The sequence below is a fragment of the Oncorhynchus masou genome, chromosome 15 (genome assembly GCF_036934945.1).
Source record: "Oncorhynchus masou masou isolate Uvic2021 chromosome 15, UVic_Omas_1.1, whole genome shotgun sequence".
Classification (NCBI taxonomy): domain Eukaryota; kingdom Metazoa; phylum Chordata; class Actinopteri; order Salmoniformes; family Salmonidae; genus Oncorhynchus; species Oncorhynchus masou.
The window spans coordinates 42,120,503-42,242,398 of NC_088226.1; the positions used below are offsets into that span (position 1 = coordinate 42,120,503).

Here is a 121,896-nt window from a genome sequence, read left to right on the forward strand (position 1 = left end):
GATACATTAAGCTTATTAAAGAGCAGTGATACTATCAAGGGCAGTGTGCGGGTTTCTTATTTTTTCTCATGGCAGAGGTGAGGAAGGTGTTCGATTATCTGGTGTCTGGGAGAGAGGCGACCCCAAAAGCTACCTCTGCTACGTCAAGACTCCTGTAATGTGGAAGACTATGCTGTAAACTTTTGCACGTTGGCCGCCGAGAGTGCCTGGAACCCGGAGTCCCTGTTCGACACCTTCCTTCATGGATTATTGGAAGAGATTAAAGATGAGCTCGCAGCTCGGGAGTTACCCTTGGACCTCGAATTCCTCATAGCCTTAACCATAAGGATCGATGGGCGATGGAGAGAAGGACTGTTCTTGGCCACACTCGCACGTCCACGGCTGCTTTCTCGCCCCCTAAGAACCCCCTGAAATCCCCGATGCCTGCATTCCCGAGAGGAACCCAAGTCACCCGAGCCCCCTCGGGGAATCATTGGGGACGGGCAACTCGTTTACTCCAGAGCCATGTGCTCGTCTCCACCCCCCACCAGGTGTCTCCCATTTGTTCCCGTTTACCCCCCGTGTATTTACACCGGTGGTTTCTGTTTGTCTGTTGCCAGTTCGTCTCGTCAAGACGACCAGCGTGTTTTTCCGTACTCCTGTTTTACTAGTCCTCCAGGTTCCGACCTTTTCTGCCTGTCCTGATCCTGAGCCTGCCTCCCGTCCTGTACCCATCTAACTCTGACCTGGTTTACGAACTTCTGCATGTCCCTTGACCTGCCTCTTGCATGCCCCTTGTCTATTAATAATGTCAACGATCCACACAAAATACTCTAATGTCAAAGTGGAAGATATTATTTTTATATTTGTAAAAACATTATGAAAAAGAAAACACTTACATATCTTGATTTAGATAAGTATTCAGCCCCCTCAGTCAATACATGTCAGAATCCCCTTTGTCAGCAATTACAGCTGTGAGTCTTTCTGGGTAAGTCTCTATGAACTTCACACAACTGGATTGTGAAACATTTGCCCGTTATTATTTTCAAAATTCTTCAAGCTTAAGTCAAATTGGTTGTTGATTATTGATAGACAACCGCTTTCAGGTATTTCATAGATTTTCAAGAAGATTTAAGTCAAAACTGTAACTCGACTACTCAGGAACTTTCACTGTCTCCTTTGTAAGTTTAACGGATGTGAAACGGCTAGCTTAGTTAGCGGTGCGTGCTAAATAGCGTTTCAATCGGTGACGTCACTTGCTCTGAGACCTTGAAGTAGTAGTTCCCCTTGCTCTGCAAGGAGGCCGTGGCTTTTGTGGAGCGATGGGTAATGATGCTTCGTGGGTGACTGTTGTTGATGTGTGCAGAGGGTCCCTGGTTCGCGCCCGGGTATGGGCGAGGGGACGGTCTAAAGTTATACTGTTACATTGATGCTGTTGACCTGGATCACTGGTTGCTGCGGAAAAGGAGGAAGGTCAAAAGGGGAGGTGAGTGTAACGGATTTGAAACGGTTAGCGGCGCGTGCTAAATAGCGTTTCAATCGGTGACGTCACTTGCTCTGAGACCTTGAAGTAGTAGTTCCTCTTGCTCTGCAAGGGCCGCGGCTTTTGTGGAGCGATGGGTAACGATGCTTCGAGGGTGACTGTTGTTGATGTGTGTAGAGGGTCCCTGGTTCACGCCTGGGTATGGGCGAGGGGACGGTCTAAATTTATACTGTTACATAAGCATCTCCAGTGTAGATTTGTCCTTGTGTTTTAGGTTATTGTCCTGCTGAAAGTGAATTAATCTCCCAGTGTCTGGTGGAAAGCAGACTGAACCAGGTTTTCCTGTAGGATTTTGCCTGTGCTTAGCTCCATTCCATTTCTTTTCTATCCTGAAAATCTCCCCAGTCAACTACAATGTTGTTGATCCATCCTTAGTTTTCTCCTATCACAGCCATTCAACTCTGTAACTGTTTTAAAGTCACCATTGGCCTGATGGTGAAATCCCTGAGCAGTTTCCTTCCTCTACGACAACACAGTTAGGAAGGACGCCTGTATCTTTGTAGTGACTGGGTGTATTGATACAACATGCAAAGTGTATTTAATAACTTCACTATGCCCAAAGGGACATTTCATGTCAGCTTTTTTTATTGTTACCCATCTACCAATAGGGGCCCTTTGCGATGCTTTGGAAAACCTGCCTGGTCTTTGTGATTGAATCTGTGTTTGACATTCACTGAGTCGAGCAGTGAATATCAAACACAGATTCCATCACAAAGACTGAGGGATCTTACATTTGTCTGTATGTGTGAGTTAGTCCACCTCCTAAGGATCCACCTCTTTTTTCAAATATTTCGCCTAAAAGGACATACCTAAATCTAACTGTCTGTAGCTCAGGACCTGAATCAAGGATATGCATATTTCTGATACCATTTGAAAGGAAACACTTTGAAGTTTGTGGAAGTGTGAACGGAATGTAGGAGAATATAACACAGTAGATCTGGTAAAAGATAATTGTATTTTTGTGTACCATCATCTTTGAAATGCAAAAGAAAGGCCATAATGTATTATTCCAGCCCAGGCTCAATTTAGATTTTGGCCACTGGATGGCAGCGGTGTATATCCAAGTTTTAGACTGATCCAACGAACCATTGCCTTTATGTTCAAAATGTTGTATCAAGAGTGCCCAAATGTGCATAATTGGTTTATTAATAACCTTTTCAAGTTCATAACTGTGCACTCTCCTCAAACAATAGCATGGTCTTTTTTCACTGTAAAAGCTACTGTAAATTGGACAGTGCAGTTAGATTAACAAGAATTTAATCTTTCTGCCAATATCTATGTGAATCACATCAGCCTATGTTAGCTCAACTGTACCACGTGGGACCCACCGATCCTGTAGAGGTTTTAATACATTGCTACTCCTGAACTTATTTTGGATTGCAATAACAAAGGGGTTGAATACCTATTGACTCAAGACATTTCGCCTTTTCATTTTTTTTATTAATTTGAAAAATATAATTCCACTTTGACATTATGGGTTATTGTGTGGAGGTCAGCAACAACAAACATCTAAATTTAATCCATTTTAAATTCAAGCTGTAATACGTCAAAATGTGAAAAAAATTAAAGTTGTGTGAATCCTTTCTGAAGGCACTGTACATACAGTACCAGTTGAAAGTTTGGAGACACGCACTCATTAAATTGTTTTTCTTTATTTTTTTTACCATTTTCTACATTGGAGAATAATAGTGAAGACATCAAAACTATGAAATAACACACATGGAGTCATGTAGTAAACAACAAAGCGTTAAACAAATCAAAATAGATTATATTTTTGAGATTCTTCAAAGTAGCCTCCTTTGCCTTGACAGCTTTGCACACTCTTGGCATTCTCTCAACCAGCTTCACCCGGAATGCTTTTCCAACAGTCTTGAAGGAGATCCCACATATGCTGAGCACTTGTTGGCTGCTTTTCCTTCACTCTGCGGTCCAACTCATCCCAAACCATCTCAATTGGCTTGAGGTCGGGTGATTGTGGAGGCCAAGTCATCTGATGCAGCACTCCATTACTCTCCTTCTTGGTCAAATAGCCCTTACACAGCCTGGAGGTGTGTTTTGGGTCATTGTCCTGTTGAAAAACAACTGATAGCCCTACTAAACGGAAGCCAGATGGGATGGTGTATTGCTGCAGAATGCTGTGGTGGAAATGCTGGTTAAGTGTGCCTTGAATTCTAAATAAATCACCGACAGTGTCACCAGCAACCCCCCCCCCCCCCAACCCACCCACCCACACACACCATCACACTTCCTCCTGCTTCACAGTGGGAACCACACATGCAGAGCTCATCCGTTCACTTACTCAGTGTCTCTTAAAGCTACGGCAGTTAGAACCAAAAATCTCACATTTGGACTCATCAGACCACTTTTCTAATGTCCATTGCTCGTGTTTCTTGGCTCAAGCAAGTCTCTTCTTATTATTGGTGTCCTTTAGTAGTTGTTTCTTTGCTGCAATTTCGACCATGAAGGCCTGATTCACACAGTCTCCTCTGAACAGTTGATGTTGAAATGTGTCTGTTACTTGAACTCTGTGAAGCATTTATTTTGGCTTGAATCTGAGGGGCAGTTAACTCTAATGAACTTATCCTGTGCAGCAGAGGTAACTCTGGGTCTTCCTATCCTGTGGTGGTTCTGAGAGCCAGTTTCATCATAGCGCTTAATGGTTTTTGCAACTGCACTTCAAGAAACCTTCAAAGTTTTTGAAATGTTCTGTATTGACTGACTTTCAAGTCTAAATTGTAATGATGGACTGTCTGTCAGCGTCGTGTGTATAGGTGGCAGGGAAGTCAGGCGCAGGAGAGTCGAAATAGAGTGTAAATGGAGTCTTTTAATAACTGTCCACAGAACATGCTCCATAACACTAAAAAGTATAGACATGAAAAACATGGGTACGAAGACCCGTCGCGCACCAATACAACAAATAAACAACACTGACAATAAAACAATCTCTGACAAAGACATGAGGGGAAACAGAGGGTTAAATACACAACAGGTAATGAATGGGATTGAAAACAGGTGTGTGGGAAGACAAGACAAAACCAATGGAAAATGAAAAATGGATCAATGATGGCTAGAAGACCGGTGACGTCGAACGCCGAGCACCGCCTGAACAAGGAGAGGCAACGACTTCGGCAGAAGTCGTGACATTGTCGTTTCTCTTTACTTATTTGAGCTGTTCTTGTCATAATATGGACTTGGTATTTTACAAAAAAGGGCTATCTTTTATATACCTCCCTTACCTTGTCACAACACAACTGACTGTCTCAAATGCATTGAGAAAGAAAGAAATTCCACAAATGAACTTTTAACAAGGTACACCTGTTAATTGATATGCATGCCAAGTGACTATCAGGAAGCTGGTTGAGAGAATGCTAAGAGTGTGCAAAGCTATCATCAAGGCAAAGGGTAGCTACTTTAAAGAATCTCAAATAAAAATACTTTTTGGGTTACTACATGATGTGTTATTTTACAGTTTTGATGTCTTCACTATTATTCTACAATGTAGAAAATAGACTGGTACTGTACATATACTTCCATGAAACAACCCAAAACCCCTCTCTCCCCCTTTTCCTTATTTTCTCCTTAGTGACCTCTTAGAGAACAAACACACAGAGTGAGTGGACCATTTACCAGTCAGCCATCTATCTCAGCCCTCAACCCAACCCAGTGTGAAGAAACAGGCCCCCAGGGGCCCCTAACAGACTGTCTCTCCCTTCTGCTGCTTGTCAAGAAAAACTGCCATGTTTAGGTCCTCTCCCTCAGGTCCCCAAACCCACTTCAGCTGCTGTTTACTGTGGTTGGTCTGGACTGAATGCTGCGTCTGATTTCAAACACAGATATTCTTCTGATATGCTAGCCTTGATTTGCTTCTTTCAATGGATGGTGGTTTCCATTTTATCTCAGAGTACTGTAACTTAAAGAAGAGAAGTAGTAATTGAGCACAGAGAAAATTAGCAGGAATCTCACAGTTTTCTCTCTGATTTGTAGTTCCTTTTTTTAACCAAAGGTTAGCTAGTATGTGTAGAAATTGCCCACATAAAAAACATGACATTTGCTGAAATATCAGTCTCTACCTTTGCAAAATGTTACTGCAAAGTTGCACCACAAAAAATGTGTCAAGTTCCCTTGAGTCAAGTATGAACCCATAGACCACATTTTCTTAAGAATCACCAGCTTCATATGAAGTGCTTTCTTGTACTTCCCAAATTGTGCAAAGAAGTCTACACACTCCTCTACAAATCCTAGTCCACATTTTCAAAGTGAAAGAAAATGATCAAACATTTTCCAAATTAATAAAAAAGAAAATTAACAAATACAGTTGAAGTCGGAAGTTGACATACATTTGGAGTTGGAATCATTAAAACTCATTTTTCAACCACTTCACAAATTTCTTGTTAACAAACTATAGTTTTGGCAAGTCGATTAGGACATCTACTTTGTGCAGGACACAAGTAATTTTTCAACAATTGTTTAAAGACAGATTAGCACTTATCATCATCACAATTCCAGTGGGTCAGAAGTTGACATACACTAAGTTGACTGTGCAATTTAAACAGCTTGGAAAATTCCAGAAAATTATGTCATGGATTTAGAAGCTTATGATAGGCTAATTGACATACCTGTGGATTTATATCAAGGCCTACCTTCAAACTCAATGCCTGTTTGCTTGACATCATTGGAAAATCAAAAGAAATCAGCCAAGACCTCAGAAAGAAATTGTAGACCTCCACAAGTCTGGTTCATTGTTGGGAGCAATTTCCAAATGCCTGAAGGTACCACATTCATCTGTACAAACAATAGTATGCAAGTATAAACCCCATATTTTTTTACCTTTATTTAACCAGGCAAGTCAGTTAAGAACAAATTCTTATTTTCAATGATGACCTGGGAACAGTGGGTTAACTGCCTGTTCAGGGGCAGAATGACAGATTTGTACCTTGTCAGCTCGGGGGTTTGAGCTCGCAACCTTCCGGGTGCTAGCCCAACACTCTAACCACTAGGCTACCCTGCCGCCCCCATAGGACCATGCAGCAATCATACCGCTCAGGAAGAAGACGTGTTCAGTCTCCTTGAGATGAACATACGTTGGTGCGAAAAGTGCAAATCAATCCCAGAACAACAGCAAAGGACCTTGTGAAGATGGTGGAGGAAACAGGTACAAAAGTATTGAGTCCTCTATTGACATAACCTGAAAGGCCGCTCAGCAAGGAAGAAGCCACTGCTCCAAAACCACCATAAAAAAAGCCAGACTACGGTTTGCAACTGCACATGAGGACAAAAATTTTACTTTTTGGACAAATGTCCTCTTGTCTGATGAAACAAAAATAGAACTGTTTGGCCATAATGACCATGGTTATGTTTGGAGGAAAAAAGGGGACGCTTGCAAGCCGAAGAACACCATCCCAACCGTGAAGCACGGGGGTGGCAGCATAATTTTGTGGGGGTCCTTTGCTGCAAGAGGGACTGGTGCACTTCACAAAATAGATGGCATCATGAGGTGGGGAAATTATGTGGATATATTGATGGATATATTATGTGGATACATCTCAAGACATCAGTCAGGAAGTTAAAGCTTGGTCGCAAATGGGTCTTCCAAATGGACAATGACCCCAAGCATACTTTCAAAGTTGTGGCAAAATGGCTTAAGGATAACAAAGTCAAGGTATTGGAATGGCCATCACAAAGCCCTGACCTCAATCCTATAGAAAAGTTGTGGAGACCTACAAACCTGACTCAGTTACACCAGCTCTATCAGGAGGAATGGGCCAAAATTCACCCAACTTATTGTGGGAAGATTGTGGAAGGCTACTCAAAACGTATGACCCAAGTTAAACAATTTAAAGGCAATACTACCACATACTAATTGAGTGCATGTAACCTTCTGACCCACTGGGAATGTGATGAAAGAAATAAAGCTGAAATAAATCATTCTCTCTACTATTATTCTGACATTTCACATTCATAAAATGAAGTGGTGATCCTAACTTACCTAAAACAGGGCATTTTTACTAATTAAATGTCAGGAATTGTGAAAAACTGAGTTTAAATGTATTTGGCTAAGGTGTATGTAAACCCCCGATTGCGTATGTCTTCACACCCCAGAGTTCATAATTGGTGGAAGCACCTTTGGCAGCCATTACAGCTGTGAATATTTTTTTATAAGATTCTACCAACTTTGCACAACTCTTAGGGAAAAATACAGTGAGCCCCAAAAGTATTGCGACAGTGACAGATTTTTGTTGTTTTGGTTATGTGCTCCAGCCCTTTGCTTTTGAAATTATACACTGATTATAGGGTTAAAGTGCAGACTGTCAGCTTAAATTTGAGGTTATTTTCATCCGTTTTGGGTGATCCATTTAGAAATAACAGCACTTATTGTACATAGTCCCCCATTTCAGGGGACAAAAATGATTGGGACAAATTCCCTTATATGTGTAAACCATGATTGCAGATACTCCTGAATGAATCGTGAATAATGATGAGTGAGAAAGTTACAGATGCACAAATATCACCCCCCCCCCCAAAAAAAAAATGCTAACTTCCTCTGTTATTGTAATGGTGAGAGGTTAGCATGTCTTCGGTGGATGATATTTGTGCTTCTGTAACTTTCTCACTCATCATTATTCATGATTCATTCAGGACTATCCGTAATCATGGTAGCATCCACATTAATGTAGAAGTGTTTAGAAACATATTCTATTCTTATTTACAATAAAAGTGACTCCAAAATTATATTATTTATCATTCATTTCAATTGGGAACATAATCATCTGAAACACAACCAAATCAACCAGCAAATGCACCTAACAAGTTTGTAGAGTCACAAGCTTGATATTATCATTGCATGCTAGGAATATGGGACCAAATATTAAACTTTGGACTACTTTAAACCACATAAGACAATCTGTCCCAATACTTTTGGTCTCCTGAAATGGGGGGACTATATACAAAAGTGCTGTAATTTCAAAAGTGCTGACACTCTGCACTTTAACCTTATAGTCATTGTATCATTTCAAATCAGAGCCAAAACAACCAAACATTTGTCACTGTCCCAATACATTTGGAGCTCACTGTATATCAATTGTTTTTGTCCAAATAGCTCTAGCTTGGTGGCAAATTATTGATGCGCGGCTTTGCTCCTTTAATATTTTTGGGATCCTGACAAACTCCCCAGTTCCTGCCAGTGACAAGAATACCCATAACATGATGTTTCCACCGCAATACTTGAAAATATAGAGGGTTTCACTCTGTGTTGTGTTGGATTTGACCTGAACCTGTAGTTTCTAATTTAAGCCAAAAAGTTCATTTATTTGCAGTTTTTTCTTGTTGCAAACAGAATTGATGATTTGGAGTAGATTTCTTAACACAGGCTTCCTTTTCACTTTGTCAAACAGGCCAGTAATGGGGAGTGAATGCCTTGTTGTTGAGTCTCTGTATTTTCAAGTATTGTGGTGGCAGCACATGTTATGGATATGCTTGCCACTGGCAGGAACTGGGGAGTTTGTCAGGATCAAAATAAATATGAAACGAGCAAAGGCCTGGAAAAAAGCTAGAGGAAGCCCCGCGGTGGTCTTCTGAAAACCTCACCCTTGGATATGGTTTTATTTTCCAGTGGGGTAATTACACACATTTTAATGCCAAAGACACACTAGAATTGCTTTTTCAAGAGGTGATGGGTGTTCGTGAATGGTCCAGTCTCAGTCGTGACTTAAATCTGTAATTTTGTAATGTGGGTGAACTTTACCTTTAACTTTGGGGCGTAAAGACCTACACAATCAATACATATTTTTCTTTTAAATTAATTTGGAAAGTGTTCCATCATTTTTCTTTCACTTTGAAAATGTGAAGTAGGTTGTGTAGATCGGTAGGAAGAAATCCAACGTAGTTGCTATTTAGAATTCATTTTAACATTTTAAGGCAGGTAATTGTGAAAATTGTGCATGGGGTGTGAGACTTTTACTAGCAACTGTATAGGAAGAATTGTGTGTCACTGTCAGGGAAGATATTAGGAATAGGTTTTGAAGAGCAAGACTATTTTTTTTAGAACAATAATAACACTTGTATAGCACTTTTCAATGCATGTAACAAAGTGCTTCACATCATAACATAATCAAATAAAATGACTAACAAAGACAGTAGGAAGGAGAATGAAAGAAGATAGCCAATTAAATCTTACATTGAAATCATCTTTATTAAAGTGTGTCTTCAGCAGAGATTTAAAAAGAGATAAAGTGAGATGCCCTAGTGGACTGAGATAATGGAGCTCCGGACCTCACAAGGGAACATCCAGTCCATACCAAAACAATTCAAGGGAGGGGCTGTGCCCCTGTGTGGGAGCAGAGGACAGCTCTAAGTGTGTCAATGCGTTTGTGGGCATTTCTGTGTACTTTGGTGAAGGCTACCGTGCCATGGTACGCATGTTGTCTGGCCCTTTTCTTTATGGACATCTTTCAACAGGCCTTAATGCTGCTTTATCCAGCAGAGTAGAGGGAGGTGACAGCATCCAAGGCACAGGGACAAAGGCCCAGACGATGAAGCAGGTTTCACTGTTTCCTGGACACTAGTATTTGCCTGTTGGCCTGTTGTCTGGGGCCGCTGGGGGCTAACACACACCAACAGATCCATACTGACTGCCTCTGTCACTGTACCATGCTTCCTCAATCAGCCTCTGCTCTGCTTGACTGTTTGTAAATCGGCATTTTGATGACAATTACCAGTGTTGAGTTGTTCTCCAATCAATACAGACAGAGAGGGGACCTTTAATAGACAGGGAGGGAGACACTGCTGGCTGTCTGCTGTGTCTCTGAGAATGACACCCTGTCTGGCTGTGATCAATAATCGACTGTGTGTCTCGACTCACAGACATGGGCCATGGTCGAGGCCTCTCTATTTGCTATGGTGTTCATGGCAACTCAGGCATGGTTACCCCCGGCGACGGTGCCCCGTCTCCCGAGCAACTCTCCAAGGTGGAAGCGTCGGCGATGTTACATATGAACCGGCTGTCAAAGCAATTTTGTCACCCCCCCTCCTCCTCTCTCCCTCCTCCAGTGTATAGAGATGCTGACACACTGAGTTTTGGGGTTATACTGTCTTGTTGGAAGTGATAGAGGCTTTTAGCCTTTTAGAAAAAAATCTCTCTTCATCCGTTTAAGTGCTCGCTCAAGTGTTAGATTTTCTATTTCACCTGTCACAGACATCTCCTGTCTACTCTGTTTTCCGTTTCTGGTCCACTAGTCCTCCCTTATTCCATTCTCTATCGGGGGCAGAGTTACATTCTCTGAAATATCTTTCATTTAGCTATTGTTGAGCAATATTCAAATCTGCATTTTGAGCATGTGTGCCAATATATTGCAAAAAAATAAGAATATACAATATAACATAATAATACAGTAGAAAATGTTATTTTTCAAAACATTTCAATGACTATGCTGATTGGCTCTCCTGCTATTCTTATGTAAATACGTCAGTTGTCATTCCTAGTTTGCTAAATAAAAGTCTATCATCAACACAAAGTGCTGTATTTCAGTACTGCTCATCCTGGCCCACGGGCTTCCTATCCACTGGCCTCCTTTTTCAAGCAGTGATGTGAGAAGAGAAGGCTGTAGCTTGGTGGGGCGGTGGTTGAGGTGGAGAGCTGTAAGTGGCATTGGCCAGGCAGATCACATTCTCCTGGTGATCATTAATGTTTCAGGTTGTGCCAGAGGGTGAATGGTAGAGTCACTGCACAGCCAGAGACAGAGAGACACCCTGCCTGCCTGGATCGCTTTCCTCTAACTGGCGCAATGTCATCTGGGAAGAATCCAAACGATACACAGTATACAGCTATAGCAACCAAACCTAATTCCACCTTTTGACTGTTTCAGGGTAAAATCCGTTTGTCTCTTTTCAATTGACAGCCACAGCACTAAAGTTTCCAATAACACAATATGAATGATATTTACAGTTTATTACACAGAACTACAAATACAATTAAACTTTTCTGCAGCTCATCTCACTTATATCTTACTCAGTGTATTCCACGTGTCACATCCATAACATCACTTGAGATTTGTATTTGTATTTATTATGGATCCCCATTAGCTGCTGCCAAGGCAGTTATACATTTTAGGAACATTACAGTACATTCATAACAGATTTCACAACATATTCAGTGTGTGCTCTCAGGCCTCTACTCTACTACCACATATCTATTACAAAACATCCTATACAACGTGTGTATAGGTCGTATGTTATTGTGCGTTTGTATGCTTGTGTCTATGTTTGTGTTGCTTCACAGTCCCTGTTGTTCCATAAGGTGTACTTTTATCTGTTTTTTAAATCTAATTTTACTGTTAGCATGAGTTACTTGATGTGGAGTAGAGTTCCATGTAGTCATGGCCCTATGTTGTACTGTCTGTTCTGGACTTGGGGACTGTGAAGAGACCTCTGGTGACATGTCTTGTGGGGTTTGCATGGGTGTCCGAGCTGTGTGCCAGTAGTTCGAACAGACAGCTTAGTGCATTCAATATGTCAATACCTCTCACAAATAAAAGAAGTGATGAAGTCAATATCTCCTCCATTTTGAGCCAGTAGAGATTGACATGCATATTATTCATGTTAGCGCTCTGTGTACATCCAAGGGACAGCCATGCTGCCCTGTTCTGAGCCAATTGCAATTTTGCAAGTCCCTCTTTGTGGCACCTGTAGAACGTGCCTTGTTGATAGTGCTGTTAAATCAAATCAAAATTCATTTGTCACATGCACATGATTAGCAGACGTTAATGCGAGTGTAGCGAAATGCTTGTGCTTCTAGTTCCGACAATGCAGACTTCTCCCCATCCTAGCTACCGTTGTATCAATAGATTTTGAGCATGACAGTTTACAATCCAGGGTTACTCCAAGCAGTTTAGTCACCTCAACTTGCTCAATTTCCACATGATTCATTACAAGATTTAGTTAAGGTTTCGGGTTTAGTGAATGATTTGTTGCGAATAAAATGCATTTAGTTTTTAAAATATTTAGGACTAGTTTATTCCTTGCCACCCATTCTGAAACTAACTGCAGCTCTTTGTTAAGTGTTACAGTCATTTCAGTCGCTGTGGTAGTTGACGTGTATAGTGTTGAGTCATCCACATAAATAGAAACACTGGCTTTACTCAAGTCATGCCGTTAGTAAAGATTGATCAAAGTAAAGGGCCGAGACATCTGCCCCGGGGGAATTTCTGATTCTGCTTGGATTTTGCTGGAGAGGCTTCCATTCAGGAACACCCTCTGTGTTCTGTTAGACAGGTAACTCTTTATTGACAATATAACAGGGGGTGTAAAGCCATAACACATATGCTTTTCCAGCAACAGACTATGATTGATCATGTGAAAAGCCGTACTGAAGTCGAACAAAACAGCCCCCACAATCGTATCAATTTCTCTCAGCCTATCATCAGTCATTTCTGTAAGTGCTGTGCTTGTTGAATGTCCTTCCCATAAGCGTTCTGAAAGTCTGTTGTCAATTTGTTTACTGTAAAATAGCATTGTATCTGGTCAAACAGATACTAAGGGTTGGTAATAGGCTGATTGGTCGGCTATTTGAGCGAGTTAAGGGGGCTTTACTATTCTTAGGTAGGGGAATAACTTTTAAACAATGAACAATCATCGGTCACAAATACAATAGCCAGAAGACTCATTTCCATGTGTTTTAACATATTTCATCAAGCCACTGAGCAAACTGATTTCTATTATCAAGTCACAAACAAAATGTATCTCATACATTGTTCACCTTATTGCTGAAGTGCTTGGCTCCACTTGAAACCCCACAGCTCACTTTGAGAAAACAGTGCTCTCTAGAGGTAGAGTTTGGTCATAGGTTACTACTGAGCTAAAAGGGTTTGGCTTTTTACCAAGGCACAATTTAGTAGACCCTCTTATCCAGAGTGATTTACAGAAGCAATTAGGGTTAAGTGCCTTGCTCAAGGGTACATTGACTGATTTTTCACCTACTCTCTCTCCAGCTGCAGGACAGACTCCTCTGTGGAGCTCAGGTATTCAAACCACCAACCTTACAGTTACTGGCCCAACGCTCTTAACCACTAAGCTACCTGCCTGCCTATGAAATATTTAAATATTGATGTGAAGTTTTGCTGATTTTCCCCTTTGGAAAAGAGAACAACTCTTCTATGTCAATCTGTATTGTGTCCAGGAGTGTGAAGACACCAAGTGATAGGCATTGTGGCAGGGTAGCAGTAGTGCTGGCAAGGTAGCCTAGTGGTTAGAGTGTTGGGTTAGCAACCAGAAGGTTGCAAGTTCAACTCCCCGAGCTGACAAGATACAAATCGGTAATTTTGCCCCTGAACAGGCAGTTAACCCACTGTTCCTAGGCCATCATTGAAAATAAGAATTTGTTCTTAACTGACTTGACTTGTTAAATAAAGGTAAAATAAAAATTGCATTTCAATGCTTATCATTTGGCTTCACGTTATAGCATTTGGCTGTCTCAGACTGCATCATCTAAATGCCTAGTGAAAACAAATGCCCCAACGTATCATTGTGGTTGTTTTTGATATTGAGTGAGTACAGTGCTTGAAAAATAAGTACCACTTTTTTACAAGGCTATCATCCTCTACACCTGATTACTTTCCCATTTCCCTCTTTCCCCTCTACTTTCCAGATAATTCTTAGACCTACAGAGATCCTCTGTAGCTCAGTTAGTAGAGCATGCCATGCTTGCTACGCCAGGATAGTGGGTTTAATTACTGGGATCACTCATACTTCAAATGTATGCATGCATGACTTTCAGTCACTTTGGTTAAAAGCGTCTGCTAAACAGCATGTATTGTAGTAAGAAGCTTTGAGGTCACAACAATCATCAGCCTCCAATTAAAGATGACTAAATCAGAGTCAACACATGTTCCCATTTCCTGTCTCTGTGTGTATTTGCTTTGTGGCTTTTGTTCAGAGCTTTGCTTTCATCAAGACGCAATACAGAGAGCAAACCTATCATAACTAGCAGCTGCCGGCTAAATCCTATCGTTCAAACACGCTCCTGGCTAACCCTATCTATTTATTACAAATAAGGACCAAGGAGAGCAGCCCCTCAACTGGCTACAGCCATGTGTGTGCGTGTGTGTGTTCCTGTCTTTCTATCTGGCTGTCTGGGGCAGCAAGCTGATATTATATTACTTGGCTAGAGCCTTCCAGGCAGTTCTGTTGTCTGCTGTGACCATGTAGCAGTGCTTTAATCCGATGACATCTCAGGCACATAGGGCTTGATAAAGGTTTACAGAGGTCTCTGGACAGTCCACCTCTACCAGAAGTCATTTTTAAACTGCAACAGAAACTATCTGGTGTCCTTTTTAGGCAGTCATTTAAATATTATTAGTATTTCTTCTGTATTCTGAATATTCAAACTCTTATTTTTTGGACCCCACACTAATTGTCAGTCAGGATAAACGCTGAGGATGGCTGACCAGCTGCAAGATGTCATCGAGAGATAGGTAAGCTAACATGCCAGCAGCATACCACACTGCTGGCTTGCTTCTGAAGCTAAGCAGGGTTGGTCCTGGTCAGTCCCTGGATGGGAGACCAGATGCTGTTTGAAGTGGTGTTGGAGGGCCAGTTTCCTCTGGTCTAAATGAAAAATATCCCAATGCCCCAGGGCAGTGATTGGGGACACTGCTTTGTGTAGGGTGCTGTCTTTCGGATGGGATGTTAAAAGGGTGTTCTGACTCTCGGCGGTCATTAAAGATCCCATGGCGGTCATTAAAGATCCCACGGCACTTATCGTAAGTGTAGAGGTGTTAACCCTGGCGTCCTGGCTGAATTCACAATCTGGCCCTCAAACCATCACGGTCACCTAATAATCCCCAGTTTACAATTGGCTCATTCATCTCCCCTGTAACTATTCCCCAGGTTGTTGCTGCAAATGAGAATGGGTTATCAGTCAACTTACCTGGTAAAATAACCAATAAACAAATGCTAACAGTGGCTCATATCAGAATGATAACAACTAGCTATGCTTATAAAAATACGATTAATATGAACTGTTCTCCAATAATATGTGTCAGATGCATAACACTGTCAAAACTATTACTTTGAACGAGCTGTCTCTGTGAGTGGTGGTGTCAGACGACATCTTGTACAGTGAGAAAAAAAAGTGTTTAGTCAGCCACCAATTGTGCAAGTTCTCCTACTTAAAAAGATGAGAGAGGCCTGTAATTTTCATCATAGGTACACGACAGACAAAATGAGAAAAAAACATCCAGAAAATCACATTGTAGGATTTTTAATGAATTGATTTGCAAATTATGGTGGAAAATAAGTATTTGGTCACCTACAAACATGCAAGGTTTCTGGCTCTCACAGACCTGTAACTTCTTCTTTAAGAGGCTCCTCTGTCCTCCTCTCGTTACCTGTATTAATGGCACCTGTTTTAACTTGTTATCAGTATAAAAGACACCTGTCCACAACCTCAAACAGTCACACTCCAAACTCCACTATGGCCAAGACCAAAGAGCTGTCAAAGGACACCAGAAACACAATTGTAGACCTGCACCAGGCTGGGAAGACTGAATCTGCAATAGGTAAGCAGCTTGGTTTGAAGAAATCAACTGTGGGAGCAATTATTAGGAAATGGAAGACATACAAGACCACTGATAATCTTCCTCGATCTGGGGCTCCACGCAAGATCTCACCCCGTGGGGTCAAAATGATCACAAGAATGGTGAGCAAAAATCCCAGAACCACTCGGGGCGATTTAGTGGATGACCTGCAGAGAGCTGGGACCAAAGTAACAAAGCCTACAATCAGTAACACACTACGCCGCCAGGGACTCAAATCCTGCCAGTACATGTCCAGGCCCGTCTGAAGTTTTCTAGAGAGCATTTGGATGATCCAGAAGAAGATTGGGGAATGTCATATGGTCAGATGAAACCAAAATATAACTTTTTGGTAAAAACTCAACTCGTCGTGTTTGGAGGACAAAGAATGCTGAGTTGTATCCAAAGAACACCATACCTACTGTGAAGCATGGGGGTGGAAACATCATGCTTTGGGGCTGTTTTTCTGCAAAGGGACCAGGACGACTGATCCGTGTAAAGGAAAGAATGAATGGGGCCATATATCGTGAGATTTTGAGTGAAAACCTCCTTCCATCAGCGAGAGCATTGAAGATGAAACATGGCTGGGTCTTTAAACATGACAATGATCCCAAACACACCGCCCGGGCAACGAAGGAGTGGCTTCGTAAGAAGCATTTCAAGGTCCGGGAGTGGCCTAGCTAGTCTCCAGATATCAACCGCATAGATAATCGTTGGAGGGAGTTGAAAGTCCGTGTTGCCCAGCAACAGCCCCAAAACATCACTGCTCTAGAGGAGATCTGCATGGAGGAATGGGCCAAAATACCAGCAACAGTGTGTGAAAACCTTGTGAAGACTTACAGAAAACGTTTGACCTCTGTCATTGCCAACAAAGGGTATATAACAAAGTATTGAGATAAATTTTTGTTATTGACCAAATACTTATTTTCCACCATAATTTGCAAATAAATTAATTTAAAATCCTACAATGTGATTTTCTGGATGTTTTTTTTTCATTTTGCCTGTCATAGTTGAAGTGTATCTATGATGAAAATTACAGGCCTCTCTCACCTTTTAAGTGGGAGAACTTGCACAAATGGTGGCTGACTAAATACTTTTTAACCCCACTGTATCTGTACAGCGAGAAGATATAGTGGAAGACGGTTTGAGGCCAGAAGACCATGAACTGTTCCAGAACACTGGGTTGACATGTATTAATCAGGGTGACACGGCAAAGCTGGTGGACTTCATTCAAGATGAGAAGAACCAGGTAAATGCATCGATCACCATCACATGTCCTCCTATGAAAGGCCCTCTCAGTTTCTGCCAAAAAAGTAATTCAATTCAAAGATATCCTCACACCTTACTTCTATGGAGTTAACAGAATTTTTTTTAAACATAGCTTGTGTGTTTTTACACATTGACAGTACAGTTACGATTTATCGTTAAATCCCAGAGGTCGATAATAGTGAAGGCAGACGCAGTCACACTCCAGTCTCCTCTGTGACAACAACAGCAAGTCTACTAGTACAGGCCACTTCGCTACCTTGCCACCATGGACATATAGGGTGCATTCCAAATGGCACCCTATTCCCTACATAGTGCACTACCTTTGACCAGGGCACTATGCACAGTATAGGGTGCCCTTTGGGGATGCATACATATAATAATGATTGGGACTCTGCCACTACCCAGACAGAGCTTGTTGTTGCCTGTTGACCTGAAGGTGTGAGGACTGAACCAGCCGATATCCAGTCGGATTTCTCGCTCCACTGATGGTAACCCTGTTTGGAAAGGCTCTTCTTTAAGTGCCCTTGGCTGTCCCACCTCCCCACGCCTCCCTCTCCTCTACAGCCTACACTTACATGAGCATTTGTCAGGATGGTTTTTCTATGTCTTTCAGGAGCTAAAAGAGCCTCAGAGGGTTTCGGGCTTGAAGAAATTGAATTGACTCACAAATGAGAAATTTGTGGCCTTAAACTTCGATGTCAAGGATTCTCTAACTGTAGTGAAGGGATATTTGCTTTGAAAAGAGAACATGTACTAAAAAAACGTAGTTAATTTTGATGAGAGTCATGAAAGGGTCTATATTCTGCAAGGACGTCAACTAAGCTTTATTGATCAATGTGAAGGGCTACGGTGCTCATTTGCAAGCCCACATGCAACCAACATTTAGTATACCCCCCATGCACTTGTGCAAATGTTCTTTATCACCAGCTGGAGCTTTCTTTCCAAATTTACATAGTAGATAAAGAAGGTAGCCTAACGGTTAAGAGCATTGGGCCAGTAACAAAAATGTTGCTGGTTTAAATCCCCGGGATGACTAAGTGAAAAATCTGTCGACGTGCCCGATGTGCATTTAACCTAAATTGCGCGGGATAATAGTGTCTGCTAAAATGTAAATGACTCAGGAGTCTTCGGTTCTTTCATCTGACTCATGGCATTGTAGAGTCTATGGGTTGTAGCCTCCTGGCTTCCATGGTGGCCGAGATCCTGAAGAAGAAGAGGAGCTCCTCTACCTGTCAGGACGCTATGGCACACCTGGCCAAGGTAAGCTAAGTACTATGAATTACCTTTGACAGAAGTGGCTAGCAGGAGGCTAAACAGTAGGTAGATAAACATGTGCTCTCATCTGCTCTCTCAGGCATGCAGCCCAATGGAACTCATGCTGGTTTTGCTAGGCCAAGTAGATGACCTTCATCCGGACCTTATCGCAGATACCATCATACTTATGCCCTGCATCGTCAGACAGGTAATACCGAGCAGTGGTTTAGCTGCTGCATGTAACACTGTGCATTGTGAAGTCAATCTGCTGACGATGGTGTCTGCTGCCCTCTACTGGACATTACAGTAACTTTCTAGAGATGACCTTTTTCTTTCCAAATATGTATTGGTAAATTCCCCCAAAACAAGTCAGAATGCGGTCAAACAACCTATGCATAATGCATTGCTTAAATTGCTTTTCAAAAAACGTATCATTACCTCTCCTAGTGCTACTCATCTTTGTGACTTTTCAACTTATTTTCTCTCGTAGTGCTGCTGTGGCTAATTGTATCAGTCACATGCGCCGAATACAACAGGTGCAGACCTTACAGTGAAATGCTTACTTACGAGCCCCGAACCAACAATGCAGTTTAAAAAAAAATCTGGATGAGAATAAGAAATAAAAGCGACAAGTAATTAAAGAGTAATTAAAGAGCAGCAGTAAAATAACAATAGCGAGAATATATACAGGGGGGCACTGAGTCAATGTGCAGGGGCACCGGTTAGTTGAGGTAATATGTACATGTAGGTAGAGTTATTCAAGTGACGGTGCATAGAAGATAACAACAGAGAGTAGCAGTGGTGTAAAGGGGGGGGGGGGGCAATGCAAATAGTCTGGGTAGCCATTTGATTAGGTGTTCAGGAGTCTTATGGCTTGGGGGTAGAAGCTGTTTAGAAGCCTCTTGGACCTAGACTTGGCACTCTGGTACCGCTTGCCGTGTGGTATCAGAGAGAACAGTCTATGACTAGGGTGTCTGGAGTCTTTGACAATTGTTTGGGCCTTCCTCTGACACCGCCTGGTATAGAGGTCCTGGATGGCAGGAAGCTTGGCCCCAGTGATGTACTGGGCCGTTCGCTCTACCCTCTGTAGTGCCTTGCGGTCGGAGGCCTTGCAGCTGCCACACCAGGCAGTGATGCAACCAATCAGGATGCTCTCGATGGTGCAGCTGCAGAACCTTTTGAGGATCTGAGGACCCATGCCAAATCTCTTCAGTCTCCCGAGGAGGAATAGGTTTTGTCGTGCCCTCTTCGTGACTGTCTTGGTGTGCTTGGACAATGTTAGTTTGTTGGTGATGTGGACACCAAGGAACTTGAAGCTCTCAACCTGCTCCACTGCAGCCCCGTCAATGAGAATGGGGGCGTGCTCGGTCCTCTTTTTCCTGTAGTCCACAATCATCTCCTTTGTCTTGATCACGTTGAGGGAAAGGTTGTTGTCTTGGCACCACACGGCCAGGTCTCTGACCTCCTCCCTATAGGCTGTCTCGTTGTTGTCGGTGATCAGGCCTACCACTGTTGTGTCATCTGCAAACTTAATGATGGTGTTGGAGTCATGCCTGGCCGTGCAGTCATGAGTAAACAGGGAGTGCAGGAGGGGGCTGAGCTGAGGGGCCCCTGTGTTGAGGATCAGCGTGGCGGATGTGTTGTTACCTACCCTTACCACCCATCAGGAAGTCACAGGATCCAGTTGCAGAGGGAGGTGTTTAGTCCCAGGGTCCTTAGCTTATTAATGAGTTTTGAGGGCACTATGGTTTTAAACGCTGAGCTGTAGTCAATGAATAGCATTCTCACATAGGTGTTCCTTTTGTCCAGGTGGGAAAGGGCAGTGTGGAGTGCAATAGAGATGGCATAATCTGTGGATCTGTAGGGGCAGTATGCAAATTGGAGTGGGTCTAGGGTCTTCCAGAACAGTTGGTGCTCTCAGGCATGTTTCAGTGTTATTTGTCTCGAAGCGAGCAAAGAAGTAGTTTTGCTCGTATGGTAGGCTCGTGTCACTGGGCAGCTCTCGTCTGTGCTTCCCTTTGTAATGGTTTGCAAGCCCTGCCACATCCGACGAGCGTCAGAGCCGGTGTAGTACGATTCGATCTTCGTCCTGTATTGACTCTTTGCCTGTTTGATGGTTCGTTGGAGGGAATAGCGGGATTTCTTATAATCTACCTGGTTAGAGTCCCGCTCCATGAAAGCGGCAGCTCTAGCCTTTAGATCAGTGTGGATGTTGCCTGTAATCCATGGCTTCTGGTTGGGGTATCACTGTGGGTACGATGTCATCAATGCACTTATTGATGAAGCCAATGACTGATGTGGTGTACTCCTCAATGCCACCGGTGGAATCCCGGAACATATTCCAGTCTGTGCTAGCAAAACAATCCTGTAGCTTAGCATCTGCTTCATCTGACCACTTTTTAATTGATCTAGTCACTGGGGTGCTTCCTGCTTTATTTTTTGCTCGTAAGCAGGGATCAGGAGGTTATCATTTTGGTCAGACTTACCGAATGGAGGGCGAGGGAGAGCTTTGTATGCATCTCTGTGTGTGGAGTAAAGGTGGTCCAGAGTTGTTTTCCCTCTAGTTACACATTTAACATGCTGATAGAAATGTGGTCAAAAGGATTTAAGTTTCCCTGCATTAAAGTCCCCCACTACTCGGAGTGCCGCCTCTGGGTGAGCATTTTCTTGTTTGCTTATGGTGGAATGCAGCTCATTCAATGCTTTCTTAGTTCCAGCCTCTGAATGTGATGGTATGTAAACAGCTAAGAAAAATACAGATGAAAACTCTCAAAGGTAGGAAGTGTGGTCTACAGTTTATCATGAGGTACTCAACCTCAGGTAAGCAATAGCTCGAGACTTCTTTATATATCTTGCACCAGCTGTTATTTACAAAAATACATAGTCCGCCGTCCCTTGTCTTACCAGACGCCGCTGTTCTATCCTGCTGGTGCAGCGTATAACCAGCCAGCTGTATGTTGATAGTGTCGTCGTTCAGTAATCGCAGTCCCGATGTCCAGGAGTTATTTTTGGTCATAAGAGATGGTAGCGGCAACATTATATACAAAATAAGTACAAAAAATAAGTTACAAACAACGCAAATAAACAAACAAAAAAACGTAATCGGTTGGGGGCATGTAAAACGTCTGCCTTCTATTCCGGCTCCATCTTCACTTCCCTGGGTAGGCTCTGGCTGCTCTACAGAAGGTGGAGGATGCGTACAGTCTGAGCCGTTGCTGCTCAGCCCCTGCCAGGTTCATGGAGCCATTCCTGGAGCAGGTGAAGAGAAGGGACAACCGCAAGGATGGTGGCAATACTTCAGACAATCAGCTAAAGACTGAGCTTCTATCTGTCTAACAGGCCTGTAAATCTGTGTGTGCTTGGTTGGATATGAAGGTTGCTTAAAGGAACTTTGGTTTGTTGATCTGTAAGACATTATTATTCATCTCTCTTAGGACCATGCACACGTTTGGGGGGCATACCAAAAAAAAGGCACCCCCCCCCCAAAAAAATACTCAACCACGGCCACAGATTCATTGAGCAATTATTACAAGAAGAGGTGAAAGCAGCACAACCTGATGAGTTAGTATTTTGCAATACTATTTTGAATTTGAATAAATGCTGCATTTACTAATAATGATCAACACAATTCCCCTAGCAAAAAAAGATTGCAGATTTTGAAACTGCAGTAAAATTGCAGTAACTGCAGTCAACTGTGGTATTTGGATGCAATAATTTCAGAATAACTGCAGTGTTCTAAGGCATCTCATCTTAGTGCTAGAGGCGTCACTACAGACCCTGGTTTTATTCCAGGCTGTATCACAACCGGAAGTTATTTAGGAGTCCAATTGTAAGGATCAACGCTGTTAGAGATGAGAAGCAGGTACAGGGAGTGAACATTTAATTACTAACGGACATGGAACAGGACAGGACAGCGTCTGGACAAGAACACCTAACAAAATTAACACAGACACAGGGAACAAACGGGGAAGCAGACAGAGGGAACAAAAGGAAGGAGTCCAAGTGAGTCCAGTGTGCGCTGCTGCGCGTAATGATGGTGACAGGTGTGCGTAATGAAGGACAGCCTCGAGCTCCAGAAGGGGAGAGCAGGAGCAGGCGTGACAGTACCCCCCCCCCCTCTAGAGGCGTCACCTGGCGTCCCACCTGGGCGTGCCTGACGAGGCATGGGCACAGGACAAGCCGGCTGGGGCGTAGAAGCCCGACGAACTGGCACAGGCGTGGGAGCCTGGCGAACCGGCACAGGTGTGGGAGCCTGACAATCCTGCTGAGGCATGAAAGCCAGACGGTCACGCTGAAGCGTGGGAGCCCGACGAACTGGCAGAGGCGTGGGAGCCTGATGGGCCGGCTGAAGCATGACATGGAGTGGGTGCCTGCCGAGCCCACTGAGGCAAGACAACCTCTCGAGTCAGCTAAGGCGTGGAAGCCCGACGAGCTAGCTGGTTCCCTCGGCGATAGCACCCGTGCATTCTATGTGTCGACGCTGGTAGAAACGAGAAGCAGGTACAGGGAGTGAACATGTAATTATCAACACACATGGAATGGAACAGGATAGGACAGCGTCTGGACAAGAACACATAACAATATTAATGCAGACACAGGGAACAAACGGGGAAGCAGACCGGAAGCAAACGGGGAAGCAGACCGGAAGCAGACCGGGAAATCAACAAAGGGAAGGAGTCCAATGAGCGCCGCTGCGCATAACAATGGTGACAGTTGTGAGTAATGAAGCGAGCGCCAGAGAGGGAGAGCGGAAGCAGGGGTGACAGCCATAGGGCGGGGCACAATTGGCCCAGCGTCGTCCGGGTTATGGTTTAGCCGGTGTAGGCCGTCATTGTAAATATGAATTTGTTCTTAACTGACTTGCCAAGTAAAATAAAGAATAAATTAAAAAATGCAGTTATACTGCACTCTAACTGCAGTTACACGGCAACATTACTGCAGTAAAAAACTGTGTTATTTTGGACTGCATTTATACTGCAGTCTGACTGCAATCTTTTTTCGTTTGGGTCCAATCAGGATAGAAGATTGTGAGAAATACTGTAGCCTACCATTATTATATCCAACCCAAATCCATTTGTTACCACTATTATGTATCCCAGTGGTTTGCAAACTTTTTGACTCTCGACTCCCAAAAAGGAGTGGTAGACCTACGAAACTTGCTTCAGAACCAAAGAGTTGTGTGTTAATTCTCATAACCTGCAGCATAAGTTCTTCTAAACCTGCAACGAAAAGTCAATTTTGACAAAGGCTGTATCATTTCTAGACAAAACCAGTTCTGCCTGGCAAGAACATAGTAGCCATAGGCCCTGGTTTATCATCCATATAAACTCAGCAAAAAAAGAAACGTCCCTTTTTCAGGAGCCTGTCTTTCAATGATAATTAGTAAAAATCCAAATAACAGATCTTCATTAAAAAGGGTTTAAACATTCTTTCCCATGCTTGTTCAATGAACCATAAACAATTAAGGAACATGCATCCGTGAAACAATCGTTAAGATACTAACAGCTTACAGACAGTAGACAATTAAGATCACAGTTATGAAAACTTAGGACACTAAAGAGGCCTTTTTACTGACTCTGAAAAACACCAAAAGCTGCTCATTTGCATGAACGTGCCTTAGGCATGCTGCAAAGAGGCATGAGGACTGCAGATGTGGCCAGGGCAATAAATAGCAATGTCCGTACTGTGAGACGCCTAAGACAGCTCTACAGGGAGACAGGACGGACAGCTGATCGTCCTCGCAGTGGCAGACCACATGTAAAAACACCTGCACAGGATCAGTACATCTGAACATCACACCTGTGGGACAGGTATAGGATGGCAATAACAACTGCCCGAGTTACACAAGGAACGCACAATCCCTCCATCAGTGCTCAGACTGTCCGCAATAGGCTGAGAGAGGCTGGACTGTGGGCTTGTAGGTCTGTTGTAAGGCAGGTCCTCACCAGACATCACCGGCAACAACGTCGCATAAGGGGACAAATCCACCATCGCTGGACTAGACAGGACTGGCAAAAAGTGATCTTCACTGACAAGTTGCGGTTTTGTCTCACCAGGGGTGATGGTCAGATTTGTGTTTATCGTCGATAGAATGAGCGTTACACCGAGGCCTGTACTCTGGAGAAGCATCGATTTGCAGTGGGAAGGTCCGTCATGGTCTGGGGCGGTGTGTCACAGTATCATCAGACTGAGCTTGTTGTCATTGTAGGCAATCTTAATGCTGTGCATTACAGGGAAGACACCCTCCTCCCTCATGTGGTACCCTTCCTGCAGGCTCATCGTGACATGACCCTCCAGCATGACAATGCCATCAGCCATACTGCTCGTTCTTTGTGGGATTTCCTGCAAGACAGGAATGTCAGTGTTCTGCCATGGCCAGCGAAGAGCCCGTATCTCAATCCCATTGAGCTAGGGTCATTCCCCCCAGAAATGACTTGCAGGTGCCTTGGTGGAAGAGTGGGGTAACATCTCACAGCAAGAACTGGCAAATCTGGTGCAGTCCATGAGGAGGAGATGCACTGCAGTACTTAATGCAGCTGGTGGCCACACCAGATACTGACTGTTACTTTTGACCCCCCCCCCCCCTTTGTTCAGGGACACATGATTCAATTTCTTTTAGTTACATGTCTGTCTGACCTGTTCGGTTTATGTCTCAGTTTTTGTCTCAGTTTATGTTGAATCTTGTTATGTCCATACAAATATGCTAAGTTTGCTGAAAATAAATGCAGTTGACAGTGAGAGTTTATTTTTTTGCTGAGTTTATAATACAGTCTAGCAATCTACTACTGACCAATCTTTGCCTGAACAATAAGCTACCTGGCAATTTGATTAATAATTGTAATATTTCAGATAGGCCTAGTTTGGGTTGCTGCTACTGACTATATGTGTAAAGATAAGCAGTTGTAACATCGCACTGCCTTCAATATTATGGGATGAAGATGTAACATATTATGGCGAATTTACTACGATATTTGTAAGGAAGAACAGGGCTACCTCTAGTGCTTGACTTGGACAGGAGCTGACCTGAGCCGAGTACAGGCACCTCAAAACTTCTACTTCTTGAGCTCCTGTTCCTCTTATAGAATATTAGCTACAAATTGTTGTGGAGCTCCTGCCCCTAAAAATAAACACTCCTAGCCCCCACAATGAGTACTGGCATCTATTTCAGTCCAAGTCAAGCACTGGCTACACCGCTGGCAACGAGCACTCTGCAGGCAGGCTGCCCTTCAAAGTGATGTAGCAGTGTAGATAGAATAGGATTTTCCATCCGATCCTGCAACTTTTGCTACAAGTAGGCCGTGTGATTTTGCTTTTTCTGGACTCCAGAGACGTTTCCCACGGGGCCCAGAAACAGATCTGTTCAACAGTATGAGTACAGAACCAAAGTCCTGGACTAAAAAGCACTGTCAGAGAGCATTGTGCATACTTCTTCTAGGACTAGGCTTAATCAGTGTCGGGGAAACTGGCCCAAAGGGTGCGTCTAGGCAATCCAGCTACCTCTCTCTAGTCTAAAATACACACCATGGACTGGTGAGCCTGCCTGCCCCTCTACAAGCTATGAATGTAAGCTTACCCCGATCTGGTCATCATAAATACTGCAGTAGACAGCTGCATATTCTAGCCACATACAGTATATCTGCTGCCCAGCATATGGCAGATGGAACATGGGTTACGGCACAGATCTAGATTCTCTAATCAAGATCAGGTTTCATTCCTTGAATCCCTTTCTTTCGAGCAATGGGGACGGTATTCATAGCCAACAAGATATCATTGATTAATCAATTCTACGTCCAGTTTAAAACATAGACAGTAGCAGTGTACCAAACTTTAAGAACCTACTCTTTCCAAGACTGACCAGGTGAACTGGGGAATCCTTATTGAGATCACTTATTAAATCCACTTCAATCAGTGTATATGAAGGGAGGAGATAGGGTTAAAGAAGGATTTTTAAGCCTTGAAACAATTGAAACATGGATTGTGCATGTGTGCCTTTCAGAGGGTGAATGGGAAAGACAAAATATTTAAGTGCCTTTGAACAGGGAATGGTAGTAGGTGCCAGGTGCACCGGTTTGTGTCAGGAACTCTAACGCTGCTGGGTTTTTCACGCTCAACAGTTTCCTGTGTGTATCAAGAATGGTTCACCACCCAAAGGACATCCAGCCAACTTGACACAGCTATGGAAAGCATTGGAGTCAACATGAGCCAGCATCCCAGCATCCCTGTGGAATGCTTTTGACACCTTGTAGAGTCTATGAACCAAAGAATGTAGGCTGTTCTGAGGGCAAAAGGAAGGTGTCCTTAATGTTTTGTATACTCAGTGTAGGTCAACATAAGCTGACTATCAGTTTGTAGTGCTTGATTGAAAATATATACTTTACAAAAATATAAACGAAACATGCAACATTTTCAAAGATTTTACTGAGTTACAGTTCATATGAGGAAACAGTCCATTAAAAATTAATTAATTTGACCCTAATCTATAGATTTCACATAACTGGGATGTGCATTTGTTGGTCACAGATACCTTAAAAAATGGTCCTCACCACAAGCCTCAGGATCTCGCCAGGGTTTTTTCGTGCATTCAAATTGCCAGGGATAAAATGCATTTGTGTTAGTTGTCCGCTCACCCAAACGAAGCCATACACGTGATCTGCGGTTGTGAGACTGGTTGGACGTAACACCAAATTCTCTAAAATGATGTTGGAGATGGCTTATGGTAGAGAAATTAACATTAAAGGCCCTTTTATTGTCCCCAGCACAAGGTACAGTGGCTTCCGAAAATATTCACCCCCTTGGCATTTTTCCTATTTTATTGCCTTTACAACCTGGAATTTTGGGGGTTTGTATCATTTGATTTACACAACATGCCTACCACTTTGAAGATGCAAAATATTTTTTATTGTGAAACAAACAAGAAATTAGACAAAAAAACAGAAACTATTCACCCCCCAAAGTCATACTTTGTAGAGCCACCTTTTGCAGCAATTCCAGCTGCACTGGTTCCATTTTTCTGTGCTCTGTTTTTTTACTTAACAAATAAGGAATACTCCAAATGTGCACTGAGGAAAGGGTCCAAGTTATTTTATTAAGCCCGAAGTCCAGCCCTAGTGATGTCACTGCATACGTCATTACCTTCTACTCATGAGACCAAGCCCATGCATACACAGCTATACAAACAATAGTTTCGTGCATAACTATTCACCCCCCTTCAAAGTCAATACTTTGTAGAGCCACCTTTTGCAGCAATTCCAGCTGCAAGTCTCTTGGGGTATGTCTCTTGCTGGTTCCATTTTTCTGTGCTCTGTTTTTTACTTAACAAATAAGGAATACTCCAAATGTGCACTTATAAATCATAACAATTTTAATCGAAATACAGCTGTAGACAGAAGTCAAAGATCAAACATCACACATACAACTGATGTCTCTACTGAGTTCTGCAAAATAGGAAAGGGTCCAAGTTATTTTATTAAGCCCGAAGTCCAGCCCTAGTGATGTCACTGCATACGTCATTACCTTCTACTCATGAGACCAAGCCCATGCATACACAGCTATACAAACAATAGTTTCAGTGTTATCGAAAGGCTCAGCAGTAAATGTCCACTCCTCAAGTTGATTTATAGTGGTATGTCTGACCCTATCATGACCCCAAGTTGACCTCATCACTCTATCAGCTTGGCACATCTAGCCATTGGGATTTTTGCCCCCATTCTTCAAGGCAAAACTTCCCCAGCTTCTTCAAGTTGGATGGGTTCCGTTGATGTACAGCAATCTTTAAGTCATACCACAGATTCTCAATTAGATTGAGGTCTGGGCTTTGACTAGGCCATTACAAGACATTTAAATGTTCCCCTTACACCACTCGAGTGTTGCTTCAGCAGTATGCTTAGGGTCATTGTCCTGCTGGAAGGTGAACCTCCTTCCCAGTCTCAAATCTCTGGAAGACTGAAACAGGTTTCCCTCAAGAATTTACCTGTATTTAGCGCCATCCATCATTCATTCAATTCTGACCAGTTTCCCAGTCCATGCCAATAAAAAACATCCCCACAGCATGATGCTGCCACCACCATGCTTCACTGTGGGGATGGTGTTCTCGGGGTGTTAGTGGGGATGGTGTTCTCAGACATAGTGTTTTCCTTGATGGCCAAAAGCTCAATTTTAGTCTCATCTGACTAGATGGAGAGTACCTTCTTCCATATGTTTGGTGAGTCTCCCACATGCCTTTTGGCGAACACCAAACGTGTTTTCTTATTTTTCTCTTTAGGCAATGGCTTTTTTTCTAGCCACTCTTCTATAAAGCCTAGCTCTGTGGAGTGTACGGCTTAAAGTGGTCCTATGGACAGATACTCCAATCTCTGCTGTGGAGCTTTGCAGCTCCTCCAGGGTTGTCTTTGGTTTCTTTGTTGCCTCTCTGATTAATGCCCTCCTTGCCTGGTCTGTGAGTTAAGGTGGGCGGCCCTCTCTTGGGAGGTTTGTTGTAGTGCCGTATTCTTTACATATTTTAATAATGGATTTAATGGTGCTCCGTGGGATGTTCAAAGTTTCTGATATTTTTTATAACTCTCACTGATCTGTACTTCTCCACAACTTTGTCCCTAACCTGTTTGCAGAGCTCCTTGGTCTTCATGGTGCCGCTTGCTTGGTGGTGCTCCTTTCTTAGTGGTGTTGCAGACTTTGGAGCCTTTCAGGCTTTTGTCCACCGTTTAACAGGTGTATATATACTGAGATCGTGTGAACAGGTGTTTGTCGTTCTTCGCGCCCCCCGCTCGTCCCTCCCCCCATCCTTGTCGACTCTTTCGTAAGAAGGCCGTGGTCATATGACCTAGTGGATTGGGAGGGGTACGGTCCTGAGGAGAGGAGTTGGGTATTTAGGGGCTTCACAGCTGGACCGTTCGCTGATCGATGATTTGCTCCGTTGCACCAGGTTTTCCCTTTTACTGTCTTGTTATGTCTGTTCCTGTCCTTTCTCTTCATCTCTCTCTCTGCTGTCTTTTTAGACAGATTCATGTTCTACATCTCCTCTACTAGATTCATTTTCACACCTGATTAGGTCTGTTCACTTTCAGTGTCTGATTCTTGTTTGTGGATGCCAGAAGCAAGCTTTACCTTGTCCTGTCCTGTCGGAACATCCTGCACTATACTATTTTGTTCCGCTGACAACGTTGGAGGAGGATTTATGATTCCTGTTTTTCATTAAAGAACTCTGGTAAAACCGCTTTCTGTTCACCAGATCTTATTTAGGGGCTTCACAGCAAAGGGGGATGAATACATATGCACACACCACTTTTTTCCCTTTTAATATACGGTATATATATATTTTTTTGAAACAAGTTATTTTTTCATTTCATTTCACCAATTTGGTCTACTTTGTGTATGCCCATTACATGAAATCCAAATAAAAATCTATATAAATTTAGGTTGTAATGCAAATAAAATAGGAAAAGCGCCAAGGGGGATGAATATTTTGCAAGGCACTGTACATCTGTGTAATGATCATGCTGTTTAATCAGCTTCTTGATATGACACACCTGTCAGGTGGATGAATTATCTTGGCATAAATGTTTGCACAAAATTTGAGAAATAAGCTTTTTGTGCATATGGAGCATTTCTAGGATATTTTATTTCAGCCCATGAAACATTGGACCAACACTTTACATATTGCATTGATATTTTTGTTCAGTGTAATATAGTAGATATTCTTTGTCCATCTCTACCTTAGGGTAATGGAGTGTCTCGATCTGTTTTACGATACCTGCTTATGCGAGACAAGGACTGGTCTTTTTTACAGATTCATATCATTCAAAAGATTAAACTTTCCTACAACAGTCAGTTTAAAAAATATATATATAATATGTTTATTAATTTCCAATGAAAAATAAATTTAAAAAGACAGCGATACAAACATTGACATTCATTGTACTGTTGAATGGGATGGCAAATTTAGAGGACAAAACGAAACTTAACTCACACACACAAAATAAAACTAAATCCTATTAGGTGGTACATGTATAAGAAGACAGAATATAGTCATTACAAGCAGTGTAGTTAAGCCAAAAAGAAACATTGAGAGGAGTACAGCACAGAGTAGCAGCAGATCATCAACCCAGTTATGAAGTGGGACTCAAACATTTATCCAGTATCGGCTGCCATATTTGATAAAACATTGGATATCTATTGGAGGTATTGTATCAATTATTTTCCTTAACTATTACATTCCCTAAATCCCGTAACCACATTTCAAAGGTAGGTACAGTCTCCAACTTCCAAAATTGCAATTTCCCATCAACCGTATCAAACAGAGCGATCAATGGGTCTGGGGCTATTACTCTGGGGCTATAACTCTATCAAAGGTTTTAGATAAGTAATCAAAAAAGGGAGCCCGGTAAGCATATAACTTAGGACATGTCCAAAATAAGTGTGTCAACGTCCCCTCGTCCTGCTTGCAACTCTCACACAGTGGTGAGGTGTCCGGGAATATTTTATGCAGTTTCACTTTTGAGTAATGTAACCTGTGTATTTTATATTTTTTTATTTTACCTTTATTTAACCAGGTAGGCTAGTTGAGAACAAGTTCTCATTTGCAACTGCGACCTGGCCAAGATAAAGCATAGCAGTGTGAACAGACAACACAGAGTTACACATGGAGTAAACAATAAACAAGTCAATAACACAGTAGAAAAAAAGAGAGTCTATATACATTGTGTGCAAAAGGCATGAGGAGGTAGGCAAATAATTACAATTTTGCAGATTAACACTGGAGTGATAAATGATCAGAATGTCATGTACAGGTAGAGATATTGGTGTGAAAAAGAGCAGAAAAGTAAATAAATAAAAACAGTATGGGGATGAGGTAGGTAAAATTGGGTGGGCTATTTACCGATAGACTATGTACAGCTGCAGCGATCGGTTAGCTGCTCAGATAGCAGATGTTTGAAGTTGGTGAGGGAGATAAAAGTCTCCAACTTCAGCGATTTGTGCAATTCGCTCCAGTCACAGGCAGCAGAGAACTGGAACGAAAGGCGGCCAAATGAGGTGTTGGCTTTAGGGATGATCAGTGAGATACACCTGCTGGAGCGCGTAGTACGGGTGGGTGTTGCCATTGTGACCAGTGAACTGAGATAAGGCAGAGCTTTACCTAGCATGGACTTGTAGATGACCTGGAACCAGTGGGTCTGGCGAGGAATATGTAGCGAGGGCCAGCCGACTAGAGCATACAGGTCGCAGTGGTGGGTGGTATAAGGTGCTTTAGTGACAAAACGGATGGCACTGTGATAAACTGCATCCAGTTTGCTGAGTAGAGTGTTGGAAGCTATTTTGTAGATGACGTCGCCGAAGTCGAGGATCGGTAGGATAGTCAGTTTTACTAGGGTAAGCTTGGCGGCATGAGTCAAGGAGGCTTTGTTGCGGAATAGAAAGCCGACACTAGATTTGATTTTCGATTGGAGATGTTTGACATGAGTCTGGAAGGAGAGTTTACAGTCTTGCCAGACACTTAGGTACTTATAGATGTCCACATATTCAAGGTCGGAACCATCCAGGGTGGTGAAACTAGTCAGGCGTGCGGGTGCAGGCAGCGAACGGTTGAAAAGCATGCATTTGGTTTTACTAGCGTTTAAGAGCAGTTGGAGGCCACTGAAGGAGTGTTGTATGGCATTGAAGCTTGTTTGGAGGTTAGATAGCACAGTGTCCAAGGACGGGCCGGAAGTATATAGAATGGTGTCGTCTGTGTAGAGGTGGATCAGGGAATCGCCCGCAGCAAGAGCAACATCATTGATATATACAGAGAAAAGTGTCGGCCCGAGAATTTAACCCTGTGGCACCCCCATAGAGACTGCCAGAGGACCGGACAGCATGCACTCCGATTTGACACACTGAATTCTGTCTGCAAAGTAGTTGGTGAACCAGGCAAGGCAGTCATCAAAAAAACCGAGGCTACTGAGTCTGCCGATAAGAATATGTTGATTGACAGAGTCGAAAGCCTTGGCAAGGTCGATGAACACAGCTGCACAGTACTGTCTTTTATCGATGGCCGTTATGATATCGTTTAGTACCTTGAGCGTGGCTGAGGTGCCCCCGTGACCGGCTTGGAAACCAGATTGCACAGCGGAGAAGGTACGGTGTGATTCGAGATGGTCAGAGACCTGTTTTTTGACTTGGCTTTCGAAGACCTTAGATAGGCAGGGCAGGATGGATATAGGTCTGTAACAGTTTGGGTCCAGGGTGTCTCCCCCTTTGAAGAGGGGGATGACTGCGGCAGCTTTCCAATCCTTAGGGATCTCAGACGATATGAAAGAGAGGTTGAACAGGCTGGTAATAGGGGTTGCGACAATGGCGGCGGATAGTTTCAGAAATAGAGGGTCCAGATTGTCAAGCCCAGCTGATTTTTACGGGTCCAGGTTTTGCAGCTCTTTCAGAACATCTGCTATCTGGATTTGGGTAAAGGAGAACCTGGAGAGGCTTGGGCGAGTAGCTGCGGGGGGGGGGGGAGCTGTTGGCCGAGGTTGGAGTAGCCAGGCGGAAGGCATGGCCAGCCATTGAGAAATGCTTGTTGAAGTTTTCGATAATCATGGATTTATCGGTGGTGACCGTGTTACCTAGCTTCAGTGCAGTGGGCAGCTGGGAGGAGGTGCTCTTGTTCTCCATGGACTTCACAGTGTCCCAGAACTTTTTGGAGTTGGAGCTACAGGATGCAAATTTCTGCCTGAAGAAGCTGGCCTTAGCTTTCCTGACTGACTGCGTGTATTGGTTCCTGACTTCCCTGAACAGTTGCATATCGCGGGGACTATTCGATGCTATTGCAGTCCGCCACAGGATGTTTTTGTGCTGGTCGAGGGCAGTCAGGACTGGAGTGAACCAAGGGCTATATCTGTTCTTAGTTCTGCATTTTTTTGAACGGAGCATGCTTATCTAAAATGGTGAGGAAGTTACTTTTGAAGAATGACCAGGCATCCTCAACTGACGGGATGAGGTCAATGTCCTTCCAGGATACCCGGGCCAGGTCGATTTGAAAGGCCTGCTCACAGAAGTGTTTTTGGGAGCGTTTGACAGTGATGAGGGGTGGTCGTTTGACTGCGGCTCTGTAGCGATTACAGGCAATGAGGCAGTGGTCGCTGAGATCCTGGTTGAAGACGGCGGAGGTGTATTTGGAGGGCCAGTTGGTCAGGATGACGTCTATGAGGGTGTCCTTGTTTACAGATTTAGGGTTGTATCTGGTGGGTTCCTTGATGATTTGTGTGAGATTGAGGGCATCTAGCTTAGATTGTAGGACTGCCGGGGTGTTAAGCATATCCCAGTTTAGTTCACCTAACAGAACAAACTCTGAAGCTAGATGGGGGGCGATCAATTCACAAATGGTGTCCAGGGCACAGCTGGGAGCTGTGGGGGGTCGGTAGCAGGCGGCAACAGTGAGAGACTTATTTCTGGAGAGAGTAATTTTTAAGATTAGTAGTTTGAACTGTTCGGGTATGGATTTGGAAAGTATGACATTACTTTGCAGGCTATCTCTGCAGTAGACTGCAACTCCTCCCCCTTTGGCAGTTCTATCTTGACGGAAAATGTTATAGTTGGGTATGGAAATCTCAGAATTTTTGGTGGCCTTCCTGAGCCAGGATTCAGACACGGCAAGGACATTAGGGTTAGCAGAGTGTGCTAAAGCAGTGAGTAAAACAAACTTATGGAGGAGGCTTCTGATGTTGACATGCATGAAATCAAGGCTTTTTCGATCACAAAAGTCAACAAATGAGGGTGCCTGGGGACATGCAGGGCCTGGGTTTACCTCCACATCACCCGCGGAACAGAGGAGTAGTAGTATGAGGGTGCGGCTAAAGGCTATCAAAACTGGTCGTTTGGAGCGTTGGGGGCAAAGAATAAAAGTAGCAGATTTCTGGGCATGGTAGAATATATTCAGGGCATAATGCGCAGACAGGGGTATGGTGGGGTGCGGGTACAGCGGAGGTAAGCCCAGGCACTGGGTGATGATGAGAGAGGTTGTATCTCTGGACATGCTGGTTGTAATGGGTGAGGTCACCGCATGTGTGGGAGGTGGGACAAAGGGGTTATCAGGGGTATGAAGAGTGGAACTAGGGGCTCCATTGTAAACTAAAACAATGATAACTAACCTGAACAACAGTATACAAGGCATATTGACATTTGAGAGAGACACACAGCGAGGCATACAGTAATCACAGGTGTTGAATTGGGAGAGCTAGCTAAAACAGTAGGTGAGACAACAACAGCTAATCAGCTAGCATAACAACAGCAGGTAAAATGGCGTTGACTAGGCAGGGAGAGTCGGATTAGCTACACACAGAGCCTGAGTGCGCTGGGGCCGACAGATAAAACATAAACAAACAGAATGGAGTACCGTGATTAATGGACAGTCCAGCAGGCATCAGCTATGTAACCAAGTGATCACGGTGTCCAGGGGGCAGCGGTGGATGGGACAGGGAAGCTAGACTGGCGAGTATTATCCAGGTTTAAAAAACTGGCTGGCTGTGCAGAAGGTAAAAGCCGCTAGCAGTGGCTAACAATGACTAAATAGCTTGTAGCTAGTTAGCTGGTTAGCTTCTGGAGGTTCTTGAATGTGTTCTAAAAATTAAAAATAATAGCGATTCCGTATCACATTTGGTGAGGCAGTGTGATCACCTTAAACTGTACAAGGTTGTGTCTGGCATTCACTGAACTGTGGTTTATATTCCTGAGATCTTCTTCCCAGTCCTCATCTGAGATTTCTGAACCAAGTTCTTGTTCCCACAAATAGTGTCTGTGGATACCTCTATGTGAGCCTGTAGCACACCAGTCTAGAGACCGACCCTTTTGAATGGGGTTTGACACTGGGGGCACACTGTCAGCTCTCCAGGACACCTACAGCACGCGTTGTCACAGGAAGGCCAAAAATATAATCAAGGACATCAACCACCCGAGCCATGGCCTATTCACCCTGCTATCATCCAGAAGGCGAGGTCAGTACAGTTGCAAGCTGGAACTGAGAAACTGAAAAACAGCTTCTATCTCAAGGCCATCATACTGTTAAATAGCCATCACTAGCATCCGGCTACTCATCCCTGCACCTAGAGGCTGCTGTCCTATATACTGTACATAGACATGGAATCACTGGCTACGTTAAAAAAGGAACACTAGTCACTTTAATAATGTTTACATAATGCTTTACTCATCTCATATGTATATACTGTGTTCTATTCTACTGTATTATAGTCAATGCCGCTCCGACATTGCTTGTCCTAATATTTATATATTTCTTAATTCCATTCTTTTACTTTTAGATGTGTGTATTGTTGGGAATTGTTAGATACTACTGCACTGTTGGAGCTAGGAAAACAAGCATTTCACTACACCCGCGATAGCATTTGCTAAAATATGGGTATGTGACCAATACAATTTGATTTGATGCTCGAGGCACCTTAGTCCAGACTATGACCGTGAAAAATGAGAAGTTATCAGACATGACCCCAGAGATGCAGTATCATTATTTGAATTGGCTTTGATAGTAATAATGATTCATTTCGACAGGTACTGCAGTGTGCTCTGGTGACCTGATAGAGAGTCTTGCGGTCAGTATTGAAGAGACAGGAAAAAGTGAAAACTGGGACTGCTGTTTAACAGAAATGGCCCAGTCATTCATTTATTGTTGCTTTAGTTTAATTGTAATGTTTTTTATTGTTATTCTGGCTATTTAATAAATACACAATCAACACAAAATGCTCCCTTGTCAAAAAAATCCTATAGGATTAGCGATTATTCCAATAGAATCCAATAGGATTCTCACAGTTATGTAGGATTTTGTGTCACCTGTGTCAGAATCATATTGGACCACTTTTTTCCTAATGGGAATCAAAAGTAATTCTATTGGACCCTATATGACTCTCGCAATCCTACAGGATTGTGTATCACCTTTATCAGAACCATATTGAACTACTTTTTTCCCTTTTTGAAATCAACAGTAATCAGATTGGATCCTATACGTTTTTGATAAATATTGTAGGATTGTTTGACCCCAATCAGAATCCTATTATTCCTTTTTTTCTTAACGGAACCGATTAAATTATAGTTGGTTGAAATGAGTTCCAGTACAATATAACACATTAAATTATAGTTGGTTGAAATGAGTTCCAGTACAATATAACCCATTAAATTATAGTTGGTTGAAATGAGTTCCAGTACAATATAACCCATTAAATTATAGTTGGTTGAAATGAGTTCCAGTACAATATAACACATTAAATTATAGTTGGTTGAAATGAGTTCCAGTACAATATAACCCATTAAATTATAGTTGGTTGAAATGAGTTCCAGTACAATATAACCCATTAAATTATAGTTGGTTGAAATGAGTTCCAGTACAATATAACACATTAAATTATAGTTGGTTGAAATGAGTTCCAGTACAATATAACACATTAAATTATAGTTGGTTGAAATGAGTTCCAGTACAATATAACACATTAAATTATAGTTGGTTGAAATGAGTTCCAGTACAATATAACCCATTAAATTATAGTTGGTTGAAATGAGTTCCAGTACAATATAACACATTAAATTATAGTTGGTTGAAATGAGTTCCAGTACAATATAACACATTAAATTATAGTTGGTTGAAATGAGTTCCAGTACAATATAACACATTAAATTATAGTTGGTTGAAATGAGTTCCAGTACAATATAACAACATTGCTTGGAAACAACACTTTTATATTAATTTCTGTTTCATTCACCTGTAATAAAAACGACAGCCCTTTAAGAGTGACTGAAGGCGTCACAGCAAGCTCAGAGGGGCGCTGTTTCGCGTGGTCTGAGGGCTTTATCTGACATTGATGCCTCTTTCTGCCCGTGCGCGTTTTGGTCAAATAAATGATCATTATTTCAATATTTAAAGTAAAGCAGGGTAGCCTGAACTTGAAGCAACAAGAATGGTGACAGCGGACACATTCTCGTGAGCTACGTTTTGCATATAGGATATAGTGTACCTTTTAGGAAGACGATTTGGAGTCAGAGACAAATAGATGGGTGGGCTAAACAATATTTGTTGAAAATGAAAGGCTTTCTCACGATGGGAGCCGAAGCGCGCGTTGCGCCTTTTCCTTTAATATGAACTTTTTTGATTGCACCTCGACTCACGTTCGTTGAGCGCCCTCCACTTCTTCCCATTATCAATATTTATTTACAGACACGAGTGTGTGAATTGGACAATATTTCTATTTTTACTAAGCATTCCAAACGTAACAAGTACTTTTGGGTATAAGGGAAAAGTTGTCAAAAACATATAGTAAAGTACAGATACCCCAAAATACAACTTAAGTAAAAAATATTTAAAGTATTACTGAAGTACTTTACACCAATGCCAAAAGGTGATTCTATTTAGTGCATTAGATACAGTAACAAATGCTCAAATATTCTTTTTGAAGTGTATCCCTCATTTTAATCTGACATGTGCAATAAAAAAATCGATAGAATTTCACAAATGATGAAATTCTCTTAATTTTCTAAAATAATCGAGTATTGTATTTGAATCAACTGTCACTAAACTAAAAAACAATCAATGAAACCATTGTATTTAGAAGCACACATTTTTATTTTCATATACAACAATTAATGTAAAGCCAACATGTTCTCTAGTTTCTGTGAAACTCCACTGTCTGACCATCATAAAGACTAAAGAGCATGAGAAAGAAAGCTTATTTATGTTCTTCTAAATGTTGCAAACACCAAGTAAACATACAAAAAAATGTCTGCATGCACAATAGCTCATGTGTCTAAACTCTCAGTCCATTAAGTATTAAGGATATAAAGGAAGGTGATGGACTGAATGCAAACAAACAAGCACAGCTTGAGAGTCCAAAACAACCTCAAGAGTTCCATGAAAAGCAGCATAAAAAGCAGTAAATAAATAGAGGAATCAAACATAATGAAATCAAGGTATAAAACGGAAGAATTGTTGTACCGTAGTTGTCAAGAGAGACAGAAGACATGTTGTAAAAGTCCAGACAAAGTGTAACAGCTCCCTGATAGACAGTACTGTAGCAGTGTCAGTCTCCTAAATGCAGTCAGAAGTGTTGTATAGTTCAGCGGTATTCAACTGGGGTACTGCAGCGGTCAGCCCAAAAAAAATCTAACTTATGATTGGGGGGGGGGGGGGTCGCCGGTTTGCCTGGGAGGGGGTCCCTGGGCAAGAAAAGGTTGGTACAGTATAGTTGATAAATGTACCAGACACCTGGTACAGTATAGTTGATAAATCCAGAGAGAGGTTAAGAGGCTAGTGTCTCTTTAATCCTTAAAGCCATCAATGAGTCAGTGATGTGTTTCTAACGCCATGATGATCCATTCACTTCTAATTCTTTATAGTCTTTGTCAGTGATGTGTTTCTAGCTCCACAATGGTCCACTCCCCCTGTGGCGAGGCAGCATCTTCAGGAGAGAAGCTGGTCACAGTTATGCTAGTTGTGGAGTCCTCCAGGGGTGATATGAGCTCCGCCCAGCGTTTAAACGTCTCCTTCTCGTGGGGCAGGAAGATCTGCTGGGCGTCAAGGCAGTCCCGGGAGAGGGACAGGGTCTGCTTGATCAGATACTGGGCTAGATTCAGGTCCTCAGGGACTGGATTTATGATGCCCAGACTGGACTCCTGGTCTGAGAGGAGTTGCTTCAGCATGCTCCAGTCACGCTCTGCAAACTTACTGCTCTCCTCATTGTAACCTTCATCATTCTCCTCCTCCTCCTGCCCCACTGTGCTCCTCCTGCTCCTGTCCTTGAGGTTGTCTGAGGAGCTGAGGTGCTCAAAGGCTTCTCCCACGTCCAGTTCGTAGATGGGAGAGAGGGCTTTGGACGGGCGGCGGTCTTGTGTACAGGTCGGGGTTGTTGTTTGATCCAATCTGTCACAATGTCCCTCATTGTCCCCTAAAAACAATTGACAATACTGCACAATGACTTAACGATTCAGCTTTCCATAAGTCCATAGTCATTACACAGGCATTCTTCTGGTCACTTCTTTCCAATATCATCCCAACATCAACATGACTAAAGTTTCCCCCTTAATGCAACTGTGTCCTCTTAACCATTTAATAATCAATGATTGGATCAGGCAATGGCCTGTATTCTACTAGGAGATGAGAGGGGGCCCTCGTTTCACCATTGCATTGGTACTTGCGTTACAGACCAATGGATTATGATATGATATTGTTGATATTACTGTACATTTATATCAGGTGTATAAATCACGAGTAATCTCTGACCTGGACTGTGGGTAACAGGGAGGATGCACAGCTGCCTTAAAAGGTGAAGCACAGAGGGATGTAGTTGTCTGGATGTGTCTCTTTTATCCAGCAGTAATTAACACAGTAAGCCATGCATTGCATTGCCAGCGCTGGTTAGTTAGCCTAACTCTGCATAACTCCGTTTGCTCAGGCACCAGTGATATGTTTGAAGAAGTAAACCGTGCAGGTCTCTAACTATTGAGCAAACCTTTTGTATTGTACAGATATGATTATTATACTGTAACAACAATCTAAATGCAGGCAGAAATGATTTCATTTGTAGAACAAAAGGAAGTACGCACATCACTCGTTTTCTCTGACATTTCCCATTTGTTTTTATATACAGTTTCTTTCTATCATAAACACTGCTTCAATATCACTAAATAAGAGGTCTATACAGTCGCGGGCAAAAGTATTGAGAATGACACAAATATTCATTTTCACAAAGTCTGCTGCCTCAGTTTGTATGATGGCAATTTGCAAATACTCCAGAATGTTATGAAGAGTGATCAGATGAATTGCAATTAATCGCAAAGTCCTTCTTTGCCATGCAAATGAACTGAATCCCCAAAAAACATTTGCACAAAAAGGGCTTCACAGGCAAGGATATTGCTGCCAGTAAGATTGCACCTAAATCAACCATTTATCAGATCATAAAGAACTTCAAGAAGAGCGGTTCAATTGTTGTGAAGAAGGCTTCAGGGCTAAAAAAAAAGTCCAACAAGCACCAGGACCGTCTCCTAAAGTTGATTCAGTTGCGGGATCGGGGCACCACCAGTACAGAGTTTGCTCAGGAATGGCAGCAGGCAGGTGTGAGTGCATCTGCAAGCACAGTGAGGTGAAGACTTTTGGAGGATGGCCTGGTATCAAGAAGGGCAGCAAAGAAGCCACTTCTCTCCAGGAAAAACATCAGGGACAGTGATATTCTGCAAAAGGTACAGGGATTGGACTGCTGAGGACTGGGGTAAAGTCATGTTCTCTGATGAATCCCCTTTCCGATTGTTTGGGGCATCCGGAAAAAAGCTTGTCCGGAGAAGGTGAGTGCTACCATTAGTCCTGTGTCATGCCAACAGTTAAGCATCCTGAGACCATTCATGCGTGGCGTTGCTTCTCAGCCAAGGGAGTGGGCTCACTCACAAGTTTGTCTAAGAACACAGCCATGAATAAAGAATGGTACCAACACATCCTCCGAGAGCAACTTCTCCCAACCATCCAGGAACAGTTTGGTGACGAACAATGCCTTTCCAGCATGATGGAGCACCTTGCAATAAGGCAAAAGTGATAACTAAGTGTCTCGGGGAACAAAACATCGATATTTTGGGTCCATGGCCAGGACACTCCCCAGAACTTAATCCCATTGAGAACTTGTGGTCAGTCCTCAAGAGGCGGGTGGACAAACAAAACCCCACAAATTCTGAACAAACTCCAAGCATTGATTATGCAAGAATGGGCTGCCATCAGTCAGGATGTGGCCCAGAAGTGAATTGACAGCATGCCAGGGCAGATTGCAGAGGTCTTGAAAAAGTAGGGTCAACATTGCAAATATTGACTCTTTGCATCAACTTCATGTACATGTCAATAAAAGCCTTATAAAATAAACGCATGAAATGCTTGTAATAATACTTCAGTATTCCATAGTAACATCTGACAAAAATATCTAGACACTGAAGCAGCAGACTTTGTGAAAATTAATATTTGTGTCATTCTCAAAACTTTTGGTCACGACGGTACTGACAAAATATCATAAAAATGTCCACTTATCGCTGTTGACAGCAGAAACAAGATTGACATGTTTTGTTCTAGGATACCCCCTACCTAGTATCCATCCAAAATGTCACCATATCCCCTACCTATATAGTGCACAAAGTAGTGCACTATATAGGGAATAGGGTTCCATTTCAGATGTAAACCCCTAACTAAGTAATAGCATAGGATTTGCTGTATAACATGAGTGAAAAAAGAGAGACATATCAGAACTATGGAAGATAAAGATTGTTCTAGACACACTACACACAGAAGGCTACCAGGCAGCACCACACAAAGGCTATTGAACCAAACCAGTACTACAGAATAAAACTACAAAAAAAAAAAATACAAAACAATAATATTGGGTGGAATAAATAAAAAGACAAGACAACAAATGGCTTGTATTACTGGCATGCAGATGTCTTTACTAGATAAGCAGACTGAGGAACAGACACAGGCTAGGAGGATCTGACAAATTACAACAAAAACAAGCCGATCCTGGGTAGGTAAGGGTCCCTGTAGGTAGGTAACACGTAGATTGACATAAGACTAAACCTTTCTCAAAAGCAATCTGGTCATCGTGACAGCTTAGTACTGTGGTCCATAGTACAATACAGATATTTTGGGATTTACCTTCTAAATCAAATGGCCATATTATTATGTGATTTGATTTGGTAGTAAAAATCATAGCTTGGCTGCATGTCTTTTGCATAAAACACAAATTATATAGACATCAATCCCAATAAATAATATCATCAGCTATTATCTTATTGGCTTGACAAAGACCAGAAGCTGCTGGAGTTCATGGCATTCAATAAAATAAACAACGAAAAATCATTGAATAGGCCTATTTGCATTTTTATGTACATCAAAGTGCATCGGTACAACTAGGCCTAAGTCAATCCGCCACACCTTGTCACAAGGCAGGTGGTTTATAACCAACACATGGCATAGTACTTGACACTAAATTATTACGTTTTGACATTAACATAGCCAGCCCCCCCCTTCATATGTAATCTGAGTAGTCAGGGTCAGAATGCCTCTGAAAAAGTTGAATCATTAGGGCTGATTATAGCTAAACTACTCCTGCACGTTTTTTGATTGACCAATCTTCATGTTTTAAATTGGTGTTGCAAATTCAAATCAATGGACTGGTACACAAACAGATGTTTTGTGTAATGATAGCAAGGTTTTAGCTATATGGGCATATACAAAAATGATCCCCTCATTGAAATTGAACTAGTTATATAATCTGCATAATATCCTTTTTGAGAGGAATGGGATAGCTAAGTGTACGTTTCATGATGCAAATGAGTAGTCCGAGCATTATATCATATGAGACAGAGGAGATTGTATCTTGCAAAGGGTGAACTAACTAACTATGCCTTGACTGATGGAGTTTGGCTGGGTGGGGAAGGAAAATGGTTGAGGGGTTTGGTTTTAGGGTTTAAATTAGGAGGGGTCCTAAATGTAGATTAGTATACATTACCTGCTGGGGACTGTGGGATAGCTGCATGTGCAGGAGACTCCCCTGTCTGCTGAGGGTAATTTAAGTCTAGATGTAAGTCTGCTCTCTTGCTCTCTGCAGGTACAGATGCTTGGTTAGGCTTGGTTGAGGGGTTCCTGCGTGGTGTCCCTCCGTTGCTGTACTGTTCAGCAGGCCGGAGGTCCAGGTGGCAGGGTCTCTCCCGCTCCTGGGGAGGCAGGTCACTGAGGTCAGGGTCCAGGGGAGGGCAACCAGGGCTGGGCTCTACTCCCTCCACCTTGGTGGGGTTATGGTCATCTACCAGAGGATCCTGGATCTCAGTGAGGAAAACAATGGGTTTGGTGTTGGACTCCTGCTCGGTACCTTGTTCCTGCGGAGGTGTGCTTTTGGGAAGGTCAGACGCCAGGTGCTCCCCAGAGTGAGACACGGAGTTGGGGGCCGACTGAGGGGCTGGAGGAGGGTCACTCTCGAAGACTTCGCAGGGTGTGAGGGGGTCGTCAGGCTGTTGCTGGGGTGGAGTCTGCGCGCCGCCCTCCTCTGATCCCAGCTCCTCACACTCGTCCACAGAGATCAGAACAGAGCGGCGGAAGTTAGAGGCTGACTGGTAGTCCTGCTGCTCATTGTCCTGGTCAGGGTCAGCTCCATCCTCGAAGGCCAAGTTGATAATGCCCTGGAACTGAGGGGATGGGTCAACGGGAGACAGAGGGGCATGATGACAAGGAAGAACCTCCACCTCTGACTTCTCGTCCTCTTCCTCATCCTCCTCTTCCTCAGACTCCTCCGACTCATCGGAGGAGAAGAGCTGGCTGTCGGGGACCTGCTTCACTGTAACATTGGCCTCCACTTTCTCTACCTCCTCCTCAACAGGGACCTCCTCTCGGTCCCTGCTCAGCCAGGAGCGTGGCCGTCGCCTCACCCCTTCCTCCTCACTGGTGGTCTCAACCTCGCGCCCCTTCAGCCTCACCTCGACCCGCAGCCCACCGTCCAGCATCTTCAGCTCCTCGGGCGTACTCGTGTCACTACTACTGCGGCCCAGGAAGTCATGGCAACGCATGGTTCCGCCTCCCTTGGTTCCGCCGCGGTCGTTGGAGCAGCAGTCGTCCACGTCGTCCTGCGAGCCTCCGGCATCATAGTCCTCAGAGCGGGGCTTGATGTCGTCTGAGGAGGTGGTGGCGCTGCCGGACTCTGACTCAGGGCTGACCTGGTGGTGCAGGCCGCTCCAAGAGTCCTCTACAGGGTTATCTGTGCTGCTCAGGCTGCCTGGGTTCGGGGTGTCCAGGGGAAGATCGGTGGTTGAGCCAGGAGTGTGTTTACATGTGTGTGTTCCCTCTGTGTGCTTAGCAGGCTCTCCGTTTACAAGAGCATTCCCTTGAGAGATGTGGTTGGTTGCTGGTGGCTGACTGGACAGAGCCCTGATTCCTCCTGTGCTGTTAGGTTTACCTGGTTGTTTGGCAGACTTCTGGGGACTCTGCTTAGGGCTGGTGCTCAGGGGTAAGGAGAGGGAGTCCTCTCCTCCACCGAGGCCCTGGGGGCCTGATGGTAGTAAACTGTTGTGTGTCGGGCTCTGCTCTGTTGATCCTGCTGCTGGCTCGGAGGACGCCTCCCTGGGATTTGAATGGGAGGAGACCCTCTCTGCTTCAGCACCAGTGTCATTAGCCTGTTGAGTCTCCGCAGAGGTTTTACCATTATATCCCTCTTTCTCTTTAGCTGCAGGCTTTTTAGAAGAAACGACAGAGGAGGAAGAGTTTTTAACTGGTCCCGCTGACTTTGGGGAGGCTTTCTCTGTAGGAGATTCAGAGGTACTTTTCTGCTTAGGTCCAGATTTGGCCATTGCTTGCGGAGACTGTTTGGAAGGAGCAGAGCTAGAGTTGGATTTTGTAGGTTTAGAAGCAGATTTGGCTGCGGTAGCTGGGGTGGGTTTTGTGGTCTTCCTGGCTGCTTTGTCTGCTGAGGCTTTAGAACCATCCTTATCCTCCTCCTTCCTGGGAGACGCATGCTTTCTGGCACTCAGGGAGGACCCAGGTCTAGAGACTTCATGAGAGGAGAAACAAGAAAAAGGGAAGACTATTTCAATCATTTGGCCCACAGTGAGATGATATTAGGATTTGTATTGGCACAAACACACACGCACCATGGTTCTCAGCGGAGCCTGTTGGTGTGCTCCTTCCCTTCGTGTCTGCTCTGGCTCCTGTTCCTCTAGTTGTTGCTCTTCCTATAGAGGGAGGCTTGGCTTTATTGGCCTCTCTAGCGCTGGGCTTATTGGTTGGGCTGAGGGAGATTAAAAAGACAATCAAATCAAAAGCATACACAGCCCCAGAGAGCAGAAAATTAAGCCTGACACTCACAGAAATTAAAGCTATTTTTAATTGTAAAAATATATATATTGTAATTTAGGAAAATAACAACAATCAATACATTATGGACACAATATCACAGGGATTGATACCATTAAGGGACAAAAGTTCATAAACCTCATAAGGCCTTAGCATAACAAGCACTGTGTTGTTTCATCCATCTCTATCTCTGTATTGACTAGCAACTACCAATATATAACAGTGGGGGGCAGCAGAGCTTTTTCTACCATTTCTCAGGGATGGTCTTCTATCTAAGTAGGAGGTTCTGATTGTGGGTGCAATGCTGCTTACCTGTTGGTCTTTGCAGTGTCTGTTTTCTGGGGGGGTTTCGTCAGTGGAGATTTGGTCAGAAGTTTAGCCTGTGTTTTTGACTTAAGACCTAAAACACAGGATTGTTATAGTGTGCTTTAACCTCGCACCAAAACACTGATATGTATTGTTGGAAAATGAAAACCCCTCATTCTAAGTGAGCAGTTAAGAGGAGGAATAGGATTCATTTAGCTATACAGCTTCGTGGGGAAGAAGAGTGCAACAATAAACAGACATTATTTTGGAGGGGGAAAAAAATGCACATTCATCGAAAGAAATTCTCAAACAAAGTACACCAATGATTACATTTTAGGGAGAGCTAACAGGGATGTCAATATCTGACAAACAATGAGTGTTTTTTTTATTCATATTCAGCGAACTAAAGGCTAGGAGCTGATAATAGTACTGTACTCCAGAGCCAAAATAATGCAAAATCAGGGCCAATAAAACTGAGAGAGCTGGAGTAGAGTAGGCGAATAGGGATGACTGGTTTGGTTAGAGAGAGAGAGAGGGAGGGGGAGGGAGGGAGGGACAGCATATGGCACTCCGACTCTCTCTTCTTCTCTTTTGTATGAAAAAGAGAGACAGGCCGGCTGAGGCCCAGTTCCCCAGACAGACAGAGGGTGTTGCTATCAGTCTACACACCACACAACTCCCCTCCTTCTCCAAACGAGCATACACCGTCACCACGGGAGCTTGAAGCAGACTGGGTGTGGAGAAATAAATTGGTCTCACCCCTGTGTGTGAGCTATGTTGGTTTTGACCTTCAGCTCTGCGGCTTTTTGGGGTGTCTGTTGCCAGGCTGTGCTACCCATAGGGATATTTATTTCTGTGGTTCTACATTGAACTGATTAATATGCATGAAAGAAAGGAGTGCTTCTTGATTCATATTCATGCACACCACTACTGTATATAATGTGTTTCTACTTCAATGTATTCTCTTCCTTCTCTCTAGAACACCTCAGGGTTAAAGCATAACTCATGTAAATCAGTCTGCTACTTATTTCCACAAAACTTGCTGCCAACTATTTCTGCGTCAAGCTAATTTTTCAGATACTCTACCTTCCTGCCATAAAATATAATTATACATTACATTACATTTAAGTCATTTAGCAGACGCTCTTATCCAGGGCGACTTACAAATTGGTGAATTCACTTTCTGACATCCAGTGGAACAGCCACTTTACAATTGTCATCATAATAAGAAAAAAGAATGAGTGAATTAACCCAGCTGGCAAAACTGGTTCGGATGACTTTATTACAGCGTCATTATCACAACGTCATTAAAACGTCATTACAAAATCATCATGACGTCTTTTCAACCATTTTTCCCCATCTGGGAGGCAAGTAAATAACATTGGATGTTAAAACCTGGAAATTACAGTTACCCAGCTGGCAAAACAAGTTGAACGTCATTACAACGTCATTATGATGTATTTTCAACCAGTTTTGCCCACTGGGGAGCAAGTTAATAACGTTGAATGTTAGACCAGACCTGGGATGGCGTGGCTGTTGCGTGGGCTTCCGGAGCTGTTGTCGGGGGAGGCACTGCCTGATGTGGAGGGGGTGGTGGTGGCGGGGTGGGCTGTGCTGCTGTCTGCCCCCTGAAAAGAGTCACCCTTCCCTGCTGTACTCCTCTGCAGCTTCCCTGGCCTAGCCTGAGCTGTGGAGGTGGTACCTGGAGGAGAGGTCTTGGGCCTGGCTCCAGGGTTAGGCCTCCTGTCCTGGTCCTTAGTCCCTTTACCTCCTGTCGGGGAGCCCCTGGATCCGTTAGCAGTGGCTACCTCCTTCCTAGCTCCCCCTGGGCCAGCTGTACCGTTGAGCACTGTGGCAGAGGTTGTAGTCTTGGCTTTAGCCGTGGTGCTTCGGTGGTCGCCTGGCTGCTTGGTCTTGCCGTTCTTTGCCCTGGATGGGTCACTGTCTCCAGGCTTGATAGCGTTAGTCCCTCTCTCTGCGGTGGCTGCGAGGACTGGCGTGCCCAGCCCGTCTGACTTCATGGTGGGTGATGATGCAGCCGTAGTGCAACTTCCTGTTCCTGTGTTCCTGACGACCCGATTGGCCCTGTGGACGGGAGGGCTCTCACACGGAGCTGCAGGACCTGAGGCGCATCTTACACCCCTTGGCTGCTAAAAATAGACGAGAGAGGTTTGAATGGAAAAGTTCCAATCACACAACGTCATTTAAAATAATGGCATAGTGGTCTACGGACTCGATTTAACAGCTAAATACCGAGAAGGAAGTCCGACCTAAACTGGAATTAACACGCTATCTAGAAACTGATTTGCCAGATTTTGTAGATACTAGCTAAGAACATTTTACTTGTAATGATCGTGATACGTTGTTATTTAACCTACATTAGTTGAATCAATGGACGGAATGACTAAGTTGATCGCGATAAGAGCTTCCGCTAAATTACTCAAATGAAATGAAATGGAATTGAATAGAATTGAATAATACTGTTGAGGATGCCTGCAAGCTACTGAGCTGTACTGTATACTCAGGCTTGTAAAACAAAAGCAGCCCCGGCCCTCATCACATCCTTCCAGGTGCTCGCTGCCTTGTGTCACAGTTCATCAGTCTGATAAGACACAAGGTCTGTGTATTTATCACTGAGGGGCTGAAAAGGTAATTGCTTTCTGTGTCAATTACGAAATGACAGCCGTCAGCAGCTCTGTGTCAGGGTCAGCAGAGCGACAGAGGTATAGCATCCCAAATGGCACCCCGTTTCCTATATAGTGCAATAATTTGGACCAAAGCCCTATGAGCCCTGGTCAAAAGTAGTGCACCACATTATGTCAAGTTGCTTTTGTCGGGGCCCCTCTCAGCCACACACACACACACACACACACACACACACACACACACACACACGTGTCGCCTCCAGTGTGTGTGTGTGGCTGGCTCAAGGTTTTCCACCATTCACATCTCTGTGATGTGTGAAGTGATTACAGGCTTTCAAAAACCAAAAGCCACCCTCCTAGATCATAATCACGCCATTACATCCACATTTGTGTCATTTAGCATCTAGATGCTCTTATCCAGAGTATAATTTGTGCATTCAACTAAAGTAGGTATCACAACCACATACCATAATCATTACACAGGTTTCTCGGTGTTAGATGGGTTCATATCACCCGACTAAGTGATTTAACGACGAAAAAGAGGAATAAAACAATTGCTTTTAAATGAGATTAAATCAGCTTTTATCATACATTACCTGTGAGCTGGTAAAAACAGGCTTTTTCCCAAGTCTTCTACTGTCTCCTTTATCAAGAGCAGCTATAGGAGAGAACACAATTAAAGCAACGTTTCAAACATGTTTAAATTACCATTACATTCAAATATACCAACGTTCCTGAAATATCAAATCCAAGTCATGTCCATTGAAGATACTGCAATGTTGCTATTCCACCACAGGCTTTCTGATTTTCATTTCAATGAGATACAGTGGGTGAAACAATGCGTACAATCCTGATGTGGTGAGGTTTTCATTTAATCAATGGAACATCAGTCAACTGTGTCTGCCGAGCAAGAAGAGACTTCACAGCTTATCTTACCATTTCCCCAGAGATGCTCCAAATCAAGACCAAACTGCTGCACTGGAATGTAGTCGAGTGTGTGTGTGTGTGTGTGTGGTGGTTGTGTATGATGTGACATGTGTGACTAGATTACTGTATGCAACTACCAGTTTGCATATTCATTCTGTGCCTTGCCGTGTGTATGCATGTGTAAACTAGGGTCTCTATGTGAGAGACAGAGAGGGAGATTCCATCAGTATGGAATGTCAGTGGAATTCTAAAACCAAGTTCAATAAATCATTCACGCAAAGCATTTCAATGGATCGCAAAGCTAAACAGTCAAAACGAAGCAGTACTTCATTCGTTTCTCAAAGAATGCATGTAATTATGTGTGAAAACCACAAAGAGAGAGAAATTCAAGCATCCACCCCCGCCCCTTTTTTTACAACACAGAACATGCAGAGTATGCTGCAGTTACCATGTTAGCCTTGACTACGATTGGCTGAAAATGGGGTGAGAGAGACCGAGGCGGCACCCTCCTCGCCCAAACAATAGATGAACCTTCAGGTTGTGGCTGTGTGTGCCCTGTTCTGTTCTGCAGATGTGCTGAAAGCAGCCATTAATTGTGTGATGTTACAACATATGCCTCGGGGGGCTTTGGTTCCTTCCTCTCTAACGATACAGAGACAGACCCTGGGCTCCATCACTGAAGCCTGGTTCCAGGTCTGTTTGTGCTGTCCCTTACCATATCCTATGGTCATTGTCACTATAGCCTGGTCCCAGATCTGTTTTGTGCTGTCGCTTGTCATCTCCTATGGTCATTGTCATGCCAAACAAGATTAAACAGAAAACAGATCTGGGACCAGGCTACCATCACTATGTGGTTGGGTTGAATAGAACAAACAAACACACCCTGCATAATATCCTATCTGAGCCGAGAGGAAGAGAGCTCTGGCTCTCCTCTGCAGTGAGGGACAGATCAGATCATCTCCCAGCTACAGCTAAAGCCCCATAGATTAAAGATGGCCGTTTTCCCTTGTCTTACCTGCCAGTATCCGCTCTCTGTGCTTGGAGGGCAGGGTCTCCCATCCCCGCGTGTGGCGGACGGCGTAGAATGACTGGAGCAAGAAGGTCCACAACCTAGCGCGCAGCGCACCAATCTCTCGCCTGAACGGCTGGTTTAGAGAGGAAATGAGTGAGGGGAGGGAGGAGGAGGAAGAGAGGGTGGGGGAAAGAGAGAGAGCGCAAGCGAGCGAATGAGCAGCTGCTTAAAGTACCCATCACCATGGTAACCCCCCCCCCTCTCTCCCTCCCTCTTGCAGAATCCACTTGAGCTCCTTTGAGCTAAATGGATGATGTCATCAGCTGAGGCTGCTGCTGTGCTCCCGCCTCCTCTTCCTCCACATCGCCTCAATGTTTATAAGAAACAGAGCTGGGGGGCCTTCCTCCCTCACACAAACCCTCCCTCCATTCAGTCCTCTCGCTCTCCCACCCTCACACACATACACACCCTCCCTCCCTTCCTCTCTCGCTCACCACCGTCTAACACGCCCACCCTCTTTCCCTTCCTCTCACTCGCTCTGGCTCTCACGCCCTCTGACTACTGGCCACAACACAGAGGCAGATTAGAGAAAGCCACTCCCATGTCTCTACATGCTTTCCCTCCCTCTTTCCAACTCTAATCCACCCTGCCATATTCTGCGTAAGGACATGTGACTTAACCCAGCCAGCCTAACCCTGGCTGCAGCTCAAACCCAGCCAGGCCTCTACGCCCCTGGGAGTAATTACACAGGAATCATGGAGCTCTGGAACTGTGAATCTCTACCTTTCACCCAACGTGTGTGTGTGTGTGTGTGTGTGTGTGTGTGTGTGTGTGTGTGTGTGAAAGAGGGAAGAGAGAGGCAGAGAGCATAGCAGGGAATGTTTTAATGTTCACCCTTCACAGCTCTTTCTGTGTCATTTCACCATTATCCTTTGAAATGGAAGAAAACCCTCGTCATGCTTAGCCAACAAATAATAAAAAAGGCAAAATCGGAATAACTTGATTTTTGTTTGGGGGACTGTGAGTGAGTGAATGTGAGTACTTGTATTCACCTCCTCCCTCTGACCCCTCTCCTCCAGGGGTGTCTCTCCTTCAATGTCTTCCTCCCCAGCCAGGTGATCCACAGCGGTGAACAGGTCACAACAGTTATCCACCGTGACCCTGTCCCGTATGGCTGAGCACAGCTTCTTCAACAGGGCCGGTTCCCGCGTTGACTCCTCTCTCTAAAACACACACGTTATTTTATTCATTAGCACACAGTAAAAGTAGAGGATTTAAATATAACTAAATGTATGTGAAAGGGAGGTGGATAAACCCAAGGTGGATGAAGTTGAGAAACCCCACACCAGACCCTGAGAAACCCCTTGCTTACAACCAAACGGTTATTTCACTGTAGTACAGAACAATTGCTACACTGTAGTACATTGACCACTACACAGCTCAAACACATTAGGATGGATTATAATTACATCTCAGACTCCCATGCTAATACATGAACTGAATCAGACCAATTTCAGAGGCTGATGAGGATAATCCTTCAGGAAACCCGTTGTCACCACCGCTGTATAGCTCTGTGTCTGTGATAACAGGGTGGAATGATTGGGATTGGAATGCGTATTTCTATCGGGGCAGAGTCAGACACAGTGAGTTGGCACATTGAGGACAGACACCCACAGAACGAAATAGACCATTTACATGATGTATGCAGACACCAATGATACGAGTACAAACCTCTTGGACTGTGACTCTGCATCTAGAACTGCCTCAGCGGCCAGCGGGATGTTTACTATGAAGTTTTTGTGCATAGCATTAGCCTCATTTAATAAGTAACAATGAACCATCTACAACTGATCAAATGAATCAGTTTATAATTGGCTGTGAGTCTCTGTGTATGTTGTGTGTATCCGCCACATGTCCTGTGTCTGTCATGATTGCGTCTTCCCTTACCCGTCGTAGACTGTGGAAGGCCTGCGTGTGTGAGACCTGGGCCAGGTTTGTGACAATGACAGACAGACACTGGTCCTGCAGCTCTGTAGCCAGCAACACTGTCTGTTTAGCCCACTTGACCTCCGGGAGACTGCCCAGCAACTGCTCACTGCCACACAGCAGAGTCACCGTGTTCTGTACAGTCTGGATAGAACAGGATTATTAACGGTTATGTCTTATTTGAGAGACTTTTGTATTTCTCTCCTTCACATCACAACACACCCAGCAGGAGCCCAGCGCTCTGTACAGTCTGGATGGAACAATAAAACAATACATCTCTGGGGAACTATTTTTATCAGCTCTTATGAGCTCTTTCTCTCTACCTCACAACACCCCCCCCCACCAAGGCAGAGGTGGATACCTGTGCAGAGGTTAGAGTGCATGTCCCAACAGCACGTCTTCAATGTGACAGGGAGGAATCCAGTGGCAAGGGGGACACCCAGGACGACAGGCACCCTTTCACAGTTGCAGGAGGCTACCGGAGCTCCAGTTTTCCGGGGGAGCGCCTGTCGTGCGCCGCCAGCACGTTGTTTTTCTCTCAGGGTGAACTCCCCTAGCCTTCGCCTTCCCAGACTTACCCACAGGCAGCGAAACAATTGTTGGCCGATGCCAGGGCGTGCCCACATAACGTGGGCCTGCACACCGCACCCCTGCACGAGTTCGCCTGAGACTGCAGAGACACCCAGTTACTGTGTTGTCACGAGGAAGGCCTGGCAGAAGTTTTGGTGAAGGAGAAGCTGTGTAGTGGCAAGAGGAGGCTTACGCAGAGCTGCTTCCCGGTTTACCACAAGGACTAGCCAGCGGCAGCAAGCTGTAAGCAGGTGCGAAGTAGGCATGCACATTCCCTCTTACAACCACACACACAGTCCGGTGAACAATATTTCTAGTCAAATCAAATTGTATTAGTCACACACGCCGAATACGAATGCTTACTTACGAGACCCTAACCAACAATGCAGTTTAAAAAAAATACGGATAAGAAAAATAAATAAAAAGTAACAAGTAATTAAAGAGCAGCAGTAAAATAATAATAGTGAGACTATATACAGGGGGGTACCAGTACAGAGTCAATGTGAGGGGACACCGGTTAGTTGAGGTAATAGGTAATATGTACATGTAGGTAGAGTTATTAAAGTGACTATGCATAGATAATAACAGAGACTAGCAGCGGTTTCAAAGAGTGTGTGTGTGAGTGGTGGTGGTGGGGGGGAGGGGCAATGCAAATAGTCTGGGTAGCCATTTGTTACAGCTCTTACGAGCTCTTATTTTAGAGACCTTTCTCATACTCAGTACTTTCTTTCTCACAACACATACGACCACATACACACATACAAAGTGTTTCACCAACTATCTCATAATTGATCATTCACAGTCTGTGGAACAAGTTGTTATGGCTCTTATGTGACCTGTTATTGTAGAGCCATTTCTCAACACATACAACATAGTTTGTGAAACACCGTGCATCTCATCATTCATAATTCACAATTCATTATATTATGGACAACAAAACACACATTTACAGTCTAACAGTTGTTAAGACATTTACACCTTTGATCAACTCTACTGTGTCCCACCACAGTTGTTCCTTCCGACCCTGCACTTGGCTATCGATGCAGGGGGAAACCCAAATTATGCAACACATTTTGGCAGCAGGCAGGCCCTCCTCAGCAGCAGTAGTAGTAGTAGGCTGAGCTCCAGAGTGGTGTACCCAGGGGAGGCGAGGGAAAGACACGGGCTGTGTCCCAATTCTCTACCCTTTTGTGCACTTGCACACTCCCTGTCATGGACTCCCTCCAGCCAAAACTAGACCAATCCAATGCTTTTAAATCTGGATTACCCTGCTACATCTGTCTGTATTCATACTGGACTCCTGAACACACCTGCAATGAAGGACTATGGAAATTGAGGTGAGGAAGTTGGGGCGTGTGTGTGTAGACTTGTGAGTGTGTGTATAACCCACCATGGCTCCAGTCACAGCATTTAGACAGGCTCTCTGGACCTCACAAGGCAACAGAGCAAAGTGTCTCTCTGACCAGCTCTTCACATAGTGTTCAGCCACCCACCTGTAACACACAGTACAAACGAGTGTTCGAGAGCCTGTCACTTCAGTACATATTCTGACATATTGCTTGTTAAACACCTTTGTATTGTGTTTTTATAGAAACGGCTATGAACGAAGGGGAGAAAATATTAAGTTGGGTGGAGCGGGGATTTGATGCCACACAGGCAGGGGGGGTCATACATGTGCTGTAAGCAGCAGCCCTAAGCACAAGACCAAGCCTAGGTACTCGCTAAACCACTGATATACAGTAACTATCCACAGAGTATCCAGCAAGGCTCAGCGTGACTGTGCACGGTGTGTGATGATGTTCAGTGTGTGATGATGTTCAGTGTGTGATGATGTTCAGTGTGTGATGATGTTCAGTGTGTGATGATGTTCAGTGTGTGATGATGTTCAGTGTGTGATGATGTTCAGTGTGTGATGATGTTCAGTGTGCGACTGTGTGCTGAAGGTCTGGGTGAGTGGGGATTAATGAGATTTTGGGACTCAGTGAGAGAGCATGTGATTTGCATCAGTTAAACGGGTCAGGTCCGTGACCCAAACCACTTATACAGCCTGACATCACACAGAGAAAGCTGCCAAACTCTATATAAGACACAGGCAGGAGTCCCAAACGGCACGTTATTCCCTATAGTGCACTACTTTTGACCAGAGCCCATAGTGCACTATATAGCGAATTGAATGCCATTTGGGACTCATTCATTAACCTCACTGGTCCTGGTGCTAGGAAGGAACTGAAGCCAGAAGTGTCCAAAAACATGGCACAGCTCCCAATTACATATCAATATCCTGCTGCCCCAAATTTCCCAGGCAATGTGTGGCAGCATTCCAAATGGTACCCTATTCCCTTTATCGTGCACTTCTTTTGACCAGTGTCATAGTACTGCACTATAAGAAATAGGTTACCATTTGAGACACATCCTAGGAATATAAAACAACTTTTAGTTAAGGCAGCGGCACTGAGTGAAGTGATGAGATCCAGTGTCGTTGCGAAACTGAATGATGTGCCATCTTAGTTGCTCAGTCCCATTTTCTCAGTCCCAGCCTCAGGCCCTCAGGGTAGTGGCCAGAGATGGTTGGCTAGCTCCAGAGGCCTGAGGGGTGTGAATCGCAGCACCCCAGGGCTATAAGCTCAGTTCAGCTCGCATTACTATCATACACACAAGGGACGTGACAAATGTAAATAGAATCTTAATGTTTAAACTGGCATTTATTAATAGTTTAAACGTTAAAGAAATCAATAAAAATAAAATGACGTGAATTCACAACCCAGATATGGTTCTGCATATGACCACTAGGAGGCAATGCAGTTCGATCTACCACAGTCCTGGCTACGTACCTACCAGTCGTCACTAGTTACTTCAGCCACAATGTCATAAAACGCCCGCCTATTTCTACAATTTCTATACTTAAAATGTGATTTTAACCCTAACAATAACCTTAACTACACTGCTAACCTTATGCCTAACCTTAAATTAAGACAAAATATATGTTGTTTTCATTCATTTTTACATAGCCAATCTGACTTTGTGGCTGTGGTAACAAGAGAAAACCCTAACAGACGGCGCTCACCTTACTGCTGTTCCCCACCCACTCAGCAACAATGGTATTAATGCTGTTTTCGGTTCTCTGTTGTGTGCTTCTCCTTCATGTTCTCAATTGTCAGTACGTACTTCATGTCCAACTTCTTGTCAATGTGATGGCTCGTAGCAGTGACGCAAGTCTGATTGTTTGAGAGCTTGAGCTTTGTACTTGCAGAGCAATCATTGTAAAATTTCTCCATCCGGGCCATCACTTTTTTTTTTGAGATGGGATTTTGTCGTCTGGTTCTAGATATGCCATCATGGCATTGAAGCCAACATTCTATACCTTTGACAATGGCTGCATGACAACTGCAACCATTTCTGTAGTCAGAGCTGTGATTTTCTCACTCTGTCCCTTATCACACTGCTGCCAGCAATGGTTTGGGCTTCACAGTGCCGCTCTTTTAGCATTGGACCTGTATTGCCGCTGTAGCTCAATTCCACCTCGCAAAATTTGAATTTCATTACCTTGTCAAAGTATTTTCATACAGGACTTAGCTGCTGTCGCCTCCAAGTCGCCCTCTGACATTTTTCCAACTTAACAACGATGTCGTGCAGAGAGCTTTATACCGTGACGAGATCCTGAGGCCCATTGTCGTGCTATTCTTCCGTCACCATCATCTCATGTTTCAGCATGATCATGCACAGCCCCATGTCGCAAGGATCTGTATACAATTCCTGGAAGCTGAAAAATGTCCCAGTTCCTCCATGGCCTGCATATTCACCAGACATGACACCCATTGAGCATGTTTGGGATGCTCTGGATCAACGTGTACGACAGCGTTTTCCAGTTCCTGCCAATACCCAGCAACTTCACACAGCCGTTGAAGAAGAGTGGAACAACATTCCACAGGCCGCAATCAACATCCCGATTAACTCTATGCGAAGGTGATGTGTCATGCTGCATGAGGCAAATGGTGGTCACACCAGATACTGACTGGTTTTCTGATCCAAGCCCTTACCCCTTTTTTAAGGTATCTGTGACCAACAGATGCATATCTGTATTCCCTGTCATGTGAAATCTATAGATAAGGGCCTAATACATTTATTTAAAATGACTGATTTCCTTCTATCAACTGTAACTAAATAAAACCTTTGAAAAAGTTTGCATGTTGCATTTCTATTTTTGTCCAGTAAAACTTAAAAGCTGCATATCTCCTCCTACTTACAGCATTGTTACATTAGGTATTTAAAAAAAAAAAAAAAAAGATATATATATATATATATACCTTTGCCTTTTGGATGATGATTGGGATCTATTAATGGTAATTTTGTGATAAATGTTTTGATATCACAGTGCAGTTTATAGAAAAGTGTGAGTTTCGGTTTTGTTGTATTTGTATTTGTTTTTTGCAATGTTAACGATCCCAAATTCGTTTAAAACGTCACACCCCTAACACACACAACTCATCAAAAGCTTTCCCCTCAGCGGAGCAGAAGGCAGGCAGCACGGCTCAGCCCACGCACCACGTTTTAGTTGTTTTATGTCTGTATCTTACTGCCAGATGGAATCCACACACAGATGGTGATGGTCAGAGTTAGCCCTGAATGACCAGACTTAAACACTATCAAGGCCATAATTATTCATACCACTGCCTGAGGGGTGACTGTTTCTGGCATTAGTGCAATTTAAGTTAAGTTTTCAGAGACTTTTGGACAGCTATTACATAGATTGTGACCTATATAACATGGTGACCTTATGTTGACCCTGTTCCTCCATCTATTGTGCTCTGGATTATGCAGATTAAGCCAAACCCTTCTTATACAACTACAGATGTTGAAGGTGATAAACAGGCTTGGGGTCAATTTTTATTCATTTTCCAATCAATTTACTTCCTGAAGTGACTGAATTGCAATGGAATTGACCCCAACCTCGTTGATAAAAACCTGTCAAACTGACAGCACCTAACTAAAATATAATGTCCCATAGAAATACACTCTAAAACGCTCCATACACACACACACACTCACCTCATACACAAGCTGTGGAGGCTCTGGAGTCCGAGGGTGTGGGTGAGGGAGAGGCACTCGAGGATGGTTTTCTGAACCCCATCTATAGGCTGCAGTAAGAATAAAAAGGGAAAACAAACGTGTCTAAATGACGGGACTTTTAATGATAGGCCGTCTTTTCAATTGGACATGGATTATAAAAGGTACCTGCAATTGAAGGATCTCGAATAAAAGCCTGAATAAACTAAGGTACAAAAACATATCTACACTGTTTGCAGTTGACACACAGATGAGTAACGTCGTACACTGGTCACAGGAATATTGTTTAGTAATGAGGAGTAAGGAGTGAAAATAGATCAAAAAGAGAGTTCTCTCTGTGCCTGCTGCGGAGTAAAGTGAAGCTGCCTGTCGCAGTGGGCAGAACGGAACACCCCATATGAACTGTATCTGGGCACATGATGAGGTAAGAGTAATGAAACAGAGGCTGTTCAGAGAACCGGAACACAGCGGGACATTGTTTTAAGGGTGCAGGAATGCCCGTGAGATACAAAACAGTACCAAAACAGCTAAATGTGTTCATACACATAGCTTTCCTCTTGACGCAGACTGGTATGATACTACAGCGATCTCTCTGGAGATGTAGAACTGATCTAGGCTGGTCCCAGATCTGTTTTAGCTGTATAGGCAACTCCTATGAAGTGTGGCAAGAGAGCACAAACAGATCTGGGACCAAGCAAGGGCAGATCAGAGAAGCACTGCAATGGTAGGAAGAGCTAAAACACTCCACAAGAGAGCCATGTAAAAATAGAAAGAACATTTTTTATTGTGTATGTGTGCGTGTGTTGGGCGGCAGGTAACCAAGCAGTTAGAGAGTTGGGCCAGTAACTGAAAAGTTGCTGGTTCGAATACCCAAGCGGTCAAGGTGAAAAATCTGTAGGTGTGTCTTAGTGCCTTGACTAAGGCACTTAACCCTAATTTGCTCCAGGGGTGTCGCTTTACTATGATGACCCTGTAAAACAACACCTATCGTGTGTATGTGACAAGAACATTTGATTTTGTGTGTGTGTGTTTGCGTGCATCACACAATACTGCATTAAGACAAAAACAAGTTGGCTAAATTGGCCTGCCAAACAGACATGTCAGACGTTTCCCTCACATTCAGAAACCTACCTTGGGGAAGAAGCGGCAGTAGTCTCTGGTCAGCACCATCTCCACCACGTCCTTCAGTCCCTCCAGACCCAACATGTCTGCTGCCAACACCACCTGACTGGGAGAGAGGAGAGTGGCGAGAGGGCCGGTTGAGGTGGTGTTGCGCTTCTGCTTGGGAGAGAGGGCTGGGGGAGGTTGGGTTGTGGTTATGACGAAGAGAGGGCTGGGTGAGGTTGGGTTGTGGTTCTGACTGGAAGAGAGGGCTGGGTGAGGTTGGGTTGTGGTTCTGACTGGAAGAGAGGGCTGGGTGAAGTTGGGTTGTGGTTCTGACTGGAAGAGAGGGCTGGGTGAGGTTGGGTTGTGGTTCTGACTGGAAGAGAGGGCTGGGTGAGGTTGGGTTGTGGTTCTGACTGGAAGAGAGGGCTGGGTGAGGTTGGGTTGTGGTTCTGACTGGAAGAGAGGGCTGGGTGAGGTTGGGTTGTGGTTCTGACTGGGACAGATATGTATACACCAACCTCAACCACTCCAGTAAACCTGCATTTGAGTTATTAGTCACACATTGAGACAGCTTACTTAGAGTATGTTTCTTGTGTAACTTGCTCTTTATTAACTATGAATGACTTTATTATAGCTAATAAATAGGTTAAGGATTTGCCAGTACTACAACAAATATTTGAATTAAGCCTAATAAGACAAAAAAGGCCTTATAAGCTACTTATAGACATACTTATAAACTACAAATCAGAGGCTAAAATGTTTACCTTAATATAAAGCGTTAACTTTGATTCTATTTTCAATATTACTGCATTTTATTTATTTATTTATTTCACCTTTATTTAACCAGGTAGGCAAGTTGAGAACAAGTTCTCATTTACAATTGCGACCTGGCCAGGATAAAGCAAAACAGTTCGACACATACAACGACACAGAGTTACACATGGAGTAAAACAAACATACAGTCAATAATACAGTATAAACAAGTCTATATATGATGTGAGCAAATGAGGTGAGATAAGGGAGGTAAAGGCAAAAAAGGCCATGGTGGCAAAGTAAATACAATATAGCAAGTAAAACACTGGAATGGTAGATTTGCAGTGGACGAATGTGCAAAGTAGAAATAAAATAATGGGGTGCAAAGGAGCAAAATAAATAAATAAATTAAATACAGTAGGGAAAGAGGTAGTTGTTTGGGCATTGTTGGGAAAGAGCTCAAGTAAGAAATTCACTGCACTGTTTTATACCAGTTGTATCCTGTGCACGTGGAGATAAAACTTTGAAACTTGTTGTGGTTCTAACGGGAGAGAGTGACAGGTGAGGTGGTTCTAACTGGGAGAGAGTGACAGGTGAGGTGGTTCTAACTGGGAGAGAGTGACAGGTGAGGTGGTTCTAACTGGGAGAGAGTGACAGGTGATGTGGTTCTAACTGGGAGAGAGTGACAGGTGAGGTGGTTCTAACTGGGAGAGAGTGACAGGTGAGGTGGTTCTAACTGGGAGAGAGTGACAGGTGAGGTGGTTCTAACTGGGAGAGAGGGACAGGTGAGGTGGTTCTAACTGGGAGAGAGGGACAGGTGATGTGGTTCTAACTGGGAGAGAGGGACAGGTGAGGTGGTGTTGTGGTTCTAACTGGGAGAGAGGGACAGGTGAGTTGGTGTTGTGGTTCTAACTGGGAGAGAGGGACAGGTGTGGTTCTAACTGGGAGAGAGGGACAGGTGAGGTGGTTCTAACTGGGAGAGAGTGACAGGTGAGGTGGTGTTGTGGTTCTAAATGAGAGAGGGACAGGTGAGGTGGTGTTGTGGTTCTAAATGAGAGAGGGACAGGTGAGGTGGTGTTGTGGTTCTAACTGGGAGAGAGTGACAGGTGAGGTGGTGTTGTGGTTCTAACTGGGAGAGAGGGACAGGTGAGTTGGTGTTGTGGTTCTAACTGGGAGAGAGGGACAGGTGTGGTTCTAACTGGGAGAGAGGGACAGGTGAGGTGGTTCTAACTGGGAGAGAGTGACAGGTGAGGTGGTGTTGTGGTTCTAAATGAGAGAGGGACAGGTGAGGTGGTGTTGTGGTTCTAAATGAGAGAGGGACAGGTGAGGTGGTGTTGTGGTTATAACTGGGAGAGAGTGACAGGTGTGGTAGTGTTGTGATTTTAACTGGGAGTGAGGGACAGGTGAGGTGGTGTTGCGGTTTTAACTGGGAGAGAGGGACAGGTGAGGTGGTGTTGTGGTTCTGGTGCTATACATGTAGGTTCACCATCAAACCCTATAGTAAGTACTGAAGAAATGCACTATTATTAAAAACACTTAGACAACTGAAGCAAGCTAACACACTGACATCAGGAAATGTACCTTTACAAGTTGGGGATATTCATTTTTGCTTCTGATGGATGAATTATTTTCTATTCGATATGTATATGGGTTATTCCACAGAGGTGGTGTAAATTGCTATCCCACCCCAAAATAATCTAAGACAAACATATTGTTAAATTAGTAAAGTAGAAAGTCATTGTTTATACACCTATTTCTAATGAGAGGTGGCTGTCCCAAACCCTGACTGCTAAACGTCATGTTTAAAAATAAAGCAATTCATGATTGTCACTATTCTAACTATTATTTCAATAGAACATATATTTGTTCTATTATCACATTGAAAGACACTGATCTAATAATTAGTTGATTTATTTTTAAACATCTTTCTCTGAAAATGCTGTCCCCACTTTTGATGTCACTATCAAAACAGACATTATAAAATAAATGTCAAATGAATGTGCCTTAAGCCACAACCCTACAAATATTACCAGGTGATGGGATTGCACCCCTCTCCAATATGGCACAATGTCAGTAGTCTGTATGTCTAAACATTATGAAGAAAATTAGTAAGAAAGTTGCTAAATCTTAATGTAATTTTAATAAGTGTCACTACCGAACATCTGATATACAGTTGAAGTCGGAAGTTTACATACACTCCACAAATTTCGTGTTAACAAACTATAGTTTTGGCAAGTCGGATCTACTTTGTGCATGACAAGTAATTTTTCTAACAATTGTTCACAGACAGATTATTTCACTTATAATTCACTGTATCACAATTCCAGTAGGTCAGAAATGTCCATACACTAAATTGACTGTGCCTTTAAACATCCTGGAAAATACCAGAAATTATGTCATGGATTTAGAAGCTTGCGATAGGCTAATTGACATCATTTGAGTCAATTGGAGGTGTACCTGTGGATGTATTTCAAGGCATACCTTCAAACTCAGTGCCTCTTTGCTTAACATCATGGGAAAATCAAAAGAAATCAGCCAAGACCAAAAAAGAAACAATTGTAGACCTCCACAAGTCTGGTTCATCCTTGGAGGCAATTTCCAAACGCCTGAAGGTACCATGTTCATCTGTACAAATAATAGTACACAAGTATAAACACTATGGGACCGCGCAGCCGTCATACCGCTCAGGAAGGAGACGTGTTCTGTCTCCTAGAGATGAACGTACTTTGGTGCGCAAAGTGCAAATCAATCCCAGAACAACAGCAAAGGACCTTGTGAAGATGGAGGAAACAGGTACATAAGTATCTATATCCACAGTAAAACGAGTCCTATATCGGCATAACCTGAAAGGCCGCTCAGCAAGGAAGAAGCCACAGCTCCAAAACTGCCATAAAAAAAAGACAGACTACGGTTTGCAACTGCACATGGGGACAAAGATCGTACTTTTTGGAGAAATGTCTCTGGTCTGATGAGACAAGAATAGAACTGTTTGGCTATAATTACAATCGTTATGTTTGGAGGAAAAGGGGCTTGCAAGCCAAAGAACACTATCCGAAGCACGGGGGTGGCACCATCATGTTGTGGGGGTGCTTTGCTGCAGGAGGGACTGGTGCACTTCACAAAATAGACAGAAGCCACTCCTCAGTAAAAGGTAAATGACAGCACGCTTGGGATATGCCAAAAGGCACATAAAAGACTCTCAGACCATGAGAAACAAGATTCTCTGATATGATGAAACCAAGTTTGAATTATTTGGCCTGAATGCCAAGCGTCACGTCTGGAGGAAACCTGGTACCAACCCTACGATGAAGCATGGCGGTGGCAGCATCATGCTGTGACGATAGGATGTTTTTCAGCAGCAGGGCCTGGGAGACTAGTCAGGATCGAGGCAAAGATGAACAGAGCAAAGTACAGAGAGATCCTTGATGAAAAGCTTGTAGCGTCATACCCAAGAAGACTAGAGACTGTAATCGATGCAAAAGGTGCATGAACAAAGTACTCAGTAAAGGGTATGAATACATATGTAAATATAACAATACATTTTTTTTCTATATAAATGTGCACATGTTTTTTTTAAACTGCTTTTGCTTTACCATTATGAGGTATTGTTTGTTCATTGATGAGGGGGGAAAACAATTTAATCAATTTTAGAATAAGGCTGTAACGCAAAACAAAATGGAAAAAAAGTCAAGGGGTCTGAATACGTTACGAATGCACTGTACATCTGTCCAAAAGAAAGATAGCAAGCCATATGTTAGCTATGGTGATAAGTAAAAAAATTACACTTTTTCCAAACCGAAACAGTCACAACTGAAACAATTGACACCATAGGGATATATAAAGAGATCTCATCTTTGTATATGTGCCATTATGGAGTTTGTGACAGCCATTGAGGCTACCTTCAATTTAAAGTTGCATGCGCTATGCTCTACCAACTGACCTACAGTGGACCACCATGTGGGTAGTGGACAAGTGCACACTTCAAGAAAAAGTGTAGAGTATTGAGATGCATAGCCAGCAGGGGGGCTGCAACCCTCCAACAGCCCAAACACGGTCTATAATGTACTCTACTGTACCCTATTCTACTGTTCTGTTATCTACTATACCCTACTCTATTATACTGTACTCTACTGAACTGTACTTGAGTTTACTCCACTTGAGTTTCTTACAATTTAAGAAAGGGCCCTTGGTCATGGTCTCAACTCACTGGGTCTGGATCTTGGGACCAATGTCCTGGTATAAACATGGTCTTGGCTCCTGGATATTATTTTAGTCTTTGGTTTACAACCCAATTCAGGGTTAATACACATTTTGACAGATGGGAATTTCATAACTTTTCCATGACTTTTCACCAAATTTCCATGACCAACAATTGGCGGCATCTCGATGTACTTCTCGATGTAAAAAGTATGCGTAATGTGGTATGTTTTTGGGACATAAGGAAAACATTAATACATGCTAATAATAGGTAAACAGTTAACGAGAGGGTACAAGATATGTTTTGAATTGGCTAACTAATTATTAGTCTATCGTCAATTCTATTTTATAGGCCAGGCCTACCTGCAGCTGCAACGTCCAACTGTCTCTCCCTCCTTGAGCAACGGCACACTTGTCTCACACACAAGCATGTGATACGCACAAACACAGACGTGCTAGTGTCATTCCGATCCTGGCTGATTTTTATTTGATTGATAAAATATCTAAAAACGGTGCCTAAAATAAATGATATTAACAGAAATGACTAAATACATTTCCATGACTTTTCCAAAAACTTTCAGGATATTATCATTTTCCAAAACTTTTCCAGGCCAGGAAAACACTATTTTTGTATTTTCATAACCATATGAACCCTGCCAATTTGAAGAAGATAATGCGCTCTGATAATTGGCTGATCACTCCCAACCCATAGGAATCCACACCCACTTGGACTACTTTTAAATGGTGGAAACTCTTAATAGCAATGTCTATACCAAAACGAGTAATTTCTATCTACAGTCCTCTATTTCTCTCTATGATTGACACTTGACACGGAAACGGCTGGTATTTTGCCAAAATAAAGAAAGGAAACATGATTATTTAAACATCTAACAACATAATTAATTAGATGCACAAATACTTCAAGCAATCAATGAAGTTTCAGATTCATGCAATCAACATTGAACATTTTACAGAGAACAATCAAGATTATTTGAATTATTTAACTGAATTCTTTATCACCCCACTAAATGGATCAGTACTGAAACATAGTGGTAAAAGTTGCAATAAAAGGGAGAACCATGTACAGTGGTGATCATTTTGATTAACCTTCGATTACAGATTCATTTTAAAGAAATGTTATTTTCATACCAAATTAACAAAATGGTAAACATATTATTTTTAACCTGATTTTCAAAACCGTTCAATTTAATTCAGAGAGATATATGCGATGAAAACAAAGTGTGTAGGAAGTATACAGTACATTCAGAAAATATTCCAACACCTTGTCTTTTTTCACATTTTGTTACGTTGCAGCCTTATCCTAAAATGTATTAAATTGTTTTTTCCCGCTCATCAATCTACACACAATACCTCCATAATGACAAACTATCACATTTACAAAAGGATTCAGACCATTTACTCAGTACTTTGTAGAAGAACCTTTGGCAGTAATTACAGCCTCGAGTCTTCTTCGGTATGATGCTACAAGCTTGGCACACCTGTATTTGGGGAGTTATTCCCATTCAGAGTGACCATCGGGTTGTTGACCAAGGCCCTTCTCCCCCGATTGTTCAGTTTGGTCGGACGGCCAGCTCTAAGAAGAGTCTTGGTGGTTCCACATTTCTTCCATTTAAGAATGATGGAGACCATTGTGTTCTTGGGGACCTTCAATGCTGCAGACATTTTTTGGTACCCTTCCCCAGATCTTCGCCTCGACACAATCCTGTCTCGGAGCTCTACAAACAATTCCTTTGATCTCATGGCTTGGTTTTTCGTCTGACATGCACTGTCAACTTATATAGACAGGTGTGTGCCTTTCCAAATCATGTCCAATCAATTGAATTTACCATAGGTCGACTCCAATCAAGTAGAAACATCTCAAGGATGATCAATGGAAACAGAATGCACCTAAACTCAATTTCGAGTCTCATTGCAAAGGGTCTGAATACTTATGTAAATAAGTTTTGTCATTATGGGGTATTGTGAGTAGTTTGATGAGTAAAACAAATGTATTTAATCCATTTTAGAACAAGGCTGAAACGTAACAAAAAGTTGAAAAAGGGAAAGGGTCTGAATACTTCCAGAATGCACTGTATGTCTACCTGACAGTATGTTTGGATACAACTTCACATTTTTTAAGGTACATACCTGGCACTGGCTCTAGGTGGTAGGTCTATTATGGCACCATACATGAACTGTAGGAGAATCTCCATCTCATCTGGACCCAGACTGAAAAATAACAACAGTGTCGTTACCTCTGTAGGCAAAGTAGAACCATCATCCCACTTCAAATCTACTGTCTGATCTGCCGTCTGATCTGGGGTGCTGTAGGCTTTTAATTCAAGCTATAAGCGTGAAGAAATTGTACAAGTGTCTTTTGCAAAACTGATTTTATCTTACTAAACTAAAAATAATGGTTCAATAAATAATATCTGAACATCTATTTATTGAGGCAAATTATGTTTTTCATAAAATGCAATTCTAAGTGAAGAGCAGCACTAAAAAACATTGTCACTCGGGCCTACGGGGTATTTCCCCCAGAGTCCTCCAGTACAGTGCCTCAGCACACCCATCCTGCATGGTGACAGAGTGTCATCCCCAATTACTCTCAGATCAGCCAAGCTGAGACGAGTGACATTACTCTCCCCTTAGGAGAGTGCTGCCTCGTTTGTCTCTGCTGCCACACCGCTCTGACGGCAAGGGTAGAGAGGATTTAAAAACAAGGGTAGATGACCTGGTTTTATCTGAGTGAGTGGAATCACACTGTCTGTAGTTAGCAGTTTGCTTGCAGTCAATTCAGATAGTATACAAAAAATGTAAATTGCACTTAATGACTCAAATAAAGCAATTTATTTGAAACGTTTTTACATTTCTGAATGTGAAATTCAAATAATTTCCTGAAATGACAGCCTTCAATTCAAATTGATACTAACCCTGGTGTGTGCATGAAACTCCATAAAGAGCCAGCCTGATATAGGCTAATATATTCTCAGCACCCACAGTATGAATTATTAATGCAGTATAGGATAGGCAGCAGACTTCAATTGTTGTTGGGAGACAATGAGCCTTGTTATTGGAGGTATAGGTTGAGTCCCAAATGGCAGCCTATTCACTTTATAGTGCACACCTTCTGGCAAAAGTAGTGCACTATATAGGGAATAAGCTGCAATTTGGGACGCAACCGTAGACATTACCGACGAATAGACATTATAGACGAAGAAGAACTTCAGTCCTAACCATCCCTTGGCCAGTATGTACAGTTGAAGTCGGAAGTTTACAAACATCTTAAACTGATATTAAATGTATTTGGCTTTCACAATTCCTGACATTTAATCCTAGTAAAAATTCCCTGGCTTCGGTCAGTTAGGATCACCACTTCATTTTAAGAATGTGAAATGTCAGAATAATAGTTGAGAGAATTATTTCTTTCAGAGTTTATTTCTTTCATCACATTCCAAGTGGGTCAGAAGTTTACGTACACGCAATTAGCATTTGGTAGTATTGCCTTTAAATTGATTAACTTGGGTCAAATATTTCAGGCAGTCTCCACAAGTCGGGTTCATCCGTGGGATGAATTTCCAAACGCCTGAAGGTACCACGTTCATCTGTACAAATAATAGTATGCAAGTTTAAACACCATTGGACCACACAGCCATTATACCGCTCAGGAAGGAGACGCGTTCTGTCTCCTAGAGATGAACGTACTTTGGTGCGAAAAGTGCAAATCAATCCCAGAACAACAGCAAAGGACCTTGTGAAGATGGAGGAAACAGGTACATAAGTGTCTATATCCACAGTAAAACGAGTCCTATATCGACATAACCTGAAAGGCCGCTCAGCAAGGAAGAAGCCACTGCTCCAAAACCTCATTAAAAATTACAGACTACGGTTTGCAACTGCACATGGGGACAAAGATCGTACTTTTTGGAGAAATGTCTCTGGTCTGTTGAAACAAGAATAGAACTGTTTGGCCATAATGACCATCGTTATGTTTGGAGGAAAAAGGGGGAGGTTTGCAAGCCGAAGAACACCATCCCAACCATGAAGCATGGGGGTGGCAGCATCATGTGGGGGTGCTTTGCTGCCGGAGGGACTGGTGCACTGGTGCACGACCAGCACAAAAACATCCTGTGGCGGACTGCAATAGCATCGAATAGTCCCTGCGATATGCAACTGTTCAGGGAAGTCAGGAATCAATACACACAGTCAGTCAGGAAAGCAAAGGCCAGCTTCTTCAAGCAGAAATTTGCATCCTGTAGCTCTAACTCCAAAAAGTTATGGGACACTGTACAGTCCATGGAGAACAAGAGCACCTCCTCCCAGCTGTCCACTGCACTGAGGCTCGGTAACACGGTCACCACCGATAAATCCATGATTATCGAAAACTTCAACAAGCATTTCTCAACGGCTGGCCATGCCTTCCTCCTGGCTACTCCAACCTCAGCCAACAGCTCCGCCCCCCCCGCAGCTACTCGCCCAAGCCTCCCCAGCTTCTCCTTTACCCAAATCCAGATAGCAGATGTTCTGAAAGAGCTGCAAAACCTGGACCCGTACAAATCAGCTGGGCTTGACAATCTGGACTCTCTATTTCTGAAACTATCCGCCGCCATTGTCGCAACCCCTATTACCAGCCTGTTCAACCTCTCTTTCATATCGTCTGAGATCCCCAAGGATTGGAAAGCTGCCACAGTCATCCCCCTCTTCAAAGGGGTAGACACCCTGAACCCAAACTGTTACAGACCTATATCCATCCTGCCCTGCCTATCTAAGGTCTTCGAAAGCCAAGTCAACAAACCGATCACTGACCATCTCGAATCCCAACGTACCTTCTCCACTGTGCAATCTGGTTTCCGAGCCGGTCACGGGTGCACCTCAGCTGCGCTCAAGGTACTAAACGATATCATAATCACAATCGATAAAAGACAGTACTGTGCAGCCGTCTTCATCGACCTGGCCAAGGCTTTCGACGCTGTCAATCACCATATTCTTATCGGCAGACTCAGTAGCTAATGACTGCCTTGCCTGGTTCACCAACTACTTTGCAGACAGAGTTCAGTGTGTCAAATCGGAGGGCATGTTGTCCGGTCCTCTGGCAGTCTCTATGGGGGCGCCACAGGGTTCAATTCTCGGGCCGACTCTTGTCTGTATATATCAATGATGTTGCTCTTGCTGCGGGCAATTCCTTGATCCACCTCTACGCAGACGACACCATTCTGTATACTTCTGGCCCTTCCTTGGACACTGCTATCTAACCTCCAAATGAGCTTCAATGCCATACAACACTCATTCCGTGGCCTCCAACTGCTCTTAAAATGCTAGTAAAACCAAATGCATGCAAATGCATGCCTGCACCCGCACGCCCGACTAGCATAACCACCCTGGATGATTCCGACCTAGAATATGTGGACATCTACCTAGGTGTCTGGCTAGACTGTAAATTCTCCTTCCAGACTCATATCAAACATCTCAAATCAAATCTAGAGTCGGCTTTCTATTCCGCAACAAAGCCTCCTTCACTCACGCCGCCAAACTTACCCTAGTAAAACTGACCATCCTACCGATCCTCTACTTCGGCGATGTCATCTACAAAATAGCTTCCAATACTCTACTCAGCAAACTGGATGCAGTTTATCACAGTGCCTTCCGTTTTGTTACTAAAGCACCTTATACCACCCACCACTGCGACCTGTATGCTCTAGTCGGCTGGCCCTTGCTACATATTCGTTGCCAGACCCACTGGCTCCAGGTCATCTACAAGTCCATGCTAGGTAAAGCTCCGCCTTATCTTAGTTCACTGGTCATGATGGCAACACCCACCCGTAGCACGCGCTCCAGCAGGTGTATCTCACTGATCATTCCTAAAGCCAACACCTCATTTGGCTGCCTTTCCTTCCAGTTCTCTGCTGCCTGTGACTGGAACGAATTGCAAAAAAAATCAAAAAAAAAAAATCACTGAAGTTGGAGACTTTTATCTCCCTCACCAACATCTGCTATCTGAGTAGCTAACCGATCGCTGCAGCTGTACATAGTCCATTGGTAAATAGCCCACCCAATTTACCTACCTCATCCCCATACTGTTTATATTTATTTACTTTTCTGCTCTTTTGCACACCAGTATCTCTACCTGCACATGACCATCTGATCATATCACTCCAGTGTTAATCTGCAAAATTGTAATTATTTGCATACCTCCTCATGCCTTTTGCACACAATGTATATAGACTCTTTTTCTTTTTTCTACTGTGTTATTGACCTGTTAATTGTTTACTCCATGTGTAACTCGGTGTTGTTGTCTGTTCCACTGCTATGCTTTATCTTGGCCAGGTCGCAGTTGTAAATGAGAACTTGTTCTCAACTAGCCTACCTGGTTAAATAAAGGTGAAATAAAAAATAAAAAAATAACAAACTTCACAAAATAGATGGCATCATGAGGTAGGGAAATTATGTGGATATATTGAAGCAATATCTCAGGACATCAGTCAGGAAGCTAAAGCTTGGTCGCAAATGGGTCTTCCAAATGGACAATGACCCCAAGCATACTTCCAAAGTTGTGGCAAAATGGCTTAAGGACATCAAAGTCAAGGTATTGGAGAGAACATCACAAAGCCCTGACCTCAAACCCATAGAAAATTTGTGGGCAGAACTGAAAAAGCGTGTGCAAGCAAGGAGGCCTACAAACCTGACTCAGTTACACCAGCTCTGTCAGGAGGAATGGGCCAAAATTCACCCAACTTATTGTGGGAAGCTTGTGGAAGGCTACCCGAAACGTTTGACCCAAGTTATACAATTTAAAGGCAATACTAACAAATAATAATTGAGTGCATGTAAACTTCTGACCTGCTGGGAATGTGATGAAATAAATACAAGCTGAAATAAATCATTCTCTCTAGTATTATTCTCACATTTCACATTCTTAAAATAAAGTGGTGATCCTAACTGACCTAAGGACAGGGACTTTTTACTAGGATTAAATGACAGAAATTGTGGAAAACTGAGTTTAAATGTATTTGGCTAACTGAGTTTAAATGTATTTGGCTAAGGTGTATGTATGTAAACTTCTGACTTCAACTGTATGTATGTATGTATGTAAACTTCTGACTTCAACTGTATGTATGTATGTATGTATGTATGTATGTATGTATGTATGTATGTATGTATGTATGTATGTATGTATGTATGTATGTATGTATGTATGTATGTATGTATATATGTGTATGTGTATGTATGTATGTGTGTATGTATGTATGTATGTATGTATGTATGTATGTATGTATGTATGTATGTATGTATGTATGTATGTATGCTGTATGTATGTATGTATGTATGTATGTATGTATGTATGTATGTATGTATGTATGAATGTATGTGTGTGTGTGTGTGTCTGTGTATGTATGTATGTATGTATGTATGTATGTATGTATGTATGTATGTATGTATGTATGTATGTATGTATGTATGTATGTATGTATGTATGTATGTATGTATGTATGTATGTATGTATGTATGTATGTATGTATGTATGTATGTATGTATGTATGTATGTATGTATGTATGTATGTATGTATGTATGTATGTATGTATGTATGTATGTATGTATGTGTGTATGTGTGTATGTGTGTATGAGTGTGTGTGTGTGTGTGTGTGTGTGTGTGTGTGTGTGTGTGTGTGTGTGTGTGTGTGTGTGTATGTATGTATGTATGTATGTATGTATGTATGTATGTATGTATGTATGTATGTATGTATGTATGAATGTATGTGTGTGTGTGTGTCTGTGTATGTATGTATGTATGTATGTATGTATGTATGGTATGTATGTATGTATGTATGTATGTATGTATGTATGTATGTATGTATGTATGTATGTATGTATGTATGTATGTATGTATGTATGTATGTATGTATGTATGTATGTATGTATGTATGTATGTATGTATGTATGTATGTATGTATGTATGTATGTATGTATGTATGTATGTATGTATGTATGTATGTATGTATGTATGTATGTATGTATGTATGTATGTATGTATGTGTGTATGAGTGTGTGTGTGTGTGTGTGTGTGTGTGTGTGTGTGTGTGTGTGTGTGTGTGTGTCTGTGTATGTATGTATGTATGTATGTATGTATGTATGTATGTATGTATGTATGTATGTATGTATGTATGTATGAATGTATGTGTGTGTGTGTGTGTGTGTGTGTGTGTGTCTGTATGTATGTATGTATGTATGTATGTATGTATGTATGCATGTATGCATGTGTGCATGTGTGCCAGGACCTACCCCTGTAGAGTGATGCATTGTCTGGAGCTCTCCATCCAACTCCCACACAGCATAGCTCGGAAATACTGAGACCTCGCACACAGGACCGCCCTAAAAACAAGACACACACAAGTCAAATTTCAGCTGTGTGGCCTGTGCGTGTGTGTGTATGTGTGGTGATGGTGTCGCTGGCTCTGAAGGGACACATGGTGACGGTATGTCTGGCACACAGACCTTCAGAGAAGTGACTGATCTGGACATCAAAGAACCATTCCTGCCTTCTCTGAACCGAAGCCCATGTTTTTACCAAGATGATGCTCAACTGCCACTGAGATGCACATATGATCCTGCAGCACATTGCATATCTAAGATGATCTTCAGATCATCTCTAGCATCATGACAGCTCGTGAAAATCATCAGAGTGTATCCACAGTTTTACAGTCACCATTATTCACTTGCTTATCTTGTCATGGACGAGGAAGGGCCCCCCCTATCCACAGTCAAACCCCTCTGCTTTTCTCTCTCACACACCCACATACTGTCAATAGTATTGTCTTTATTTAACCCCCTCATTGCCATTCTGGGATTCCATATACTTGGAGTGTGCTATAATTCTCTCAGAGTGATCATTTAACTACACTTCAGGAGGGGTGTCCTCTTCTGTAGCAGATATTATCATAGAAGCAGAAATAGACGACGTGACTGGAGAGAATTGACATTAAAAAGGGCTGCTGAAAGAATCGTGAATGTCTCGAAGCTATTGCAACACATTTCCATCAATTCTAAGTGATTACTGTCACTATTCCTTAAAACAGTGGCTGCCATCTCCCTGGGGACACCCATACGAAAATGTATGCACACATGACTTGCTTTGGATAAAAGTGTCTGCTAAATTGCATACACTAAATATACAAAAGTTTGTGGACAGCCCTTCAACTGAGTGGATTCGACTATTTCAGCCACACCCGTTGCTGACAGGTGTATAATATCGAGCACACAGACATACAATCTCCAGACAAACATTGGCAGTAGAATGGCCTTACTGAAGAGCTCAGTGACTTTCAATGTGGCACCATCATAGGACGCCAACTTTTCAACAAGTCAGTTTGTCAAATATCTGCCCTGTTCGAGCTGCCCTGGTCAACTCTATGTGCTGTTATTGTGAAGTGGAAACGTCAAGGAGCAAAATGGAGAGTGGAAAGCCTTCCCAGAAGAGTGGAGGCTGTTATAGCAGCAAAGGGGTGACCAACTCTATATTAATGCCCATGATTTTGGAATGAGATGTTCGATGAGCAAGTGTCCACATACTTTTGACACATTCTTTTGACCATGCAGTGTATATTAAGAATATTGGCCACACTTGTGTTATTGGGTTATTGGGAGACACTAAAGTCGTTTAACAAAAGGTAGTCATGATGGTACAGCGTTGTACTCCAAACAGCGTTGTACTCCAAACTTTAGTAGCACCATCAGCCTAACATATAGAACATGACAAGTCCTCCTGTATGTGCAACAAAAGAGTGACTTCATACAATGAGCTGTGGAAGTCTTGCTGCTGTAAATGAAAGGCTCCAGATTGTGAATGTCAGTCAGTCTCCATGAGGGGAATAAATCTTCTCTTCCCTCAGCAGAGGTAGGTGTGTGTCTGTGTCAGTCAGTCTTGATATCGCTTCTCTTTCCCCAGCCGGGGGAGGTGGGGGTGGAGGGATGGATGAAAGTGATTGGTAGATCACTGCTCAGACCCAGTGGAGTGGCATCGAGAGAAGAAGGGAGCGAGAGAGAACTGCGGAAGGCAGGCAGGCACCACTGGGCTACCATACTAATCAGATTCAGCAGTGTTGCACTGCAGTCAAGGCTCACACGGCATGGAACGCTAGAAAAACACCAAAAAAGGTTTTCCCGCTTTCATCTGAAGAGGAGCTGCATTACACTGTCTGTCTGTCTGTCTGGGTAGATCCCCTGAGCACAGGCAGGGAGGGAGAAACCTGTCTACATGTTTACTACTAGCACTACCTCTGCACCACTGAATGACCTCACCACAGCGTAACGGCTTGGTGAAACCCTCTGGCCTTGAGGACTGGGATTGTGTTGTACAGCTTACTTCTTATCAATGAATGATAACAGAAACATGAAGATAAATCAAGTAACATTTTTGGACACAGAGACAGATGGTTGTGCTTGGTGCACATTATTGGTTTAAATGCTGGTCTGTGGGGCTTTTTCAGGTTGATGTTTGATTCAAAGGTCAATGTATAATCGTGACCATTTACTGGTGCCTGAAATCCAACTGTTCAGATTGCATGCCAAAATGGTAACCAATCTATGCAAATATCCCTTCAAAGTGACGCCTGTATGCAAACGCATAACACTGTTATAACATGATTTCACGTGACACACAAATACATGAAAACACACACACAAGATCAGTAGCTATTATCCAACTCTTCATGTACAAGAAGTGCATCAGTATGTATCAGCATATCATTAGCAGTATCTGTACTCAATCCACTTCCAAACAGCCTTGCAATGTGTACCACTATTACATGAGGAACTGCCCAACAATCGATCAAGTTTGAGCATCAGGGAAGTCAATCAAATGCCAGAGAATGTTAATGTAGTAACGAAAGTTCAATCAGTAAGGCTGGTCTGAATGGATAATCCCTTCATTTATCTAGTGAGTAAGGGGTAATAAATAAGGGGCTGTTATTTTTATGGAAAATAATTCACGTGTGGAACTGACCATTCACGGAGTTGCATTCTTTTCCAGAGAACGCATAGAGCCCTGAGTTGATTATCCCTTTTATACCATGGCTATAATTGAACACATTTGCCGCTAGAAATGTGTTAATTTGCAGGTAGAAATGTGTTCAACATCCACTGAAGTAGCTAGCAAATTTACTAGATAGCTACAGTAGTTGTTATGGTAACCAAATAAACAGACTTAGTAGCTTAGCTAACTATGAAAATCGAACTCAACAATCCCACTACTGTTTTCAATTGAACTTTTACTCTCAAAAGCAGCTCCAACAAAACTTGTAAATTAACTATAGCTATTGAATTCTACTGTGCAAATACACTGTGCGTTACAGGGAAATAATGCACATGTATAATGTTACCTCATTAGGATAGCAGGTATCCGTGTTAGTGTTTATGTTACCTCATCAGCATAGCGTCACGTCTTTAATCCTCCTTTACAATAAGCAAGTGTACGGAACATCATTCATCAATTAACTTCAGCCTATGAGCATGGCACACTAAGGCAATTCCACCACGCTCGATGATTAATCTATGGGGTTACTCGTGCAATAATCACTTTCCTTCAACATATGAGCATGAATCTAGCGGAGTATTTATATGTCAACTCAAACCTTATGTCTCCCACTCGCTGGGGGGGGGGGACAAGGCCTACCCAAACTATTCAATAAAATTCCATATTGTATTCTGTCTCTATTGTCATGGAGTTAAGCCTTTACTCGATTGAACTATATGTAGGCCTGGTGTTATGACCTATAACTGCTTTGTGAAAATAATACACCTACTAATGCCACCTACAACCTACTGAGTTGCATCAAATTATGCATAGATAGAAGAGGAATTGAGATGTACAGAGGTTTGATAAGTCCCAGGCGGGGTTTTGTGTAGGAGATAAAAACAAAACAATCATAGTCATTCTCCTACACAAATATTGATTGACCTTTAGACCTTATTGTGCAACTCGGTTTCTTCCTTCTAGGGAGTTTTTTCCTGGCCACTGTGCTTCTGTTTGGTCTGTGGTGTCTAGGCCAAGTTACACAAAATCCCTTTGTGACCACTGCTGATGCAAAAAGGACTTCATACATTGTATCGGCTGATTGATTACCTGTGACAGGAGAAGACCTGCTCCCCTACTTGGATGCTGATGTCAGATCCTTCTCCTCTCAGGTAGAGATCCAACAGGTCTGCTCCAAGACCAGAGGCTGGCTCCACAACCACGGCATTATCTGAAAGGGATAGGAATGGAGGGCAATAATAAGACAATAGAATGTATGTGCAAAAAACCTGGTCCTTTGGCCTGGGCAGATCTGACTAGAAGGGCCGTGCACTCCAGCCGTTGGACCAAACGCAAAGAGTGTTTGTGTGTGAGTGACAGAGAACAAAGCTAAACTGAATAAACATGCAGAACGAGTAGCGTTCGTGTTTACCTAAAAAGGTCAATAAAGCTGTGTTGCCTTATCTGCACTGGGCTGTTATTGCCAGTAGCAACAACAAGCTACTAAATGCAATTAAGGGTTAAAGGGAAATTTCACCATTTTTCAACTTCATATTCATCATCTCCAGCACCACCACATCAACATATGTGAAAATGGCGCTTTTCTATGTGTTGTTGTAAAGGAAGATTACTAATTGGTTAATGATATCATTGGAAACAGTTGACAATTAGTGCACTAAATAGGGAATAGGAAGCCATTTTGGATGCACACACTGTTGATCTGTTTACCTGAGTCAGTGTGGAGATCGACATCGGGACCATTGAGGACAATAGTAGGCGACTCTGAGTCCTCAGGTATTCCTTCTCCAGCCAAGCCCATGCGTTGGTCTGCTGTGTACATTCGCCTAAGATTAGTGGAAACAGAAGAAAAGGAAGAAGATTATATTGTCCAGTGTACAAGACGAAATGTGTTTTCAGCTTTATCCCAACCCCTCTAAAACACCTAGGATTAGAATGTTAACAAATGCCTAGGTTAGAGCCTTTGTATACATTCTATGGGGAATACTACAGTCAGTCATCATTGCTCTGAGCAACAAGGAGACACTGACGCACAGGGTGTAATGTTCCAGAACACAGAGGTGCGTGAGAGGAGCACAGTGCAGGGATTATGACTGCTGCCAGAGCCCCAGTGCCTGTTAGCTAGCACACTGCACCCCAGCCCAGTGTCTGTTAGCTAGCACACTGCACCCCAGCCCAGTGTCTGTTAGCTAGCACACTGCACCCCAGCCCAGTGTCTGTTAGGTAGCACACTGCACCTCAGCCCAGTGCCTGCTAGGTAGCACACTGCACCTCAGCCCAGTGCCTGTTAGGTAGCACACTGCACCTCAGCCCAGTGCCTGTTAGGTAGCACACTGCACCTCAGCCCAGTGCCTGTTAGGTAGCACACTGCAGCCCAGCCCAGTGCCTGTTAGCTAGCACACTGCACCCCAGCCCAGTGCCTGTTAGCTAGCACACTGCAGCCCAGCGCCTGTTAGCTAGCACACTGCAGCCCAGCCCAGTGCCTGTTAGCTAGCACACTGCATCCCAGCCCAGTTAGCTAGCATACTGCACCCCAGCCCAGTGCCTGTTAGCTAGCACACTGCACCCCAGCCCAGTGCCTGTTAGGTAGCACACTGCAGCCCAGCCCAGTGACTGTTAGGTAGCACACTGCAGCCCAGCCCAGTGCCTGTTAGCTAGCACAATGCAGCCCAGCCCAGTGCCTGTTAGCTAGCACAATGCAGCCCAGCCCAGTAACTGTTAGCTAGCACAATGCAGCCCAGCCCAGTGCCTGTTAGCTAGCACAATGCAGCCCAGCCCAGTGCCTGTTAGCTAGCACAATGCAGCCCAGTGCCTGTTAGCTAGCACAATGCAGCCCAGCCCCTGTTAGCTAGCACAATGCAGCCCAGCCCAGTTAGCTAGCACACTGCACCCCAGCCCAGTGCCTGTTAGGTAGCACACTGCAGCCCAGCCCAGTGACTGTTAGGTAGCACACTGCAGCCCAGCCCAGTGCCTGTTAGCTAGCACACTGCACCCCAGCCCAGTGCCTGTTAGCTAGCACACTGCACCCCAGGCCAGTGGCTGTTAGCTAGCACACTGCACCCCAGCGCCTGTTAGCTAGCGCACTGCACCTCAGCCCAGTGCCTGTTAGCTAGCACACTGCACCCCAGCCCAGTGACTGTTAGCTAGCACACTGCACCCCAGCCCAGTGCCTGTTAGCTAGCACACGGCACCTCAGCCCAGTGCCTGTTAGCTAGCACACTGCACCCCAGCCCAGTGCCTGTTCGTTCACCTCACTGCAGTTGAACTGATTCTTCTGCATCTGATGAGACCAAAACACCGGTTCTGTTCGAATATATACACACAGAGGTCTGTTTATTAGGTACACCCATCTAGTACCGGGTCGGACCTCCCTTTGCTTCCAGAACAGCCTGAATTATTCGGGGCATTCTACAAGGTGTCGGAAACGTTCCACAGGGATGTTGTCCACGATGATGCGATGCCTTCACACAGTTGCTACAGATTGGAAGGCGGTATGAACAGCACGCTCCATCTCATCCCCCCAAAAATCTATTGGGTTTGGTCAGCAACAATGTTCAGCTACGCTGTGGCGTTCAATTGTTCCTCAATTGGACCTAATGTGTGCCAGGAAAACATTCCCCACACCAGTACACCACCGCCACCAGCCTGTACCGTTGACACCAGGCTGGACGGATCCATGGACTCTTGCGGCTTTCATCAAATCCTTACTCTGCCATCAGCATGACGCAACAGGATCTGGGATTTGTCAGACCAGGCAATGTTTTTTCTACTCCTCTGTCCAGTGTTGGTGAATGCGTGCCCACCGGAATAGCTTCTTATTTTTAGCTGATAGGAGTGGAACCCGGTGTGGTCGTCTGCTGCAATATCCCAGCCGTGACAAGGACTGACGAGTTGTGCGTTCCAAGATGCCGTTTGGCACACCACTGTTGTACTAAATAAATAAGTACTGCGCTGTAATGTGTGTGTTTGTGGCCCGCCTGTTCGCTTGCACGATTCTTGCCATTCTCCTTTGACCTCTCATCAACGAGCTGTTTTCGCCCACAGGACTGCCGTTGACTGGATGTTTTTTCCTTTGTCGCACCATTCTCGGTAAACCCTAGACATGGTTGTGCGTGAAAAGCCCAGGAGGGTGGCCATTTCTGAGATACTGGATACGGCGCACATGGCACCGATGATCATAGGGCACTCAAAGTCACTTAGAATGGGCAAAATGAGTAACGCTCAATCAATCATTAAATGAATTCCTCGTTGCCTGTCTGCCTGCTTTATACAGCAAGCCACGGCCACGTGACTCACTGCCTGTAGGAGTGATCATCTTCATGAACGGGGTGGTGTACCTAATAAACTGGACCCTGAGTGTATATCTGCTGCTGAAGATAGTTGGACTGGCACTCAGACGTTCTCAATGAAGGATGATAGACAGGAATGATGATCTATGATAAATGTAGTGGATTAATTCAGACTCGTTAATTAAGGATCCAAGAATTTAAGCTTTTTGCCCACATCAGATATGTCTATGTCCTGGGAATTGTTTTGTTACTTACAACCTCATGTTTATCAGTAAAGAAGACTTGCAAGCATACACATTTGTATCGTTATGAACATAACAAATATGTGGTCCATTAAGAGCGAATTGTCCCAATCCAGGAGCTCTCACACATATACTGTACATCTACCAACATGCTTTGTTTGTACGCCATTTGTGTCCACATATACTGTATTCCAGAGTCATCATCATGGCACAACATGGTCTGCTCTGCTGCTGCTCTGAAGGCCTGATTAATACCCTGCTAATGAGCTAGCAGCATAATGCATTAGATCAAAGGCTGGTTGTACTCTCTCAGTAGATCATACTGCTGCTGCTGAGGCCAGATCTGACTCTAGTCTACAGTATGCCTAATGGAGAGTATCACTGGATCCATACCCTGATGTTGATATTACAGATGGATGCTATTAGTACTAACATGATCAGATAATCTCACAATGCCTTTGTAATCAGATTACACCGTTCTATTAATAATCTGCTTGACAAAATACTTACAGCAGGAGTACTCTACTACTATTTTAGAAGGTCCGGTCACACATTTCCTATGTGGCAAAGTTCCAGATGGATATTGCATTTATCAGCGTAGTAACAAACCTCCACTTCACAACCCATGTGACACCAAAATGTTCACACCCCCTCTTGTTGGCAGAGAGAAAATGTTGCCATTTTAACTTAATTTTCTGCAATTCTACACACTAGGGCGGCAGATACAAGCGTTGGACTTGTAACCGAAAGGTTGCCAGATCGAATCCCTGAGCTGACAAGGTAAAAATCTGTCATTCTGCACCTGAAAAAGACAGTTAACCCACTGTTCCTAGGCCGTCATTGAAAATAAGAATTTGTTCTTAACAATACCTGACAAAAACAAAGGGGACCTCCAGGGGGTTGAGGCCCCTGAACACTTAATCTGGCCATGATAACTACAATATTTAGATAGCTGGTTAGTCTAATTTACCTATCTAGTTGATCAACTGGACATTTCTGACAGGTTATAAATAGCTCTCTAAGGTCTGTCATTGAATGACATAACAAGAGGAAAACTCCCCATGCACTACCAACTTTTGAAATTGCACCTTGTGCATTCTACGGTTACAGCTCTAAACAGCAGTAAGTTCAAAGACTGAGTTCTGACTATTTAAAAAAAAAGTCAGGACCAGTGGTCCGTATTGAACCTGTCCTGGGTCTGCATCGAGTATGGCTGATTTACAGCATCTTGGTCTGGGGGGAAAAAAAAGGGAGTATGGCGCCCTCTGGCTGTAATTTAACAGTACAGAAACTACACGCTAAGCACCACCTAACAATCATGTTAATTGACAGAGTTCGATTATCTACAAAGAAACACTCTCAAATGATTTAGATACAAATATATTTTATGCATCTGTGATGTCTATTTGAGTAAGAAGAGGGCCTACCATAAGGATGATTGGACCATAGAACTAGCATTAGTAAGTATATGTCTATGGATTGGTGAGTGTACTGAAACTGTAAAAACAATAACATATACTCTGACTCGGAGTGTACCTGATATACTGCTTCAGCTCCGTGCTGTCATAGTTGTTTAGCTGGATGGTCTTCGGGTCTGGATGAGAACCCCTCCTCAGTATTTGTGGGGCCCTGGCCAGGAGAACAGCCCTGTGAACCAGGAGAGGGGTGGAGCTGGTGCAGGAGCCCACCGTACACAGGCTGACATCTGCCTCTAACTCCTCCTGCAGCAGCCTGGGAAATCACAACACAGGAATGGTTCACATCTGGCAGTACATAAACACAGTGCAAAACAAAATCATTTCAGTGGAGCAAGGATAGGAACGGGACAATGATACAATTAATTTCTTAACTGAAGACATTTACACTTTAGGAGGCAGAGGAGTACATTTGGGAGGTGGGTCATCAAGGAGATAGCATGGTTAGTAGTGTAGGGAGGTCAAAGGCAACCGTAGAAACCCTACAACCCTGCTTAACTATATATAATCAAGCTGACTGGGTAAGTCAGCAGCAGAGTCCTTGGTACTTCCTTCGGCCCCTGTACCACTATCCACCATAATTAACTTCCATTGCTGTGTCTGAAGTGGGTGACCCAGAAATCAGCCAGCCTCAAGCCAAATGGGCCATAAGAACTGTGGTACTACTGTAGCTACTGCCTCTGTGCCTACTGGAACTGGGCTATTTTATTGCCCCCAGGGAAGGCCGTGGCTGGGTAGCATGTATGAGCTGTCCTACTGCATGCTACTGCTGCTGTTGCACGTGTCCCCCCCAAATGGCACCATATTCCTTTTGTAGGGCACTACTTTCGACCAGAGCCCTATGGGTCATGGTCAAAAGTAGCAACTATAAAGAGAATAGGGTGCAGTTTGGGACACAGACAGTAACTGGGTTGCATGTATGAGCTGTGGTGTTACTGCTGCTGTAGCCATTTAATTTTACAGGGTGGGTCACCCAGGATACAAGGAGTTAAATGGGAAATTATGTTCCTTTGTCGTTCCATTTCCCATAACCCCTTGTTGCGTGTGACTGTCATGAGCAGCAGAAGCAACACTGTGTCTGACCTGCCAACAGGGGGTACTAATGTTCTTATTACTACAAGGTAGTCAGAGGAAAACGTTTGTTTTAGTCAAGGGAGTAGGGTGAAGTTGGGTCATCTCTAGTTACCTCAGCCACAAAGTCATAAACCCTATTTCTAAAATGCATTTTCTTAAAAGATTATTTTAAACCTAACCGTGACCCTAAACTGAACCACACTGCTTACCTTATGCCTACCTAATGTTAAATCAAGACCCAAAAGTAAAAATAAAAAATAAAAATAAAAAACAGGAATTTTTATATAGACAATTTGACTTTGTGGCTGTGCTACCTAGTGGAAATCGTGACGCTGATCTGGAGCATAGTCAGGGTTGGGGTCAATAAATGGAATTCGCCCCAACCCTAGGGGCAATTCCACGGTAACATTGACGCAGACTCCAGATACACAGTTTGGTAACAGAATGTCAGTTTGTGCTGTCATTCTGCTACCAAACTTTGAATCTGCACTATTGGTCAGGTGAATGTGTTTTGTAAAATCTTCAATGGAAATTGTTAAAAGTAATTGTGCATAGAGTTTAACTTTGCAATCATTGTTTTTTGTTTGACATACATTTGAATGTAAAAAAAATCAGTCTCAGTGTCACTTTGTTACTGTGCAATGCCCTGTAGGCTGCAAATTAGTTTTTTGCTTGATAGGATAATGAATGTGGGAGTATTTTACTAATAAGTGCTTTCTTGACAGTTACCTGACAACGCCTTATGTAGAGTGAATGTGTTTTTACTAGACTTCACTGGACAATAGGCTACGGTTCTGTGTCCATAAACAGTGTTAATCATTACCTGTTAAGGTCTGCAGACAATGCAGAAGCTAAGCATTTCTTAAGATTGCTTCTGGATTTTCTTCCTTTGGCTTCAAATTCTCGTATTGCCTCTGTGTTGATCATAGTAGTTATGTGCTCCCAAACAACAAGTTTGATGTTTCTCCTAAAAACCCACAAGATTGGGGCAGTTCATCACACCTAGGCTCAAAGTAGGGGGACAGAAGGAGAGAAGATCAAACAAAAAGAAGTGTAATAAAACTCAGTTAATATTTCGTGAATAACAGACATAGGTGTTTTCACTAGCCATAGATGAGCTTCTTGTATAACTCAAAGGTCAGAGGGCTATACTACAAAGCAGGTTCAATGAGTTAGCCAGCTAACTTCAATAAACAATCAGAAATAACTATCAACATTCTGGCTCATTAAAAAAGCAAAACGTAGATGTGTTTTGGTTGTTAAGTCAATTACACCATGCCCATTTCAAGCTTATCTAAAATAAATAAATAAATAAAGTTCAGCAATTTACCTGGCTAACTCATTGATCCAGTTTTGTAGTAGACACATCAGAGATCCTAACTGCACTATTTCAATGTCACCTCAAGAATAGGCTAGCTAGCTTTATCAGATTAAAAAAAAATGTAATTTCATGAAATTCCCACTTACTTAGCTACTATCAAACGCAAATCACACCCTTTTTAATTGCATGGTAATAGCTACATTAATAATTAATAATAACATATAATAGTTGTTTTCCTCAGCTGTCAAAACAGTTAGATGGCTACCCTACGTCACTGAAATAGACGCCATCTATCTCAGAGGAACAAAAACAATGAGTAGGCAGCTCCTAAAAAAATCACAAAAAACGAGCCTATAAAATATCTGTCGATTCATACAGCCATAAGAACTCAATATGGTCCAGTCACTGAGTAAGAGTTTGCGTTAGCACTCGACAGAAACAAAGATATTTTTTAATTCATAGCCACCATTTCAATTCCAATTATTTGCAATTAGCACGCTTGCTGTGCTCTCCGACTGACTGTGCTACCCACCCCAATGACGTAGGCAAAAGGAGGTATTTTGACCGTAAATACATTAATATGCGCGAATTAAACGGGTCCTAAATGTCATACTGCTTGTAGTAAATGCTCATATTGCATTCGATCTCTCCTAACAAATAAATTAAATAAAACAGTTAACGTAGTATATATACCACATGAGGCTGCTAAGGGGAGAAAGGCTCATAATAATGTCTGGAACATAGCAAATGGCATTAAACACATGTAAACCACGTGTTTGAAACTATTCCACTCCAGACATTATCGTTTGGGAAAATCGATTTGAACCGTCATCCAACTCGGAATTGCAACTAGGAAACCCAGAACTCTTTCTCGAGCAGTCTTTCCTACCTGAGGAACACTGACGTCATGATTTGACCTCGTAATTTTCCCGAGTTCCCAGTCGTTCTGAACGTGGCATGAACCAAGCTATGCTCCAGAACTACAATCATGTTCTAGTACAGGTATTCCCAATGCCGTCGGGGGTACGCCAAATAAAATTGTGATTCACAATTTTCAATTAACAAATAAAGTTGTATATGTAAGATGGTTAAATAAAAGCAAAATGATTGATTATTATTCTATTATTATTTGTACCCTGGTCCTATAAGAGCTCTTTCCTACTTTCCACAACCCGGGTTGTGACAAAAACTCACGCTCATTCTTGTGTTTAATAAATGTATCATATAGTGGGTGTGTGGCAGGCTTTCAATGATGGCAAAAAAAAAACATTTGAGAGTGCATTGACCCTGGTGGTAGAGGGGGTACGCAGTTGGAGGTTGAATGTTTGAAGGGGTATGGGACTATGAAAAGTTTGGGAACCACTGTTCTAGTATAATGACATAGCATGACAGCCGGCATGCAAATTAGGACAGGTTGTATCTATCCATTTGTAAATCTGTAGGTCAGGACTGTGAGTTGAAAATATTGACAATGGCTCCCCAGGCTTCACATGATAGTTTATTTGCTGCTTAAAAAACAAAATGGTGCAGACCTGGCTCAGTGGATTTCAGAGAAAGGAATAGATAAACAAAAAAAAGTGTACAATATTTAACCGTCACTGTTGTTCTATACAGGAATCTCATAATGAACAACATTCTCAAATAACTGAACAAACATTCTTTTTTTTTTTACAAAAATAATATTTTCAGTAAGACAACACTACCTGATAGAGAGGGTCTTCGTCCCAAATGACACCCTGTTCCCTGTACAAGTGTGCACTAAATAGGGAACAGGGTGCCATTTGTGACGAAGACAAGGTGTGGGACAAGAGGGATCCCAAAGGATTGTGAGAGGAGCAATCCAGTGACACATACAGCAGACAAATGCCACAGCTCAACCTCAGAAGACATGGCACAACTTTACAACGCTGCAAAACATTATACATTACATTAAAAGGCACCACACAATACAAACTCACAAGGAGATTTTGCCACACATTTGTAATGTTGTAACCTACAAACTTTAAGGCGGATGTCATGTGCAGAAACGTATTTAATATGCGTCAAACATACTACTGTACTACTCAGTGTCCTCTCAATAAAATGTGCTTTTTTCCTCTTTCACTTTTGACATCTTAAAAAATAGCTGAAATGTGTAAAGATTTAAAGAATGATTGCATTATCGTTATGTTGGTTGGTTTTTCACAGGCATATTCTAGGCTTCCAATGGTAGGAGTGGCTGGTGGGGACAGAGGGTGGGAGGGAGTGACGGAGAGAGGGAGGAGGCCTTGTTCTAGGATTATTTCCCAAATGGCACCCTATTCCCCTATATAGTGCACTACTTTTGACCCGGACCCTGGTCAAAAGTAGTGCACTATAAAGGGAATAGAGTGCCATTTGGGACGCAAACCTAGCTAGATTCAGTTCCTGTGCGTTTTGCGCCCCTCTCCCTCTTTGAGGAAGGTCCAAATGAGTGTGTTGACGATGTCAGGCTGGTCCTGCTGTAGCCAGTGGCTGGCTCCAGAGATGATGTTGAGTCGGAAGTGGTTCCGGATGTAGACCCTGCACGCCTCAGCCATCTCCTGCTCCAGGAAGGCATCCCTCTCACCCCACAACAACAACACTGGAGACTTGACATCATTCTGGCTCAGTGGGAGGGAGCTGTGGAGAATATTAACAATAGATCTTATATGGGTTGAGGTCAATTCCATTTAAGTAAATTCAGGAAATAAACTGTAAATAAACTGAAAAGCATCCAAGAACCAGAAAACTGGTTCAACACGGACCTTCAATTACGTGATGTAGGCCTCGCCCACAGTACTATATGTTCATGCTTTAAACATACACCACATACATTCAAAAGTTTGGGGGCACTTAGAAATGTACTGGTTTTTGAAAGAAAGGCACATATTTTGACCATTAAAATAACATCAAATTGATCAGAAATACAGTGTAGACATTGTTAACGTTGTAAATGAATCCTGTATCTGGAAACGGCTGATTTTTTAAATGGAATATCTACATAGGCGCACAGAGGCCCATTATCAGCAATCATCACTCCTGTGTTCACTAATACTGACGCTCCAGATACTCAACTAGTCTAAAGAAGGCCAGTTGTATTGCTTCTTTAATCAGAACAACAGTTTTCAGCTGTGCTAACATAATTGCAAAAGGGTTTTCTAATGATCAACTAGCCTTTTAAAATGATAAACTTGGATTAGCTAACACAACGTGCCATTGGAACACAGGAGTGATGGTTGATGATAATGGGCCGCTGTACCCCTATGCAGATATTCCATTAAAAAATCTGCAGTTTTCATCTACAATAGTAATTTGCAACATAAAAAATGACACCCCCCCTTAAATGATTTAGATGCACTATTGTAAAGTGGCTGTTCCACTGGATGTCATAAGGTGAATTCACCAATTTGTAAGTCGCTCTGGATAAGAGCGTCTGCCAAATTACTTAAATGTAATGTAAATGTCAACACTGTATTTTTGATCAACTTGATGTTATTTTAAATCGACAAAACATTTGCTTTTCTTTCAAAAACAAGGACATTTCTAAGTGACCCCAAACTTTTGAACAGTAGTATACGTGCTTGTAACCTATGTTGTCATCTCTGGAGAGGCTAATTGATTAATTTATTTATAGAGCACATTTCTCAGACTAATTCATAATAAAGTCAGTGACATCCTTATTATAAAATCCCTGAGCAGAACAAAATATTCGGTTCTGTTTTGAGAGACACTGACTGGCTGCTTTAAGGAAGCAGAGCAGATGGTGAAGTCAGCCATGCACGTTGAGTTCCCATGTCAAGAACATGCACTCTCTGATGTTGTGTGTGTTTGCATGGGACAGTGTGGTGTGGACGTGTGTGTGGACGTGCTTGACTATACTTTTGGGGACAAGAAGTCCCCACACAAATAGTAAATGAACAAAAGTCCCCACAAGGTCGTGCATGGCTGACTTCACCATCTGTAGTATTAGGTATAGGGTTAGGGTTAAGGATAAAGTTAAGGTTAAAGTAAGGGTTAGGGAAACTAGGATTTTGAATGGGACTGAATTGTGCATCCCCATAAGGTTAGTTATATAAGACAGTGTGTGTGTGTGTGTGTGTGTGTGTGTGTGTGTGTGTGTGTGTGTGTGTGTGTGTGTGTGTGAGAAAGAGCCAGAGAGAAATCACATTGAAAAGTTGACTCCTGTAATGAGTCAAAGACAAATAAAAACAAACAAACCAAAAAACAGAATACATTATTCCAAAGACCATCATGCATCTGATTCCCAGACTGCTGTACCACTGGCAAGTGAGGGGACTTATTATATAGACCAATGATTTTTCACAAGAGGAACTCATTGAAAGTACAATACTATTGTATCAGATGAGATAATTTCCAACACAAGAGGGCAGTAATGATTTACATTTTTAGAGGGCGCTTGTGGTAAAATGAAGAGGCAAAACAACAATGGTCAGCTTCGACATGTTCACATTGTGCATGTCCTACATAAGTATGGATGCCCACAGGAGACATCCTAATGCAGAGCTCACTAATGAATCATTTCATCATCTTCCTCACCTGAAGACATTCCTGTAGTAGTTGAGGGCCCCGGTCAGGGCCCCTGGCTGGGAAAAGGCGTAGAGATAGGCCTCCATGTCCTCTGCAGTGAGCCACCGACCCTTCCTCCCAATCCCTGTACTACGGCTGGTGAATAGGCCCTTCAGCGCCTATAATACAGAAGGGACAGAAAGACACACTAGGTGAGTGAGTAATTGTGTGTGTGTGTGTGTGTGTGTGTGTGTGGATGCGCTCAAGGTGTGATTTGATCTGGATGGCACTCACAGACAAGGTCCCTTATGTCACCATCACAGTAATATAGATCAGACGATCTGTTACTATAAATGGGATGGTCATTGGGTTGACTACTGCGAGATGACCTACACTCAAATGAGAAGGACTTAGGCACAACAACGATTTACTGCTGTTACTCTCCCTATATTTTGGAACAAAGAAAAAATGGGAATGCATTATTTATTTATTTGGCCTGATCAATTTGATCACCTTCTGTCTTGCACAGTCAATAACTGTTAGATATGTCTACTAATGATAGCTACCAGGAAGAACAATCGTGTTTTCGCCAATAACAAAAAACAATTGTAGCAAATATTTTTGCTCCATTTACAATGAAATCACAGCTGCAATCCATAAGTTGCCATACACAGACTCCTTGAGAAACAGCCATCACAACCATTACTCCTCCACACACACACACACACACACACACACACACACACACACACACACACACACACACACACACACACACACACACACACACACACACACACACACACACACACACACACACACACACACACACACACACACACACACACACACACACACACACACACACACACATCACCTTAAAATCATTGATTGAGAGCATGAGCTCTGGGAAGCGAGGCAGCTGGAAGAAGAAGAAGTAGCTAGATTTCAGCAGCTGGCTGGGATGACGCAGGGCATAATCTGGAAACATGGAGGAGAGCGGAGCGTAGAGAAGAGAGATGGAGAGAATAGAGGTAGAAAGAGGAGAACAGGAGAGAAGAATAGAAGAGAAGGGAAATAATGCAACATCAATAAAAGAGGATGAGAAGAAATCAAGAGTAAGGAGTTCCAAAATATACACTTGGATAACACTTAGCAAGTATGCAAGTATGGACGTTGGCATCTTGCAAGTGTGCAATTTAGGCAAGACACAAATGCAGCACAGTGCATTTGCAAGGGACAGAGAAGGGCTGTGGATGGGCTGTCGGTCAGTGGCGTCCACTCTACAGTGCAATGCATTCGGAAAGTATTACAGCCTTACTCTAAAATGGATTAAATACTTCCCCCCCTCATCTACACACAATACCCCATAATGACAAAGCCAAAAAGGGTTTAAAATGTTTTTTGTTGTTGCTAAAAACAGAAATACATTCTTTACATAAGTATTCAGACCCTTTGCTATGAGACTCGAAATTTAGTTTGTCATCCTGTTTCCATTGATCATCCTTCAGATGTTTCTACAACTTGATTGGAGTCCACTAGTGGCAAATTCAATTGATTGGGCATGATTTGAAAAGGCACACCTGTCTATATAAGGTAACACAGTCGACAGTGCATGTCAGAGCAAAAACCAAGCCATGATGTCAAAGGAATTGTCCGTACAGTTCCGAGACAAGATTGTGTTGAGGCACAGATCTGGGAAAGGGTACCAAAACATTTCTTCAGCATTAAAGGTCCAGAGCGCTCAGGACCTGACTGAGGCGAAGGTTCACCTTCCAGCAGGACAACGACCCTAAGCACACAGCCAAGACAATGCAGGAGTGGCTTCGGGACAAGTCTCTAAATGTCCTTGAGTGGCCCAGCCAGCGCCCGGACTTGAACCCGATCTCTGGAAATACCTAAAAATAGCTGTGCAGCGACGCTCCCCATCCAACCTGACAGAGCTTGAGAGGATCTGCAGAGAAGAATGGGAGAAACTCCCCCAAATACAGGTGTGCCAAACTTGTTGCGTCATACCCAAGAAGACTCAAAGCTGTAATCTCTGCAAAAGGTGCTTCAACAAAGTACTGAGCAAAGGGTTTGAATACTTATGCAAATGTAATATTTCCATTTTTAATACACATGCAAAAATGTATACAAACCTGTTTTTGCTTTGTCATAATGGGGTATTGTGTGTAGATTGATGAGGAAAAACACGATTTAATCAATTTTAGAGTAAAAGGCTGCAACGTAAGAAAATGTGGAAAAGGTCAAGGCGTCTGAGTACTTTCCGAATGCACTGTATCCTCTTCACCCATGTCCTCTCCTCCAGCCCAGCTGCTCCAACTACATGTTAAAGTATTACTCTATAATTACCTCCTCCATCTCCCCCTTAAGGAAGGAGACTGAGGAGCTACTAGATGAATGGAGTAAACACTTCGAGGTTATAACACCTTATAATTAAAGATGGTAATCATGGTAATAACCCCAGAGCCAAACATATTTTCTCTAATTAGCACAAGGAGGAAGAGGTTTCTCTCCATTCATATTGAACTAGTAATTGTACTAGTGACACACAGTAGGTCGTTTCATCTGTTGTTTATCTAAGGATGGTGGCTGGTAATGACGTATCAGTGAGGGGACAATGACGTGGTCAGGGACAAGTCGATTGGTGTATTAAGTCTATTGCATTCAGTGTACCCACCTATGTATTCGCCTATGTAGTCCATGTCATTTGTCAATGTATTTTGTTATGGCTTTTATGTTTGACTATTGCTGCAAAACAAATTTCCCTCTGAGGCACTAAAGTTGAAACTTCAACTTGAACCAGTGAACACAGAGGGATTTGGGCAGTTTAGGACGATGAGTTAGGATTGTGATGACATACTAGTGCATACAATGGGGTGGGGATAGTTCGGTCCCGTACCAGAGAATGCAGAGGTACCATAACCAGGGCTTTTTGGGGGGTTGAGGGCTTTCTAGCAGCTGCAGGGCCCTAAGTGGCTGCATATGTCACTTATTAGCTGGGCCTGCACGGACAATGGCCTACCAGTGAAGAAAAATGGATGGGGGCCGTTTGATGACATATCAGTGAACACAGAGGGACGGGGGGCCGTTTAGGACCTACCGGTGAAGACAGAGGGATGGGGGCAGTTTAAGACGATGAGTTTGGTCACCATCTCGGGGTAGTGGATGGCGAACAGCCAAGCGATGGTTCCTCCCCAATCATGGCCGACCACGTAACATCTGTTGTAACCTGAGGAGAGATGGAGGAGAGTCTGAGTGAGCGTGTCCAGCACCATTTCACTGGCCTTCCATCAGCCGAGCCTTCTATTAGCCGAGCCTTCTTGCCAAGATATACATACCTCCTGAAGAAGAACAATCGTTCTGCAGTGTACAGTGAAAACAACGTGATGCCTGATTATTCAGCATATTAGTCATCTTCTTAGGAAGGTTATTGGAAACAACTGAGCCAGTCTGGTGTGCAAGTCTAGCAGATTATGTTTTGGGCAGGAGTATGCATGATGAATATAATATACTGTTACCATAGCTTATCTTGTTGTAAAAATTGACATTATTTTCCATGTGAAGCAAATAATACTGACAGTTTTATTTGAAATATCAGCCTTACACAAGGTAAGGGACACTGGTCGTACATAGAGGCCCCCAGGTCTATGAAAGCTTTCTGTTTCACAGAGTAAGTGTGCTCCGCGCTGCCAGGTCTGTAGTGTGTGTGTGTGTGTGTGTGTGTGTGCGCGCATTCTGTATCAGCACGACTACCCATAGTCAGTGAACATGAGTCAGAGGAAGCCTGTCATGTCCTGCTGTGTTGTGGGCCCACGGGGTGTTCACAGGCTGCCCAATCCACACAGTATAGCTACAATGAGAAACTTTGACTCAGCTCAGGACACCAGGCCGTGTCACCCTAGTCATGGTCCCTAAAGTGTTCATCCCTGAATCAGAGTGGGCATGTTTTGTTTCATCTTCCATCATATATACAACATACACCTGTCTCCTTATGTCTTTGTGTATAAACTAATTAAACTAATGAAAACATGTATATAAGATAGAGAGATAAGACGTGTTCGTCCACTCTCCCCTCTTACCTAGGTATTCCACAATGTCCTTGACGTCGGTGACCAGGTAGTCAAAGCGGTAGCTCTCTGTGGATGACGGCAAGTCAGACTCCCCGTAGCCTCGCAGGTCAACGGCCACCACACGGAACTCACTCTTAAACTCACGCAGCTGGTGGCGCCAGGAAAACCTGGAGGCAGATGGACAGAAGTCCCAGAGAGAGAGAGAGAGAGAGAGAGCGAGAGCGAGAGCGAGAGAGACATTAAGACGAGAACCATCTTTGTCTCAATGACATGGGAAGGTCACACACAGGACAGTATTTCAGAACTAAACCCCATCTTCACTACTGCAATCAAGAGACGACATTCAGTAGAGCGCACACAGTTGAAAAACCACATACAGAGTTTATATATCCTGAGCTGGGCGGTGTCCCAAATGACACCCTATTCCGTATATAGTGCACTACTTTTGACCAGAGCCCTGTGGGCACTGGCCTTTTGGGACACGACCTCTATCTCTGCCTTCCTAGCTGGACAGAAAGACTCTTTTACACTTACAACTTCCCCCTCTCAATTATTTCAGTGTAGAAAAAGTGTACATAGTCCTCCCCCCCTCCCCGTTTCAGGAGACCAGAGGTATTGGGGACAAATTCACTTGTGTATTAAAGTGGTTAAAGGTTTAGTATTGCTAAACTCCCTGTTATGGTAATGGTGAGAGGTTAGCATGTCTTGGGGGAATGATATTTAGTGAATAATGATGAGTGAAAAAGTTCAACACACAAATATCATATCCCTAAGACATGCTAACCTCTCACCACTACAATAACAGGGGAGATTAGCATTTCTGGGGGCGGCTATGATATTTGTGTGTTATTAACTATTCATTCAGAACTATCTGTAATTTTGGTTGCATCCAAATTAATGTAGAAGTGTTTAGAAACGTTTATTTACAATAAAAGTGATGACAAAATTACACAATACATTATTGACCATTAATTTCTATTGGGCACAAAATCATCTGAAACACAACCAAAACAAACTTTGTAGTCACAAGCTTGACGTAATCATTGCGTGCTACTGTTGGAATCGGGGACCAAATACTAAACTTTTGACTACTTCAATAAACATCAATGAATTTGTCTCAATTACTTTTGGTCCCAAAAATGGGAGGACTATGTCCAAAAAGTGCTGTAATTTCAAAACGGTTCACCTGATATGGATGAAAACACCCTCAAATGAAAACTTCCAGTCTGCACTTTAATCTCAGTCATTGTATCAATTCAAATCCAAAGTGCTGGAGTACAAAGCCAAAACATCAAAAGATGCATCACTGTCCTAATACTTTTTAAGCTCACTGTATTACATACGTCATTTAGCAGACACTTTTATCCAAAGCAACTTAGTCACGTGTGCATACATTTTACAACTGGGTGGCGCGGGAATCAAACAGACAACCCTGCCAGTGCAAGCACCAGGTTCTACCAACTGAGCCATACAGGCCATACTGCAGTATGAAGACTTCAACTAAGAAACGTTCTTAGGATGCAGTAGCAATGTACAGTAGAGAAGAGGCCAAAGCGTTGGTTAAATAATAGAGTAGGGTGTCCACTCACTCTGCCCGGATGGAATTTTACCAAGACAAATATGATTCTTCGTGTTCCGAATCGTTCAGTGGGGTCTTTCTGTAACATATCATAATATCAGAAAAGACCGATTCCGTTAGATAATACATCCGATAATAAGCACCGAGCTCTGTTTGACAGAGCGCTAACGTTACCGCTTCTCGCAGTGACTTTCGAAGGATTTGACGTCTTCTGCAAAGTTCTGTCCGCGGGTCGCAAAAAAACACTAAATTAACATCACACGAGCAAATTTAAATATAAAAGGCTTTGAAAATAAAAAATCGTCTGGTACGCTCAGTGCTCCGTGGACATTTCACAAAGATATGCCTGTTTTACTCAGAAATGTTCCAAAAATACAGGAATTGTACATTAATATAAAAAGCGCATACTAAAATATGAAAATACTACATGTCATGTCTCAAAGTCGATATCCATTTTACCTCGTTTTATGTCCTCTGGATTCAAGAAGAAAGAAGATGAGTTCAACGGTGAGCATGTCAGTTTGTCTCTCACAGAGCATCCAGCCTAGCTGACGCAAAGCTATTTTCCAGATTTTTGACCACTTGTTTCTCCACCTCTGGCCATTGATTTAGTCACCCTAATCTCAGTCATCCTCCAAGGGTAAAAACTCCAATCATTTTTGACCGGATTATGATAGAGACATGTGGTTTGGACCATTGATTTTCTGAGAGGAGTATCTAAATAACATATTATTTTTACTCATTGGTCAAAATATGTGACACCCACGATAGAATACTGTTGTATGAGGTTGATACAGTAGTGGGCTATTGTAAGGGGTCGGTGATTCCTGGGGGACCTGGTTGGTTAGTTTACAACAGAGCTCCTTTCAAAAATGCTTTCGAACTATTAAAAAACACAAATAAAAATAACAAGACTTGACTTGACAGGCAATACCAATATAATAGTTTTGTCTATATTAAGACTAGATATTCCTGGACAAAAAAAGCAAGAAAAATTAAGAATTTCTATTGAAAGTGACTATGAGTTCAGGACTAGGCTTAATCTGTGTCCTGGTTGGGACACAGGCCCCATATGTGTATATAATGTGTAGATGCAGTGTGTAGTCTAGAAGTCTTACCAGAACTCTGGGAAGCCATGCAAAAACAGCATGAGTGGTTTCCCTCGCTCTCCAGCAGCAACATAGTGAAACCTCAGACCAGACTCCTGAGAATAAAGACAGAGGACAGATCAGTCAGTCAGTCACCAGGAACACACTATAATATCGTGTTATCACTTCCCTGCCCTCTATCACATAGGTTGTTACTGTCTGCTCTCTGGCTGCGCCCCAAATTAGTCTTTTAGTAGAAGCTGTTATCCAGAGCAACTTAGTTGCATTCGCCCTATTCCATATATAGTGCACTATGTAAGGAATATGGTGTCATTTAGGACGAAGATACCGTCTACTCTCTGTGACATAAACCTCTCATCCTCAAACATCGCTGTGTGCTTTATTGCGCTGAAAAACAGGGAGAGAACAGGGACAGAGCAGGGCCATCGCATAAACACAGCGCTGGCCTGCCTTCTGGTCATTCCAGTATGAAGCATTCTGTATATTATGAAATCTGTCAATGACATTTATAGCCAATTTTATTCAAATTATTGTAAATGCATGTTTTAATGGTTTGTAGAATAGGTTGTTTTTATGGTCAAACCATTGAGTAAAGTGCGAATTCATTTCTTCGGTTTTTGTTCATCTGCATGGACTTGTAGTTTACTGTATCTATAAAAATAGCCAAGCAGTCAGTTATGGTATGTGTCCATGCCCTCTAGTTTGTCATTTTAGTCAGAATGCCCAACAGCCCATTAGTCAGTCACTAGAGGTTGACCGATTAATTGGAATAGCCAATTAATTAAAGGCTGGTTTCAAGTTTGCATAACAATCGGAAATCGGTAATTTTGGACGCCGATTTTGCCGATTAATTTTTTTTTTTTTTTACTTTATTTAACGAGGCAAGTCAGTTAAGAACACATTCTTATTTTCAATGACGGCTTAGGAACAGTGTGTTAACTGCCTTGTTCAGGGGCAGAACGACAGATTTGTACCTTGTCAGCTCAGGAATTCAATCTTGCAACCTTACGGTTAACTAGTCCAACTCTCTAACCACCTGCCTCACGAGGAGCCCGCCTGTTACGCGAATGCAGTAAGAAGCCAAGGTAAGTTGCTAGCTAGCATTAAACTTATCTTATAAAAAACAATCAATCAATCATAATCACTAGTTATAACTACACATGGTTGATGATATTACTAGTTTATCTAGCGTGTCCTGCGTTGCATATAATCGATGCAGTGCGCATTCGTGAAAAAGGACGTAAGCATTCATTCAAACAGCACTTTCGTGCATTTTGCCAGCAGCTCTTCGCAATGCTTCAAGCATTGCGCTGTTTATGACTTCAAGCCTATCAACTCCCGAGATTAGGCTGGTGTAACCGATGTGAAATGGCTAGTTAGCGGGGTGCGCGCTAATAGCGTTTCAAACGTCACTTTCTCTGAGACTTGGAGTAGTTATTCCCCTTGCTCTGCATGGGTAACGCTGCTTCGAGGGTGGCTGTTTTCGATGTGTTCCTGGTTCGAGCCCAGGTAGGAGCAAGGAGAGGGATGGAAGCTATACTGTTACACTGGCAATAATAAAGTGCCTATAAGAACATCCAATAGTCAAATCGCATAGAGAGAAATAGTCCTATAATAACTACAACCTAAAACTTCTTACCTGGGAATATTGAAGACTCATGTTGAAAGGAACCACCAGCTTTCATATGTTTTTATGTTCTGAGCAAGGAACTTAAACGTTAGCTTTTTTACATGGCACATATTGCCCTTTTACTTTCTTCTCCAACACTTTGTTTTTGCGTTTTTTAAACCAAATTGAACATGTTTCATTATTTATTTGAAGCTAAATTGATTTTATTGATGTATTATATTACTTTAAAATAAGTATTCATTCAGTATTGTTGTAATTGTCATTATTACAAATACAATTTTTTAAATATTTTAAATCTAAAATCGTCAGATTAATCGGTATCGCCTTTTTTTGGTCCTCCAATAATCAGTATCAGTATCGGCATTGAAAAAAAGAATCATAATCGGTCGACCTCTATCAGTCACCCTTCTTTTTCTAAACAGAGACATTCTCTGTCGCTTGCTCGTTGTAAGTCCCACTTCCAGCTAGTGAGTTGCGGTGAAGACAAGTGGACACTGTGAGTTCTCCTCAGAAGACAAGCTGCACCAAGTTTTAGCGTTGAGCAGAGCATGGACCGCCAGTGACAATGCTGTCTGCGTTTACACAGCCAGCGTGATGAGATTGATGAGCTTATTGAAGCAGTCAGGAAGATGGAAGGTTCCTACAGTCCACCCAATCAATGTCGCCAGTACCCACCTGAACCTGATGGACACTGCCAGTTGTCACATGACCGGCTCAGCCAGCCCTTCAACAGTTCTCTCCTTTAACAACTGAAAGAAGTCTCAGAGGGGGAGAACAGGGACTTGTGCAACCAAGCTGTCCAAGAAGTCGATGACATCATCTCAGAGATTGTCATGCAACAGAAGCACCAGAACGAGGTCCAGCAGTTCTACAGTCTTCTCCAGGGACAGAGGAGCTATCCGAGCTCACTGTCGCAGTCAGCTCCTGTCGCAGTCTCAACTGGTACCCAGTGGTGCCATCGCAGTCTCCAATGACAGAGGTTTTGCAGACCCTTGTTCTGGACCCAAGATAAATCCTCACATCCCTGACTGTTGTCGAGGAGGAAAACCTACAGACTTCTCAAAGTATGGAGGAGCTGCCAGAGTCACCCAGAGGGAGAAGCCTACTCCTACGCCATCTGACACCTCCGAATGTCAGTTGGTCCATAATGTGGGAACATTGCATGCAGGTGCTGTAGGCACCAAGTCCAGCCCTGCCACTCAGACATTTCCCGTCCCTTCCTGGTGGGATCTGCCTAGTCTTACCTTCGATGTCCAGCCTGCTGCTGTCCAAAGATGTCTCCCTGCTTCTCCCTGGGAACCCCTCCAGCCTCTGCTGCAGGAGCTCAGTCTGTGTCTGCTGTCAAATCAAAGTTTATTTGTCATGTGCGCTAAATACAACAGGTGTAGACCTTACAGTGAAATGCTTACAGTCCCTGCTGGTCTTAGCCTTGGGGTTCTTGCTAGTCCCTCCGAACTGTGTCCCTCTAGCTCCTGCCTTGGGAGACCGAGATGTTCAGTATCCTGTCGTAGGAGAAACCTCACCCTCTGCCATACTAAGTCCTCGGTCAATAGCCTCAGTAGGTCCAGAGCATCTTAGCCCTCAGTTCCATGATCACCTAGGGAACTGGGATACCTATTCAGTTGCCTAACAATGCATTCAACCGAAATGGATCTTCCACATTTAACCCAAACTCTCTGAATCAGAGGTGAGGGGGAGGGGGGGGGGGGTCTGTCTTAATCAACAATTAGGTCCCCAATTTCCTATCCCAGTAGGCCCCGTGCTTTCTGTCCTGATAGATATGACATCCCATAGCTCACAGTCTGTAGCCCAGTCAGGCCCCAAATCACGAGCTCTGTCAGGCTCAAGTCAACAGCTCTGGGTAACAATCAGTCAGTTTCTCCTACACCAGGGTTCCAGTTTCTCCCACCTTTGGGTATTTTTCTCACTCTCTTTTAGGTGTGTAGCTGTCTCCTGTCCTGAGATCTCTAACTATTGCCACTGTGGGGATCCAGTTGATCTCAGTTCCTGACGCGCAGCCCTCTCCTGTAGCTGACGTGGGGTTCTGGCTGGCTGCTATCCTGAAATCGCCAACCCTTACTGTTGTGGAGATCCAGCCGACTTCAGCTGGTCCTGGGGGCCTCTCCTGTCGCTGACGGGCAGGATCGCCATCTTCAGTCCGGAGGCTCTCGTTGAGCTCTGCTACGGCCCTGCGATCTCCGGTCCTGAAACCTTTGTTGATACCTGTGACCTTGCCATCTGCAGTCCCGGGGCCTTGTCTGGTCTTCCTGCTGCAGCCTGACCTCCTGATTTGGGGCCTTCACCTGGTCCCTCTGCCTGTGTCCGGACTGTCCGGTGGCCACCACCCATTGCTGCTTTGTGGATCCAGTCACCAAAGTATCCAGTCCCAGGGTCCTTGCCGAGTTCTGCCACTGCAGCCCTGATGTCTCCAGTCCTGGTGTCCTCAGTTGACACCATGCCGGGGGTCAAGAAGTCTCCTGCTCCTCTGCTGGGGGGCCTTACAAGCCTTCACTGCATCCTGTTTCTCCCATCTTCTAGAACAACTTTACAGCCTAAACTGGCTCCCGCCATGTCACACGCCCTGATCTGGTGACCTCAAGCACCTTTGTGACGAGGCAGCCAGCTGCACCAAGAGACAGGACATCTGTTGGACCAGTCACCCGTCTGGTTTACGTCTCTGCCTCGCTGGATGACCACAAGTCTTCATGTCATCCCTCTCGGTGACTGTCTGCCCTTGCTGCCCTTTGTAATTTAGTGCAACTCTATACAACGCATTTTGGGGCGGCTTTAAAAATGGCCATGCAGTCAGTCATGGTAAGTCTCTATACATCTCTAGTTTGTCCCTTTAGTTAGAATGCCTAACATCTCCTCAGTCAATCACCCTTCCATTTCTAACCAATCAGAGACATTTTCTATCACTTGCTCGTTGTAAGTCCCACCTCCAGCCAATGTGCTGTGGTCAGTGTTGCAATGTTCACGGTTTTCCCACCAAATTGGGCTACTTCGAAAACGATGTTGTGGGTGAAAATGTATTTGTCATGGGTTGCAGGTTTTTGGGCTATTTCTAAGTTGCCCCGTGGCCACCATGACATTTCTCTACACCCGCAATAACATCTGCTAAATATGTGTATGTGACCAAAAACATTTGATTCGATTCATCTTAAAAGTATATATATTTCACTGTGACTTGCTTCTGACTGTCAGGCAGTGAGGCAGGCTGTTGCTGAGTGAGTGAGTGGTGTTTGTGTGTGTTAAGAGAGCAGAACAGATATTGGATTAGTTATTTCTCACAACTCTTTTACCATTTTTGGGTAGGCTATTTAATATTGCCATTATGAAAACACCTATATCCAACCCATTTCCCATAAAACATATTAATACGCTAGAACGGATGCACATGAAGAAATAATGGAGACAAAGCACTAGATCACGTTACATAAATAAGTTTGGATGTGGTTTAAATTGCATTCTAATGTTGACTGCTTAAAGAAAACGGTATCAAGCTAAGTACTTTATGCATGCTCAGTTCCTTGGTCTCGGGGGCTGCCTGTGTGGAAATTTGAAATGGAAGTTTTGGAACTCCCTTGCTTGGTTCTTTTTATTGGATGAAACTGACATTAGGCTAAATGTGAAGAATTATACATTTGCCTCTGTTGGCCATCATCTAGTGTATTAATTTATATGTCGTTGTAGTCTACCATTTGATACAATGAATATGTTGAAATGACAACATCACTGGAGTCATTGCAAATCAATTTGTTCCACTTCTGTAGCCTACCTGGAGCTGGCAAACCAATTTAATAAAGATCCTTTAACTTCAGTTTATTGTTGTTGTAGCCTTGTGTTATTATACAGTTATTCATTGGAAATAATCAAAGCTCTATCACAATTGCCTATCAGTCGTTGGAACGCATTAGATTGACAATAACAGCAGTCAGATTAGGCTACAGGTAAAACCAATTCTAAAAAATAAACACTGGCTATGGTGACAAGCATATTCAGTTCATATACATAATATTTAATTCAGTGATTGAAATTAGGACCCCCCCCATCCTCAGTAGCCTATTCCAGCAGGCTATTGGGAAACACAACCACTCTTAATCGCCTCGCTATTCATGTTGAATAAATGAGTCTGTTGATTTGAACTAAGCATGCTGCTAAATCGTTCAGTTTACATCTTACCTACATCTTGTCTAGGCTACTGTAGACTGAATTGAGATGTAGGCCTATCAGGGGCTATAGGTTACCTGCCTTTATCCAAGAAAACCATGGCAAAATGTAATTACATTCATAAACCCAGATTTTAATCTGTAGCCTATGCCAAATGAAATCATGTCAAAATCGCAAATGGGCCATTTGTTGTCTTAACATTTGGCACATAATATCGGCACAATTGCCAGAAAAAAAACCATTAGTTTTTGTTCATCCAAGTTTTCTTGCTCAGGGATTTCGAGATCCTCTGTCCATCCTTCATCACTCAAACTCTCAAATGGTCCTTCGATTCTACAACCAAGCCATATTTTTTCAGTATCTCATTTCTGATTTAACAACATCACAGTATCCTAATATCCCCAGATACACAGCTCAAGTTTATTCTGGCAAAAATATAGCTAGGCTACTTACTGACCAAGTTAAATCCCACAGTTACTTTGAATTTCAAGTAACACATATTATTCTTACAGCTGAACTGTCACATTATTATTATGAGTGTGCATGTTATGCTATGTGAATCCTACGAGGGATATTGTCTTCATAAATAAATACTTAAACAACAAATAAAAAGGAGAATTTACAGTTTAGCATAACTCCATTCTCCGTACTCACACGAAATCGTGATATTTGTCACGAATCACAACAGGATAATATAACTGCTGCTGCTGCTCCCATGGAGCTCTTTCCAGCACTACCTCAGAGTTGAGCGCAGACATTAATAACAGTAGCCTACCGACACTGAACATCTTATACCTGCTTAACGTTTCTCTGAAATGCCCCCAAAAATAAACATATGCGCCCACGATTTGCATGTAGCCTGAAGGCCTATTTTGATTTATTCCTGATTTCAACGCTACAGGCAAGCTAGGCGCATACAAAATGACCTATGCAGACCTCTCATGAACACAAAAGGCTATTTCCTAATCCCAAATAGTCGTATTTTCACCTGCGGTACTTTACCTTTATTCTAACATAACAGTGCGTTCCCAAGGACGTGTCGTTCAGGCATGCAGGGGGTGTTTCGCGAATTCCCCACTGGAAGGTTGTTGACGGCCTTAAAATTATGTTCCACCAAAGTTTCAGCAGCGCTACGGCAGTGCAAAGGGCACAATAACCGTATATCAACGACCAATACCCCAAAACTCGGATCCTCAGCGTGAGTCCGATTGTAAACATGAGCAAGTTATAGAGCACTCTCGCCATCTTTACATTAATGCGGAAAACACCGCGGTTCACGTTACCTACCTAGCTACCTATTTATTATTTTGTTAATTGGTTGATTATCATGAAATATCGCTCATCGTTATCCGGTAGTCCGGTGTCGCCCTACTAACAGTGTATCTGCATGACTGTCTGTCCGCCACTCGCACCAGGGAGGATTCCTGTTCTATTCTAAACCGGCTAAATGAATCGTTCACGATTGGAGCAGCAAATCAGAATTCACGCGTGAGTTTGAAGACAACAAAGGTTGTATAGCTCGAAATGATTAACACTTCTGCTGTATAAATCTGTAAACTCCTAGAAATGAATCTGGGAAAAATACGAGACCCCTCGTCACCTCCAAAACCTTCCCATGTGTTTAGACTACAAAACAGGAGATATGGAGTTTCTGACTATAACTGATCTTTACACCTCACCCTCTCTGGGATTAAAGGTGAAAGACCGTTACTCATGCCTCAAGGGTAAAAATAATCTCTGACTTCAAGGGCTGGAATCCATTGATCAAACCAGGGGTGAGGGATGCTGACATGGGAAGTATATGGAAGTAAAAAAGGTTAATGTACAGAACTGACTCCCAGTGAGTGTCTTGCTATTATTGCAACATACTGGCATGCAGTTGGGGACAACAGCCTTTGGGTGCATGAATAAAAAAAACTGAAATATTATTTCATAGATATTATATACAGTTGAATTCGGAAGTTTGCATAGACTTAGGTTGGAGTCATTAAAACGAGTTTTTCTTGTTAACAAACTATAGTTTTGGCAAGTTGGTTAGGACATCTACTGTGTGCAATGACACAAGTAACTTTTCCAACAATTGTTTACAGACATATTATTTCACTTATAATTCACTGTATCACAATTCCAGTGGGTCCGAAGTTTACATACACTAAATTGACTGTGCCTTTAAACAGCTTGGAAAATTCCAGAAAATTATGTCATGGCTTTACAAGCTTCTGATAGGCTAATTGATGTAATTTGAGTCAATTGAAGGTGTACCTGTGGATGTATTTCAAGTCAGTGCCTCTTTGCTTGACATCATGGGAAAATCAAAATAAATCAGCCAAGACCTTTTTTGTAGACCTCCACAAGTCTGATTCATCCTTGGGACAATTTCCAAACGCCTGAAGGTACCACGTTCATCTGTACAAGCAATAGTACGCAAGTATAAACATCATGGGACCACGCAGCCGTCATACCCCTCAGGAAGGAGACACGTTCTGTCTCCTAGAGATGAATGTACTTTGGTGCGAAAAGTGCAAATCAATCCCAAAACAGCCACAAAGGACCTTGTGACGATGTGAAGATGCTGGAGGAAACAGGTACAAAAGTATTATATCCACAGTAAAACAAGTCTTATATTGACATAACCTGAAAGGCCTCTCAGCAAGGAAGAAGCCACTGCTCCAAAACCGGCATTAAAAAAGCCAGACTACGGTTTGCAACTGCACATGGGGACAAAGATTGTACTTTTTGGAGAAATGTCCTCTGGTCTGATGAAACAAAAATAGAACTGTTTGGCCATAATGACCATCGTTATGTTAGGAGGAAAAAGGGGGAGGGCGGCTTGCAAGCCGAAGAACACCATCCCAACTGTGAAGCACGGGTGTGGCAGCATCATGTTGTGGGGGTGCTTTACTACAGGAGGGACTGGTACACTTCACAAAATAGATGGCATCATGAGCTAGGGAAATTATGTGGATATATTGAAGCAACATCTCAAGACATCAGTCAGGAAGTTAAAGCTTGGTCGCAAATGGGTCTTCCAAATGGACAATGACCCCAAGCATACTTCCAAAATTGAGGCAAAATGGCTTAAGGACAACAAAGTCAAGGTATTGGAGTGGCCATCACAAAGCCCTGACCTCAATCCCATAGAACATTTGTGGGCAGAACTGAAAAGGCGTGTGCAAGCAAGGAGGCATACAAACCTGACTCAGTTACACCAGCTCTGTCAGGAGGAATGGGTCAAAATTCACCCAACCTTTTGTGGAAGCTTGTGGAAGGCTACCCGAAACGTTTGATCGAAGTTAAACAATTTAAAGGCTTTGCTACCAAATACTAATTGAGTGTATTTAAACTTCTGACCCACTGGGAATGTGATGAATGCATTACTTCAGCTTTTATTTATTTCTCTCTACTATTGTTCTGACATTACTCATTCTTAAAATAAAGTGGTAGGGAATTTTCCCTCGGATTAAATGTCAGGAATTGTGAAAAACTGAGTTTAAATGTATTTGGCTCAGGTGTATGTAAACTGCCGACTTAAACTGTATACGTGTATAAAACATTAAGTGCATTTGCTGTTTTTCCATGACAGACTGACCATTCAAGTTTCCCGTGTGGATCAAAAATGGTCCACCACCCAAAGGGGGGGGGGTGGCAACTCCACATTAGGTGTCCTTAATGTTTTGTATACTGTGTATTTTGCTAAGAATAACACACTTAATTGGCATGTGAGTCCTGCATGTCTTGTCAAATCTCCATCACTTAACAAATTCAAGTGTGTGGATCTGCATACAGTGCCGCGAGCGCACTCTTTGTCCAGTATTGAGTAATCACCTTTTTATTGTAATGAAGACTTTCTGGATATCCCACTTGATGGGACTGGCTGATCACCCATGAAATCACAACACAAAACACAGAAAATAAACAGTGCTTTAATTAAAAATATTTAATGATTTAGCTTTGTGTGATTTTCTCAATTATATTAGTTCTTTCTCTATATGGTATGACATGCACTCATACCACAAGATACAGAGTAAAGTGCTGCTGTTCATGTCAAAGTGAAAATAAAAAAAATACCCACTGCAGAACCGCTAGAACCATAGGATAAAAAACATTAAAGTCTGTCTGCCAAAATAAATGTAGTCAGGTTTGGATCCCATTAGAAAAAAAAACACAATATAGGCACCAACAATGCCTAGTTGTTTCCCTAAGCACGCCACTATATATATGGCACCTAAACAAGGTAAAGTGTAGTTTTAAATAAGACCGACATCCCCAGCCTCTGTGTAATAAAATACTAAGTATAGTTTTATACAGACAAATATTGTATGTCCACACAAGTATAAAAAAATCTGTTCCCAAATAAGTAAAAAATAACATGTACAGTATAGCTCAGAGCATCATATTGAATATTTTTCACAAAAAGGTGCAGAATTAACTATGAATGACATGAAGGAGTAAAGAACTGGAGATAAACTATACAGTACATGGTATACATAATAGTATTACTATTGGAGTCAAGCCCCCCCCCCCAAAAAAAAGTCAGGTTATGCATTTAGCCAAGTCAAAAAGTTGGAACGTTAATAAGCGTGTAAACAGGTTGATGTGAACACCAGATGAGGCTGGTGGGGGGAGCTATAGGAGGACAGTCTCATTGTAATGGCTGGAATAGAATAAATGGAACAGTCAAACGTGTTTTCCGTTCAATTTATTCCATTCCAGCAATTACAATGAGTCCATCCTGTTATAGCGCCTCCCACAAGCCTCCTCTGGTGTACATGGGAGGACTCACCAAGTCAACGACCGAAATGGCACCCTATTCCGTATATAGTGCTCTGATCAGAAGGGCAATAGGGTGCCATTTGTGACGCAAGCTAGGTGAAAAGGAAAAGAGGACCGAACATGTTGGTGGAACATTTTTCAACAGCTCTTAATTTTTTACTCTTCTTTCTCTAAGAGTTAAGCATCACTTCAGTGCAGCTGGTATTTACCATCACAAGTACAAAAAGTCCAATTCCATCTATATATGGTTCGTTAAGTGTGTGTGTGTATGTATGACTCAGCAAAAAAAAAGGTCCTGAAAAAAGTGTTATCTTTCAAAGGAAAAAAAATCCAAATAACTTCACAGATCTTCATTGTAAAGGGTTTAAACATTCTTGAACATGCACCTGTGGAACGGTCGTTAAGACACTAACAGCTTACAGACGGTAGGCAATTAAGGTCAGTAATGAAAACTTAGGAAACTAAAGAGGCCTTTTTACTGTCTCTGAAAAACACCAAAAGAAAGCTGCTCAGGGTCCCTGCTCATATGCGTGAACATGCTGCAAGGAGGTATGAGGACTGCAGATGTGGCCAGGGCAATAAATTGCAATGTCCGTACTGTGAGACGCCTAAGACAGCGCTACAGGGAGACAGGACGGACAGCTGATCATCCTCACCGTGGCAGACCACGCACAACACCTGCACAGAATCGGTACATCCGAAGATCACACCTGAGGGACAGGTACAGGATGGCAACAACTGCCCGAGTTACCCCAGGAACGCACAATCCCTCAATCAGTGCTCGGACTGTCCGCAATAGGCTGAGAGGCTGGACTGAGGGCTTGTATGCCCGTTGTAAGGCAAGTCCTCCCAGACATCACCGGCAACGTTGCCTTTGGATCTCAATCCCATTGAGCATGTCTTGGACCTGTTGGATCGGAGGGTGAGGCTAGGGCCATTCCCCCCAGAAATGTCCAGGAATTTACAGGTGCCTTGGTGGAAGAGCGGGGTAACGTCGCACAGCAAGAACTGGCAAATCTGGTGCAGTCCATGAGGAGTAGATGCACTACAGTACTTAATGCAGCTGGTGGCCACACTAGATACTGACTGTTACTTTTGACCCCCATCCCCCCCTTTGTTCAGGGAAAATTATTCAATTTCTGTGAGTCACATGTCTGTGGAACTTATTCAGTTTGTCTCAGTTGTTGAATCGAATGTTCATACAAATATTTATACGTTACGTTTGCTGAAAATAAACGCAGTTGACAGTGAGAGGACATTTCTTTTTTTGCTGAGTATATATACACACAACCAGTCAAAAGTTTGGACACACCTACTCATTCCAGGGTTATTACTATTTTCTACATTGTTAGAAGAACAGTGAAGACAAAGCTATGAAATAACACATGGAATCATGTAACCAGTGTTAAATCAAAATATATGTAATATTTGAGATTCTTCAAAAAGGTATCCACCCTTTGTCTTGATGACAGCTTTGCACACTCTTGGCATTCTTTCAACCAGATTCATGAGGTAGTCACTTGGAAAGCATTTCAATTAACAGGTGTGCCTTAAGTTAATTAGTGGAATTTCTTTCCTCAATGCATTTGAGCTAAGCAGTTGTGTTGTGAGAAGGTAGGGATGGAATACAGAAGATTTACCAAATAGGGCTAAGACTAAGTCCATAATATGGAAAGAACAGCTCAAATAACAAAGAGAAACAACACTTCATCATTACTTTAAGACATGAAGGTCAGTCAATCTGGAAAATTAATAACTTTGTCTTCAAGTGCAGTCGCAAAGACACATCAACTGTTCAGAGACTGCGTGAATCAGGCCTTCATGGTCGAATTGCTGCAAAGAAACCACTACCCAAAGGACACCAATAAGAAGTGACTTGCTTGGGCCAAGAAACACGAGCAATGGACATTAGACCGGGAGAAATCTGTTATTTGGTCTGATGAGTCCAAATGTGCGATTTTTGGTTCCAACCATTGTGTCTCCGTGAGATGCAGAGTAGGTGAACGGATGATCTCCGCATGTGTGGTTCCCACCTTGAAGCACGGAAAGGTGTGATGGTGTGGGGGGTGCTTGCTGGCGACACTGATTTATTTAGATTTCAAGGCACACTTAACCAGCATGGCTACCACAGCATTCTGCAGCAATACACCATCCCATCTGGTTGGCACTTAGTGGGACATCATCATCATTTATTTTTCAACAGGACAATGACCCAACACACCTCCAGGCTGTGTAAGGGCTATTTGACCAAGAAAGAGAGTGATGGAGTGCTGCATCAGATGACCTGGACTCCACTATCACCCGACCTCAACCCAGTTGAGATGGTTTGGGATGAGTTGGACCGCAGAGTGAAGGAAAAGCAGCCAACATGTGCTCAGCATATGTGGGAACTCCTTCAAGACTTCTGGAAAAGCATTCCTCGTGAAGGTGGTTGAGAGAACGCCAAGAGTGTGCAAAGCTGTCAAGGCAAAGGGTGGCTACTTTGAAGAAACTCAAATATATTTAGATTTGTTTAACACTTTTTTGGTTATATGATTCCATTTGTGTTATTTCATAGTTTATGTTTTCACTATTATTATACAATGTAGAATAATAGTAAAAATAAAGAAAAACCCTTGAATGAGTAGGTCCCCAAACTTTTGACTGGTACTGTATATTTTTTGCAATATCAATATTTTACAGCATCTTCTTACAACAATACTAAAATGTACTGGGGTTATGTCATGTGAGGTTGCTATGCTACAGTACATGCTTCTCCTGTTAAGGATAATAATAGCCTGCATCCCAAATTGCACTCTATTCCATTTTTTTTGTGTGTATTACGTTTGACCAGAGCCAATCAGGCCCAAAAGTAGTGCACCATATAGGGGATAGGATGTCATTTGGGACACAGGCATAATGACCCGTTTCCGTCATCTAGATGCAGCGTTGTTGGTTCAGACAGCCAGTGTCTGGAGGGAGAGAAGGCGCCTAGGGTGTCGTTTACTAAAACAACAAGCTCTATTATTTATTGTCCAACAACAACAGAAGACAGACGTCAGTCACCAGCTGCATGGTCTGCTGCCATTTTATTTTAGTCCAGGTTCTTCTCAAATGTTGCCATGATGTCACTCTGCATTGTCATGTCAATGACACCAGACATCTGAGGGAGAAAAGGTAAGACGTTTTATTACTGTCTGGATAAAACTACAACAAGGAACAGAAGAATGACCGGCACAATAAAACAAATTTAGACAAAACGTGAAGGAAAGGAACGTACAGCCTCTCGTCTGCGTCGCTCCTGTTCTCTCCTGCGGGCCATCTCCCTCTCTCCGTCTACAGAAGTCTGGGTAGTGAAGGGCGGAGGTGGGGTTGAGGCAGCCGCTGGAGGCTCCTCTTTCAGGGGCTCTGGAGCTCTAGGAGGCTGAGGCTCCCCGATTGCCTCCGTCGGCATGGGGATCTCTGCTGCCGGAGTTCTACATGGAAGGTGCTCTTGTTCCGCAGCTCTAGGTGGCACTGGTACTGCCACTGGCAACAATACTGGCATGGTCAGGCTGAAAATACAACACTTTTAGCTGGCTCATCAGGTACCACTCACATATTAATAGAGATCTACTTTATTGGAGGAGTTTGGGTGAAGCAGCATTACCTACAAGACACACAACTGATAAAATGATTGGCTGGATGAATAAGTACCTGCTCTTCCCTGAAGCCTTCATCTGCGTCCTCTTTAGAGTGAGAGCTCTCTCTCTCTCCTCCTTCTCAATGGCTGCCCTGCGGAACTTATCAAAGCTCTCCTTTGAAGACTTCACCGTGGAGGGAGTGGAAATGGCTATCTTCCCCAAACTAGCCCAGGAGTCTGCGTTCTTCAGGACAATATCCTACACAGGATAGTTTCACAAATGAAATGTCACATTTTTTTAGACAAATACAAATGCCTCCGATGGGCATGCATACAGTATATTTCAAGTAATTCATTGTGCTAGTGCTATGTTTCAGTTACATTACCTTACCTTTTTGGCAGGTGTGCTTTTTCCATCTGCAGTGGGTTTATTAGCTGAATGAGAGAGGCTGGTGTTTCCAACATCAAACACACCATCAGAGTGTCTGGGATCTGGGGAGGTAGAGAAAATATATTCAGTCCATTAAAAAGATGTTTTCATTTGTAATTTATTTGCAGACATTTCCATACACAAAAACGTTTCCACACCCACACACAGTTCTGCTTACAAGGCTGTTTCTGCAGAATCTTGGAGTGGGTCTCCCCCAGTGCTTCAGAGAGCCTCCCGTCATCCTTCACTGGCTGTAATGGGCTGTCTTGTAGAGGGGACAACAGCACTGGGCACGGCTGCTGCTATCGCAAAGTGAGATTTAGAGTATTATACCTCCATTACCACTTCCAGGTCTAAGGCCAATGCCATTTCACACAATCAACCGGCTGTCTCCACCCCTGAAAGATTTGGCCAATGAAAAACACATTTCAATTGCAACACAACACTACTCTGTAGACTCGTATCAATTCGAATTAAGTTACCGTCAAAGAAAATATACCAATCAACTCTTGCAATATTTATAAATGCCAAGAACGGAGACATTTATTTAAAAAGTGTTTTAATCTAACGTCACAATTCATCTATCAACAACAGGAAGATGAGAGCATACCTCATATCTGCTATCAGCAGCCTGTAGTAAAACTGCAGGAGGAGAGGTCAGAGGGGTCAGCAGCACAGACAGACCTGCTAGACAGGAGAAAAACAAAGCAGGGCCTTATTCTCCACACAGACAGACACAAACACTACGGATGTAAGCCGGCAGGCAGGCAGTTGAGGAACAGGATGAGACACGCAGCCAGGGCTACAGCGATGGTGACATGTCATCTAACACTGCAAACAACATCTACAGGCGACACACAGACCTTAGCAGCTATGGGTTGAGAAGCATGCAGCACGCAGTGGAGGGGACATGCTAAGAGCTAGGGGGGATGCTAATCTGACTGAAGAGCCCTTACCTTCCTGGTGTGCCCTATCAGGTGGCCCAGTTTTCACCTCCTGTGTCTGGGCTAGTGATCGACACTGAGGAGAGGGGAGGAGTACTAGGGGAGAGGGAGGGGTTTGAAGGGAAAAGAGCAGGCTGGAGGGAGGTGCGTGTGTGAGTGCAGCTGTTGTGTTGAGTGGGTCTGTAGGCAGAGTAAGAGTGGGGTCACAGGAAGAAGGGGGAGTGAGAGAGGGAGTAGTGGGGCTCTCAGAGGGGACCAGCAGGTCCTGCTGTTGTTGGGGCTGACTGTCAGTGGGCTGCAGGGGGGCCACCCTGTTTTTGCGAGGTAGTGGTGCTGCTTTGTCACTTGGTCTTGAAGGCTGCGGAGGCAGGCGGCTGTGTAAGGCTGAGAAGGAAGGAGAGGGGGAGATTCAATAGAAATAGTGAGTAAAGGTTGTAGGCATCTGTCCCTAATCGGACCTCCTGATTAAACGCAACTAAAAACGTCACATCCCATGAGACATAGCAACACGGCCCAGCGAAATGACCAAGCAATCCAGCTTTTTCCTTCTCTAATCCAAACAATACAAGCTTCTCATTATGTGATTTCCACAAGGGCCTCGGTCCAGTCTTAGACTTTCCATGGGCTTAAAACCTACTGTTTTACAGGGGAAATTGTATTTCCATAGTTAGGGCTTACACTATGGATTTGTCAACAACCTTTAAAAATGTAATAACCAGAAGACAGTGTTACAGAACTTGAGTACCTTTATAGCCAACACACTAACACAGAATGTCAAGGCGACAAACGTTTGCTACCTGGGGGAGACGTGAGTAGCTCTAGAGGAGGCAGGTCTTTTGTTACTACTGCTGGGACTAGCGAGGCAGAGGCAGGCGGGGGTTGGCTGGTCTGGAGAGAGGACTCCGACACTGGGTCTTTCTTATCGGATTTCTTCTTTTTGGAATTCTGTTTGACAGGGGTGGCTTACAATTTATAATGAAAACACTGTCGTTCCAAGTATATTAATCCAAATAGAAGGTACAACCCATGTGAACTAGACCACTGGGTTAGAGGAAGTAGGGGCTGTTAGATATTTACCTTGATTTTGAGTGGAGTGGCTTTGCATTTCTTTTTCTTCTCAGATTTCTTTACTGAAAGACATGCGCAATAGTAATTCAATTTATCCACAGTTGGATAAATGGAGAATAAATCAAAACATCTTTACTTACCTTTAAATAATACTAAAAACAATTCCACTGATCTACTCTGAAATCACTACTTTCACACGCAGTTTTCAGTAAAAGCTAAAGTTGTGGTTGCAAGCTAATGTGTCTAGTAGGATTGAACTGTTTGACGATGCGATACAAATTCAAAGAAAAACACAATTTAACCGTAAAATGTAAAATTGTCTATCAAAATGTATTTATTTGAAACTCTAGGTGTCGACCACCAAGACACATACATTTAAAATTCTACCCATATGAGGTACAAATGGAACAAACAAAAAAACATTTGGAATGGCTACAAAATGAAGCAGTGTAGGAGAAATCCTACTCCATCAAGCTCTGCATTAGCGTTACAATCTGTCGAGTACTTCAAATACAAATCTGATGTGCATGTATTATGCTTATATTGCTCCATACAAAATCTTGCAAAAACCAAAACCTGAGTACAATCAATTGGTGAACAGAGATGAGTGCCGCTGTCTAAAGTGAGGACCAGCTTTGACTCTGCAACGGTTCAGAGAGTATTGTGGGATTCTGTGTTTTACATTATAGCCATTACTAATATATATATATATATATATATATTTTATATATATATTTTTTTTTTTTTTTTTATTAAATATTATCTGATGTTGGCTGTGTGAATTATCTGCATTTGTGCACCTGAGCATCATCATGAGATTAAACAACTGCTTGCCTGTGTGTGTGTGACAAGAACTGAGCAACATGGTGTGACCTGCATGTTGCAAAACTGTAGATAACAGCCCAGCAGATGCTTTGTCCTTGTGTTTGCATGTGGTGTGCACATGGTGTGACTTGCTGTATCTTACAAAGTTGTGTTTCAGCAGGCATAGGGAGGGGTGGTCATCACGAGGTTTAACTGATATGGAAAAATACTGAACAACACAATAGCAGGAACTGAACAACTGTTATAACTAGGCTGCGATACCAGAACAGTAAGAATCTATACATCGACGGAGGGAGGACTCCAAGAAGCGCCAAGAGGCGGGGACCCGCCTGAGCGCCTGCAATAGGCTGAGCAAGTTTAAACCACGCCCAGCCTCTACTGTGATAGGCCAACAGACGGGTTGGAACTATGTCCATCACAGTATAAGAACACTTTACATACATCCTGTCAGTTCTCTGTTCTGCCCTGCGTGGTATTACAGTGAGCCCGTATATACGAAAGTTGCATTTGCCATTTATTGCTTAGCTAATAAAAAATACATAGTATACAATCGGTGACTCATTGTTATATTTATCCTGATACCAGATTCGAATTTACGCAACTCTAACAGTATGGAGCGTAAGATGAGAGGGGGGGGGGGTTGAAGGGTATTGTAATGCTGTCTGGTACTTCTCGAACTGTATTCATCTGATTTTTGCGATGTTTATAGAAGATGTATTGCGGTAGGAGTGTAAATAAGATCTTTGGCTTATAAATAGCACTTGGCCTGTATGGGCTGTTTAAGAACTTGTCCCAATTCTTAATTTACTTCAGATTTGCACGGCAGCAGTCTGGTGCCCACTGGATTAATGACATTTGGCACAGAAATCTGGCTGGCCTCATTTCAAACTAAGCACCATTTGTTGGCATTAAAACAATAACATACAAATAAATACAGCACTGTAATAATCAAGAGATAGACTTTTGTGACAGTTCACTGCTCTCTGTAGTACAGACTAAGTGCACGAATAGATAAATAAAATAAAAAAAATACACCCAATGAACGAACATACAAAAATATGAAACGATAACACACTAATATTTCTTCAAGTATTTTGGTTTTGCCAACAGGTGAAAAGGTTCTGTGCTACAGAGGCTAGAGTCCATGTGAGTATTTAGCCGTATCGAATTCTCTCACTCCATTAGTGTACAGCGAGTGGGGGGAGTGGGGAGGGTGTGCCCTTGCAGGAAAGCGGGGTGGGTATGTGTGTGTGTGTGTGTGGGGGGGGGGGGGTTAATGCTTAGTGCTGAGGAGAACAGCTAACCTGATTCAGAGTCACTGCTATCAGAAGTGCAAGAATCACTACTACTGCTGGAGCAGTCAGAGACGGAGGAGGAAGAGCTGCTGCTCTCACTGAGACGGGACAGCCGGCCCAGGTCTGGGACAGGAGGAGCTGTAGGGGGCTCATCTGGAGGGAAACAGAGGGACAATGGTCACGTGTTGGACAACAGAGAGAAAGACAGAGACGAGCACTGCACAATTGCGTTACTCACTATAGGACAGCAGAGAAAACAGAAGAACCCGTTTCCCCCGGACAACAAGGCCCCTAAGTCAGACATACTGGTCCTTACTACCACAGCTTCACTTCACTCACTTACTTGTTGCCTTTTTCTTCTTGGCCAGTGAGCTTGGCTCGTCGGTAATACTCTGGCGAGGTTTCTCTGCATTCTGCTCCTTCACAGTCTGCATCTCTCCTTTGGCTCTCACCAGCTTATTCACTGGACGAATAGGGGAAATAATGACATTTGAGCCTAGTAAAGTCCTTGGTCAGGAGTACAGAGATACATGTGCAATGACCAACCCGCAAGGAACCAAGAAAGGAAGGTGTGCACTGCAACTACTCACGCTTGGGTTTCTTGGGCCGTTTCCTGAAGCAGGTCGTGACGAAGCTCTCCAGGGCCCTGAGTGTGGAGGGCTTGAGGGTCTCAAAGTCGATCTCTATCTCCTCAGGGTTGGCGTCACGGAGCGAGGCCTCCCTGCCCTGGATGATGTTCACCACCTTGCCCAGCTTGTCCCCCGGCAGTTTGTTGATATCCAGGCTCAGCTGCCTCTTCTCACCGTACAACATGGGCACCGCTAGCACCTCGTCGTCCTCAGACTCATAGGGCACCACAGGGAGAGCCATCTTCCTCCTCTTACCGTGCCTTTAGAGGTAAAAAGACATTCAGCAACACTTTGTAGGACAATGAAAGTTAGTAAAATAATAACAGGCCACTGGCAACATGAAAGTCAATCCTTTGAATTGGTAAAACAAACGAGGTTCCACTGGGGAGGGAGATTATAATTTATCATCAACAACGACTTGGTCACTTACACAGATGGCGTTCCCTTGTTAATGCACTTCTTCTGTATTTTGGGTTTACACAAGTCTTCATGCTTCGGTCTTCGACTCATTTCCTTTTTTCTTCTCTCCTTTGATTTCTCCTTCTTTGGTTTGAGCAGGGGCTCCTGGGTGAGTCTCTGCAGCTGATCGTGCACCGCTTTCAACTGAGGAGAAGAAGAGTGGAGGGGGCATCAGTTAGATACACAGTAGTAGGTAACAGAACAGTGACGTCAGCATGGCCAGGTACAATGACAGCAGCAGGTGACGGCATACCTGTTCCTCTAGCTTAGCCAACCGTAGAGCTCTGGCCTCTTCTTCCTCCTCAGAGTCTGAGGAGGACTCGGACTCTGAGGAGCTCTCGCCGGTACTGCTGCCTGTGCTGGAGGAGCTCTCAGGCCCATCTCCTCTCCCTCTCTTGTCCCTGTGGTGACCGTGGTGTCCTGGCCCACCCACCCTCCTCACCGGCTCATCTGGAAGCTTCAGCCAGCGCTCCTCAAACACATCCTGGTGGGTAGGGCCACAATTCATCTAGTCAAACATTCTCACCAACCATCCATCTTCATATTTAGGGACGCAAACTGGTGACTTTTTTGTTTTGCACTGTGACATATGAAAACTGCGTGTGAAGTGCAAGAAAATGTGCTCATTTTCAGAGTAGTGTTGTCCTAAAACCAACATTTGACTAATGAAGCGATATCCCAATACAGGGTAGTATCGTGATACCACAGGGACTCATTCATGTCTGCACACCCCAGCCCGCCATCACACAATTACATTTTAAAACTGGAGATGCGCAGAAACAGAGGACAGAGAGAAGCAGGCGTGAGCAATGGTTGGTAGGGGATGCAGCTGGCTGATCACAGCGGTCACACGTGACATTGGATAGAGCACATATCTAACATCATGGTCTGAATTCACGGCCCATTTTAAGATCAAATGCATGCCTGCATATTGTAATATCGTTATTGCATTGCAATTCATTTAGACAACTTCTACAGACAAGATTGGTTGAAAACACGGGCAATCATACCTGGAGTTTTCTTGCCATAATAACAACCTCATGGGTGGGTGGGTTGTATTTGTAACAGTTGGAGAACATGAGTCTGAAATCAGCAGCAAAATCCTGGGCATCCATGTATTCACGTTCAACCATTTTTTTCTGTGAAAAAACACGTACGTCTTCAGCATCATCACAAATACTGTCATCTTCAATAGTGAGAGAGAACAAGAGACAAGATATTGATTGGCCAATGTAACCCTGGCAGATACTAAGTGGCCTCTCTCGTTCAACACAAGTTTAGTGTAACACGGCCATCTAACCCGTATGGTGCCCAGGTCCATGGGCTGCATGATGACGTTGTGGTAGTCGTGTAGACCCAGGGCCTCCGTATCCACCGGCTTGTAGAAGGGCCAGGTGTAGGCCGCATGCCTCTTGGTGAACATCTCCTTCAGGATGCAGTTACAGAAGCGGAGCTGATCCGAGAGCTTACTATTCTGTCTCTGGTGATAATCAGGCAGGTCTTTCCTGGGGGGTTTGATGGGCCGACCGCTGCCCCGCCTGGAGAACAGCTTACAGGGCGTCGAGCCATCGACGACGGGGGACGACTCGCAGCTGGTGATCGGAGAAGAGGTTGTTGGCGTGGTGGCGCCTGCTTTTCTCTTCACACCCTTCTCGATCTGAAACGACATGAACACAACAGAGAAGGGTAGAAATGCATTCACAAAATACAGACTAAACCGTTTGCACAAACTTCAAAAAGGTGATGTTGATGGGTCATGTTTAAGTATTAGAGAAGTTAAATCTCCGCTGTTGAAATAAAATGTTAGTCTAAAAGAAACGTGAGATCATGTATACATAATTTTTATAGTGGAGCTCTAGTATATAAATTGCCTGGCTGGGCTGATGAGACAGTGGATTGTGCAGTCAGATGGAACAGAGTAAACAGGCATTTTAACGTCATAGATTTAGCAGGTGGTAACTTGTGGAATAGACACCGGCTGGAAAGCGGTTTTAACCAAATTGGCATTGAGAATTAGAACCACCCGTTGTATAAAATATATAATGTACATATAGTGAGGTAATTGTGAAGAGGTACTGACTTTGGCTGCTATCTGAGAGGAGAGCTGGGCAGCAGGGAGGATGGTGTGGTGGGCCTCAAGAGGGATGACCGTCACCGTCTGCTGGAACACCACCTCAGACACAGGGGACTGGGGCCTCCGCTTTATCATACCTACAAAGAGGACATTAAGAAGTCAGAATGTAGACATTGGAATACATGAAAGATAGTACAGTTACATCCCAAATGGCAACCTATTCCCTTTTATAGTACACTACTTTTGACCAAAGCCCAACAGCCCTGGTCAAAAGTAGTGCACAATAAAAGGGGTGCCACCCATTTGGGAAGCATACAATGCTTGTGTAAGATTAAGCCGCTGGAGAGGCTGTGTAGCTTACCAGCAGAGGACTTCCTCCCACCCTTCACTGGGGTCTTGGTTGTGATGGCAGATATCTCAGTCTCCTCCGGGGGCATCTCAGCCACTCTCTGTAGGAATATCTTCTCCAAGGCCTGGGCCATCAGAACTATGTCATCTCCAGGCTGAAAACATGTTGAATAACAATTATTGAGCATTCATTGAATGGGAGAGTATGTAGGCCGACACTATGTGTGTGGTGAGTGAATACAATATGATTATGACATTTCAACATTTTTTTTTTCTTTACCCGATTATATACATAGCAGTTGGTGAACAGTTTGTTGAAGTCTTCTATGCATTCCATCGCTTTCCAGTAATAATTATTCTGAAGACGCTTCTTGATGGTGCTCAAGTCCATTGGCGTCTTGATAATTGTATAGTAATCCTAAAAACAGAAAAAAGAACAGAAAAAAATAATTCATAAGAGGTTGTGATGGATGTGCATGGAGGAAATGTAAAAAAATGACCAAGTACTAAAATGAAAAACATTTGATAATTACATTTCAGTAATTTAGCAGATGCGCTTATCAGCTAGCAACTTATCGTCAGCGCATTCAACTTAGTTAAGTAGGGAAAAACCCCATATCAGACATTGCAAGTAACAAAAAGTGAGAGACTCACTGGAATGTGCAGTCCGACAGCATCCACAGGCGTCCTGAAAGGCCAGGAGAAGTTATGTCTCCACAGGACCTTGACCACCACCATCTCCAGGTACTGCAGCTGGTTTGTGATGCGACCGGGCTTCTTGGGATTGTTGAACTCCGGGGGAGGAGGGTTCACGCCTCCCTCCATGGACATTGGGGGACATACGGCGTCTGTCATCGTGGTGCAGTCCAAAGCTCGGTAGACACGGGATAGGAGTTCAGAGCGGCACTTGTTTCCTGTATCTCAGCTCTCACACATATTCCTCCAAGACCACTGAAAGAGAGGGGTGGTTTTCAGCACAGATGTGGGTTTTTTCCCTCCCTGCACTAGATAACTGCACAATTGTGTGACAAAAAAAATGTTGTCACACTGCCATGCGAGTTGCTGAACTGACTGTTTAATTGGTCAGTGGTTTTCAAACCTCTCCTCTGGGACCCCCACCCGTTCCATACATTTGATCTATTCCAGAGCTAGCTCACCTGATTCAACTAATTATCAAGCCCTTGAGTAAGTGAAACAGGCGAGCTAGTTCAGAGCTCAAAACAAAATTGTCTAGGGATCCCCAAGGAAAGTTGAGAACCGCTGCAATAGGTAATCTAGTCACTGCCATATCATGCACCAGTGTGTGTCCATAGACCGAAACCAATCTGCCTTTTTGGTACTATTTTGTGCAGGGGACGAAAAATAAATAAATATATAAATAACATTACTAACAAGGGGTTTTGATAAATAAAATTCAGAGCAAAACAACTACAAAAAGCAACCAATTTAAAGCTGCAATGTGTCACCTTTAGGACAATCCAACCAAATTCACATAGAAAGGTGTGTTGTAGATCCATCATGAACATTGAAAGCAAGTCTGAGAAGCAGTAGATCTGGTCTATGAGCGCTATTTCTATGCTTCCCTTTGGTTTAGTACACCAGCGGTTTTGACAGTACAATGATTCTCTACACTACACTTGCTGGTTTTGTCACAAACTGAAATTAGGCCAAATATTAGCAACCAGGAAATGGCGGAGCCATTTCTGCATCTGGCATCTTTAACCCTATGCAATTCAGAACTGCTGGTTTCTACTGCCATCTACTGGAACTATGCATTGTTGGCCACAGTCAACATTACAATTCTGGTGTCCAATGTGGCATCTGAAGCACCAAACTCGCTTTCCTCATATCTGTCAGAGGAACATGGCTTGAAAAACAAAACCGGAAATAGTTTGGCCAATTATCTGCAAAGCACCTCTGTGAGCTGCGCTTTCCTCGCTACCATCAACTAAAACAGTTAAATTAGTTTTATGAAAAGTATGATTGTATCAATTGACACTACAAAGCATGCGAACTGATGAACTTTCAAAATATCAATGTTTTCAGTCAAACATTTTTGCAATTAGTTACACTCAAGAAGCAACTTTCTAGGCATCAACCCATGAAAAAGCATTAGGCCTATTTTCTCTTCAGTGTTCCAAATGTAGGAAATAGTCACTAAAGGTTCTGCTTCACAGTGCCAACATTATATTCCAGGACAATCGCTACTACATCTTTTTATGATGGGTCAACCCCCTGGTATTCCATTCAAAACAGCTTCATAAAATACCTAATACATAAGAACTTCCATAACATATGAACAAACTACATGGTCCATAATAAGGTAAACTATAGGCGCCATCTCGCTGGGAAATGCCCAATCAGTAAAAGACAAGATTTCAGGTGTAGGCTGAGGACCTTTACTGTAACTTAAAGCAGTGAAATTCAAACTAGGTGATAGCACAATTTTTTTGTGTGCGCGAGCTGGCACAGATAGATGCCTTGGTCACCTACTTAACCCATCAAGAATTCTGCTATCTTCAAAGTGTGTATTCAATTAGCTTGGACTTTTGCCAATACCCAATCAAAGAATTTACATTACAAGTTATATTGATCTTCTAGGCAGTTTATTTTCATTAAATACATTGGATTGTTACAGAGAAACCATCATTTGTCCTCCCAAGTACAACATAAAAAACCTGTATCAACAAAAAAAATAAACACTCATAACAAAACTCAAATCAGTTTCCAATTAACGTTACATAATCTAAGAGGTAGTATCTTATTTAAAAAAATATACACAACACTAATACTTAACAAAACATTTTAGGTGTGAAAGTCAAGGACTTAATGGAAAGAAAAATGTCATAATTGTTTTATTTACTAGAACCTAACGTTACACATTAATAGGTGTATTACATGTGATGGATGGTATGGGTGCGTGTCATTATTAAAAGCTGTTGTTTACTCGGTTCCTGCTATCTGGGATACTTTGAGACGTCCCTAACCACTGAAGTTGCGATGTACAATGGTTTAAGTTAAGGTTATGGTTGGAAAGTAACTGGTGCCAGATGAGGAAAGTATTATCACTCGGAATGTTGCCTATCACTAGCAGCACAATATCGCTTAGCGAAAGAAGGCAATTCTGACTGTAAACAAAGGTTCGGGTATGGACGTCCCAAGGATCCCAGATAGGACCGAGAAACAATGCGTCACTTTGCCATTTCTGACTGCCGATTGCCTGCCCTCTACTGGTAGACATGATAGTAACTAGTTAGCTGGCATCGTTAGCCATCACCCTAGAAGGGGGGGGGGTAATTTAATACAAATATAGCTAGTAGGCTACAACAATGATCAGACCAGTTAACGTTTGTAACTAGCAATTAACAATCGTTAGTGCCCATCGTCGGTCAACTCCACGTTGAATGCATCATTCAAGCGTCGTCGACCAAATGTGGTGTCCAGTAGCGCGTGAACTAGAGAATGTTAGCCTAGATTAGCAAGATAGCTGACGCGGAATTCGTACCAAAACACGAACGCTTTTCCCAGCCAAAATCAAATTCTGCATTAGGGCTCTACCGTTTATGTTTGAATCCTAAACCTAGTTCAGATTATTGTACCGCATGTGACATAAGCTAACCGTAGCTACTAACGTTACTGTATACCGTTATAGCTAACGTTAGTTAAACAAGTTAGCTAGCTAGTTTGACGGAACAAATGGTGACAGGAAACGATCTGTCTAAAGGCCAGCACACAAAAAGTAGGTCAACCTCTCAAATGAAACAGCGCTCCCCGCCACACACACACAAGCCTTCCGTTTCAACGTTATGAGATACAATAAAGTAACCAGCTGATTAAATGCAATGTGTTGGATATCGAGCCCTGAACTCTTTACACATTTACCTCTCGGTCTCTGGCACAAGATTGTTTTTACTGCCGAACTGAGACAGACGCTCTTTGCCGACCGTGTTCTGCTGGAAGGATGCCCAATGAGACTTTCGCAGATGATGCGGTGGATAAAAACGGTGCTATTTTTTGCCTTTTAACGAATAAAACACAATACAAGGTTTAAACAATATTAAGTACGTTGAAAACCAGTCTTCAATGGCGGACGTCTCTATGGGCAACCGCCTCATATTTATACACTTCAGTTCAGAAGTCGATCGGTGATTGGTCAAACCAGTTCACGTGCTACATTCAGTTCTTGATTTATTCTATAGCGTGGGACAGGATTTAGTTTTACTTAAACACAAATATCCTACTAACATCAAACATCGGTTCACCGTAAGCTCACTGACATTCACGTCCTTTTTTCGATGTTGTAACCTAGATAGTTTGACAGCTAGAGGCATTTGTTTAAAAAAAAATCACGGGTAACCCAGGGTATTTTTCAAAATGCAACAACTGGTCAAACCACATCACATGACCATTCTAGAACCTTCGGTTGATGTGTGAGTAGGACATGTCCTCTAAACAATCAATTTCTTTCGAACATTATACAAAAATGCGTTTCTAATCCCTGTTTCATCGATATGGTGCCCGTCCTAAAGAAAGCGTTCAACCAAACGGTGTCGTTCAGCTGAGAAATATGTTGGAAAAGCTTTTCGAGTGGGGTTAGGGAATTCCGTCAAAATACGCATGCGTACTCTTTGGCTCTGCGATTGGCTCAGCAATTGGAGTTCAACGGACGTCATGTCTAGCCATGTTGTTCGCCCAGCTGACACAATTGATTTGAGCTCAGTGGTAAAATGCTGTCAAAGAGTTGATGATTTACCACATTTCAAACTTCTCTGATACTTTGTCGTCGTGGGAGGGATATGGTAAACTAGCCGCTAAACTTGAGTGGCAGTCTGTTTGTGCTATCATTCATCATATGCCAAACATTTTTATTTTTTAAATTTATTTATTTCACCTTTATTTAACGAGGTAGGCAAGTTGAGAACAAGTTCCATTTA

The 121,896-nt window shown here is 43.1% G+C and overlaps 3 protein-coding genes across 13 annotated transcripts; all 3 read right to left on the reverse strand.

Annotated features, from left to right (window-relative positions):
* Positions 1-38,170: 38,170 nt before the first annotated feature.
* On the reverse strand, positions 38,171-83,966 carry LOC135556262 (BTB/POZ domain-containing protein 8-like). Of its 7 annotated transcripts, none has more exons than XM_064989315.1 (19): positions 83,892-83,966; positions 82,928-83,106; positions 81,092-81,286; positions 76,735-76,850; positions 76,117-76,237; positions 72,279-72,368; positions 66,149-66,229; positions 59,075-59,171; positions 57,926-58,014; positions 54,270-54,372; positions 52,271-52,453; positions 51,376-51,546; positions 50,327-50,456; positions 48,981-49,042; positions 47,259-47,889; positions 45,746-45,833; positions 45,232-45,368; positions 43,104-45,131; positions 38,171-39,512 (listed from the first exon to the last, which is right to left on the reverse strand). In XM_064989315.1, exons 2-19 carry the CDS (start codon positions 83,029-83,031, stop codon positions 38,971-38,973), a joined length of 4,968 nt encoding a protein of 1,655 aa, XP_064845387.1. In that variant the 5' UTR covers positions 83,032-83,106; positions 83,892-83,966; the 3' UTR covers positions 38,171-38,970. The 7 variants fall into 7 exon arrangements, with proteins under 7 accessions (XP_064845387.1, XP_064845389.1, XP_064845391.1 ...); XM_064989317.1 differs by having other exon boundaries at positions 83,572-83,966; XM_064989319.1 differs by having other exon boundaries at positions 47,259-47,886; positions 83,435-83,966.
* A 944-nt stretch (positions 83,967-84,910) lies between these two features.
* LOC135556266 (epoxide hydrolase 4-like) lies at positions 84,911-102,140 on the reverse strand. The gene is made up of 7 exons (XM_064989327.1): positions 101,519-102,140; positions 94,726-94,811; positions 92,038-92,195; positions 91,059-91,187; positions 88,830-88,933; positions 87,983-88,131; positions 84,911-86,065 (listed from the first exon to the last, which is right to left on the reverse strand). The coding sequence occupies exons 1-7, from the start codon at positions 101,759-101,761 to the stop codon at positions 85,825-85,827; spliced, it is 1,110 nt and encodes a 369-aa protein (XP_064845399.1). The 5' UTR covers positions 101,762-102,140; the 3' UTR covers positions 84,911-85,824.
* A 2,290-nt stretch (positions 102,141-104,430) lies between these two features.
* LOC135556264 (bromodomain testis-specific protein-like) lies at positions 104,431-121,552 on the reverse strand. 5 transcript variants are annotated; one of them, XM_064989325.1, is made up of 21 exons: positions 120,845-121,551; positions 117,617-117,913; positions 117,243-117,380; positions 116,976-117,117; positions 116,621-116,751; positions 115,841-116,197; positions 115,551-115,679; positions 114,794-115,024; positions 114,512-114,684; positions 114,043-114,341; positions 113,796-113,915; positions 113,462-113,605; positions 111,342-111,394; positions 111,062-111,209; positions 110,277-110,648; positions 109,931-110,004; positions 109,499-109,619; positions 109,282-109,382; positions 108,965-109,149; positions 108,549-108,822; positions 104,431-108,431 (listed from the first exon to the last, which is right to left on the reverse strand). In XM_064989325.1, the coding sequence occupies exons 2-21, from the start codon at positions 117,815-117,817 to the stop codon at positions 108,363-108,365; spliced, it is 3,462 nt and encodes a 1,153-aa protein (XP_064845397.1). In that variant the 5' UTR covers positions 117,818-117,913; positions 120,845-121,551; the 3' UTR covers positions 104,431-108,362. The 5 variants fall into 5 exon arrangements, with proteins under 5 accessions (XP_064845397.1, XP_064845396.1, XP_064845395.1 ...); XM_064989324.1 differs by having other exon boundaries at positions 109,499-109,622; XM_064989323.1 differs by having other exon boundaries at positions 109,931-110,007.
* Positions 121,553-121,896: the final 344 nt, after the last annotated feature.

Coding starts and splice junctions, on each gene's coding strand:
- LOC135556262 (XM_064989315.1), bottom strand. CDS start 83,031: ATGATCAACACAGAGGCAATACGAGAATTTGAAGCCAAAGGAAGAAAA. Junction 81,287..82,927: donor TTGTCTGCAGACCTTAACAG/GTAATGATTAAC, acceptor GTGATTTCCCAG/GCTGCTGCAGGAGGAGTTAG. Junction 58,015..59,074: donor ACTGCCGCTTCTTCCCCAAG/GTAGGTTTCTGA, acceptor TTCTTACTGCAG/CCTATAGATGGGGTTCAGAA.
- LOC135556266 (XM_064989327.1), bottom strand. CDS start 101,761: ATGGCGAGAGTGCTCTATAACTTGCTCATGTTTACAATCGGACTCACG. Junction 88,132..88,829: donor TCTCAATCAATGATTTTAAG/GTGATGTGTGTG, acceptor TCTGTATTATAG/GCGCTGAAGGGCCTATTCAC. Junction 86,066..87,982: donor TACTACAGGAATGTCTTCAG/GTGAGGAAGATG, acceptor TATTCTCCACAG/CTCCCTCCCACTGAGCCAGA.
- LOC135556264 (XM_064989322.1), bottom strand. CDS start 117,817: ATGACAGACGCCGTATGTCCCCCAATGTCCATGGAGGGAGGCGTGAAC. Junction 115,025..115,550: donor TTATGGCAAGAAAACTCCAG/GTATGATTGCCC, acceptor CCTACCCACCAG/GATGTGTTTGAGGAGCGCTG. Junction 110,649..111,061: donor GCTACTCACGTCTCCCCCAG/GTAGCAAACGTT, acceptor CTTCCTTCTCAG/CCTTACACAGCCGCCTGCCT.